The sequence below is a fragment of the Pseudoliparis swirei genome, chromosome 9 (genome assembly GCF_029220125.1).
Source record: "Pseudoliparis swirei isolate HS2019 ecotype Mariana Trench chromosome 9, NWPU_hadal_v1, whole genome shotgun sequence".
NCBI lineage: Eukaryota > Metazoa > Chordata > Actinopteri > Perciformes > Liparidae > Pseudoliparis > Pseudoliparis swirei.
The window spans coordinates 8763234-8907412 of record NC_079396.1 but is presented as its reverse complement, the minus strand read 5'-3'; the positions used below and the strand labels follow the sequence as shown (position 1 = coordinate 8907412).

The 144179-nt window shown below is 42.5% G+C and overlaps 1 protein-coding gene across 1 annotated transcript; it reads left to right on the top strand.

Annotated features, from left to right (window-relative positions):
* The first annotated feature begins 46649 nt into the window (after window positions 1-46649).
* Window positions 46650-113356, top strand: sema3bl (sema domain, immunoglobulin domain (Ig), short basic domain, secreted, (semaphorin) 3bl). Its single transcript, XM_056423310.1, has 16 exons — window positions 46650-46923; window positions 63539-63699; window positions 68166-68228; window positions 75991-76110; window positions 90964-91054; window positions 93373-93489; window positions 94064-94206; window positions 96399-96513; window positions 96636-96705; window positions 97015-97159; window positions 101115-101346; window positions 101482-101573; window positions 101872-101913; window positions 102030-102255; window positions 104755-104885; window positions 108410-113356. Exons 1-16 carry the CDS (start codon window positions 46818-46820, stop codon window positions 108920-108922), a joined length of 2367 nt encoding a protein of 788 aa, XP_056279285.1. The 5' UTR covers window positions 46650-46817; the 3' UTR covers window positions 108923-113356.
* Window positions 113357-144179: the final 30823 nt, after the last annotated feature.

The window sequence follows — 144179 nt, the reverse complement described above, 5'->3', positions numbered from 1 at the left end:
CATATAGATAAGTCTCATAGTGTCACATAGAGCAGTGTCATGTAGAGCAGTGTCATATAGATAAGTCTCATAGTGTCACATAGAGCAGTGTCATGTAGAGCAGTGTCATATAGATAAGTCGCATAATGTCATGTAGAGCACTGTCACATAGAGCAGTGTCATATAGAGCAGTGTCATATAGATAAGTCTCATCGTGTCACATAGAGCAGTGTCATGTAGAGCAGTGTCATATAGATACGTCTCATAGTGTCATGTAGAGCACTGTCACATAGAGCAGTGGCACAGAGCAGTGTCATATATCAGTGTCATATAGATAAGTCTCATAGTGTCCTATAGAGCAGTGTCATGTAGAACAGTGTCATATATCAGTGTCATATAGATAGGTCTCATAGTGTCCTATAGAGCAGTGCCATGTAGAGAAGTCTCAAAGTGTCGTATAGAACAGTGTCATATAGAGCAGTTTACAATTTTATTGACCTTTCCCTCCAATCTAAATCAAATTGACAAAGTGCTGTGCATTTTTGTTGTGTATTGTTACGTAAAGAGAGGTCCTGGTCAACGGAGGGCCATACATGGGTAAGTGATCACAGCTGTAGTGTTCATTCTCCAGATCCAGGATGTGAGGTGATATTGAAACAGCACATTTAGATTGACTGATATGGCTAAAGGACTTGTGATTGAGCCTGATGGGATAAATTATTCCCATTTATGTTCTTCAAATTGTAGCAAAAAAAGGAATGCTGAAATACAACAAAAGACTGCCTCTTTCTATATGTATTCATAAGGTAAAGAATCGTTGTATCCTGTTCACTTTCATCTGTGGGAGTTCTGCAGTTTAACAACTCAGCGGTTTTGACACCGACTTCCTTCGAATGATTTAGGAAACAAATTGTAGTCTTCCCACAGTTAACGGTTCAGTCTCAAAAATCAAACATTGAGAAACATCATGTCAAATATCCTTAACCCTATTTAAACATTTCTCCTCAATAAACAAACTATGGTTCTCCTCCCTAAACATAGAGGGTGGCACAGGACCAACACACATATTGATATCATAGATTACAAAAGCAGTAAAAACTATGCTTGATTCCTGCAACCGTGTGTGTGTGTGTGTGTGTGTGTGTGTGTGTGTGTGTGTGTGTGTGTGTGTCTGTGTGAGCGTCTGAATACAAGCGGTAATGAATTACACCCATGAGAGACAAGCCCAAAAGAAATTTGGGGCGCAGGAAGGGGATAACTGAGTTCTGAAAGGTTCCAGACAATATATCACCCAGCACACTGAAGGCTTGTGTGTACAAGCTTCTTGACCAATTCTTTGAAGAAGTTTAAAAACTGAGTTAAACATTTAGTTCTGGGTCCGCATTAGACGGCATAAAAACAACAGACCTGTTTGATTCATTCAGGATCTTTCCTGTTTCGGTGCCTTTCACTCCGTAACCATTGAGCCACCACTGCTGCTAATCGACAACACATTCAGAGCGCCTCACGCTCTTTGTCCCGCTCTGTCTCTGAAGATTTGTTTTGATTAGAGAGCTGCCTTTGCTAGCCTCAAGCTGGATGAATGTGTGTTTGTGTGGGTTTGTTGAATGGGGACGAGGCACTTTGTGTGTGTGTTTGTGTTTGTGTGTGTGTGTGTGTGTGTGTGTGTGTGTGTGAGAATGTCACCGCTTTAGAAGTGAAAGAACCCTTTTTCTCCTTCCGCAATGAAGAAATGTTTCAACACCCGACACCCTTTGTTACTAGCTTTATTTTGTAATAATTAAGATCACTCTGTCAGCTAATATGGTCCTTTTTCATACCAAAGAGATGAAAGCTGTTTAGTTACATGCCTATAATAAAAAACACAGATGTCTATGGTTTCTTCGAATAAGATTAGAGGTTGTCTATGATTCTGACCTCAAAGTGCTAAACGGCTTTTTTATGGGGAAAATGGGGAAAAAATCCTAGATGTGAGAGGATCCGAGCCCAAACCGACCCAGACAGTACACAAGCGGTCATTACTTTGATCAGTTTGTAGCACATGGCAGGACAAGCTTCACTAAACCAGGGTGAAGATATTTTTAGCAGGTTGAATACAGTATCAGTGGACTTCAAAGATGGCCACTAAAGTGAGCTGATTCTGATAGCATTAGCCATTTCAATGAGCCAGAAGGACTGTCCTATGATGTTATTCGTTGTAACGCGCAACGTTATATAGCACTCTGAATATGCTGAGTTACAAAACCAAGCAAGTGACCATCTAAGAGTCTGTGGATTTTTGGTAAGTTGCCGGAAAAAAGGTTGACTTATGTTATTGTTTTGATATCCCTTTCAAGAAATGTTAAGCTGAAATGTCTTATAAAAGGGCGGTTGCTAAAAACAAGCGGCCAAATAAGACGACAAAGCGCCATCACGCCATGGCACTAGTCTGCTTTTAGCGTAGTGGTGGTGACATGAAGCCGTGTGACCGCGCTGCACTTCGTTTAAGCCTATACCTTCCTTCCACCAACATGATGTAGAGTGCAATTCAAGGTTCTGTCAGAAATATGACAAAGTATTACGAGTGCAAAATAAATAATACTTTTGGAAGTAAAAGTCCTGGAAAGTGACATGGTCCTCACAGAGCTTGAGACACAGCAGCAGAACCGACAGAGACAGACGCACACAGAAACCTCAATGCTGGCCTAACAGCTGCTTTCTCTTCTCTTTACCTATTTGAATATAAACTCAAAATTTAAAAGGTAAACTCTCAATAAATATCAAGCTTAACATTCAATGAGAACAGTGAGCTAACTGTCTCGTTTGACCAGGCTACTGGTTCCCCGTAGTAAAGCCCACGCACAGCAGAGTCGACGCTGTGAGCTTCGCTTGATTTACAGCGTCAGGAAGATCAGATCTGCTCTCACGGTTGAAAAGGAAGCCGTTATGAAACTGTGATTTAGTAAAGCGAGTGCAAAATATTTCAACTCTTGACATTGTGTGAATGCATGAAAATAAGGCTTTCAGCACCCTTCACTTCCACTGCTTCATAGATCTGCCCTCCAGCCTGGACGGACAAAGTGAATTAGACTCTAATAGCTGCGGCTCTGCAGGTATCGCATGCTTGCGTTTGTGTGTGTGTGTGTATAGCTTTAGGGTATTATGTCGTTTAATACTTTGGCCAACAGAAGAAACCTGTTGTGTGTTTTCCTGTATGTGTGAGTGAAATCAGCACAGTTTGTAGAGGTGTGTGTGTGTGTGTGTGTGAGCCTATACCAGCTGTCATTTAATCCGTCCTCAGGTTGCTCCGCTCCCACCCTGCGCGTCCACTCTGCCTCAGACCAATCACATTCCACATTCCTCCACCTTCCCAGGATCCCGGGGACCCAGGGTGCACGGCTGCGGGGCGTTACTATGGCGTTGGGGTGATGAGGTCACCCCCCTTTGGTACTTCAGTAATTAGATGAGAGCTGATGCGGTAAGATAGGAAGGGCTAAAGAGAGAGGGGGGTAAAAGCATTGAAACACTCTCCATTTAAAAAAGGCTATTTATTTTCATTGCACACACAAACATGTTTATGTTTGTTGTGAGAACCCTCATTGACATAATATTTCCTCATATAATGCCTGACCCCAATCCTTGAAGCTGAACCGTTTGATTTCATTTTGTATTATTTCACTTTTTATTCAACCAGTAAGTCAATTGAGAACCAGTTCACATTTACGACAACCTGCCAAAAAAAGGCAGCAAAATAACAATATGTACAATCTATAAAACAGTGTTCCTGGAGAATAATATTCAGAACCTACTTTAATCCTTAAAATCAAATCCTAACCCTCAAACCGTCCTTTCTAGAAGGGAGAGATCTCTGAAGACTTTATTCCAATGGTCTAAAGATCAGGTCTGTGTTCCCAAAGAGAGGTACAAGAAAACCCATTTGTACACTTTATATTTATTTTCCCCCTGTACATTTAGTATTAGGATTAGTATTTTTTGTGTGTTTTATATTTATTTTCATTTATGCTCTGATGTGCACCGCTGCTGTGATTTTGGAAATGTCCCCACTGTGGGACAAATAAAGTAATATCATATCATATCATATACAGTATGTTACCCACTGACTGGCCCAGATGCTCACTCAGTATTCCCTTGAAATGCTCAATATGTGCACCATGTGTCTCAGGGTACATCCCAAGTCTCTTATTTGTTTCCACGTTTGCGTCACTTGGATCGGTTCCTCGTCTTAGTCCCTCCCACCAGGGATGCATGAAGAGACGTGCACGAGGAAACGGGTTTGAAGAGACAGGTCTGTTTCTGATGAGGCGGCTGCTGATCTCTGTTGGAGAGACGGCTGTTAAAGCCAATAAGTCCGTCGGCTTTAACAGCTGGAGAGACTTTTGATGGATTTTGTGTCTGCACACATGATCACTGTACTTAAACTAATAAAGACACATATCATCGCTGCCAGAGGAGAGATGTTTTACCTGTTTATTAAACGGCATTGAGTATTTCTTCTGTGTTCTGTGTCCTGCTTAACAGCGCAGGACTTATTTTTAACCCCACATTGTTTTTGTTTTAATTGTTGGCAATATGTTTTAAAATTCTGAGTCATTATTCAACACATTAGTCATTAATTGACCCAGAATGTTTCGGGGGGAATTGAAATGACATAGCTCATCAAACCCGACACTCACGAGACGTTACTGAATGGAAAAGACGATAAATTATGTTATTCAGTGTTTCAGCACTCCGGATCTCTCTGACTTTAATTGTATCCATAAAAGGTTATTGAGAGAAATAAAAAAGTCAAGAAAAGACAACTTTTAATAAAGGAGGAATGTTTTTTTGTCATCCTTTTGTTGTTCAGATGAACATACCAGATGTTGAATCAGAAAAAAAATCAAATATAAAACTTGAGTTAAATCACTTCCTGGAAGGATGCTCTCGTGCATCCTCGCTCACGGCTCCTCGGAGATCCTTCTTGCTCCTCAAAGCAGAAATAAGAGCTTTGGGACGGCCGTCAATGTGGCGGGAAGAGAACAACTTCCGGGTTTAAGCGAGGAAATTACAAATAAGAGACTTGGGCTGCGGGCGAATAGTCAAAAATGACCTCCTAACGTCTATTCCTAACCACTTTTCCTTGACCTCTGTGGAAAATGTCACAGGGTCAAGGAAAGGTGGGAAGAAGAAGTCTTGAGGAGTTAGGAAATAACAACCGCAGTGTTAAGAGAATCCACTTTCACTAAACTACGTTGTTATGATGCGACGGCAAGCGGATGTTAGTAACGTTGGTCTGAAACTTCAATGTTCCAAAGATGGACTACAAAAAAGCGCGTCATAGATACTTCGTCCATGTGTTCTTACAGTTTTGTCTCATGCAGACTACATGAACAACCGGGTTCATAGTATTATTTTATTTACGAGGTTGGAATAGAAATGAAAGAAGAATAAAAAGGTGAAACCAAGGACTACAAAGCTACTTGACTGTCTCATTGTTCCGTTTCAAACGAGCTGAATTAAATATGTTCTGCCACTAACAATGTCTCATATCCTTTTATGTTGTTATGGTTTATATGCAGATTTTAATCGGATCATAAGAATATGCAGACAATAGTTCATGAAACGACACACCTCAGTGTGACCTTGAAGTGTTGACGTGATACGTTTTTAAAGTGTTACGTGCCAAAGTAGTTAATGGAATATACTACCCCGCTGTATCGTATACATCCCAATAAACCATTTTTAATTAGTGCCTGTAAAACGGCAGCTGGGGAGCATCACAGCTGAGAGCTCGCTGCTGTCTATGGTTCATTTTGCAGCGGAATCAAAGACCCATCCAGAGGAGTGCGCAGGCTCACGGCATTTTATACACAAATGGTAAGCTGATGCTGATATGGACTTTAAACATTGATCACAGAGCTTACCTCAACACCATCAAACAACTAATGAAAGTACTCCTGCATATCTCATGTTAAGATGGTTGAAGTTAACTTTCGGAGTGTTCTGCAGTGAATCTCCTGGTGTTCAGCCAAAAAACGAACTTGGTTATAGGTTTAGGAAGGAAAAAAAAATCAGATTTTGCTTCAAATACGTTTTCAGGCACAACGCCCTGCAGGCAAACATTTCCCATGTGCTTTACTTACAAAAAACACTTTAAAAAATGAAAACAGATGGCTTAAAAACCTCACAATAGCTATGGTTATGTATTTAGACTTTATGTTTTCTTTTACAGGAGAGGAGCAACATATGTGTCAGTCCCAACACATGTCCCACTTGTTATGTATTTAGATGTCTCAAAAGACATGCGGTTTGACTTCCAGCAGTCTTTTGAGGCACTGATGACCCTGCTCAGGAGGGAGAAGACCCATGCTGGGTCATGGAGGTCTTCCTCGTGGTCTTCTGGCTGGCACATGGACAGTCGTACACCGTTGTCTCCCGGGTCTTTGATGTGCCAAAGACAACAGTGTTGGACATGGTATATTGTATGTGTGATACCATCTTGTCTCTCCTGAGTGTGTTGATATCGGTCAAGGCTTCCAACCTCTTTCCAACAGCCCAACCTTTAGCCACTGTGTGGGAGCCATGGATGGATGCCACATCAAGGCTCCCCATGATCCACACTTCCTGGATTACTTCAACAGGAAACTGTTTGCAGCTTCAAGGAATATGTGACAGCACTGGCAAATATCTGGACATATTTGTCTGTTACCCTCGGTCAGTGACACCAGGGTACGAAGAAATAGTTGAGTATTTGTCAGGGGCTGTTACCCACCAGCTGGGTTCTTCATCGTGGAGGATGAGTATACCCATGTCTGCGTGAACCAATCACCTCATACCGTGAACCACTGAGGGGGGGAGTGGAGGAGCGCTTCAATGCTCACCATTCCAGAGCTTGGTGTATCATAGAGAGGGGCCTTCGGCAGGATCAGGGCGAGGAATCTTCAAAGATCCGTTTTAGGCAGCGTACCTAAAACACAAGCAATTAAAGTGGTGAAGGGACTTCCAACGGGTCAAACTGTTCCAAATGTAGCGTAAAGAATAGTTCATATGACAGCGGTAGGTCACGTTGAATTTGGGTATTTCTACCTCACCAAACCCTTCTAAAAAATTTCTATGTCAATAAATGTGCAAAGGAAAAAATGAATTTATTCATCATTGCAAAAAGTACAAAGACAATATAAAAACATGCAGAAATATATAAACATAATAATACATAAAACAACAAGACAATATAAAAAAAGAAAATATAAAACCGAATGAATCATATGAACTATACATAAGTTTTTTATTTTTATTTTTTTTGCATTTTACATCACGGGAAACGAAACTTAGCATTGCGCTTAGCGTTGCGCGAAAGACGCTGTTGCTGCCTCGGCTGGACTTGAGAGCTGCTCTTGGGTCTGTTGTCCGGCAGCGCGCGCCGAAAAGGCGCTGTCAGCCCAAAGTGTTGTTCAGTGGGTGAGATGGATCCTTGAGGATCTTGACTGCCTTCTCTGCTCTCTTAGAGCTGTACAGTTCTTGCAGGGGAGGAGCTGGGATGATCTTCTGGGCCGAGTTGCGACCCCTCTGAAGCTGCTCTCTGCGCTGAGAACCACCCAGGAGCCACGATGAGATGCGCAGGGTGAGGACGCCTCCAGAATAGTAGGACACAAGCCACAAAGATCCTCTCTGGGGTGGTAATTCCTGAGTATTCTCAGGAAGTAGAGTCTCTGCTGTGCCTTCTTGACGATCGCCGTGGTGTTGGTTCTCCAGGACAGGTCCTAATACTGCATTAACAGAAGTGTCGTGTTGAGGTAAAAGTTCTGAAAATGCCACTCCTGGTATCTACTATCGTCCATGTTGTGATGAAGGGGCTTGCACATAACAGCTGACAAGGGGGCTGTAGGTATTTGTGGATTGCAGTCCAACACCAGAGAGAATTTTAAATGCGTCAGTTTGATCACTTTTCTTCAGTTTTCAGCGACTGTAATGTCACAATCGCAGTTGGTCAGCAGTTTTAACAGATTATTAAAAGTTTACAACATCCAAACATTTCCCAAGTGATGCTAACGGTTACTTGCATCTGCATTTCTCGGCCATGATTGTTTGTTCTCATGGACAACCGAATGCTATGTCACTCTGGGCTATCATTATCTCCTTTCCTTTCTTAAAGGAAGATCCAGTGTTAAGCTAAAGCAGCTAAATTAAGGAGCATTGAAGCTCCTTTCCTTTACATAGAGAATTCGACCAGTACTTATCATGGCGGACACTTTTTGGTCATTTCACTCAGTTGGGAACCTTCTTAACCAGCCAAACCAGCCGTTTCAACCGCAGCCTTGGGAGGTTCCCTCTGTCCCTCTCTTTCGTGTCTTCCGTCCATGTGTGTGTGTTTGTGTGTGTGTGTGTCTTACCTTTAATCAGCTCATCACCTATCCCCCCCTACATTCCACACACACCTGCAAACAATCAGCTCATCAGCCCTCCAGTATTTTAACCCTTTTCTTCTGAACTTCACTGGCTCTTTCGGTGCATCCCAAATATCTTAACTGCATCCACATTTCCCCTCACTTGCATCTAATGAAGTTAAAATATGCCAGCTGTAGGGTGGAGTTGGTACTCTGAGTACGTCGGCTCTTCACGCTGAACGACTTCCGTGAAGGCTGCTCTCGAGTGTCCTCGCACATGCCTTTCCTCCGAGATCCTACCTTGCTCCTCGTTTCTCAATGCAGAAATAAAAGCTTCGGGACGACCTTCAAGTTAAAAAGCCGGAACAACTATTAATCCAAGCGAGGACAGAGGAGCGAGGAACTATCAAATAAGAGACTTGTGTTCGGGGTCCACTTTCAAACTAACCTAATACCATGAGTGATGGTCCAGATTGATCACCTCTCAAGCGTCATGTAAATGAACCGTGATGGTTAGCATCAGCAGCCATCCATCCAGAGTCGTGGGCGTGTCAAAGGACAGACCCGTATGATGGTCATGGTGTAGCTCATCGTTGTGTCTGGGGTGCAGCACTGTGCTCTTTAAGACTCCAGAAAGAAGAGCTATGTCACTGGTTTTAAATGTTCTGTTGAGACTCGAGTGACACCTTTGACATGTGATTCAATGAGCCATTCAGATGTGGTTCCCCCAACTTCTGTCACGCAGGCTCATTAGAATATATTGGCTCCATCTGAGTATCTTCACCCACAGCTTTAGAATTACATTTGCAAAGGTGGACCATGTTTTTTCACAAGCCGGTCAAAGCAAACTGATCTTATTTGAAAGGGGGGGCTTAGAGAAACAAGCCTTTAGAGACGGACCGTTCCAGTTCTCTTCAGGACAGACGTTAGAAGCATAATGCAGGCATGAAAACGGGTCAGGGGTGAAAAAGGTGAGAAGGATAGGCGCGCGGGGGGGGGGGGGCGCTGGTGACTTCCACGAACATCGATGTTGGATATTGTATGATAATCTGTTGGTCCTCCATTCTGACACCAAGTCAGTGATCGGGCCCTATAATAATAGTAATAGTGTGAATAATATGGTCATTCATGAACCAACTTCCTTTTTTTTTTGGCGTGAACAAGTCTTCAAGTCTTGTGCTCTGCTGAGCCTTGAGTCTGTTCCTTAAGTCTGTTCTGCCTCTACCTGGTTGTCACGATCTTCTATACCATACCTGCCATAAATATCATGATACTCGATACAATACCATAAAAACAGTATACCATAAATACGATACTGGTATATTTATCTATAATAGTAATAAATAAAATATCTGTATGGTTCACTTTTTACCAACTTTTTCAACACTTAACAAATGGCAGTAATATTAGTATTAGCCTACAAGATATTAATGAAACTACATGGAGCCATCATAACATTGATTATACACTATGAGGCCGTTAGTCTGTATCTGACCAGATGATACCGAGTTCATCAGGATGAGCAGCTGTAGAGTTACAGTGTGCGCAGACAGCTCGACACGGAGCAGCGCGTGCGCTCTGATCCCGCGCTCTTTTAATGAAGTATCGATACAAAAAATATGCTAAATCACATCGCTTTTATCGTACGGGTACTTTGTTAGTATCGCTACACCGTGCAGCGTGACAGCAGCAGATGTAGCGGACTAACATTCAAGCTAACCTAAACCACCAAACGCTGAAGACATCTTGACGCTGATTGGCCAAGACGCGACACGTCCCATCAAAGATGTTTTATTGCGAAGAGCACCACTCCACATTTTCTCCGTGTCCCACTCCAATCTCATAAACGCCGGCCGGCCAATTGACCCCCCCCCCCCTGCCCCAAAACAAAAACTCTTCGGATCTACACGATTCACGTAAGTCACCTAATTTGGTTTCAAAACGGCGAATTTTGCCGAAAGGTGAGGGATTCTCATGCCTGATAATGTGTTCTATAAACATCAAAGCATGTCAACATGTTCGACTAGAAACCCCAAATACAGGCGTAGCCCTCACTACAAATGATCATTTAGACATCAAGATGTAAATAGTTTTAAAACATTAAGTTAAAAGTGGATAAGTGTAAAAATAAGACTCAATCTTTACAGTTCAAAGGTTAGAGTTCATGCAAATTCCCATTGTTTGTGTGCTGTGGACATGATTCTGTACGTGCCTTCTGACTTACAGCCGAACTTGTTTTGAGCTCTCTTGTTTTGTGTGTTAATTGTTTTGTCCTGAGACCAATCTCATTCTCCGGTAGAGGGGTGGGACTTAAGCGGAACAAGAGGTATCAAGTGTTAGAGGAAGGCAGAAGCTAATTAACACTGGGACCGTGAATATTGTTTGAGAGAAATAATGTTCATTACTTAATGGCTGTTGACCAGTTATGCTATGGTTTGGACTTGTGTTTTCTATATGAGTTAAATAAAAGATGTTCCTTGTTTTCTACTTGACTAAATGTTAAAATGTTATATATTATGCTGATGCTAATAGTTAGCATACTTTGTTAGCCTTGCTTTCATACTGTTGGCTCTGTACGCTTCCTCACCTCCCCCCTCCTAATATTCCTTGGTTTTGTGAATAGTAACAAACTTGCAGGTGCATAAGGGATCTTCATGTTATTGGAAGGGTTACAGGTACTCAAACCCAAAAGCACAACTCGGAAACAGGATTGCCAGGAGGATCTTTACTTGTCAATTCAGGCAGGGTCAAAACCAGGTGGTCCACCCAAATAGGGCAACAAATCCAAAAGGGGGCTGGCAAAATTCTTTAGACGGGTAAAGAGGCAAATAGTGTCGGAACAGGCAGATCAGAATTAATATTTTGAATATACTGGAGAGCTTGGCAAGACAATCTGGCAGAGGCCAAGTGGAAGTGAGGGAGCTAAATAGTGAGGGACTAATGAGGGGATGGGCTGCAGGTGAGAAGGGCGTGAGGAGCAGGTGAAGGGAATGAGAGCCAATCAGGTGAGGACGACAGTATCTGGAAGGACATGAGAGTTCATTAAGCAGGCAGGATGAATATAACTATGAAGGTGGAGAAGTTGTGACAGTTATTTAGTTTGTTGTATAATAAATACCAAACAGTTTTTTTAAGGCAGTTGAACTATCTTGGGTGTTTCAAAGTTCAAGAACTGTTTAAATCAGAGGTAACAAACAATTAAAGCACAAGTTAAAATGACTTAATAAGAGGCACACACCTTTTAATTTTCTCCCGTAATTCTATTGGAGTCACTGCCAGTTATTTCAATTTTCAGAATACGAGAGCAACAGTTGTAAGAATTATATTAATTTGAAAGAACAGGTATTCGTGCCATCACTTTAAAACTGTACCCAGGACCCCACCCATAGTACTACTACACCTCGAAGATTCAAATAAAACTATAGCTACATGGGATGGGTGTTACACAAGTATACACCTGAGAATGATGTATGTCCTCTTTGACTATCTGAGCTCCTCTCCCTGTGCTTGAATATTTCAGCTTTTGAAGATTTACTTGGAATGCATAGACGTATCACATATAGTTTAATGACTAGAAATATCTATATTATTATTGACTCATAATGAAAGCGCTGCATCTGCTTCTCATCTCATTAATCTTCTCTTCCCAATTTTCTTTGAGTGTCCTGTTTTCCCTGTACAGTTATGACAGAGGTTATCACAGAGCCAACATGTGTTTCCATGTAGCGGCTCCCCCTTTCATGTGAGGCACATGCAAAGAACATGCATTAGGGACCTTTTATTTATGATCCTCCATCAGTTTGTCTCCCCCCCCCCTGCGCCCTCCCCCCCCACACACACACATGCACACTTGTTGAGAGACTGAGTGCAGACAGTCAGGATGGAGAGGAGAGGCAACGGTGTTGAAAGATATATGAGCAAACCTGCCAAAGCAATTCCACACACAACTCAATTGTTACAAACAAAAACTATTGCATGTATGTGTATATGGCCCACACACTAACAATATGTATTATGTTTTTTTCATGTGAAAATTAACACACATTAATGTGGGTTATCACACAAACATATTTGGGGACATATTTAACATTTTGTAATAGAATAATTACACTGTACACGACTGCCAATGTCACTGTTTCTTTATTAGAATTTTCTTACAAGACAATATTTAACATGATATTTAATGAGTAATTCAGAAAAATGGACACGTAGTTCTAAACTGTTATACCCAGAGGGGAATTGAATCAGATTAATGAATCAGAAAAAGACATTTTAGTTTCATTTTCCAAGGCAAAATTGTCGAGACTCACTTGACAGGTGAGGACTATAAAGTTAAAGACAGATCAATTTAGAATATACAATAATAATATAACATGTTTACTGACTGCGGACAATAGTATGGGAGACGTTGGTGGCGATCAAAGGGCGGGTAGAAGTTCATTCATAAGACAAATGTGTCATGGTGAGATCTTCAATGTTTACAAAAGATAACAAAAAACAATCATGACACTTTGGGAGGCTTTATTTGGGGACCGAGGATATTATTAAGCCTCAAATGTGCGCAGCGGTGTCATATTTATGCACATAATCTGTGCTGAGCATGTCTTTGTTGTGACTGGGCTCATTTCATCCAGATATCTCTCCCACGTGGCCGAGACCGATTAGTGACCCGTGGGATTGTCTCCTGAGGAGATGCAGCAGTCCGGCCAAGGACAGGCAACTCCGATAAGAGCTCACTTTCCCGTTACGTCTCTGTCACTGAGGAGTGCTGAAGACAACTGGTGCATGATATTCCACAACAACACAAACATACAGCACAAGCTTTAATCAGCTTTGGACCAGGTTTATCCCCAATGGGTCCATCAGTGTTGTGTCTGTGTGCTCACTGGAGAGACTGGTCCAGGAATTGTTATGGATTTGAGGATTGGAGGTCAAATTTAAAGATTAAAGTTTTGCTGTGAAATTGTAAACACTTTTCTGACTTTTAAATTAAATGTTTATTTGATTGCAACGCTGAAGGTTTAAATTGGACAATATATTTGACTCCACATTACCGATGTGGTAGGCCACCATAAGCATCTGCCAGGTACTTTCTACCCAGACTGGAGCTTGTGTTCTTCTCTCTGCTCATTTGTCCTGATGTAACGGTTTGTACGATGTTTACCAAAAGTAGTTTTTTCAAAGTTATTTATTTATGCTTTTACCTCCCAATCTTCAACAACATGAGCCTGTTCAAGCCCTTGTGGCATTTAAACCACTTGGTTAGGTGGGCTTAAAATAAGTGGCGTATACATAAGTTTTGTGACAGATAAGTAAACGTTGACGGGACACAATCGGCGTTCTTCTGGATGAAAATCTGGTGTTTTTAGACCCACCTGTTCACTTTGTTACTTTTTGTTCTATTTCACCTTTCGTGGCTCACGGTTGCATGGACACGTAATACACCATGATTATGTGGGTTACATGTGAAAATGAATGGTGCATTACTTTCCGTAGATTTAGTCACAAACTGTGTATGAGAGAAGCTCCAGACCGACATGACTTGTGTGTGTGATCGTGAAACGCACCCGTCGTTGACTTCAAGATGAACCAATCTCTTTGAGTCAGAACCGAGTCGGGGGAAGCTTGAGTCAGTGTCAGCAGCAAAACCTTAATAGTTGGCAAATGGTTAAAAAGTGAGTGCAAAACCGAGCATGTTGTGACTCTGATGCAAGAACACAGAAAATATCAGATCAGAGCAAAACCAAAAGAACGATGCACCACATCTATCTGGTCTGCTGTCAGGAGTCTCGAAGTTCGGTTTCAGTGATGTGTCTCATCTCCCCCGTGGTCAGACGTGATCCGCGTATTGACATAAGCTCAGCCATGTTTCATGGAGCCAGAGTGAGGACATGTGTGTATGTGATGTCAGCACTTTCGACTTTGTATATGTGTCTGTTTCCTGCAGGTAGTTGACATCAGACTTAACAATTAGTATCTTCCCAAGGCAATTCCTTTACACACACACTCGCACCCACGCACCCACACACACACACACACACACACACGCACACACACACAGGGGTAGTGTTTACTACCCAGCGTGTTAGTTGAGTGCAGCCTGCAGGTAAAGAGTAATTGCTTCCAGACTTTTTGTAAGTGTGTTAATATCCGTGTCTGCTGGTCAAAAGTGCAACACAACTTAATAAACACAGTTATTGGCTTGTGTAACAACAACTGTTAACATTTAAAACAATTATTTTCCTTCTTTCCTTTTTGTAATAGTGCTACATTAATTACATACAGTACGTGTTTTAATTTATCCCCCCACCCTTCTTTTACCCTTCTTCTTAAGCCTTCTTCCTTTTTCTTCTCCACAATTTGTATGTTTTCTGCTTTCTGTGCAGTGTAGTCAACATTTATATTCAGTGTATGGATCGCCTTTATTTAAACCTTCCTTTCCTCTACCTACATCATCTTGGTGGATGTCTGTATCACATTATCTTAAATCACTGCCCCTCCGCACATACGACTACATGTGACACGTCACCTGACCTTAACTGGGGTACTATCGTGCTAATCCTTCACCCATCGAGCTACTCTGAACCATGAAGTTAAATTCTCAACCTGTCATTTCCGGAATCATATTTGACTTGACCCAGACTTTAAACTGACCTTCGTTCCTCCTGTTAAACTGTGACCTTTGGGCCTTTGGATACGCACGTGTCAAAACATCGTTTATCACTTCTGAAGCAGCTGCTGTTCCCAAAGCGCACTCCTCAGTTCGTTTCATCTATCCCTGTTGCCTTCATCTCTTCCCTCGTGGATTTCTTTCCCATTTCGTAAAAACGTTTCTTGCCTTTAACTCCATTTTTGTCTCGCCCTCCTCTTATGTTAATCTCTGACCTTTTCCTCAAACTACAATGACAAATCTTATGATTATGATGTCAGTTTATTGCACTTATTTATTATCACCTTTCAGATTTAAGTAAGATTCAACAAGTCCCTGTTCATAACATCTGTTTCCTATTCTCTGGACTCATTGTCACAGCAACATCTCTTGGCTACCCTCTGCTTCTTCTTTCAATTCCACCATTTGTGTTTCCTTCTCTCTGCAATTTATATCCTCTTCTAATTTGGTTCACGGCCCCTCCCATCTTCCCCTCCTCTGCTGTGGACAGATGGACGATGCGGTGATAAATCAGAAGAAGTGAAGCGGTTTGGAAAAATAGAGTTGAGGGTCAGCGCATTGGGAACCCCCCTCTCCATTACTCCCATTGGGACCCATAGATTCAATAAGCACCGACAGTCCTCTGTCTCTTCATCTGCTCCACTCTTTATCCCTTTTTCGCTCCTCAATTGATTTAATATCAGTTAAAGACAACTTTCTGGGAAATGGGTCAGTTGAATACATTCTAAAGATCTGCAGCAGGATAAGGATTTTGTTCAGGATCAGTTCATTCTAGCAAGAAGACCAAAGCACAACATTTTAACAGCAGAAGATGACGGCATTGTACTCATCCATCCAGACGCTTAACAGGAACCGTTACATCCTTATATTGTGAGTTAATTTTTACACATTTTCAAAGGTGTAGCTTTTTTTTATGTGTCAACTGCATTTAATCAGTGTCAAAATAGTTTTGGGAAATCAGTGATTTATCAGTGACCAACTCATTTCATGATTTGCTTTGAACTGATTACAAAGAATAACAGAACTTAACATCATAGCAGCAGCATAGTTTTCTTGATCTTGTGGTCTTTTTAAAATGTTTAATTTCCCTGTGATAACTGACACGGTGCAACGCAGTAAACTAATTTAATTAAATGACCTGCACAATAAACCACGACAAAGCCACTGTCTTCAGGCAGAACTATTTGAGCTATGACTTTGACAGGCTGCACTTAACCTTGCCCCTACATCTTTGGAGGAATTATTAAAAAATTGTATTTGCAGTGTAGCATTATTTCTATAATATTTGACAATAAATATCTTTCCCAGTGCGGCTTGATCATTGTACAGTGACTACTCAACCAATCTGAATCATAAAATGCCATGAGACAAGTTTGAGTCTTTAAAGGCTTGACATTCAAAGCAGTGCAGACACTCAGAGGGGAACATCATGACAAATGCCTGCAGTTATCTAAATGTGGTAAACAAGAACTGAACTTATTGAGAGAAAAAAAAAGACATATTTATATCATTGATTCAATAAATCCTTGCCATACAGCCTGTTTTACAACAATGCAATGAATCACGATGCAAATTACATTGGGAACAGTTCAGGAAAGATGCAAAGTTTTAAATCAGGGTTGACCGGCACAAAACCCTCTGGAAACAAAAGAAATATTAAGCATGATCCGGTCCATATGTCCAACGAAAGTTATCTCACTCTTGGGGCATAAATCAGCAAAAAGAATCACCGGTATGCAGGAGTAAAATCCCACAAAACTTGTTTAGAATTCCCCCTAGGACAAACCGACATGCCCAGGGAAGGATTATCTTGTTTCTGAAAGTGAGATTAATGTTGAAACATACACAACTAGAATGGGCACTCTGTAGAGTGCATACCTTCGCATATCACAAGATTGGGCATTGAATTATGAAAATGTTGGCATTAGTTGAATGCGAATTGGATAAAAATTGACCGTGCTATGGTAAAAAGAAGATTTTTACCTATCCTTGACCTTTGACCCGATTGATCCCAAAATCTAATCAAATGGTCCCCGGATAATAACCAATCATCCCACCAAATGTCATGCGATTCAAGAGGATGTTGACCTTTTCATGACCTTGACCTTTGACCCGATCGATCCCAAAATCTAATCAAATGGTCCCCGGATAATAACCAATCATCCCATCAAATTTCATGCGATTGGGTTTAATACTTTTTTTGTTATGCGAATAACACGCATACAAATAAATAAATAAATACACGGCGATCAAAACATAACCTTCCGTATTTTCAATGCGAAGGTAATCACTCCCATTGCCCACCCGACATCCCTGCAGGCTTAATGCAGCCATGGGTGCTGTTTGCTCATAAGTGTGCACGAGTGTGTGTGTGTGTGTGTGTGTGTCTGGAGTGCCCAATACAGTATATGCCTGCTAGCTATTGGTGCAGGAGCGACTCAGCTATTTTCATTTTTTCTAAAGCGAGAGAAAACATACAGAGTCAGATGTTTCTGCAACGTAGAGATTACAGTGAATCGCTTTTCTGTTTTTGTGGAAAATCAGAAAACCCAAAATAATCTACCGGGCTTACAAAGAGAGCTGTGAGATGACCCTGCTCCTCTGGTACACAAATAAACACTCTGTGCTATTTCTGGTGTGTGTGTGTGTATAAATGCGGGTAAGGGCTTAAAGGCAAATAGCAGCTGAACTGACACAGGCAGATACCAGCTTTGAAATGTGTTATTCCGGTGTCTTTGGTTCAGGCCGTTCAGCCTCTGAACATGAAGAACTGTCTTCCAAAGCCACGAGCCAGAGGAGAGGAGCGGGAAAAGACAAACGTCACTAAGACGTATAACCTGCTGCTGCTCTGCTGTTGCTAAATGGAAGACTGACTGTGGGAAAGCCTTGTCTAAACTTTGCATTCAGTGGGGCGTCGGACTACAGCTGTACTTTCATTTTGGAGGCCGGTCCACAGAGAGTCATGCTGTCATCTGTCAGAGTCGCATCCTTCATAATTAAGGAGTTCAGTGGGTGAATTGAGGCTTCGTACATAAACACGAGTGAGCCAGTGAACTATTATATTTTATTATGCAACGTCAGAATCAGATGACTAATTATGATACGCTGCTTACTCTTATTCACATATTGAGAGATACTGCGACCAGCAAAAAAGAATACAAATGAAAAAAGAGATTGTCCACTGTGTAAATATAAAATGTATGATACATCCCTATCCTCCGTAGCACACAGGCTAAATTAAATATGTCCTCAATGTAGATTGGATGTATCAAAAATGATAGTTCCCAAACATGACCAGTTACTGTCGGGTTTTGGAATACATTGTATGTCCTAAGCCAGGGGTGTCCAAAGTACGGCCCGCGGGCCAACTGTGGCCCATTTTTTTATTGGCCCGCAGCAAACATTGGATATATTGGAATATGACCCAAACATGAAACTTGCACTTGAGTGTATTGTAGTTCTTAGGGTCACCACTAGTTGGACTACTGGTTTCAACAAGACAGATTTTCCACAAAACTAAAGGAATCAAAGAAAATGTTTTGTCGCGGGTGAGCAAATATGGCAGAACCAAAGAAACTAAATGTTTAAAACATTTCAGACACGGTGGGAAAAAGAATATTTTTTCAAAGAAGGCAAGGGGAAGTGAGTGATTTGCAATGAAACTGTTGCCGTGATGAAAGATTTTAATGTACGACGACACTGCTTACACAGCTTGGAAAATGGCAGCTAGCGTGCTCGCTCAGCAATCGTAATTTTGCCGTCCGAACAAAACACAGGAAAAAGCCACACTAGCTAGTTGGGATCTCGCTCAACTCATAGCGTGACATGGGAAACCTTTCTCCTGTGACTCACTAAAGTCACAGGAGAAATGTGACGGAAAAGATGCCGCAGTTCAACAACGTGAGCACGTCCACGTCCACTCACACAATTGTGCGGCGGATCGAAGAATTGTCGGCTAACTTTTAGCATCGTGTCTCAGATAAAGCTGATAAAGTGCTTTTGATTTGTACTTGATGGCGTGTGATGAGAGCACAGACGCCACAGACACCGCTCAGCTGTTAATGTTTTTGCGGTAAGTTAACGATAACTTTTGTATTACTGGTCGGCTATTGCTTGATCTGAGGGCACAACAACATGAAAGACATGTTTGAAGCTATGAGATGTGTGGCAGCGGGGGGTGTTTAGGCTCGGCTGCAGAGTGGGTGGAGCGGGGGTGTGGTTCAGGGAACGGTGTCTGATTGTCATCAGCTGGACTGATTGGTAATCAGATTGGTAATCAGTCCAGCTGATGACGATCTGTGTTTGTGTATCTGTGTCTGTCTCCATAAAGGAGCTGGACAGACAGAAGATCGGGAGCGTGGAGAGCAGAGACACAGTCTGCGGTCGGAATAAACTCTATTACTGAATATCCCTCTGGCTGCTTATCCCTTATTGGTGCTTAGGGGGGGGAGAACCTACTAGTGACGGCTACACACTTGTCACAAGATGACGAAAATGTGACTTGAAGCTGTGTGGAGTTACAATTCAATTCAGTTTATTTGTATCGCCCATTTTCACAAATTACACATTTGTCTCGGAGTGCTTTACAATCTGTACACATAGACATCCCTGCCCCAAAACCTTGCATCGGATCAGGAAAAACTCCCAAACAACCCTTCAGGGGGAAAAGAAAAGGAAGAAACCTTCAGGAGAGCAACAGAGGAGGATCCCTCTCCAGGATGGACAGGTGCAATAGATGTAATGTGTACAGAAGGACAGATTTAGAGTTAAAACACATTCAATGAATACAACCGATGTGGCTCCTGCTATGTCCGGCGAGCCCAAAGGAATGGCCTCTCGTGTGGGCCAAGGTGCGAGAGAGTGGAGGTGAGGCTTAAAATGCACTGTATCATCCACCAAGAAGCCCTGGCTGCTAAGACCGTCCAGCTTGGCGATGTGGTGAACAGAGTTGTTATAACATAATTCAAGCATGAGGGCTCCACCACAGATCATTTCAAGCGTTCCTCACTGATGTTGTTGCTGAATAAGGAGACCTCCTCTACCGGAGCGCTGGCTCAGTCTCCGTGCTGCAGCGGGTTTAACATTCCCTGAGATCAGAGATTGACCAGTTATTGAAAGAGAAGGACCTCTTCAATCACTTTCCCTGTCAATGCCAGGCAGTGTGTCATCCTCAGTGTTCCTGGATGTGAAAGTAGTCTTTTAGCTGGATTTTCCCCTTAAAATCCAGCCATGGGAAATCATACGGTGACAACGGGCTCCCCGCTGAGCAGACCAAATCAGAGAGCTCTGTTCCAGCTTTAGCATGTGTGTGTACCTCCCATTGGTGTGTGTGTGTGTGTGTGTTTACAATTCCCTCACACAGACAGGACTCTGCTCTGGATATTTTTTTATGTGCATTCCTGCTGTGATCTTTTTATCGGCTGAAGGTTCGTACGATTCGTAAGGTTTGGGATCAGAATCGATTTGGCTCATCTTAGGCTACTGTGATATTCAATCTTCATAACACACATTGAGTGTGTGTGTGTGTGTGTGTGTGTGTGTAGGCCTGATGGATTGCCTCTTTGGCACCGATCCATTTGTCACTCAGCAGGGGGGTGCATGGTTAAAACACAGACACACTGAACAAAGTTGGGTTCAGTTCTGGAAGTGTTAAACGAAAGAGGGGAATGAAGAATTTGTTACGGGTTATGATGGGACCCTCTCTCAGGATGAGTGCATGTGTTTGTAACATGTCATGAAAGGTTGGGTGTCTGTGAATGTATTTTGAAAAATAATTGAATATACTGAACAAATGTGTGTGTGTGTGTGTGTGTTTTTGTAGCTTGTAATGTGTAGTGACAGTCGCGCATGGTAGAGTGAAGGGGGTATAATTCTTGCTGTCACACTCCTGGACAAATAGGGATTCTCTTTCATTGGCAGAGATGACAATGGACACACACACACACACACACACACACACACAGAGACACACACACACAAACACACGGATGCACTAGACTCCTCTAGAGCCAAACCAGGCTTGTTCTACATGACTGCAAAGTGAACAACATGGAGACTTTGCTTGTGATCTATAGGAAAGGCCCTGTATTTATCACTGAAGTTTCACCTCTAGATTTGAAAAAGTGAATCCAATGCAGAAGGGCCTTAAACTTCTATTATTTCTAAAGGCCATCAGGGTGCGACTCCTATGGTCCTAGACGTCTACAACCCTACTTCTCACTATTTATTTCCTCAATAGACATTAAAAAGTTTGTAATCACTTTTTAAAGTCTTCTTCAATACCACGGGATGTTCATTTAGTAAATTATGAAACCATTTAGAGTCAAATAGACGTAAGTTGTGGCGACCTTGTGATTGACAGGTCGCTACCACAGCGTTGTGTGGGAGTTGTCCTTGTTTTTGTCAAACGCTGTGCTTTCAGTTAATTGTAACATTTTGTGCAAATGTTTTTCTAGTGTTCGGTTGTACTTACTCCACCCTCTCGTGTCACTTCTGGTTGCAAAAAAAACAAGATGACGACTGACAAAATGTTGAGGCTTCAGAATCGTAGTCCATACTCTTATATCGGCTTCACTGCCATTGTTCTCTATAACTCCTTATAAAGGTCATGCTCTTTTTGGTATTGTATCCGATTTAAAAATGGCAAAGTTATTATACAAGGTGCCGATGGTGGTGAATATGGTGACACAAAGTGTGTGTAGGCAAATATTTCTGAGAGCTCTTTATTTTATATTCAAATCTTTGAACAGCCTGTTGACCGCTGTCATAAAATATTATGATATTCTTATACACTCTTCTAGATGGTTTATGTATCCAAACCATTCAAAGTTGGGATTTAACTTGATAATTAATATCAAAAAAGGGTCAATTGGCTTCTCCATTGTAACTTAAAGATGATTGCAATAAAGTTTTGTAAATCATCCAAAGCCATCACAATAAAGGTACAAAATAAGGATGATCTTCAGCAAATGCTGCAGAAATCCTTTCACAACATGAATTTGTGTCTCTCTCTCGGTGTCTGTGTGTGTGTGTGTGTGTGTTTGCACTTCTAGTGTGTCTGATTATCTTGCTTTAAAGGTGGGGATTACCCCCGCTGACCCCAAAGTGAAGATACATCCATTATGGACAACACGCACACGCACACACACACACTCACTCGTAGGTTTCTAGAAGGTTTATGTAGCGTCGGCCTGTGGTTTTGACTCTGAAGTCAATCCAATGGTATAAACACACTTAAATCATCAGATGATCTCATCAGCACCCGAGGAGGAGAGAGGGGGAGAGAGGGAGGGAGAGAGCATACATGGTCTTATCATCACTTAGGCAGCCCAAAGGAATGTTATAACAGAGTGATCTGGGAGAGAAGGAAGTGAGGGGGTGAAGGAGGTTTAGAAAAGAGGAGTCCAGGAAGAGGAGAGAGGTGTAAGGCGTTTATGGTTAAAGGTTTATGTATGTTGACAGGAGAGAAGGAAATGAAGCTGAGGGGGGCGGGGATTGGGATGTTATAAACATCCAAATTGAAGAGCATGGACACAGACATAAACTCAGCTCTCATCCTGATGTTCCCCTTTATGACCTGAATTCAGTCCGTCACAGTATCGTCACGTGAAAAGGCCGTACCAGTTCAAACGTGTGAATGCTACTCGGGAAGACAAAAGCAATCATGATGCAACTTGCAGAACAAAAGAATGCTATACTTTTCTTTATTGTTTTTACTTCACTTGGTGGACCAAACCAGAGCTGGAAACTACACGGGAATAAATCTGTTTAAAAATATTCTTGAATTCGCATGAAGTTGTGACCAGAAGCCACAAACGTGTTTTCTCGACTCCACTTGAAGATAGTGTATATAAATAGGTGTCATACTCCACAGACATTGTAATATTATAATCATGCAATGGATAGATGCACAGGGATGCTGACGAGGCAAAAGAACCGCACTTCTCCTCACTGTCTAGGCGTAAAGTAGCGTGGCCTCCACAGCTCAGCGTGTATTCAAGCCACCAAGATTTCATTGTTCACTGGTTCAACAGATGGCATCACATCACCCCGATCCTGGCTTCTCTTCACTGTGCGTTTCCCAATTGATTTAAAGATTTTACTGATCACTTTTAAAGCACGTCTGGTCCCTCAAATATTTAGGGGGCCCTTCTGGCTGTTCCAAAGTCGAGGCTGAAAAGTAACGGTGACCGTGCTTTTGCCATCAGGACCCCTCGGCTTTGGAACGACCTGCCTGAGGAGATAAGACTCGTTGATTCGCTTTTTACTCACTTCTTAAAACCCATTTTAATACACTGACTTTTAGGTGATGTTGGCGCTATACTGCTTTATTTTAATGTTGATTTTACTAAATCGATTGGTTTTTCTGTTTCATCTATTGTACTGTTTTATCAGGGTTTAACTCTTAGCTTAGTTTGTCTTGATTTGTTGGTCCTCACTGTTGAGCTTTTAGTTTTTATTATTGCCTTGCATTTGCTGCTTTCTCTGTCAAAGCACTGTAAACTCTGTTTTCTCTATAGATAGTTACTATTATCTGTGATTTTTTACAAAATTAAACACAGCATTTAGCTTAGTTTACTAATCAGTATTTTTTAGGATCCTAGTGTATCAAATGACAATGTGCAAGTGTATCTGGTTATAAGGAAACTTAAAATATTAATCGAATCTCAAGCTCCTTTCAGCTCACAGCTTTATAGTACGGTTCTGCTTATTGTCGAGCTGTTCGACCACAGCTTAACAGACTTGGTAGTGTCACCTCGAGTCATTTTCCGAAAAAAATCTCTAAAACCCCACTGTGCACCAACGACTAACAGCACAGGAGTGAGCCAGTAATAATAGTCAAGTATCTAGCATCGAAACAGACACATATTTCTTCTGGAGTTGTTTGAGACCGAAAATAGAGCTAAAAGAGATTTCATATTGGTATTAACATGTTGTTAACGGTTCAACAAGTTAAATATGAAAGGTGATGATCTGTCAAAACGTTCTAACACACTGAAGCTTCAATATAAGCTAATTGTTCGCGTCAAAGGCCACTCATACAGGCTAATCCACCACCTGGGTTCACTGCTCCATCTGACAATCACACCACTTCTACCCGAAATCACTAATGCAGAATATTACACATATTGGCTGTGGGTGCTTTTGTTGCGCATATGGAGAGTCGTCTAGGTCTGCATATATGTTTGATGTCGATGTTTATGTATGTGCAACATTCGCTTCCACGCGTGACTCCTAACGGGTATTAAATAGGCCTCATTCATAGGACGAGCACTTCAAGAGTCTGGGCTGTGAGTTATGTTGACTATAAAAGCCAGCCTTAAAGGTGAGATGGGGGCCTGTAAGGGATTAAAGAGGCGGTCTGTGCTTCATCAGGAGTGGAAGGATCAGAAGAAGTGTCAGAACCGCAGAAAAAACAAACCCATATTTATATAGTTAAAAGCTGCCGTTAAAAAAACACATTTATGTTTATGTGGGTGATGCTACTGATTAAATCCCACTCTCGAATTTAATGCTGATGGTTTAACCCATCTCAACAAAACAGCGACGCTTTTTCTATTACAAGCCGTCATCAAAACACATCTGTGTTTACGAGGGTTTAAAACCACCAATCAAGGACTAAAAGCTGCTCCTTATCAGAACTGCCATCAACTAGAAACCAGCCTTCGATTAAATCACGTTTAATACCAATAATAACTAGAATGGGCACTCGGTAGAGCGCATACCTTCGCATATCACAAGATTGGGCATTGAATTATGAACATTTTGGCATTAGTTGCATGCCAATATACACGGCGATCAAAACATAACCTTCCGCATTTTCAATGCGAAGGTAATAATAACTTCCAGTCAAGGTAAGAAAGTCAAGAAAAGACTACAGTTTTGTTTTCTACATCCAATATACAGTTAGAGCTATCTTTCAGAAATGACATAATTTCTTCATAAATCCCTTGAATCAGCAGGTGGAGTGGTGCAGTAAAGTGTCACCAGGTGCAGTAAAGTGTCATCAGGTGCAGTAAAGTTTCACAAGGTGCAGTAAAGTGTCATCAGGTACGATGTCACTGACAATACCTGCATTATGACATCACTGGCCATACCTAGTGACGTCTTACTGCTGGTAGTGTCAGTGATGTCATACTGCAGTATGACATCACTGATGCTACATGACATACAACGTCACTGACCCGACCTGCAGTAGTGTGTGTGTGTGTGTGTGAGTAAGAGAGTGCATTGAGGATATTAAAGAGCTAATTGGACTGGACACCTATTGTTAATCACTGAGGATGTAACTTCTCATAATGAGAGTTCATTTCTATTTTACAGCAAATGCAATTAAAAATATAAATTGCATACCATTCAGTTATAGAAGCACTTTCTTTAATTAATTCCTGCGGCCGCCTGTCAAATACTATTCAATCAGCTTTTTATAGACACTATGAGGTGGACAAGTGCACGTTAATGTGCACGTAGATAGACTTTATGTGTACGATGTTAGAAAGCAATTGACATAAGTGGTTCCACAAGTGTGTGTGTGTGCGTGCGTGTATGTGTGTGTGTGTGTGCGCGTGATGGGAGAAGAAGAGGAAAACATTGAGATAATGAGAAAAGGAAAGTGGGTAGATAAAAGAACAAGGGGAGGACAAGAGGGAACAGACAGAGGAAGGAAGGAAACACTGGAGACATCAGAGGGTTGGTGATGAAAGGAAGGAGGGAAGCAGGAAAGGAATGAGGTCATAGAGAGGCTGGAAGTGACAGAAAGAAAGAAAAATTGCTTGAAAAAAATTAAAAGGAGACAATAGGAGATAAACTTTTGGCCCTGAAAGAACAAATTAGCGAGCGAGTGACTGAAGAGAGTGAGCCAGATGAGTGGTGGAAGAGATAAAAGGGAAACATGAAACTTAAAGCCAACATATTAACAAACAATGATACAATTTGTCACGTAACAGTTTCTTAAAATGATGACCACTTTTTCCTAAGCCCTGTTGCCCTGTTTACATCTCACCGGCGTTGCTTTTGAGGTGATTTTTTGTTGAGTTATTTGTAATTAAACTGTAATCGTAGATGGTCATTGAGCTGATGGAAGTGGTATGCTGAGCCAAAGTACACCTGATGAAAATGTACGTTAACTAAGTAGACCCCATTATTGTATTGCACATGAAATATATGTATAAGACATGACTATTATATACCGTGTCAACATAGATATGTTAAATACATTACACATGCATTTAATGTGTGTGTGACAGCTTCCGGGCCGTCCCCCGTGGGTTTCCCCCCAAAGCATCAGCAACGACCATGGTTCGGTTCGACAACATTCTTATTTAAGCCAGCAGACCGCACGACGGCGCCTCTGCTCACTCTACACTTCTACTCTTTGTGCTTCTTTTATGGGAGAGGCATCAGCTGCTGGCTAATTACCAATCAGCCAGAGCAGCTGGCTGGTTACCAATCAGCCAGCAGCCGAGGCCTGATTAGAGACTCCATCCCCACAGCTGCCACAGTGTGCAGTCAATGATAGGCAATGGCCATGTGCAGCTTGTATCAACACCGGCCTGACCTCTAACCCCCTGCATTGGGTCTTGCCTCTCATGCTGCATTCACAACAACAACTTGCGTGAGTTTACTCGATTGACTATTTGTGGCTTTTCGCGGCATTTGCTAAATTTGCGCCTTAGAGGGGCGGGGCTTATCTCTGTGGCTTTACTCCGTGGAAACATTTATCATTTCTGCCATCCATCACGGAAGAACTAACCACTAGTTCTGCTTTATACTTGTTGAGGACATCCCACAAACGTCAGAACATCTAACGCCCTCGTGTTTGGGTTCTTAACATCACCTGTAGGCTCACACAGCTCAGTGACTTTAACCAACTACGTCTGAATGACTGCTGCTTCCAGCGCCATTAGGGCAGCAGCCAGTTAGATTCACCAACGGTAAAGTATCTCAACGCTGGTCGGCTTTTGCAACTCAGGGTCGGGCAAATTTGTCTACAAAGTTAAAATATTTCAACTTGAGGCACATTTTTTAACCATTCGCGTCTGTACATTGACTTTGATTTACTCGCGTGAAAAACTTGCAATGCTTTTGGTGTGAACGCAGCATCACGTTGACACATAATGTCGGTGTGTTGGAGACGCACTAAACACTGCTCAGCTCTGAGTCCGGCTCCAAGTCAGACGGGGAAACGGCCAACTGAGACAGGAGCTCACACACACGGTTATAATACGACGAGTCAATTCTTCAATAATAATAAAAAGTAGGTATGTACCTTTTGGTATTGGTAAACTCATACGGCGCTTTGTTTTATTTTGAAATAAGGGTATTGCACAGATAAGTATGATCAAAACAAACGGTGCGCTTCGGTCAAATTCTGGTTTCTTCTGATATTGCCAACCTTGGGTCAGGGTCAAATTAGGGTTTCCTACTTTTCTGTCCAAACTTTTCCCTTGAGATTTAGTACATAGAATATTTCCCAGCCAACATGTCAGAGAAAAAAACTAAACGTCACATTATTAACATAAGTGCCGTTGACTGGTTGGCAACAAAGGAGCTGATTCAGCTGCTATTGTAAATCGCCATCATGAAAAGTGGCATTATGTAAAGAAAAAGAATAGAAGAAGGTGTGACGTAAACTTTGGCAGGAAAAGTAGTGGTGGTGACTCTGAGCGGAGCTTTAGAAACTGTTCTCAATTTAACGTTCTCAGTGAAGCTGTGATCTGCCAGGCAGAAACCATTGGGGGCTGTAATCGGGCTCGACTGGGCACGCTCTGAAGCATCCGCTGGCTCGCTCTGTCCACGGGAAAGGGCGGTGCTGGCTTTTAAGAGGAGAAAAGACGGGGGCGCTCGACTGAGTGTCAGCGAAGCGTGGAGGCTTTTATTTAAGGATTTAGAACTGCGCAAAGAGGAGAGTCAGAGGAGGGTGGGAAAGTGCAAACGTGAAGAGATGGAATTGTGTGTCTTCATCGGATCACCATCCGTTACCGCGATCGTCCAGTCGTCTATGTCAGGCCGAGATTCCGATCAGGACTCAAAATGCTGAGGCGTCAGTGAGCAGTTTACTAATCACAACAAAAACTCTCCTAAGAGGTGGAGGCTAAATAATGTCCTAAGAAACCAAACGCTGGATTATGAAAACTATAACAAAAATCGCTCTTTCGAGGTTGGTAATAAGTTTCCAAAAAGGCTCGGTGGCTATGAACGTGGCCTTGGTGAACGACCATGAGACGAAACACTTTGGCACAGGACAGAGGGAAGACGCAGACTATAAGCACATGAGGGTAATGGGGAACAGATGGAAACAATCAGGGATCAGGGGAGACAATCAGACCGGTGACACATGAGGAAGGGCAAGTGACCTGAAACGAGAGGAGAGTTAGACTTCAAAATAAAACAGGAAGTTACGAGACAAAACCCCAAGACAAGACAAGCTTCACCACGGTGTGACAGTACCCCCCCCCCTAAGGGCCGACTCCTGACGGCCCAGGCAGTTCAGGATGGTCCTTCACAAAGTCTTCGATGAGGGACCGATCCAGTATAAACCGGAAGGACCCATTGACGCTCCTCCGGCCATACCCCTGCCAGTCCACCAGGTACTGCTTGCCCCGACCACGGTTGCACAGCTAATAACTTCTTGACCTTGTAGACAGGACCCCGTCACCACTTCAGGAGGAGGAGGGGGCGGAGGGGCGGGACCATGGAGCCTCCTGACTGGCTTGACCTGACTGACATGGAATGTCGGGTGGACATGGAGAGCCCGGGCAGACGGGCGAACCGCTGCAGGCCCGATAATCTTGGTGATGGGGAATGGCCCCACGAAGCGCGGTGCCAGTTTCTTCGAGAGGCCTTTGAGGGAGAGATTCTTGGCTGAGAGCCACACTCTGGCCCGGCTGGTACGCAGGGGCGGGTCGCCTTCCGGTCGGCGGCCTTTTGACCCGGGTCTCCTTGGCGGATGAGGAGCTGCCGTCGGCCGCCCAGATACGCCGGGCAACGGCGGACCATGGCGGGGGAGGGCACAGACACTTCCGGTTCCTGGTCCGAAGACAGGAGGCTCGTAACCAAACACACATTTGAAGGGTGAGAACCCTGTGGCCGAGGTGGGCAGGGAATTATGGGCATACTCGACCCAGACCAGGTGCCGGCTCCAGGTTGAGGGTTCTGGGACACCAGACAGCGGAGACCGGTCTCCAGCTGCTGGTTGAGGCGTTCGCCTGGCCGCTGGCCTCCGGGTGATAGCCTGACGTGAGACTCGCCGTGGCTGATAAGCCGACAAAACTCCTTCCAGAAGCATGACACGAACTGGGGCCCCCGGTCGGAAACGATGTCCCTAGGGAAACCGTGGACTCTGAAGACATGGTTAATCATAATCTCAGCTGTCTCTTTGGCTGACGGCAGTTTGGGTAAGGCTATGAATCTCGTCATCTTGAAACCTGTCCACCACGGTAAGAACTGGTGTTACTTCGGAGACCGGGAGGCCCGTGACAAAGTCCATGGAGATGTTAGCCCATGGTCTGGAGGGGATGGGGAGCGGTTGTAGAAGTCCCATACGCGGCCCAGAGGACGTCTTATTCCTGGCGCAGACCGAACAAGCCCCAACGTACTCCTGGACCTCCCGTTCCATGGACCGCCACCAGAACCTCCGAGATGGCAAACATGGTCCACCGAACCCCCGGATGACAGGAAAGCAGCGAGGTGTGAGCCCAGTGGATCACCTGTGGGCGCAGCTCAGCCGGGACAAACAACCGATTCTCAGGGCACCCACTAGGTGGCGGACTCTCCCCGTTGCCTGCTTGACCTGCTTCTATTTTCCAAGTCACCGCTCCAACCACACAGGTTCGTGGAAGGATTGGCTCTGGTTCCTTGGCAACAGGCTCGGGTCGAGACGTGACAAGGCATCGGGCTTGACGTTCTGGGACCCGGCCTGTACGAGAGGGCGAAGAAGCGGTTAAAAAGAGCCCCACCTTGCCTGGCGAGAATTCAGTCTCTTGGCTTTACGATATATTCCAGGTTCCTATGGTCGGTCCAGACGATAAACGGGTGTTCAGCTCCCTCAAGCCAGTGCCTCCATTCTTCCAAGGCCAGCTTGACCGCCAACAGCCCCGGTTGCCGACATCATAGTTCCACTCCGCCCGCGACAGACGCCATGGACAAGAAGGCGCAGGGATGCACCTTACCGTCCTGTTCAGATCACTGGGACAGGACCGCCCCAATCCCCTCATTGGAGGCGTCCACCTCGACCACAAACTGCCGCTGGGGATCAGGCATCGTGAGGATGGGAGCCGTGGTGAAGCGGGTCTTGAGGTGCTGAAAGGCTGCCTCCGCCTCCGGGACCAGAGGAAGCGCACTTCGTGGAGGTGAGTGCATGGGCGGAGCTGCTATTGCGCTGAAGCCTCTGATAAACCGCCTATAAAAGTTCGCAAAACCGAGGAACTGCTGGACCTTTTGCGGCTATCAGGTGGGCCATTCGGCCACAGCGCACTTTAGCCGGATCCATCTGCACCCTTCCAGGAGCTACAATGAAGCCCAGGAAGGAGATGGTGTCGGCATGAAACTCACTCTTTTCTGCCTTCACATAGTCTGTTTTCTAACAATCGTTGGAGAACCTGGGACACATGCTTTCTGTGAGTATCTAGATCTGGTGAGTAAATGAGAATGTCATCCAGGTAAACGTACACAAACAGGTCTAAGAAATCACGGAGTACGTCATTGATCATAGCCTGGAATACAGCTGGGGCATTGGTGAGTCCGAAAGGCATCACTAAGTACTCGTAGTGGCCCCTAGGAGTATTAAATCCTGTCTTCCATTCATCTCCTTCTCTGATCCTGACTAAATGATAAGCGTTGCGTAAATCTAACTTGGTAAATACCTTAGCCCACATGTGTCAAACTCATGGCCCGCGGGCCAAATGTGGCCCGCCACGTCATTTGATGTGGCCCGCGACGGCATGAAATAAATATGATGCCTTTTCTTAAAAAAGGGAGGAAAAAAAATCATGTGCTTTTATTTTGAAGGTCTTTTTTTGCAGCGGACTGCAGTCTGTTCACTCTCCTTCATGCTGCGTTCACGCCAGAGGAGAGGCAACCCTTGCATTGCTTTACTACAGTGGTCGCCAACCCGTCGATCGCGATCGACCGGTCGATCTCGGAGACGGTCCCTGTCGATCTCCAAAATGAAATGAAAATAAATTCAGAAACACATTGTTCCTTGTTTTCGAACATTTTCTAAAGTGTCTTCTGAAATGTTGTCTTCCTGACTGGAAGATTGACGTCAGAAAAGATCTCCGCCTGATTTTAATGAACGCCTGAAAGCGGGTTCTCTGACAGCGGTGTTCTCAGCTGTGCGCCCCGAGAGAGGAACGTACCACTACAGGTGGGCGCAGGAAATGCAGAAACACCTTTATTGATAACTTCACATATTACACAAGCTCAAAGTACACCGACATAAAACTAAGTCATCAATAAATACATGTTGAAATGCCTGTACCTTCGTGTACATGTTTACGTTACGACATTAACAGGTTACGCCTGCGCATGCGCGACAGCCGAGATTCTTGGCGACTTGCCAGGTCTTACCTCCGTGAGTTGGGCTTTTCTGCTGTTGTCCTTCAAAACAAAAGCTCAACATTGAGCTTTTTTTCTAGTCTGATAGACTAATCTGGTTTACTTGAAAGTGATTGCAATTGCATTTATTCTATTATTTGAAAAGGGACAGATGAAGGAGTCACAAATGGTGATTCTCATATTTATTATTATGATAATTATTTAAATCTGAGGATGTCTGTTGAGTTGATGTGAACGTATTCACCAACGGTCTGAGTTCAGAACCAGTCCCAGATGAGAAAACGTTCATGAATACCAATTTTGCCCCGAAAAACTCGTCAGTGGAGTTGAGAAAATCACCAAATCAAAGACCAGGAGCTGGATTACTGACAGACAGCTGACAGACTGCCTCAGACTGTCTGTCATTATGAACCAACTACAAGCTCACAGACAGAGTTCAGTCACAGCCATCACAGTCAGTGCGTTTACATGATGGTATAATTCGATTCTTGCCTTAGTCGGACTATGCTATCTTTTGGGGGATCAGCTGTTATCCCAATATACATGGCAGTGAGTAATTCGAATCATTGGCCGAAAGCATGTCACATCCGATACGATAGGTGGCGCTGTTTTCATTACAACTCGTGGTGATACAGCCATTTCCGCTTGACCTCGTCACCACCACCAACAACAACATTTCGAGAAAGATGGCGAACAGAGAGCGAGGCGAAGCTACATCCCTCTACTATTCTTCCATGGTGTTAACAGGAGTACAGCGAATGCAAATGGCGATATTGGCTGAGTTGATAACGGAGAGAAGACGCCGTCGCCGAAGGTACACGGAGAATTTAATTTATCGTCTCTTTCGACTTCCGGGTCACGACATGCGGAGCATTTGAACAGTCTCACCTACTTTTACCGCCCGAGTTTAAAAAATCAGCCCGAATGAGGCGCATTTTTCGCGTCCTGTCATTCACGCGCCCGGCGGACATCCAGACGCGCGTGCGTGTGTGACCACATTGACTTTGTATTAACAAACATCCCCAGTTCCCCTATTATGAATTCCTCCATCAGGTCTATGTCAGTGGTCACTCAGGTTGAAGTGAGTGCTGCTTCATGTTGTTCAGTATTTATAATATAGTCAGAAGAAAAGTTAATGTTGAACATGTGAATCTTTTTTAATTACCCTTGTTTAATTTATTTATAGTTTGTGTATAAAAGCTGCTCCTCAAGACTGACTTGTAGAGCAGCTTTATGTGTCATAGGTTCAGTGAGTGAGACATGAATTACATCTTTTGAGGCTTTTTAAAACCAGACTTTTTTACTTCATGTTTATGCATGAAACCACTGTTTAGACATGTTTTAAAGTCTGAAGTTATTGAGTAGTAATGTATGTTGTATTACCTTGTGTCCTTAAGATTCACTTGTTGGTTCATAATTGACTGTAAAAGGGAATATTACTAAATAGTTTTGTTGTGCATACTGTGATATTCTGAACTCTCAGGTTCAAACTGCACCATCTTTTCATTAAATACATTTGAGAAGTTAAAAATGTCCCTCGATTTAGGTCTCAGCTTGTCATTCAGGGGTGATAGTGCGTCCGAAAGTCAGACCAGTAGAGAACCACTGCCCCAGACCAGTGGAGAACCACAGCCCAGACCAGTGGAGAACCACTACCCAGACCAGTGGAGAACCGCCTGTCTCAACTGTGACAAAGCTTTTAACAAAGTTAATGTAATAATGTTTGTTTGATCTTTGATAAAGTAATGTGGGTTAAAATAAATATAATGAAATTAAATAGATTTATTTTATAATATTAAATACATTTGCAGATATCGTTATACATTCATATAAGTACACCTAAATAAACAATAAACAAATGCAAAGACAGTTATTTAACAATATGTTCTGCAGTAGTTAGAATTATACCGTGTTAGTGACAACCGGCCCTTTGAGGGCCGCCATGAGGCCGATGTGGCCCTCGGTGAAAATGAGTTTGACACCCCTGCCTTAGCCTGTTGCAGTTGGTCAAAAACTGATGTCATGAGAGGTAGGGGGTAACGATTCTTAATGGTGATGGCATTGAGGTGGCTGTAATTGATGCAGGGTCTAAGGGAGCCATCCTTCTTCCCTACAAAAAAAATCCGGCCCCTGCTGCTGATGACGAAGGACGAATAAGCCCCGTCCTCAGCGATGACTATGTACTCTTTCATGGCTGCCTTCTCCGGCCCGGAGATGGAGTACAACCGGCCCTTGGGAATGGGAGAGCCCGAAACCAGGTCTATGGTGCAATCATAAGGCCGGTGTGGGGGAAGTGACATGGCCTTAGTCTTGTTAAAAACCTCTCGGAGGTGGTGGTAGCAGGGAGGTACGGCGCTTAGGTCGGACGTCTCAGAGTCTGTGGTAGAGGTGATGGAAAGGTGATTAATGGAAGGCATGTTAATCCCCTGGATAGAAACAGGTTTGCAGTGGTCCGCACAATCCTCCCCCCACCCCATGATTGTCCCCGTCTTCCAGTTTACGTGGGGGTTGTGCTGACATAACCAAGGATTCCCCAGGACTAGAGTCTGCGAGGGCGATTCAAATAAATATAGGTTCAGGAGTTCCCTATGCTCCTGGATCTGCAGTTCCAGTAGTTCTGTAGTGTGAGTGATCCTGAATAGTTCCTTGCCGTTGAGGGTCCTGACCTTGATGGGGCTGACCAGGGGTTCCGATTTTAACCCCAAAGTCTCCGCCAAACCCCAGTCAATTAGGTTCACATCGGCCCCGGAGTCTATGAGTGCCTTAAAGTCAATAGTGGTGGCATGGTGCGTTACCTTAACTGGCGTCAGGCTGCGCCGAGCGAGGTCTGTGGCTTGGCTCACCTCCTGGGGTCTTTTGGCCAGACAGGCGGCGACGAGGTGGTTAGTCTTGCCGCAGTAAAAGCAGCTGCCCTCTTGCTGGCGTCGTCGTCGCTCCTCCGGTGTCAGCCGCATCCTGCCAATCTGCATGGGCTCCTCTTCTCCAGCGATGGAGGAGGGAAGGCAGTGCTCAGGCGGCGAATAACGGGGAACCTGCCCGCCCAGGGCAGGGGAACGTAGATACCTCTCCGTCGTCAACCCGCTGCTCTGTGGTTGCCGGAGCTCACGAACCCGGTTGTCTGTCCCGATGGCAAGCGAGATGAGTGAATCCAGGTCTGCAGGCAGATCCACTGGCAGCAGCAGCTCCTGGATGCGAGTCGCCAGCCCCTTCAGGAATATGTCATACAGGGCTGTGTGGTCCCACCCACTCTCCACCGCCAGGGTGCGAAAGCGGATGGCGTAGTCGCACACCGAGTCCCTGCCCTGTGTCAGCCTGCTCAGCTCCCTGGCCTTTTCCCTGTCTGAAGACACTGGGTCAAAAATCCGCATGAGGGCAGTTCTAAAGTCTGTGAAAGAAAAGCAAAGCGGAGAACCACGCGCCCTCTCAGCGGTGGCCCAAGCTCTGGCTCTCCCTGCCAGGTGGGAAATAATGAAGACTATTTTCGACCTATCTGTGGTGAAGGCCTGCGGCAGCTGTTCAAAATATATCGAGCAGTCAACAAGAAAAGCCCTGCATTGTCCTGGTTCCCCAGAGAAACGCTCCGGGGAGGCCAACTTGATTCCCACCCCGGTCATGGGAGTGCCCTGGGTCGGAGCCACGGCAGCTGCTGGAGCCTCCTGCGCCGCGGGTGGCTGGGTTGGCTGCTGCAGGCGGTCCCCCAGCTCCCTCACCTGGGACACGAGCTGACCCAGCTGAGCCGCCATCGCCGCCTGAAACTCCTCCTGACGGGAGACGCGGGCTTCCTGAGCGTGTAGCATGGCCGCCCACTGGCCAGTCTCTGCTGAGTCCATACTGGCCAAAGTGTACTGTCAGGCCGAGATTCAGATCAGGACTCAAAATGCTGAGGCGTCAGTGAGCAGTTTACTAATCACAACAAAAACTCTCCTAAGGCTAAATAATGTCCTAAGAAACCAAACGCTGGATTATGAAAACTATAACAAAAATCGCTCTTTCGAGGTTGGTAATAAGTTTCCAAAAAGGCTCGGTGGCTATGAACGTGGCCTTGGTGAACGACCATGAGACGAAACACTTTGACACAGGACAGAGGGAAGACGCAGACTATAAGCACATGAGGGTAATGGGGAACAGGTGGAAACAATCAGGGATCAGGGGAGACAATCAGACCGGTGACACATGAGGAAGGGCAAGTGACCTGAAACGAGAGGAGAGTTAGACTTCAAAATAAAACAGGAAGTTACGAGACAAAACCCCAAGACAAGACAAGCTTCACCACGGTGTGACAGTCTATAAACAATGTGTCCGAGGCGCCCCGAAGAGCAGGCCTTTGGACCGTGACTCCTATTTATTGCAAACTCCACTCTGCCCTGTTGTACGGAAGATGAAGAATAATAAGATTAAGTCCGCAAAATATAATAACCATTGTGCAGTTTTGCCCAAGGCTTTCACCTTGTTGCACCACAACCACACTTAGTTGAACATATCAATAAGAGGCCATTTTTTTACTTCCTGCAATGTGCTGAGGCAATTTGTTTTTATACACTCTGATAAAATATTTGTCCCCATATCATTATATTATTTGTATCTATAATTTGAATATTATTATTATTATCAAAAGGTCTTTGGACTGTTACTCCTATTTTACCTCAACTCCACTCTGCACTGTTGTTACTATTTCCGCTGTGGTAATTTTTAACATCCTTTATCGGTAGGTAGGCTATTGATCTTTTTTATTCATTTTATATGTCTATCTGAGATCAGTTCACATTAATGTATTAATATTATGTCATGCTGCAGAAACAGTGCAGTTTAGAAGAAAAAAAAAAGTATCCCTTAATAATTATCGTGATTCCAATATATAAATGTCATCATGTGGAGAAGTGTACGAATTAGCAATGGATAATCATCACTCATTACAACATATAGTATCTCCCCCTCCCCACACACACACAAAGGGAGATGACAGAGCTACTGAAACCTGTGACGATAGAAATATTGAACATTTACATCCTTTCTTTATTCAGAGAGAAATACCTTGAGATGAGAGGCTGAAGACCACCAGCCCCCACACACAGGAAGAAAGGCTATAATTCATTCCTTCCCAAACTGAAGGAAAGTTATAGGGTGACAAAATCACACGCACACACACACACACACACACCTTGTCCTTGTACCTCAGCTAAAAAACTAGTTACGTTATTTTACAGGCATGGTAATTATTTCGAGAAGCCTTAATGATGATGGATGGACTGCAATTTAATTAATAAAAAAATTATGTCTCATACATTTTAAGATGGCACCTTGTTTTTCCTTGTTTAAGAGGTTTTCAAGCCATTACATAGAGAGGTTTACAGGACATTAAACAGCCCACCTTTAAAAGCTGGTGTGGGACCGCAGCAGGAGCAGTGCTGGTGTTTATCACCTCCAGGCCAAATAATATATCTGAAAAGAAACGTTAGAAATTTGGCTCACATTTTCTATTTAATCAAAAGTGAAAAGTTTGTTCTAGATTTAATGTTTTCATTTGTCAATACGCTTGGCTACTTTGATTTAGTTGGCCAGAACACCTCTAGCGGTGCGTTGCATCTGGAGTGTGTGCTCAGCGTTGGAACCCAGACAAATATTATTTCAGTCAATCCACTTTAGTTCTTAGTTTTGGATAGGTGACTTCCAGACAGCCGGAAAAACAGCAATATGTGACATCACTGCTCTAGAGTAGTCTGGTAGAATGCTTGTTAAAGCGTGAATATCCCCCACATTAACAGCTGTGGATGATGCCCCATCACATATTTCTGTTGGAGGCAAATTGATGGAATATACTGTAGGTACACAAGAGACTTATATGTTGTCTTTTGCTTTTCAAGTGTATCAACACTCTGAAGAGTGACATTTGGTGCTGTTACCAGACATCCAGACATTCCACATTACTTTTATTTTTGTTATATTTCTTTTGTGCTTTTCATTTATCTTTAGGGAATGTGTATGTTTAGTCTTCCTGGAGTGTTTGGACTGTGTGTGTGTTTGTGTGTTTATATGTGTCGAAATTGTAACTTGGGGCACGTAAAGGTCCCAAAAGTGGTCTGTGTGTGTGTGTGTGTGTGGGAGTGTGTGTGTGTTCTGCAGGGGAGTAGTAAAGGTGACAGTGCTAAATGATATTAAGATGTATGAGTAGCCCATCCATCTTCCATACATATACAAACACACATTTGCATCTTGAGGACCTTCACCGACATATTACAGACTCTAACCCTCAATCTCTGCAAGCCAAACCCGATTAGTCAAGTGCAAGAGCACATGCACACACCACGACCAACACGACATCTTTTAATTTGTATTAAAGCTTAATAATGACAACACATCAATCAGCACACATAATGCTCAGTCACACACTTTGTCACACACTTATACACACACACACACTCCTTCCCAACTCTGACAGTGATGATGGATGGGGACAATCAACAAATAAACATCTGGCACCGTGATGTATGGGTCAAAAGGTTACAGACCGTGGCCAATGTCTGGCTGTAAGTGTTAAAGACACCATCATGATGATCAACCACATTAGGGATCCTAACCTCTAGTGCGGGGTCACGGCCTTGGCGTGCTGTGGGAGCCACACAACAGTCATCACTTTGTCCTCACAGAGTGGACGCACACGACCGGCTATGCGCTTTAATTTGATGGTTATTGTTCAAGTCTTTTCTGTTTGAGAAGACGGTAAACAGCGATGAGCCACACGACAGACTGGAACCACTGGGAGGAGAGCGTGGAAGTCAATTATATAAGGGGAAAAAGAAAAAGAAATGCAAGTTAATGCAAGGATGTTTTGAAATACTTTTACCAGGCAATATAAGGGACGACATTAATGACCGCCGCTGTACTTAAAGCACTACAACCGAATTTTAAATACATTTGTGCTGACAAAAATGTCTCCCAGCAAACCATAAAGACAATTTATGTTGGCTTGTCTGTTGATAAGGAAGTCACTGCTAGTTTTTCTCCTCACAGGCTGTTTTATACATTTGACTGGAAACAAGCAGTGCTTGCTAGGGGAGAGGAGGGGAGAGAGGGGGATAGGAGAGGTTTAGGTTCAAAGAGTCCTTTATTTCACTATTTCGACAACAGAAAAATACTCTAAAATATCATTTGAAAAACAAATACATCATAGTCAAACAAACAAACACAAATTGCCAAAGAACACGCAAATAAACAATAACAATGTAAAAAAATGACCAACACCCACTGAGCATAAAATGCTCCCAGTAGTCCATCTGTCCCTGAAAGCCTCTTGTCCACAGTCTGGTAATAGGCGTGTTCCACCCTGAGTCGGGCTTTCAACAGGATCCTCACGACCGGCGACCCGCTCACGATTCTTCTGTGACAGCCAGATGACCAACTTGGCAGAACCAGACGAAACGTTCACCAGTGTGTGGACAGCCTTCTTTCTATGCAATATTTTGGCCCCAAAATTAATAAAAATGAAAGAAAAGTCCTCTCTAAGACCCTGAAGACATCTCTTCAAAAGTTCAAAGAGGGCTGAGAGCCGAGGACACGGAACAAACAGGCGTTCCAGGGTCTCTGCCTGACAGCAGAAATAACAGTCCTGCCCAATGTGTGGATCCAGGTGTGCCCGTAACTGTTCGTGGTGGTGGCTAAAAAACCCTCACCAAGCCCAAAAGCCCTACGTGCAGAAAACAGATAAGTGTGGTTCAACCTATTGAAAGCTTTCTCTTCATAGACAATACCAACATTTTCATTGTGGAATTTACATACATCCAACACATCAGGAATGAAAACATATTGTCCCTAACTGTTCTCTCCGGGATACAGCATGTTTAGTCACTATTTCCAACTACTTCCAGGTAGTCTCTTAGTCTGTTGACAGCAGCTCTAGAAAGCACCTTGTGGTCTGTGCAAAGCAGCATCACTGGTCTCCAGTTGTTAAGAAGAACCAAGTCGCCCTTCTTGGGCAGCAAGGAGAGCACTGCCCGCTGGCAGGAAACAGGAAGTGATCCTGTTTGAGAACATTTCACCAACACACAATGTAAGTGAGAACCGATTATGTTCCGGAACTGCTTAAAAGAATTCTGTGGAGAGAATTCTCAGTCTTTCCTGAAGATGTTTGTTTCACTGCAGCCGTCAGCTCTTCCAGCGGCAGCTCTCCGTCTAGCGACTCCCTCTCTTTACCAAACAGATCAGCATGGGTCCTCATCTCCCTCTGGTCCGTGGCTATCCTGGGAGCTTCAGGCAAGTCATCCGTTTCCTCTGCGCCTCCAATCTCTCCAGGTTGAAAACAAACGAGCTTGGAGCATCCATGTCCTTCAGCTGCAGAAAGCAAGACCTGACCAGAGCTCCCTTCACCCTCTCTTGCAGGAAGGAGCTTAACTCCAACCTGCTCTCCTTCAGCAGTTGGGATCTGGGTCTCTCTGGAAGCCTTTCGCGATACTCTTCTTGTTGGCTTCAAGATCCTTGACAGCAGACTTGTCTTTAGCGGTGGTGTTTCAGGTGTTCTGCTGGCTGTACTCAGGTTCTCAACCACAGAAGCCTGCCAGTGGCCCTGATTCTCCTTGTCAACATTATTTTTCTCCTAAGATGCGCCACTCACCGTATCGACCACAGTCCCACCAACGGGTCTGGAAACGTCAGCGGGGTCTGCCGATGGAGCAGACCCGGCCCCACCAACGGAACCGGCTGGGCAAGCCGCGAGAAGCGCCACATCCAATAGCCGCATCCACAGCCTCCGTACTTTTCTACTGCTTATGTGGACACGTGAAGCGTTTGTGTCTCCACACTCACATTTTTTAATCTCAATTGGGATTTGGGTTTGGGCTTATACGTATATATATCCTCACAAAAGTAGTCAGACTTAGATATTAAGAAAATGTTGATTGGTTCTACCTCGAAGGATAACGACGGGTGTTTAGATTGTGTTCGCGACAGGGCAGTCTTCCAACGCACGTGTGTGTTTGTGTGTATGTGCGTGTGTGTGTGTGCGTCTTTAGCAACAGAATAAAGATGTTGGTCTCTTGACCTGACTTTGTTCCTCCACTGCAGGACACACCCCAGTTGGTTTCTGATGTAAGTTTTACATTAAATGGTGATAATCATCTTTGAGAACAAAGAGGAGAGGCATAACACTTAGAGAGAATGTAGAGTGACGTTAAAAAGCCAAAACACATGCACACTTTAGAAATAATTACATTTAGAATATTTCCACCCAGTAGAATTAATAAAAATAATTGAACAATAAGCTACAATATAATAATCCATTTATATTAATATAAACAACTAATTCTGCATGACATCTTGTGCAATAACTGTCCACATAAAAAAATGCTTTTCAGCTGTAATTGAATTATTTACAGGAATTTTAGTAAACATCTGAGCTGTTGAGCAACAGCAGCGAACACCCACAAAGCACACAACGGGGAAATGACCACAAGCACAATCTGGAAAAATTATAGGGTGGAAAAAACGCAACATAATTGTTTCATTCTTTTTTTACAATTTGTAGCTTATTGACTGTTTAAAGAGCATAGACTCATTAAAGGGGTAAATGCAGATATAACCCATGCAGTGGGTATATTTGAAAAATAATTCAAATGAAAATAACAAAAAAGGATTCTGAGGATAAAACAACTGATGCAGGTAATTGATAGCACACGAAATGGTATGTTTCGTAGAAGAAACAAAGGTCAACATGTCATTTTAGTGGGACATCGTTGCACCGCCGCAAACAACATGCTGCCCTGTTTGAGCAGAACAAGGAGCTTTAAATGACTTCCTCATGCAGTTGCACAGCTTAGAGTTTCTCCCCATGTGTTCTTTCTAGTGTGTCAGCTGTGTTTTATCCTGGTCTGGGAGTGTTTAGTGCCCAGTGGTCAGTGGCGGGGTCACATCTCAATCAGGACGGGCAGGAGTCCTGTGTGTGAGAGTTCACTGCTAAGGTCACGCTCTAATCAGGCAAAATTGTAACTTGGGGCACGTAAAAGTCCTAAAGGCAGTGTGTGTGTGTGTGTGTGTGTAGGTGTGAGAGTGTGTGTGGGTGTTCCCTGGCACAAAGGTCCCAAACAAACCAATTTAAAATGTCCCCCTTTATTGCAGAGGCCACATATGTTAAATACCAAATGTCTGTGTGTGTACGCGTGTGTGTGTACGTGTGTGTGTGTGTGTGTGCCTCTTTTTTCTCCTCTTAACTTCTCATGTACTTCCACTTATCATCTTTATATATGCAGTTCATCTTATAAGGCTACTTCATTTACAGATGTCTTTCCTTATTATAGGTGAGCTTCATCTGAATTGTGTCTTCAAATGATGGATTCCATCTGTTTCTCTCATTACATGGTGTTTTTATCATCCTACACAATTCCTTCTCTGACATAAAAAAAGAGGAAAAGTGGCATGCTTACAAGAGTAGGAACAATCATATGGCCTCATAATAAAAATAAATAAATACTTAGGGATAGTAATAGTGAGTTAACATATTAGATTAATGTGCTAATATGCTCACATTTGTAAACCGAAGGTACAGCTGGAAGATGTGACGTTATTAGTTCGGTATTGTAGGGAGATTCATCCTCCTGGGTCCATGACTGGACCAGTTTTTTCATGGCAATCCATTCGATGTTTGATATTTTACTCTGGACCAACTGACACGGCCACCCTCCATAGCCCCGCTGCAGAAGTAATTATAGTAGTGATAATATACGACACGGTTCTTCCTGGTCTTCTCTTTCGATTTCCTAAACTTGGATGATGGAGGAGAAAATTATTACAGCTGTTGTTGTGTTGGGATTTTGTTAAACGTTATGACCCATCCCTTACAGCCAATAAATTCTCTAAAAGACAAATAATCCATGGAGAAAAGAGCTGAGGGACGCTCGTCCTTCTGGTGTGTAACTCTTCCCACACATCTGTGCAGTGATGAAATAAAGTTTATGTATCTGCAAGCTTGTTAGCCTGCGTATTTAATCACATTCAATAACTGTCCACTCAGCTTTTATTAAACTGGCGCACAAAAGCAAATCACGATTTCTAGATTATGTTGTGCATCTTTTTGACAACATACAAATTAGGAAGATAATGAAGCAGAACATAATCTAATGGTGTTTAAAATGACCATCATCAAAACAGACACTTGGTCCAAGGCATCCAGTAAAGAACTGTGAGCAAACTAGTTCTCCGTATGCATTTAGTATTAAAGTGTAATACATATTAGGAACAAAAAAACTCACTTAAAACAAGTTACAAACGGACAAAAACCATTAACAACAGACAATGTAAGAAAGTTTCCCTCAGTATATGACCACACATCTCTTGCTGGGTGGAAACTGGGTCAGAACCCCCCCCCCCCCCCCCCCCACAGATGCAGCAAGCTGTGGCAAAAGCATTTTTCTCAATGTATTTATTTTTCTTTCTTTTTTTCAATTGATGGAAAGTGTTCTGTGCTGGATTGCTAAAGTGCTCCCTGTGGAAAGTCATGCAACCAACTTTCTGGCGGGAAAAAAAAGTGTTCCTGGAACTTGAAGAAAAGGCAGAATGTTTATGTCAGCTCACCTGAAACAGATCTAGTGGACCTTTTTCTGTGAAGGCTATTGATTAGATGTTTGTATAATAATAATGCAGAATGGCCATTTGCCTGATTCAGTTTCAGGGTCCCAGTATTGAGCTCGTTGCATCTCTGTCACACTGTCATGACTTACTGGGAGATCGATAATGTGCTTTTCCTAAAGTGAAACATCCAGATGACTGCTTAATTAATAGCTGTTCAGAGAGATTACTGTTGTACCATTTTCCCAGAAAAGAGTTTAAAATATAGAATCTCGTCATTCTGTATTTGATATAACGGAGCCACCCTAAACAATTTGGACCACATGAATGATTGTGAGTCCTCAGTGGCACAAGCAGCAAATAGCCACATCCAACCTTTTGTCAGTGCACTGCATGCCACTTGTTCTGACTTCCCCGAGTCACTTTGTCCTTGACTGTGTCTCCACTCGTGTCAACTCCAATATCCGGGTTTCTCCTCTCATTGCCAAGAAAAGATGAAACATGTATGAACCCGGAGGCGCACACAGAAACGCAGCAGCTGTCTGCTTCGGAGTTGTTCTCCCACAACCTACCACATTGTGAATTCATGAACCTCTCTCCTGCCATTCCCAATCACCACTCAAGAAGCACCGGTCTGATTTGTCAAAGTGACGCAATGTCAAGATGCCGGTAAGTGGTCTTACGTTTCATCTCCTCTGACAGCCTGAAGAGCCTAATTCAGCCCCGGGAGGACTTTGTGAGACGCAGAGACGGTCCGCTCGCTCACACAGAACAATTCAATCAGACAATGGACCGCAGTTCTTAAACGGAGGGAATTGGGAGAAGTATGGTTTTTCTTTCGGAGTGAATGACATCGTTCAAGCGTTTGGATGGCGACACCGAGACGCACAAAGATCTTTCGCTGGACTTCTCAAAGCGAGCACCATGTTTGAAACATGCATGAATGTTAAGTGATAAAAGGACAGTTAAGAATTTACAGGGAGAGTAAGAAAAAGAGAGTTAAACGGGGCAGAAAAAAAATAAATTGTAATCAGCCTAGCTCCTCGTGTTCAACGATGCGGTTCGAGAGGCATTTCTAGAGAGGTCATTTCCCGGTAGCGGAACAATCCTGGGAGCATTCATTCACAAGGATAGTGTTTTGACACATTAATGAATTCAGCTCTTGAACACTCACGCTGCCTTCGGCCTCTTCTGCTGCTTTTCCACGTCTGTTTGTCCTTCAAAACGAGTCTGCATGAGGACGAGTGCTGTCCAATCAGGAGCCTTGAGGCCTGAGAGCCCTTCACGCCAACAAGAGCGCCAATCAGAACAACTTCAATCACTGGTGGTCGCTGACTTGGTTGTTGGAAAAAAAATGCATTATTATCCTTAAAAACAACATACATGTGCAAATACTTTGGAGTAATTAGAATGTTACTGTTGCAACATGCTTTTGATTGATGATTTTTAATAACAGAGCCAGCAAAAAGCCACATTTGGTTTTGCTTGCACTGTATAATCAACAGAATAAATGCAACACAGACACCACTTGATATGCAATGTCATAAGTTAACCTCAAAATCATACTTTTCCTGAAATGAATAAACTATATTTGTACGCATTATCATAATGGATAAAAACAATCTGGATTCATGAACATTTCCATTCATTATTTCATATTTTAAAATGCTAAATAATTCAAACACCACAGTGGTCACAAAGTATAATATAAAAAAACATCACTCATGACCATAACGAGCAGCTTCCACTGGCTGCCACGCAACATGTCACATCATGCACTACCGTTTCTGTGGTTTGTTAGAACACTGAAATATTATCTGTGTTTACTCTTGGTTTGTGCCATAAAGGGACACAGAAGATTAATAATGAAACGAGAGAATGGCAGATGGAAAAATTATTTGGAACATGTTTGTCCTCTGAAATATACAAAAACATGTGCCTGAAGACAAGGACAAGTAGCAACAACTTTATTTCATCAGTAAGGATTAGTATTGAGTGGAAACAGGATCCTAATGAGGAGAAGCACAAAACCACTGGAATGAGACGGAGCCGTGGTTTCCTTTGTCTGCAGTAATTATGCAAAAGTATTTTTATAATTTTCCCAATCACAGTATTCATGCTCAAAATACTTCATTTGGCATTTGGAAGGCACTCATCAAGCTCCCATTTAGTATTAAGTAAAAACAAGAAAAGAATCTTGATAAGAAAATTGGGTTTGAAAAACATTTCAGACAGAGTATGATTGGACATATTAAAATCTCCCATTAAAAATAGCCAAAATGTACACCTTTAATATATGTCCATAAATAAGATATTTTGTTGGGATTCTTCAAGATACTACATAAATTTCATCACAATCAAACCCTATTACAAAACATTAATGCATGGATATGAGACCAAACTTAAGAGTGGGGAATCAAATCAATACTGATTGGCTCTTTAAGTCACTCCACTGATCTGCATGACAAGTTCCATGAAACAGGAACTTGAAGTGCACACAGGAGGCCCCTGGCACAAACACGCCCTCGGCATGCCCAAGAGACACAATGTCATCTCTAGCACAGCATGCACTTCCTCCATCATGTTCTGCCTCCCAGTCTTTCTGAAACATGTGAGAACCTCTTGCTCGCGACAAACAAATGCTCCCAAAGGACTCTGGGTTCCAGAACACTGACAACTTGAGTGGCTCTCACCCCTGGGTTCACTTGGAGGCTTGCTCGTGAATAGATGCATTCAGTTGGTGCTGAAGGGGTGAAGTAAGTTTAAGCATTGACTGGGCTCACAGAGAAATGTGGAGATGAAGATGTTCTTCATTCATTTAAAGCCCATAAATCATAAAACGTCCTGATGTCTTAGTGAATATCTTCATCAGACCTCTTACACGTCTACGACCTGCTTAAGGGCCAGTTCACTTTTCCTATAACTGGTTAATTTTTTTATTTTGAACAAATGGTTTTCTACAATTCATCTTTTTTTTACCTTGATATCTAATTCTACCTCAGAACTTATTTATTTCCCAGATTTACAGATTTTGATTATTTATTGATGGAGCCAACTACTTCATCCATACAATTCAAATGTCCATATAATAATTTTTTGCAAACTATTTTATTTAAGGTGTATATGCCTAGAAATAATTAATGACCTCTATAAAAGATTCTCAAAGCTATACGCGATGAATACACCTTACATTAAGTTGAAATGGTGTTATGAATCATCTGTAAGAGTGTCCAAATGTCCCTTGTCCGGGGAGTCTGATGCGGGTAAAAGAGAGGCTGGTCACTTAAAGCGCTCGCGTAAAGCATGGTCTCTCTCTCTCTCTCTCTCTCTCGCTCTGTCTCTCGCTCTCGCTCTCTCTCGCACTCTCTCGCACTCTCTCTCTCTCTCGCTCTCTCTCGCTGTCTCTCTCTCTGAGTGAAGCGGACTTCTGTTGGGCAGTGATCTGGAGGAGTGTCAGTCTTTAGAGCAGAGTAAGTGAATCACCTCAGCGGAGCAGCAGTCACTCCGCGGAGAAGACGCAGCTGCTCGGTCAGACCCAATTACGCACCCGGAGGAATTCCACCTGAAAACGCAAATGTTGTCACTGTGACAGAACAAGGATCCAACAACTGTCACCCCCCCTTAAATTATCTTGGAATATACTGCTTGGTTGTAGGCAACGTATTTGTATAGTCTAGTTCGAATCAATTAAAAGCAGAATGGAGGGATTTACACCTTTCTTCAACATGATTCTCGTCGCACTACTTGTCGCCACCGTGTCATCGACCAAGTTAAATGTGCCGCGGCTGAGACTTTCATATTCAGGTAATTAAGTGATCCTCTGTCTGTCTGTCTATGTTCACGCAGCTGGTCGCTATCACCTCGTTCTGTGCGCGCGCGCGCCCTATACAGGTGGCATAATTGGCGATGTGACCGTCTCGCGCTATTTGTGGTCTTTTAATTCTCTTTCCTGCAAATATTAGTTAATTTTTTTCTGTGAGTATTTTAACTTGGCACATACGTGCGCGTTAGTGTGTTTGTATTTATCTCAAACTAAATAGCCCCTTCGCGGTGGTCCGAACTGGGCCCGTTAAATCCGGGTCGATGCTTCTGTTTTTTTGGGGGGGTTTATGTGTTTCCAGTCTGAAACCGCTCCGCGGCGCAGGCGGGGTGTCCCGCCGCAGGAGCTTCTGGCTGGAGTGCGTCTCTCTGCGGAGGGATAGGAGTAGGTGCCACAGTCCCACTAAAACAGCTTTATTAGGAACGGAAATACAACGGAAGGATGTTACACAATTATCGTTTTTATTGCGGTATATATGGAGGTATGGTGATTTGCATTGTGTCATTAAAGACCCAACAACATAGGCCATTACAAAGTACTGATACTGTCATATACACTACCTTATGATAATGGCATTTCACCTTTTTTAACACTCTGTATGGAAGTACACTGCTTGTATTGGTTGTGGGCTTGATTACAGGCTGTGTACTGCCAAAATGACCACAATTCAAACATTGCCATATACAGTAACGTTTTGGCCAGTTCCCATTCCTCTCTCTAATCTTAACCCTGTTGTTGGACATGACTCACTCAGGTTTTTTGAGAATAAGGCAGTGCAGGACCCAGTGTGTGTGTGTGTGTGTGTGTGTGTGAAGTGATGTTGACTCTGGTGTTGCAAAACTATCCTCATTGTTTCGTTCCCCTCAGGCCGCAGCGGGTCTGCAAACATCATCTAGCGATATAAATCGCACAGGATTTCCTCCCGTTGAGCTCAATGTTTTCAGGGGAAAAGCCACCAGCTGAGTTTAGCAGTCTTCCTGTTGGCTTGACTGGAAATACTGCTCAGGAGAGAGAAATGAGAGAGAACAAAGGGACTGTATATATTACAACATTTTTTTTTCACCAACAATGCTGCTTTATACTCTGTGGCTCAGTGGTTAGCACTGTCGCCTCACAGCAAGAAGGCCTTGGGTTCAAATCCCGGTCGTCCCGGTCGTTCCAGGTCCTTTCTGTGTGGAGTTTGCATGTTCTCCTCGTGTCTGCGTGGGTTTCCTCCGGGTACTCCGGTTTCCCCCACCATCATAAAGACATGCACCGCAGCCTCACCCTGGTTCGTATGGATGTGAATGAATGTTGGTGGTGGTCAGAGGGGCCGTAGGCGCTGATTGGCTGCCACGCCTCCGTCAGTCTGCCCCAGGGCAGCTGTGGCTACTGATGTAGTTTACCACCACCGGGATGACTGTGTGTGTGTATGACTACTGGACTCTGGACTGTAAAGCGACTTCGGGGGCCCTGAGAAGCGCAATATAAAATAAATGATTATTATGATTATTATTATTCCTATTTTGTTTGAGCAACAGGGCATAAGGATGAACATGTTAGTGGGTTATTGGTTTATGAAGCCGTAGTAATGGTCCCGCAGAGGAGGACACTTAATGCTTTAGGTGACCCCTAACCTTTCCGCTATGTGACACCATCCAGCACAAATGTTCACTTATGCACAAGAAATGTCCAAATATAATGAACACTGTTACGTATTAATGGTGCTGCTCCCCAGAGGATGAACTGCTGGCCTGGCCTCTTGCCTCTGGCCTGGATGGTGAAAGGGGAGCGTGATGTTCTTAACGTTTACTGAAACACTTTGGTGTCGCGGGAGTTGGGTGTGAAAAAAATTGTCAAAGAAAACTTATTTCATCCTCTTTATTTGTTGTTCTATCTTTAGCACTGTATAAATATCCTGAGGGTAAGTTTGGTGTATGACAGATGTAATAACTATGCTATACCATAGACTTTACTGAATACTATTTTTTATATATAACCTGCAACACAATTGAGGAGTAGATGAGTGGAGTGAACCTCAGTTATTAATTTAACAAAGTCATGCCCTGGGCAAACCTTACAGGTGGAAAAAATCTGTACCCAAGATTGTGAGTCACTGCACTTTAGTGACCGTCTTCAAGCATTACGTCGATCCATTTTCATTTTGATCCAGCAATAAACTGCAGCATATAAAGCAGTTGTTTCCATGACCTGCCATCAGAAAACACCCGGCTCTCATTTTGCAAGCATTATGAGGAGTGTAGGAGGAAACTCAGCCTATGAAATTATCACTTGTGACCAACTAATTTGTTCCTTCCTTTCAGACGACCTCAGATCTGACCCCAGGGTTTGCCTCATTTTACATACATTTCCCATTGAGTCAAGTCTTTCTTTTCCTCGTTTGATTTTTCCAGCGGAAAATAATTCCACATGTCTCCTTGCGGCTCATCTTCTCACTCATTAGTGTAATTTCTCATTCCTCTCTCTCCCGTCGGGTTGTGTGTGTCTTCCTCGATCGCTCCCTCGTTCATTACAACCCAGAGAAGCCCAGAGGGCGCTTGTACTCCCAGGAGGATGTGGAGGAAATTTAGCGACAGGAAAAGATCATTTCAATCAATTAGTGGGTAGAAGTTCAAACAGGAAGAAGGCCATTTATACCTGTAAACTATTAAAGTCCTCTCATCTGTTTATGTTTACTTCGCGCGTCACAGTCTGCACCAACTGAGCCTGTGCAGGGAAACAAATACATTTTAAAAGTACAAAAAGTAAAATTAGGTGAATAGAAGATCTTTTTGTTGGTGTGTTCAACATACACCAAGTCTTCCAACAACATTTAAATGGAATCAATTAAATGTGAAATAGATCCGTAACACATGTTGGAGTGGATTCATTTAGATGCAGACATGTTGAAACAAACCGTCACAGTTTTAACTTGTACAGCTCAACTGCTTTTGACCTGCAAATAACCAGTTATCTTTCTGGGACTTTTTGACTTTATTTAGTCATTTAATTGTTCTTCCTTCCTAATTAATTCCCCTTTCATTTGTTTCATTCAGAAACTATTTAAATAACAACATGTTGGAATAAAATCCTATTTCATGTAACAAATAAAAATTTGCAATTCAATTGTGTGTGTGTGTTAGGGGGTGACACTGAGGCGTTGAGGTATGTGATGTGTGTGTGTGTGTGTGTGTGTGTGGTTGGCTGCACTCCCAGCCCTCTGCCAAGCATCTATACCAACCTCCCATCATGCATCTCTCTGCCTTTCTCCATCTGTCTCTGTATGTCTTTTTTGTCTTCCTCTTTCTTCAATCTGCCTGCTTCCTTACTCACTTCAATTCAATGTGCCTGTTGGTGTGCTCTTTCTCACACACACACACACACACACACACACACACACACACACACACACACACACACACACACACACACACACACACTGACTTTAGCCGCACACACTCCATCTCATACAATATTCACTTTGTCTTGCCAGTGGCCGGGTGGGGATGAGGGGGGGGGGGCACTTGAAAACATCGGTGTCCCATTTTGATTGGATTGCATCAGACCTCAGTGTGAACGGTTCTGTTAGTTTTCGCCTGCAGCCTGTGAACGAAGGAGTTGGTTTTCTTCGTCGGGTGTTCGTTGTTCGGAGGCGGAGCGGCGTAATCTGTCACCGGGAGTCGGTTGGAGACTCCAGAGCTGATGAAATGTAGGGCGGCTCTCATCTCGTCTTCTCGCAGCTCTTTTCCATTCTCTCTCCGCTCTTCTTTTTCATCCATCACTCTCGCTCCCTGCTCCGTGTATTAGCTCGGTCATCGGCATCGTCCTCTCTCTCTCTCCATTCCCCGGGTTCAGTTTAAGTGCTCCCAGGCCTCTGCTCTGATCTAAAACCCAGGGAAGGAGAGAAAAAGAGGGAAGGAAAGAGAGGATCTTGAAGGTTTTAGTAGGCAAGCCAATTGGCTTGTCAGGGACATGTTCTTTTACCGAGATGTGTAGAAGCTTCAGCTCTTAAAAATATTACAAAGAAGAGAGGTTTTTGTGTTTTAGTAATGGTTGGCATGTGTTTGAATTTAAACTGTTTGTTTAGGGTCTTTAGCCCACTGGCTATATAGCCAATGTTTAAAGTTTAAAGTGAACAATAGTCCAACTAGTTTAATAAAATTAAGAAAACGGGAATAGTAAGAGTCTGTTTAATGCTTTATTGGTTTCAGATGTCCACGCTAGTGATTCATGGGGTTGAACCAGTTGGAGAAGGCCTTTAAGCTTTCAAGCGAAGGTGTCTTAATGTTAGCGAGAGGTAAAGTTTGTACACAAGTTTGAGTCCCAAACCTTTCTGCCGGGGAAGCCTTATCATGGCATTTAATGGGTACGTCTTTGAAGCCTTTTAATAAGTATATTTCATGGTATAGATGGAGTATACTACACTGTGATTGGCTGGATGGTGTGTATTCTGTTCAAGGTGATGTGAACAAGTTGTACGCCAGAATGGCTAAACTCCATTACTATCATTGAATATAACAATTTGGAGGGAATTATGAACTTTCCCACGCTTTAAAATCGCATACCACGGCGACCCATAATCACAACTGTTCTTATCTTTCAGTCGTCAGACAAGCACATTTGGGCGTGAATTAATTTTCCTGAAAATGTTTCCACGCCAGTTTCATATTATTTTAAATAGGTAAACCATTTTGAGAATATATTTGTTTGATGACTCACAACGTTACTTAATGCATGTTATTGAAAAGATCGGATACATATATGTTTGATATGGTTTAAATAAAAGCAATTAAATGGATTTAGACAGAGTTAACAGTTTTTCTTTGGCTTTTTGCTATGAGGCAATATATCATTTAGCCTATATCTATTCTCTCTTTTATTTAAAGAGGGGATCCACACAAAGTGATTTTTTGTCCTAATAATCATTTAGATTGAACGTAAGTGTGTTATAAGATCGACAAAGATGGAATCCAACAAAATCAAAATAACCCTGAAGACTTTAAAGCAGATAGCCCCAAAACCCAACACTATATTTCTGTGGATGGACCATGCTATAACCACTTGGACATATGTGGCTTTGGTATTTATTAGCCTGAATGTTACAATAGAAGTGGCACAGAAGTGCTCTGTCCGGTCACTGTAAATGAGCCATATTTAGTTTGGAGGCTCCAAAGAGCCGAGGTCTCCTGTCTGGTATGTGGAGCTGCTGACAGACGAAACACACTCCGTCTTCGTGACACCGCGGGCACGATGAAGACCGACCGTGTGTGAGAGAAGAGAGAGAGAGAGCTACAGTGAGTGTGCCGGAGACGGATAACTGTGTGTGCTGAGGCCTTAGCGTGGAGGCGTGTCCTTTGTAAATATATATGTCGGAGTTCATACATACTCTGAATGTATGAAGTATAACAAGTGCGTAACAGAACAAAGATGTACACATCTGTGTGTTCTCACCCTTTGGAGTGTGTTTTTACAATCTAACTGTGCGTGGTCGTGTGTAAAGAAAGAGAGACGGGGCAATGGCATCCGATGTCGACTCCAAGTGTCACTTGGGTGTTGGACAACGGCATGTCTCATGGGACCGATCACAGACAACACACAGATGGAGGAGCGAGAGACGGGTGGAGAGATAATTGACCGTCAGTGTGTGAGAGATGGGGAGCTGGAAAAAGGATTAAGATGAGGCCAGATCAGAGAGGAAGCCAAGCTGGTGAAGAGAAAAACAAGGACCTGTGATGTTTGAAAAGGACGGCCGGAGGACACTAAATAATGAAAAAAGGAAGAGACCCAAGATAAGTCACAGTGGATGACAACATCTGTCCTTGATTGTTTTTTATTGCTGAACCATCGGGCCTTTTATGACGGTTCATATGCCGACTGTTCTTATAGTTTCCCCTGCGTATGAAAGGAAATTAAATAATAGGGGAAGTTGGGGCTTATTTCTCGGCAGAGCAGATGTGAACGAAACCAGCAACATGTTTGGCCAGCAGTCGTGAGCACTTAGTGGCGGCAAGAGATGACCGCTTGTCTGGGAGAATTGTGACACACTTAATTAACAAGAAATAATGTCTATAAGCTAAGAGCCACGTTTTATCTCACATTTTAGAATGAGCTGTTTACACCGGCTGTGGAGAATGGGCAAACCATTCGGGTATCTACGTTTTTCTGTGTTCGAGGTTTTAGTCGGTCGCAAACTCACAGCCAGATTCCGACACACTGCACCTTCCAGGAGGTAAAGATGGTTAAAGGATGAGTCTGACAAGATTCAACAAATGCCATGAAAAGAAGAAACCCGCCGACTTCCTCTGGATGAACTCCTCCTCTGCCCCTGTGAGATAAATCTAACCCCCACCACGCCCCCTAAAGTCTGAGGATAAACCGATAACCCCCTGTTGGACACCAACAGCTTAACCCGGCTGCAAAACATGTCCAGATAAACACGGCATTGATACCCCGTCAAGGTCAGCGCACACAGGCCTCCTCGACAAGGCTCAACTGGCTGCACTGAGAATTAAAACATGTGCCCCGAATGCTGGCATGAATCAAGGGACTGGTGGGTGAAAGGAGGAGGGGAATGTCAGTGAAAGAGAGGGAACATCAATGAATTTCAAAGAACAGAGAGAGAGAGAAAGAGAAGGGGAAACGGAGGAGGAGTGAATGAAGGATCTGTGAATGTGGAGAGAAAACAAATGATGGATCCATGACAGAGGGAATGAAAAGAGGAAAAAGGGGAGCATTAGACAGATGAAAGTAGGGATGAAAAGAGGTCATGGAGAGAGATGGATGGGTGAAGAAACAAAGACGGATAGAGGCTAAGGAAAGGAAAGGCAGGAGGGTAGTGTGAACGATGAGGCAGCGGGAGGAATGGCAGACGCATGGAGACAAGGAAGAGAGGCTAACCTGAAGGCTGAACACACTGGTCCCTTTGAGAAGCAAAGGTTGAGGGTTCAAGTCCCAACAATGTGGCTTTGACCATCTGTCATGTAGATTACTAAGTACCCCACTTACACACTGGAGTTATGGGAGCTGTGTGTGTGTGTGTGTGTGTGTGTGCACATTGTGGGAGTATCCTGTGTCTTGGTCCTTTGTGAAATCGTTCTGTCTGTTCACTCTTGTTTGACCAGCATGTTCAAGTCAAACAATGGATGTGCATGTGGGCTAAGGGGCCGGCCAAAAGCAACTCTGGCGTCCGCGGCGTGGGCCGTCGTTTCACCGAGGGGGGTTCAAGTCCTGGAAACGTTCTACATCCTGGCGAGTCCAGCCGCTCTCCTGCCTGCGGACCTCCGGAGGTCCGACCCGCCCTCCGCTCCATTGTCATCTGTCCGTTTCTGTTCTGGTCTCAACTGGTCGTTGCTGTTCTGCTCCCGTTAGGTCCATCCGATTACAGCTCCAAATTATTTTTGTAAAGCTTCTCGGCGTGGGTTTTCTATTTGACAACAGCGTCGTTGAAATAACTCAGAAGGCATATTTGTGTTTGTAAACTATATTTCCAGAGAAACTGGGTTTTCCCCAAACGTTGAACCAACTCAAACCACTTGTTGCGGCGCCTGTAATTATACAACAAAAGCAAAATTGTTGTTGCTTAGTATCTCTTGCCAACAATCATTGCAAACCAGTGCAAGGGCGATATCAAACTATAGTGTATAACTTACACGACCTGCTGCTCTTCATGTCCACCCAAAGCTTTTCAGACTTTCAACAATAACACCCTGTGAAAACGCTGTGCTCAGTTGGACTAATGTTGAACTTGGCCTCCTCCTGTAGGTCTAGGTACGCCAAGTGCCTGCTGGGTCGCGGTGGTGGAATGACCGATGCCGCGCCAGTGTTTTGTATTGAGTCAAACTGTTCTAACTTGAGAGACAGATAAACACCATTTCGCCGCGTGTGTATTTTTTCACTGGAGACATTAAAGAATCACCAGGCATTACATCCACAGTCGTACAGCTGGATCCTCCTGCAGGAAGCACAGAGTAAGAACAACAGAATAAAAACACTACTATGACGATCACACACACACACACACACACACACACACACACACACACACACACATACAGAGAATTGTGTTTTCATGACTTTTGGGGAATTACATTGACTTAAATTGATTTCCTGGAGACTTACCACAACCGCTATCAGCCTAATGCTAACCCTTAACCTCAGTTTTACTGAAACCTAAACCCAACTGAAACCAAGTCCTCACCCTTAAATATGATAATTCACCCAAAGTCATTGGGACGGACATAGTGTCGCCAAAAAGAAGCCGAGTCTCCAAGATGTGATCGTGTAATCAGATTTATGTCCCCGCAAGATGGATAAAACACACATCCAGGGTCCGACCACGTTGAATTTAGGCTCAGAACCGATGCAAAGTGATGGAGGAACAGGCCAGGGGTGATGGGAACCCTCTCTAATGCAGGGCATGTCACGAACACTCGCACAGTGCTCCTCTTTCCACGGAAACAAACCGAATCCATTCGTTCCGCCGCAGCTGCCGACGCGAACTGCCGAGCACAAGGGTCTCCGCTGTGGCCGGACGTGTCTATTAAACAGCAGCTGACCAATGCAATCACAGTCACACATCAGCGTTCACCTGACACCAGGGGAGACGCTGGGCTCAGTGTGTGCGTGTGAGAATGCTCCGCGGCATCAATGTGTGTGAAACCAGTCGTCTTACTGGCCTCCCATAGAGTCAGTGCATTTGCTGCTAAACAGAGCATCAGCCGTACGGGCTTCCCTTTAGTCCACAATTTAATCTGGATGTGTCTATTTTATTAAAGCAAGTACAAATATCAAGTAATAGAATGTTTTTGGTTTAAAAGCAACATTTGTTTTTAGAATTACCAAGCCGCAAATGTATTTTCTCTTAAAACAAACAGAACACAAATCAAACAAATGAAATGTGACTTCATGTAAAAAAACTATGAGGAACTGAATAAAATGTGTTTAACATTTAACAAGGCAACACTGCCAAATGAGAAGGGGAGAGCTGGAGGGAGGGAGGGAGGGAGGGATGAAAGTAAAATATTAAAAGTCTGAAGTTTAAGAAGAGAATGAGGGAATAGAATAGCCTTCGACTTTCTTCAGAAATAAATATACTGTGTCCGTAGGAATGAAGTGAAAGGGATAGGAAGGAAGGAGGGTTGAGATCAAGAAAGGAAAGAAGGAGGGCTGAAGAAATGAGAGAGATCAAATGGGGAGGGCGTGTGATGCGTGTGAGTAACAACGTGAGAGAAGATTAAAAATGGGAGACAAAAAAAAGTGAGTGAATGCGTGGCCGGAAAGGAAAGAGATTTAAACACATGGGCACAACCAGATCAGCTGAATAGATGGAAGCCAGTGTGTGCAGAGAGTGGTGCATGGTGGCGGACCAGGCGTGAGGTCACCAGGGAGGAGGTTTGATTAGATGAGAGACGAAGAGTCAGACCATGCTCCCCAATTTGATTGGCCGGAGAGAGAAGACGTCCTGAATAAGTCAGTCTTTGTGTGTGTGAAAGAAAGAATAAGCAATGCTAATAAAAAGAGACAGAAAGAAAGACATACATATCTGACTGCCTTTTTTTTGTTGGCACTCATCTCACTTCTCATGGTTTTATCACATGATCAAGCGCGTTAGGAATGCAGGCTGCGTGGTGGAATGACATCTGCAGTGAGGAGCAGCAACAGGCTGGCAGAACAGCCAGGATGCTGGCAAGTCACAGCTTGATCTGGCCTGTACAATGACGCAGGACACTTCAGGCTGATTTAAAGTCGTATCTGGACTCTTATCATTTCTGTGTGCTGGAACAGGATTCTATGCTTTGAGCTTTGTAATAAACGTGAAATAGAATAGTGATAACATAGGTGAAATAACATGCCGTATAACATAAAATTAATACTGTTTAATGCTCAAAATGACCTGAGCTTCTTTCAAAAGGTTTTGGAATAAAGCAACCTGAATACAGTTAAACCACGACGGATGCACTTGCAACGTGTTTGTAAAGTGCACGACATCACATAGAAACACCGGTTCCACTAAAACACGGTTTTGTGTACATCAGACAACATATTTGTGTTCCTCTGAACTGCTTCTTTTCTTCTGATCTGGGGCCTTCTACTGAGGCAGGCTTCTACTTTCAATATTCACCGCCGCTACAACTTCTAAAGTGTTAACCCCTCTGCCAAGTCACACTGAGGGGTGGAAGAGCTAAATAAACATTCGTCCCAGTTAATACATTACCGGTTTACAGGGCTTGCAACTAAATTTTATTTTGATAATCCGATTTGGAATTTGATTATTATTCGATTAATCGGATAAAAAACAAAAACACTTTGATTATCAACCTTTATTCAAACAGGGTCCGTATTATCTGGAAAACCTGGAAAAGTCATGGAATTTGTAAGTAGCTATTGGGTTTGTAAGAAAAAATAATTGAAAAAAATAATCCCAAAATGTTGGAAAAAAATCCCAAAAAAAATTAAATTCGAAAAATAATTTTCACGGAATATACTACTGTTTGCTTTGGAAATTCTCATTGTTAGTTTAAATACCATCTTAGTTTAAATACTACACACAGGGTTTTCACAAAATGTTTAATCATGGAAATTTGGTTTAATTTCATGGAAGAAGTTGAGAATCCAATGGTCCAGCATGTGGATGGTCTGTTCACTGGTCGTATGGATGAACCATTCACAAATGAACTGATAGCCGGCTTACTCTCCTAGGTTGGCTAACCTACTGTTAAGCGCCTCATCACAGTCGAGGCGGCATACGGTATCTCAGTTGCCTTTCTCCATGGAATAATATTTTCTCCATGGAATAATATTTCAGCCGGATTACGTTATTGCATAAATAACTTCAGTTTGCCTTCCACTACTTATTATGCACATATTCCCCATGCGTCAGCGCGGTTGCAGCCTCACATTTGCCGCCGTTCAATTGAGCAACAAGAAGTTGCAGAATGTGGTGTTAATACAATTAAATGTTATTTCTTTTCCTGCTTTTATCAGCCCCACACACTATCTAGATATGAGTGATGTGACACCATTCTGAGCAGGGGTAGGAACCAGTCCGATGTCATGCGACCATATATATGAAGCTCTTCGATGACATAAACTCCCCCAAATTTTTTGAGTTGAAAAAAAAATCTCCGCCCATACCCTAAATTTCTCTACTCGCGCAGATTACAACCAAGTAATTCAAGGTCCTTTTCTTAAAGTTACGTCTTTTTTTTTTATATTAAAACGTCTATTGGTCGTGTGATCGTGTCAGCATGTCTCTGTCTCTCACATTAATAGCGTTAACACTCCTCTCTCTCCGTCTCCCGTGCCTTGGAGGCTCGATGCACCCGGCACATCGAGTAGACAAAAAAAGATCATACCCCGTAGCATCATGTAGCACCAGAAGTCGCATTAAAATTATACGTAAAAAATACTATATGGCTCTCAATGAAATATATTTCGAAATATTTGGCTTTTATGGCTCTCCCAGTCAAAAAGGTTCCTGACCCCTGTTCTAGAGCAAGACAAATTGTGACATTCATCTAAATAAAAATAGATGCCATAGAGTAGACAGTACAGTAGAAATTACTGCTGGCATGATTTATTCTTTGCATTTGCTTCTTTTTCCATACGACAGCATATATAGTGCGTACGAGAAACTGTAGGTCAAAAAAACGTCCATAATGAAGGCAATTTGTCCATTTCTGGTGCACATGAGACCTGGGTAAGGAGGAGGAGGAAGAGGAGCAGATTACTTTTTGTGCATGCGGCAGATTCCAGAAATACTTGGCACACTGCAACAATATACAGCCGAGATCTAATGATACGCTTGGCAGCAGCGATGTAATGAGTCTAATGGGTCTGTATTTGTGTATGTGTGTGTGTGTGTGTGTCTCTGTGTGTGTGTGTCACAGTATATGAAAATAAAATGTCAAAAAACAATATTTGGAGATAGCGGCCTGTCAGTGAGTTTTGTCAGCTGAGGTGTGAATAGGTGTGACTGAACTAGGGACTTTCTAATTCATGATGGTGTTTGTGTGTGTGTGTGTGTGTGTGTGTGTGTGTGCGTGCGTGCATTTCTGGTATGCATTTTGTAGCACAGGAGGTCTAATAGGCTTCAGATGTGTCTCCCTCTCCCACTGAGCCAACGATAACAATGATACTCTTGTGTGTGTCGTATGTGTCTAGTTACATGCATATGTGTGCGTGCGTGTGTGTGCGTCTCTACAGCTTAACACAGTTTACACTCTGCCTGTGCCCAATTTGTACATTAGAGATGTCATTCACGGATTTGGGAGTTTTTCTGTTCTAGAGAGCAAGACAAATTGTGACATTCATCTAAATAAAAATAGATGCCATAGAGTAGACAGTACAGTAGAAATTACTGCTGGCATGATTTATTCTTTGCATTTATTTACTTTCCACTCGCTTTTATATAGTGCGTCCGAGAAACTGTAGGTCAAAAAAACGTCCATAATGAAGGCAATTTGTCCATTCTAATTTGCTGAGACCTGGTAAGGAGGAGGGAAGAGGGCAGACCGCTTTGTGCATAAAGCCAGATTCCAGAAATACTTGGCACACTGCAACAATATACAGCCGAGATCTAATGATACGCTTGGCAGCAGCGATGTAATGAGTCTAATGGATTGACTGTGCTAATATATATGTAATAATCATTATGAAAATAAAATGTCAAAAAACAATATTTGGAGATAGCGGCCTGTCAGTGAGTTTTGTCAGCTGAGGTGTGAATAGGTGTGACTGAACTAGGGACTTTCTAATTCATGATGGTGTTTGTGTGTGTGTGTGTGTGTGTGCGTGCGTGCATTTCTGGTATGCATTTTGTAGCACAGGAGGTCTAATAGGCTTCAGATGTGTCTCCCTCTCCCACTGAGCCAACGATAACAATGATACTCTTGTGTGTGTCGTATGTGTCTAGTTACATGCATATGTGTGCGTGCGTGTGTGTGCGTCTCTACAGCTTAACACAGTTTACACTCTGCCTGTGCCCAATTTGTACATTAGAGATGTCATTACGAGATTTGGGAGTTTTCATTCTCTGCTGTTATATTTATTTATTGTTGACTTTTTTTTGTGCAAAATACATTCATGCAGTAATACTGCCCTCAGTTTCATCACACAATACCTTAAATAAACAACAACTTTAATCAGAGGTTTATGTGACATGTCACCGGGTGATGAAAGAACCGTGTGAGCTCCAGATCCGAAAACTTTTCTGTGTGACTTACATCATATAAAAGTAGAAGGAAAGAAGACAAAGACATAAAACAGGAATTGAGTGTAAAAATGATGTGAAAATATAAAGGGTGCCAAAAAGACAAAAAAACATCTTGAACTTGATGGAGAGAATCAGATGATTATTCCATTTCAGAATAATAGTTCTGGAAAATATTGTTCATACCTTCAAGTCTCATAAATGATCAAAAATGATTGGCAGACAAATGAGAGCTGAACGAGCTGTGATGAGCAGGCATGATGTTGTTATTGTGTATGCAACGTAGGATACATATTTTTCATATGTCCTGACCCATGGAGTCTTTGAGCCTAAGTCCCTGGCCTCACGTGCCTTGACTTCATCAATGGTTCCACGGGCACTTCTTTAGATTTGGTCTATCGGTTGGTTGGTCCAAGATTTTAGTCCAGACTGATTATCTCAACAACCGTTTGATGGACTGCCTGACTATTTCTGATGGACTTCCATGATAGGAGATGAATCCTATCAACTTTTCCTTCAGCGGCATCATGAAGTCTCTATTTGTGGTTTTGAGTGAAATGTCTCAACAGTTCTCGGACGCTCTATCATCTTCATTGTTGAATAATTAAGTGTGACGCATGTATATTAAACATACCAACAGACACCTCTAAAGTTAAGAAAGTTCTAAAGTTAAGAAACTTCTTTTGTCGCCAACCCTCACAGCGGTGACGCGATCCATCTTCTGCAGTCATCTTCTGCAATCTTCACTCTCAAAACACAGCCGGTCCGGAAACCTACAGTATCTGCTGATCTCCAGCCTTTTGCAGAACCACCTGTCAACCCATCACACCTGTCCAACCCATCACACACACACCTGCATGAGGTTGATGTCACTCAAGTTAATCGGCTGGAGGTCATCTCCGGGCTCGGCGCTACGTGGAACAAGTTGAACTTGTGGAGACAGACAGTCATCAGCTGGCGGTGTGTGGAGCTGCCTGCATGTTCTGCTGATAAACTGTGTCATGAAAACACTTCTTCCAGCTTCTACTTGGCCCCCTGATTGTTTGACGTCTCATGTGTGCTCGGCGGTGACGTAGCATTGTAAATATCACAACAAAAGTCACAATAACGAATGCATCCACACTGCACATGATCCAGCGTCTGATGTGAAACAGATCTGAGGCCGATCTCGCTCTGCTTCCCTCGTCAGTCTCAATAAATCCATCACACATCTTTGCGATCTCTGTCCGTCTTGTGGCTTTCTCTGCCCGCTTATCTCTCTTCCTAGTCATTATTCTCTGACTTTTACCAGCTGCTAGAAGCCACAACACTCCCCCGCCGTCCCTGTCCGACATTATCTCCCGTTCTCTAACTCCTTCTCTCCTGACGTCCCCGACTATCTCCACTGCATGCGTCTGCTCATTATTCTGTTTGCCAGCAGCTCCAAGTCTGTCCCACAAAACGGTTCCCCTTTATTTATTAACAGGCTTTGATGTGGGTCGGCTCCCGCGAGAAGCCGATGCTGGTTCAGGTTTTGATTTGGCTGCCGTACCGATAGTACACACACACACACACACACACACACAGTAAACATGATCGAGTGTTACACTGTTGACAGTGTTCCAACATTACTGTCACAAAGTTTCTTCTGCACTCGTAATGAAGGCAATCTAATGTGAAGGGGTTTGAATATGTGTGTGTGTGTATGTGTGTGTGTTTGTAAAGTATTCAGGTGTGTGCACCTGGAAGCTTGTGAGTTTGAGAAATAGAGATTTCCTCAAAAAACAGATCATCTGTGTCTGCAAGGCAACAGTGATGGACACAGTGTTGCTGGGACAGGAGGCCCCACTCAGTCAATGCCCTCACTGAGTGGTGAGTGACTGGGCCTACTTTCTCACTGTGTGTGTGTGTGTGTGTGTGTGTGTTGGAAAGAGTGAAAAAGAGAGAGAGGAATATCGAGCGTGACTGACGAGTGATGAGAGGTCGACGGAAAACCAATTCATCCGAAGGACTCCACTGAGAGTTTTGGCATACCGGAGACGTCTCCTCCCTCTCAAATGTATCCCCCCGTCTCGTCGGAGGGAGAGAGAGAGAGATAATTGCGATATGAGAAAAGAGTCACGAAGTGAAGGTAGAGGAGAGGCAGATATAACAGGCGTGTGAGTGACAGAGTGGAAGCTTTCCGAAGCTGTGTGTGTGTGGGTGTGTGTGGGTGTGTCTCTGTGTGTGTGTAAGACCTTGAATTCAACCCGCTCTCTGCCACTCCTGCCGAGTCATTCCATCAACCTTTTGACTTTAAAGCTGCGGCGGGATCAGAGCGGAGAACCAGGTGCAGGACGCCGGCTCCCCCACTTCTATACGGAGATTTTCCTGGACCGATGTCGCGGTCCCGGGAATAGAGGGTGTCGTACGAGTCGAGGTCAGAAAAGCCCTCTGAAGGCACATTTGTGATTTGGGCCCATACAGAATTGAATTCATATTTCACATGTCCTCTTGAGGTTGGTTCCGTCGGTCTTTTTTTGGAACATTGTGGCAGCTGTCTCTGATTTGGCCTCGGCTGCTGGTGATTGGCAATCAGTCAGCAGCCGAGGCCGCCCTTATAAAAGCTCCCACTTGAGAGTGGAGGGAGGAGTGAGCAGAGGCGCAGTGTTGCGGTCTGCTCGGTGTGTGTGTTGCCGAAATAAACATGTCTTCGAACAAAACCTCTTGGTGCCTGGCTGATCCTTGGTGCTGGTGGGGGAAACCCACAGGTAGCAGCATGAGAGCTGCTACAAACATCCTTTTACAGCGCGAGAAGGTGGCGTTGACAGGGTTTTGGAGACAGATCACGTGTGTGTGTGTGTGTGTGTGTGTGTGTGTGTGTGTGTGTGTGTGTGTGTGTGTGTGTGTGTGTGTGTGTGTGTGTGTGTGTGTGTGTGTGTGTGTGTGTGTGTGTGTGTGTGTGTGTGTGTGTGTGTGTGTGTGTGTGTGTGTGTGTGTGTGTGTGTGTGTGTGTGTGTGTGCACACAGGGTGTTTGTGGTCCTGAAGAGAGAACATGCACATCCCCTTCAATACAGCACACGTCTGAGCTCAAGGTGTCAGGCTCACTTTAAGGCGTTCGGGGCGCCACAAGGGAGCCGACTTTAAGCCATTGAGAGGATTTATCTGGATCTAGTTTCACTGTGAGAAGCGGAAACGAGCCTTACACTCTCAACAATCGCGAAGCCTTCAACATGAGAGGTGGCTGCGTATTAAAATACACAAGTGATGCCGTCTGTTGAAAGAGCAGAACACTGCTATCATAACTTTATTTTAACTCACCAACGTTCGTTTAATCTTCTCCCGCTTGGCTGTCATGCTGTGTTGCCTAAAAGGAATTTAAGTTGCGTGAAAGTAAAAGTGCTGACACTGCTCTCTCTCTCTCTCTCTCTCTCTCTCTCTCTCTCCGCAGACCTGCTGTCCACCAACAGGTCGTCTATCTTCAGCGGCCGCCATGGTCAGCTCTTTCTTACCGTCGTCTTCCTGGACGAGTACCGCGACCGCCTCTTCCTGGGAGGAAAAGACATTCTCTACTCTCTCCTGCTGGGACCTGCCAGCAGCGAGTCCAAAGAGGTGAGGCTTTTGGAGACAATAAATAGCATACGCTGAAAGTTATTTACGTATTTTATTGGCACTCTGCTCCGGTGATTGATGCTTTGTAAAAAGGTCAGTCACTGTACCGTCTACGTTCAGCGTTTCAATTTGATTTACGTTGCAGTGGTTTAAAACTCTAGAAGATTATATATGATTTGAAGGGACGGGTGTCCAATTTTTGTGTTTCTTCCAGAATTCTCTCTTTGCAGAACATCTGTTGAACTATTCCTACACTCATAAATAAACTATTAACTTAATGACTCAAACTTGAACGGACGTTTTTTTATTCTGTTTTACTGTTGTTGCATCATCACTGAAATTGGAACATAAACTAATAAACAAAGCTTAGTTTTGAGAAGAAAAACGCTAAAAATTAATAGATGGCACACGTGGCATCTGGAATAGATTTGCGATTTTGAGCTGATCAATTATACTATGTACATATACATACAGTATACATCCAAATGTACGGATAAAATGCATTTATTGCATTAAGAGAGAGGAATGATTTTATTGTAGCTGTGTTTACTTGAACTTAACTGTTTAAATTTAAAGTTTCATGTCATGAATCAGAGTCTATGTTACTGTGATGCATCGGCAGGCTGGACCAGATAAAATATGTAAACAAAAGTGAAAAAACATGCATCTTATATTAGAGTGGAATTACAACGTCATGTCATTCACCCAGTAGAACAGAATACATCGATAAGTGTAGCTGTGATTTTTTAGTTTGAGAGATATCTCTTCAGTTCATTGGACGGCTTCGACCTAAGGGAAATGTACAGTCTTAAAAAAAAATTCATCTCAGGGAGCTTCGTGTACTCGAAAAACAAGTCTCTAAAACAGAAAACCTCGGATTGCTTCAGCACTTTAGCTAAAAGCACCTGTGTGTGTGTGTGTGTGTGTGTGTGTGTGTGTGTGTGTGTGTGTGTGTGTGTGTGTGTGTGTGTGTGTGTGTGTGTGTGTGTGTGTGTGTGTGTGTGTGTGTGTGTGTGTGTGTGTGTGTGTGTGTGTGTGTGTGTGTGTGTGTCAGTTCTCATACATGGGAGACTGTGATGACACAAAGTGCATGAGTGATCAGGGAATGTATGTTCGCAGAGAGCCAGATGTGGCCCATCTTATTCCTGTCTCGGCCTCCTCTCTCCTCTCGGTCTTGGTTGATGATCCCTGTGAAGCTTTCTGAGACTCTCGTTGGCTGCAAGCTGTTGGAGCCTTAATGCCCGGGCTTCTAACGGAGCCAGCCGTTCTGAAATTTATCTGTGAAGGCAGTTCAGTTAAAGCAAAGGTTGAAGAGACGACGCACATCTGCCAGATACCCCATAAACCAACGTTGAAAGAAGGAGAAGAGAACAGAACCCCTTTAGAAAAGGAATAATCTCTGAGAGAACACATGCACATGCAGCTGGACTCAAGCCAGTTCTCAATTAGTTTAGCTTAGCAATACGGAGAGGAATCAGCTAGCATGACGAGAAGCATGCAGCCCAAAACTCTCCTGATAAAAACCTATAAAAGCTGTCTTTAAATAACGAGGTGCAACATGTTATATATGTGCTGAGGTGTATTTTTGACCCCTCCACTCTTTATGTTAAGCCAGACTAACCGTGTCTCCAGAATTGAAGTCAGTGCATCAATGTTATCGCCTCACTCCTTTACATGAATGTTGTCAAGATGTGTGTGTTGGGTTGAATGTCATCCTGTCAACACACACGGATGATGTTCTGGGACCGACATGTTTCGTCTACATATCAGAGATGAAGTCAATAATTGTCAATCAAACACCGGTTGTTTCATCCATTGCAGATCAGCGTTGTGGGATTAGAGCACTAGAATAACCAGTGTGAATCCTTTTACACGAGCATGTTGTCAACAGCTCAAACTCTGCCCCCCAGAGCTTACCATTTCTGTTTGGCATAAATACTTATTGTTTTCCATCCTTGCCACAATAACTATAAAACCAAGGGTGTGCAGTAAAGATGGAAATGGCAGTGAGGTGTAATTCTAAACACAAGGCTTTGGTTGAAAGCAAGCCAGATGGCATTAAATCAGCAAACCTTGCGTGTTTCTGCTCAAACTCGATCGGCATGAAAATGCAATTGGCATCTGAATTATGTTTCAGCATGTTCAGAGAGCCGGTTGGCTCTGCCCGGTGTTTACTGGCGTGCATTCAGTGTGCGTCGTGTTGCTGCTCTTCCTTGGTGTTTTTAGAAATGGCCTCCGGCCCCCGCTTTGTTCTGCAGTTGAAATGAACACCGATCCACGTTCAAAGACCAAAGACGTGATGTGAATCGTGTCTGAGGGGCGAATAAAAATGAGTCACACTGATAAAGTGTCAAGAAATAGAGACACAGAGGAATGGCTGGTGGAGGTTGGCCATATTCCCTAATGCGTGCGGAGTGAGACTCCAGGGCGATAAATCGAATATTGCAGGACTGTGATGGTTAGGGCCTGATGTCACAGTATATCTCTATCAGTCAGGCATGCTAAAGGCGGCCTTAGGTCAAGCTGTGCGTGTGAGCCAGGCATTCATATCAGTCCGGCATCGGGCCAAAGAAACCGCTCCAGAGATTAGGCCGATATGATGCCAAGTTTTAGACGGGCTCTAATTTATTTATTCATTTCAGTCAGGCATGAAACAAATAGTTGTTCCTCATGGATTTCCAAAAAGTCGGCTTTGAGACAGCAGGACTGTAGAGTGGGTGTCAGACGGACCCTCCAATCAGATGAGCTGGAGCTGTCTATTAAAAACTAGTTTTCAATACTGCCGAGTATTCACTAAGAAAATACTTAAACTTCGTTCAATTCTGTATGCATATACTGCATATATACACACACACATATATATATATATGTGTGTGTGTGTGTGTCTACATACAATAGGTTTGATCCTACATAACAAGACTGTAAGTCTTTAGGCTGTAAGTCTATAGGCTTGCACCGCTAGTGGATATTACATTTATCCTGGGAGCTGAAGGCCAGTTTGCATTGCCCTAAAGACTTTTTCAATGCACTTTCAACTTGATTCATATCCTATCTGATATTTCATTCATCTTATACATTACATTTGAAATAACAATGGTCAGCTTCTTTTACATTCGGGGGGTATTTCCAGGCACTCCGATGTCGCGCGCTTTAGCCGTAAAGGACTTTTCAGATCATTTAAATCCCTGTGAGCCAGGGATCAGTCATCCTGATTTACAGAGAGTCCTCTGTGTTGCCTGTGATGAACTGGAAGTATGACAAAAGTCGTCTCAGATTTCAAATGCTGATGTGAAATCCTGGGTGTGAGGAGCAAGGGAGGAGAAACATTCCCTCATCGTTTCAACTCTCTCGACTTGGATTTCGATCACTTTCCATTCTCACACTCTTCAAAACCCCACAGCTACCACAGTGGCCCCCCGACACACATGCTCCCCAGACGCACTCAACCACACATTGTAATGCAAGTCAGGACCTTTGCCTTTCTCTCTGCTTTCTTTTCTGCCGACCCAAAACACATCCAGTTCCAGAGCAAAGAGTTATTGCGTGGGACGAATTCTCCGGTCGTCTGCTCAGAACTACAGTATCACTCACACGTCATGAGCGACTTCGTATTTCCTCTTCAGTGGCAATTTGATAACATTTGTCATCTTCTGAAAGCAGTGTGAAAACTAGTCCCGTTGTTTCAGGTCCAACTGATACGTCACGCTCTTCTGAGCTTCTCCTTGGACGAATGAGAGGACGGCTTTGGGACTTTCCTAATCAGGGCATCTTGGATCAATACTGTGATAATCTAAGTTGAAAATTGAAGAGACTTTTATTTATTTTTTAAACTTCAGATGGTCTTGTTATGATACTCTGAAGGTTTGACTGAGCACAGCTTTCCTGCTTGTTTGTTTGTTTTTAGCTATAATTTCACTTCAACCACAAAATACATGACCGATCAACACTTTAATATTTACATCTATTGTTTTTTGGGTATATCAAATATTTAAGTTGGTTTTAATTAAATTAAATTATGAGAAACAAAAATAATCAAAATGATCTGCGTTGGTTTTTTTGAAATGGTTAGAATAAGTGTAATGGTAAATCATCTCTCAGTGAAAGACTCAGTTTTAGAAGCCAAACGTAAACTCCCAAAGTCCTCAGCTCTTCATTCCAAAGCCTTTGTTTCATCTCTCGTAGAGCTCTGCTCTGCTCAATGTGCCTCTCATTGCTCTAGAGTTCAATTTGCACGGAAAATAACTCAAATCAAATTAATTAAACCGCACATGGGCTGACTCTAGTATCTTTAGATTACATTCACGGACTCACATAAACACACAATGGGTTCAACAAAGCAGTTGTATTTTGCAATATGGCTGAATAAGAAGGTTGTTTGCATTTCTTCAAAGATTTTGAGGATATTAATCAAACATTTCTTTTTCTTTTTTCCTCTGTTCTTCCACCTTTCTCTTCTTCTCCTATAGATTTACTGGCCTCCATTACCTGGCAACAGAGAGGACTGCATTCAAACGGGGAAGGAACCACAGGTAACTTTCATCCGTGCTTGTTTTGACGTTTCTTCACACGACGGAGGGTGCACGTAATTCAACACTGACTTCTGTTTTTTGCACGGGACACAAACAGCGGTGGTGTTCAACATCACATGGCATTGATTTTGTGTGATATATATCAATTATAGTGGATTACTTTTCATGTGCAGAACATAAAGCATGTGTCTAAAAACACGTGTAGACACGTTCTCTGTTCCCACTCCCAGCGAGTCTGCTCTGGTTCACTCCCTCCTCACCTGACCCGTACTCCAGCCTACCGAGCTCGTGCTCTTTCAAGAAGCCTTGGAGCAAACAGAACATACAGGACGGGCCCGTTTTCAGCCACTCTTTCCAAGATCGTCCACGTTGCTTTGCTGCTAACGCCGTCAAGGCCACGTTCCTGCCTGTTCCCGATAACCGGCTCTGTTGCCAGCGCCCTGTCTGTTTGCTGATTGTTCAATCTGTTTGCCTGGCCGCCTTCCTTTTGGCAGCATTGTATTCGACCAGCTGAGCTTTTTGTCTCCACTTAGATTGCCATGAACTGTTTCCACTCACTTGAACTCGGACAGACAATGCGTTCAGAAATGAACCCAACAGACTCGTCTTTTTCCTTCAATGAGGCGACCGACACTGATTAGTATCAACAGTCCCCAAACAGCACACGTGATGGAAAGTGCAGAATGTGCCTCCAGCAGTATAACAAACGAGCGTACAGTAATTATATACTGAGACGATGTAGTGCCATACTGCTCCCACAATAAACTATAGACTATTATAGGCTGAAGACATCTGAACAAGGCCAAATATAGACAAATTGGTTCCGTAAAGGAGGAAAATTGAGGCGGGACTTCCTCTCTTAATGAGCGCTGGAAATACAGTGGGAGGAAGGAGATGGAATTAAGGAAAATAAAAGGAAATGGGGAGGGAGGTGTAAAGTATTACATCGAGGATAAGAGGGTAATATGAGAGAAGAACAACAAAGGGAGGATAGTGTTCATGTAATTATGACCATGTTTACAACGAGAGAAAAGAGGAGAGGGGGATTCTGAATCCAATACTTCAACTCATGTAAAGAAACAAACCATTTCGGAGTACAATTTCAGCTTAAAAGAAATAAGGTTTGATGAATGGAACCAGTGTCCAGGAACGTGTCAGCACCTTGAGTCGTTTTCCTCCTCACAAGCTGACTCAGCTTTCTGTTTATTAGCTTGGATGAGGTCTGTTGTCCTTCACCGCAGATGAGGAGGAGGACGGCAGGAGAGAAGAAGATAATTACGGATTTGGAACATCGTAAACGAGAAAGAAAGACCTGACAAAGAAAGCGGGTCGTGTGTTTGTCTTCAGGAACATACTCTTAGCCGTGCTACAGGCCCGACTGGTAGGTTGATCCAGCACTCAGGTCAAGACTTAAACATGTGTGCAGACATTCCTGCTCCCCAGAGGATGAACCATATTGACTTGGTGATTGGGCGCTACCATACGGGTTAACATTCGTGGTCTTGAGTGAATGATGTACGAACATTTTTGATCCCTGAACTTTTTTTACCAAGAGCCATCATCACGTCAAAATTAAATGTGTCCTTTATTTTGGTTATTAACGAAGCAATCTCTGAATCCATGGGCTTTCGTGCCGAGGTCTTTGTTTTTCGGGGTCAGCAGATATTCGGGCCAAGACTTTCTTTTCCGATTAGCAACTTTAGAAATAATATTTTACACGCTCATTTTAAACCTCTAAAAATCTAAATCATACCGTCCACCTCTTTTGCTCTACACACTGCCTACTAACCTGCATTCCATCAAAACCGGCTTCAACCGGATTGGTCCATAACACTTGGACTACTAGCAGAAACCACAACGCTTTCAATGCCAAAATCTGACATGGCTGTCTTGTTAATATGACAAGATAAACGAAGAAGGCAAGCCATGAAGGATGGATAATAGATCAATATAAAGTCGGCAATAAAAAAGAAAAATTCACAGATATAAAGCAGGAGAAAGAATAAAGTAAGAAGGGAAGGAAGATATTTTGTAACGTCTCTTTTCTTTGATGTACCGAGACGTTGTTACATTTGGTCCCAGTTGGAGAAAAGAAGCTCTCAGTGGCTTCAGTTGAGCTCAGAATATAAACACTGGCACCAATTACTGGCGTACACATGTACATGCACATACACACACACACACACACAGATGAAGACACTGCTTTCAAAGTTTTAAAATGACTGTGTGTCTACTTGAGCTCTTGGCAATGACATCCATCTGGAGTTGATATGGTGTGTGTGTCTGTGGCAGGGGGGGGGGGGTGGAGGAGTGTTTGTGTGTGTGTGTGGGAGGGTGTTTGTGTGTGTCTATACATGGGCAATATGTATATGTTCAATATGTTTGAAGTGGCAGGTGTGTTTTGGGTGTCTTATATCCGTTTTATTCGGTGTTTCCTCTGCGCGGGGCTCACAGCGCTGTATGTGTGTGTGTGTGTGTGCGTATGTGTATGTGCTTGAGAGAGCTACTGTACTGTTCGTGGTGGAGAGGAGTCAAACTGTGTTACAAGACAGGTCTTCAAACTGTAACTCTACCTTACTTCATATGGAGTGTGTGTGTGTGTGTGTGTAGGTGTGTGTGTGTGAGAGAGAGAAATTGTGTGTGTTACAGATAGAGATGTTTGTCTGCTTTTGTTAAACGACACAGGCATCTTTCTGCATTCCTTCACGTCTCCAGAGTTTGTGGTGTCAAATTAGATTGATTGCTGCTGTTTCCACTGGCATGTACAAAGCAAAAGAGGCACACGCACACACAAGCACAGACACACACAGACACGCCTTCCATGTGTTTGTTTGATGCCTGTGTCCGTTAAACATTACTGAGTTTGACAAAACCAGTCCTTTAAAAAAAAAAAATCTCTTTTATGAAAGTGCCTCAGCCTTCTACTGACAAGTGTCCCACCTTAATATGTTCTTACTGATAGGGTTTCGTCCCAGAGTCACAACCTCATAACCTTCCCCATCATTAATTATAGCTCAGACAAATAAATAACAGGCCGAAGGGAGGCACTCAGTGACTTCAGCCAAGCACGCAGGGTCTTGCTCTGGCTGTTAACACATGTTTCTGCTGCATCTATCTGCATCTTCTGCTTACAATAGGACTGACATTTAACCATTTCGAATGTCTTGTGAATTATTAGGCTGTGTGTGCACGGACAACACTTTTGGAGCGCAGTCGGGATCGTAACCAAGATGGCAAGTTCAGCTTTGAGAACACGAGCGAGGAATCCTGTGTGCACGTCAGAGTTCTGGGGCGGCTTTAGCTCAGTGGGGTAAGAGGACCGTCCTGCAACCGCAGGGTTGTGGGTTCGATCCCCGCTCTCCCCATTAGTTGCAAGTCGAAGTGTCCTTGAGCAAGGCACTGAACCCCCAGTTGCTTCCCGGGCGCTTCACCGCAGCCCACTGCTCCTTAATAACTAAGGATGGGTTAAATGCAGAGAACTAATTTCCCCTTGGGGATTAATAAAAGTGTATATTCTATTCTATTCTATTTCTTTGAGAACCCCAAAAAGAAAAAGAAATGGTTTGTACTCTCAAGTCTGCACTTTATTCCGTCATGACAATCTTGATATGGTTTGGCTTTATCAGTGGAGCTGTGATCAGTTGTTTAAATCTAGTGTTTGGCTTTTAGTGTCTGAGTGCAGGGAAGTGAGAGGCGGTCATGTCTAGACCTACACACTGGAAATGTTTCCTTCAGCGTGTCCCTATCCCTAACATCGCATATTTAGTTGATAAAATCTACCCAGAGCTCAATTGAAAAACCCTCTTAGAAGTAAGGGTTGGAATGGGAATACTTTGTGGAGTCACTTTATAATAAAGCATTGAAAGAAATACCCATTTTGAAATTTACAATTTTAATGAATATACTTAGAAAATCATAATGTGACCATAGCCAAGTACACATTAGTCCATTATGTTTGTTTCAAGCCCCAAAAAATAACAACCTGTAATCCTTTTAATATCCATTCCCATTTACAGCGGTCTAATCCGGTGGCACAGAATCAGCAACTCCCCTTTATATCGAGGAGAAAAAGACACGTTGAGACCATTGCTGCTCTTTTTGTTGCCAACATGTCGGTTGCAGCTCTTGCTCCTGCCAGGAGGCTAAGACTGTGGGTTTAAAAAAAAAAATCCTAACAAGAATATGTAATTCGGTTATATGTTGGGGGGGTTGGCTGGTAAATGTTTAGGAAAATCTCACGCACTTTGGAGAGCGTTTCTTGCCATGACTGAAGGTTTCTACCGGGCTGTCTAGTGGAGAGTAGAACCCTGTCTGTGTGGACCAAACAGCTGCTGAGACCAACGACTCTGAAAGGCTCAATCATCCAGCTGTCCTGCTTTGGACTACTTCTTCTGTTTTTGTGTGTGTATGTGGGGAAGGGAGGGGGGACACCAATTCTCCTGTTAGTAATACAGAATACGACTTCTCTCCACTGAATGTTGGCTGTTTATACTGGAAACTGTTCTCCATGTCCAAACTTGCCTCTCCCTGCCCGGGTCACTCTTCAAAGAACACGTTTGGCTTTGCCGCCCGCTGCATGTCGGCGCTGACGCTGTGCTCCATGGACGTAATCGACTGGGCACGGCCACGGATGGAAAGTCCGATCGAGTGAAATTATCCAGGCAGCAGCTCTGTGGTGTCCAAACTTCCTCCATTCTCGTTGCGTTTTTGAAACATGCTACGTTCTCCCAGGGCAGCAGCAGCAACAATGTGATGCTGACTCTGCAAATACCCAGCAGAACTGGCCTCTCAGATCAAAAAAACAGTTAGTAAGAAAATTATTCTGACGTGGCACACCAATAATGTCATCTTTCCCTTTAAGTCTTTTTGGGTGTAGTAATTAATCACTGCACTGTTTTTGGCAAATCTCTTTAAATCCCTTCTGTTAGAATTCCGGCAACATGCATCTAGGTGCCAAAGAAGTTGAATATCCTGAATTATTGGCCTGCCCAGGAGAAACTTGGAGAGGGAAAAGTATGAGACACGTTTTCCTGGTCTTGACTGCATTTAGACAGCATATTAAAAAAATTAATGCGTCAAAGCCAAATTATGATGCTGTTATACTTAAAAACATCAGACCATGTATGATTAAAACGATGTGTAGCTTGTGGTACTTTTACTGCTCATTTTTCTCAAAATAAAGACCACATTTTGCCATAAACTTTCTTTCTGTCATCAGGAAGACGTTTGTCGCTCTGGAGTCCCCCTCTCTGATGTAAAATAAACATGCAATGGATCCACTGGACTGGATATGGTTCCTCAACCAGGGGAACAATTGTTGGACCTTTTAACGTATGTGTAGGAAGTGATATCGCTGCTGTTGTTGTTGTTTCACACCATCTGTTATTGAACTTTGAAATCTTGAGCTTTCTTTTGGCCCACAATGTGCTCCAATCATCACACCCCATGAGAAATCATGAGTGTTGCAAATTGTCAGGGCCGGGTGAGACTGCCGGAGGTCTTGGCAATACTCTTGTTTGTTTATGCTAATGACACATATTTCTTCGAGCGAATACAATCAGAGTTTCATGTTTAAATATTGACTGTGGGTTCTGCGGTCAGTTAGAAAGTGTCAACAGCTCGAAGCAGCAGCACTGTATTGCTGGGAAGGAGCATGTGTGGTCAGCTGACCTCCCCTTCTTCATTAAAGGTGACCAAATGAACATTGTGGGCTTTTGTGTCCACCGAACAGCCTGACCCTTGATGTCTCTGCAGTGAATACAAGCTGGCTGGATGTTGAGGCTACTCCCTGAAATCTCTCTGTGAGACAAAACCAGATTTAGTAATCCAACACACTTCATTTTCTGTTTAACACCACTCCCTTTATTGCCAGTTAATCTCAAGGAGACCACACAGACCATTAAAACCAGTCCCGTAGTGGGAGAGCAGAGACATATTTCCTCTTTCAACATTTCATTACAATCTTTGCTCTCCTCGGCCACACAGATCTCTGAGATGAGTCCCAGAGTCCTAGAACGGAAACACAGCAGAGACACATTTCTGTTCGCCTTCAGTCCACTTGTTAAGCTCTCCTCGACCTCGTATATATCTTCTGTGATGACATAGAGACATGGTGCAACGTCCAGCCTTTAACTTTAACTCACTAGGCTGTAGGTTTGTCAGTGGTAAAGCCTTCAAATTCTCATATTTGCTTTATGATAACCTCTCTTCCTCAACAGAAACATATAGCGCCATAGGTGAAACCCAGCTGATAGATCAAATGCCAAAATGTCTTTCTGTTTAGTTTGTTACTGGTCTGGTCCAGTTTGAGGAGAGAAATGATCCCGCAGGAAAGACAATCTGGAGATGTAAACTATTTCTCGTACTGCAGTGACATGGTTTACATTAAGTCTGCAGCACTCGAGGAAATGTTTGAGTGTCTGTCTGCGAGTACGAGAGGGACGTAGGCCGCACACAACATGACAGATGTCCTCCACAGCGAGTAGCGCACATGCATCAGGAACTACCAAGCAACACAGAAATGCTCACGAGAACCACGCACCAACGCACTTGGGATTCATTTAATTCGGCGTCAACTCACGCCATACATGCATGCACACATTTTGCAGAGAGGCACGCCAGACGCTCATCGTGCAGATGAGTTTGACCTCGTCAACAACCCGGCTGGTCCCTTCCTTCTCTGCTGACACCCATTTCTGTAACAGACAGGAAGTAGTCATGCCCTCGGCTTCCTCTGGACCGTTGTGTAGTGCAGACATGTCTTGATACTCGTTTCCTCAGTCAGTCTTGTTTGGTTCTCTCGTGTGTGTTTGAGTGTCTGGCCTTTTGACACTGTCCACTTGAATATCTTTGTTTCCATTTCAGGCCTTCTGTCTCCAGTCTTAGCTCCGCCTACCCAGCAGTTCAGCACATTCAGGGGTTCAACAAAGTTATCAAAATGAAACCCAGCGTTATCGTTGGTGTCTTTACATCCGTTATGACAACTCACGTCTCACGTCAAGATTATCCCTCTTACGATGTTTTACAAATCTCGGCCATGTTCCTTTGACCCGAAAGTGAAAGTGGTGTTCTACAACATCAGCATGTCACGTTGGCTGAGATCCACAAATCAGAGATACGAGTCCTATGTTGGACATTGAGGATATCGCATTACATCTAATAAAGGTCTGTTCTTGGCCTTCATTACACACACATGTGGGATCAATAAGCCTGTTGAGAAATTATTTTGTTTCTCTTCAGTACCCTGAAAATGAACTTATCTGCATTTGGAAGACAGGTAACTTTGTACTGTGAGATTTGATTTATAAAGGGCCCTTCGCTGGTGTGTGTGTGTGTGTGTGTAACTTGCATGCTAGAGTGAATGTTTACATCCTGGCAGCGCTCAACAAAAAGGATTGCCCCGGGAAAGTAAAAGGGAACATTGGGCTAGTAAATCTAAAGCGGATGAGGGAAGTAACTAAAGAGTGAGCCATCTCGCTTTCTTCTCATGTCTGTTGAGCGGCACATGTGCAGTGGTAACATGGTGGTGGGTAAAAACACAGTTTATGAGCTGGGGTGCAAACGAGTATCTCAGTTATCCTTAAAACAGGAGTTTAATTGACTGGTGATCGAGGGTGTGGGCGGAACTCCAGATTAATTTACTTAAAGATCAAACATGACAAGTAACTTTGGTCGATCTTGGTTTAAATATGTATCATACCCTTTCCCATATTCCTTTGTGATGCGAGTTTTGAACCTGTGTGCATGTTCCTGTGTTTTGCAGACGGAGTGCGCAAACTTTGTTCGCCTCCTGCAGCCCTTCAACCGCACACACCTCCTGACCTGTGGCACCGGTGCGTTCCAGCCCATGTGTGCCTTCATCAACGTGGGGCACAGAGGAGAGGTAAGCCGGTGAAGATAGGCAGTGTGTGTGTGTGTGTGTGTGTGTAGAGTGTGTGTTGGAGGGAGAAGGTCTCAGTAAACAACACGCTGACATTCACACACAGAGAAATACAGAGACAGGAACATGTTTCCTCTTGGTGTTTTGGGCGGAAAACTATGTGATAGACAACTGTAACAGTTGTTAAAGACTAAAGGAAATGTTTGGAGACTGTAGATTACATTAACTTTATATGCGCTCTCATCATCGAGTCATTTATAAGATTATTTAATTTGGACTGCAGTTTACCTTGACATCAACAGACTATAAGTTGAGTTCTACATTTACTCCTTACAAGTCTTATTGTACATTATAAACAGTCACAAACTGGTTTTGGCAACTATGAATGGAATACTAAAATACCAGTGTAATAATGTGTCCATCCACCTGATGAAAACAGGTTTAGTGGTCACTCTTATTTCACTCTGGTTTGGCCTCCCTCATGTCAATAGTAGAAAACAATAGTTGGCTCTGTATCTGCCAAACGCTCGACTGCTGACCAGCAAGTCGCTAACTTTGTCTTTCTGGCTTAACAGTGGGCTAAAAGAGGTCACAAATAATTAAGTTTGATGATCATTTTCTCTTGATTCAACATTACAAGAAAATGTTTGACATAACTCAAAGACGGAGAGAAGAAACAGCGTTGTGTACGCACAGACTTCAGCACTGGAAAAACTCCACGCACACTTATCGTTACATTTTTTATGACTACATTTAGTGTTGCGTTCAAATTAAATGCATAGCTCGATTACATTTTAAAGTCTTATAGTAAAACTAATTTGGAAAAGTACATTCATGCAGACTAAAGTGAAATAAAAATAAAAAAATTCGAAGAAAGGCTGTCTCACTAGTCTGCGTTATTATTGCAGCATTGAGACAGGGTGCCACTGTATCATAATACATAGAAAGTATTGTACAGATGAAATGATAAGGGAATCAATGGGTGTCCTCTAGGAGTCCGTGGAGGACACCGGGTAATGGAACCAATGTGGTCAGTGCCAAAACACAACTCAGACCGGCCGCTCTGAGCTCAGACCTCGGGGTTCAAGGTGAAGCCTCAGCAGGCAGCTCCGAGCAGCAGGCGTGAGTCTCAGTCGGCTGCTCAGCCAGTGTTGGGTCTTCACGTCTTTAAACTGCAGGCTGGCTCTCCACACAGCCACTTAGCTCAGTGGCTGTGTGGAGAGCCTGAACAAGAGTCAATGAATGGAGCTATTAAGACGGACTCGTAGCTTTCGCTGTTTCGGCGGTCCGCCCGATCGCCGCCCAGTGTGCCGCCGCCTGGCCTGGCCCAGCAGGAGGGGTCAAACCGGGCACGCTGGATGTTGGCAAAGAGCTCAGGAAAGGGAAGTGAGACATTGGATGGGAGACTGACAACCTTTAGTGAGTGTGTGTGGACTATGTGTGTGTGTGTGTGTGTGTGTGCAGATAAAGTACAAAAGGTGCATTGCAGCTTTAAAAAAAATGTTTTTAACTTCCTGCAGATTGTGTTGCTCTCCTTGGTGTCATTTCTGCCTCCGCCTCAATCTGTCATCCTCTGTGTGGGTTTCGGGCCACGGGTTTCATTGCACATCATGATTACAATGTCCGCTCATGCTGAACAACTTTGTGCCCAGTTACAACACGCAGTACAGCAGCCTGAGGGTTGAGAATAAGGGAAAACACAAATTAAAGGATAACAAATTGTCAGGGCCGGGTGAGACTGCCGGAGGTCTTGGCAATACTCTTGTTTGTTTATGCTAATGACACATATTTCTTCGAGCGAATACAATCAGAGTTTCATGTTTAAATATTGACTGTGGGTTCTGCGGTCAGTTAGAAAGTGTCAACAGCTCGAAGCAGCAGCACTGTATTGCTGGGAAGGAGCATGTGTGGTCAGCTGACCTCCCCTTCTTCATTAAAGGTGACCAAATGAACATTGTGGGCTTTTGTGTCCACCGAACAGCCTGACCCTTGATGTCTCTGCAGTGAATACAAGCTGGCTGGATGTTGAGGCTACTCCCTGAAATCTCTCTGTGAGACAAAACCAGATTTAGTAATCCAACACACTTCATTTTCTGTTTAACACCACTCCCTTTATTGCCAGTTAATCTCAAGGAGACCACACAGACCGTTAAAACCAGTCCCGTAGTGGGAGAGCAGAGACATATTTCCTCTTTTCAACATTTCATTACAATCTTTGCTCTCCTCGGCCACACAGATCTCTGAGATGAGTCCCAGAGTCCTAGAACGGAAACACAGCAGAGACACATTTCTGTTCGCCTTCAGTCCACTTGTTAAGCTCTCCTCGACCTCGTATATATCTTCTGTGATGACATAGAGACATGGTGCAACGTCCAGCCTTTAACTTTAACTCACTAGGCTGTAGGTTTGTCAGTGGTAAAGCCTTCAAATTCTCATATTTGCTTTATGATAACCTCTCTTCCTCAACAGAAACATATAGCGCCATAGGTGAAACCCAGCTGATAGATCAAATGCCCAAATGTCTTTCTGTTTAGTTTGTTACTGGTCTGGTCCAGTTTGAGGAGAGAAATGATCCCGCAGGAAAGGGCAATACGGAGATGTAAACTATTTCTCGTACTGCAGTGACATGGTTTACATTAAGTCTGCAGCACTCGAGGAAATGTTTGAGTGTCTGTCTGCGAGTACGAGAGGGACGTAGGCCGCACACAACATGACAGATGTCCTCCACAGCGAGTAGCGCACATGCATCAGGAACTACCAAGCAACACAGAAATGCTCACGAGAACCACGCACCAACGCACTTGGGATTCATTTAATTCGGCGTCAACTCACGCCATACATGCATGCACACATTTTGCAGAGAGGCACGCCAGACGCTCATCGTGCAGATGAGTTTGACCTCGTCAACAACCCGGCTGGTCCCTTCCTTCTCTGCTGACACCCATTTCTGTAACAGACAGGAAGTAGTCATGCCCTCGGCTTCCTCTGGACCGTTGTGTAGTGCAGACATGTCTTGATACTCGTTTCCTCAGTCAGTCTTGTTTGGTTCTCTCGTGTGTGTTTGAGTGTCTGGCCTTTTGACACTGTCCACTTGAATATCTTTGTTTCCATTTCAGGCCTTCTGTCTCCAGTCTTAGCTCCGCCTACCCAGCAGTTCAGCACATTCAGGGGTTCAACAAAGTTATCAAAATGAAACCCAGCGTTATCGTTGGTGTCTTCACATCCGTTATGACAACTCACGTCTCACGTCAAGATTATCCCTCTTACGATGTTTTACAAATCTCGGCCATGTTCCTTTGACCCGAAAGTGAAAGTGGTGTTCTACAACATCAGCATGTCACGTTGGCTGAGATCCACAAATCAGAGATACGAGTCCTATGTTGGACATTGAGGATATCGCATTACATCTAATAAAGGTCTGTTCTTGGCCTTCATTACACACACATGTGGGATCAATAAGCCTGTTGAGAAATTATTTTGTTTCTCTTCAGTACCCTGAAAATGAACTTATCTGCATTTGGAAGACAGGTAACTTTGTACTGTGAGATTTGATTTATAAAGGGCCCTTCGCTGGTGTGTGTGTGTGTGTGTGTAACTTGCATGCTAGAGTGAATGTTTACATCCTGGCAGCGCTCAACAAAAAGGATTGCCCCGGGAAAGTAAAAGGGAACATTGGGCTAGTAAATCTAAAGCGGATGAGGGAAGTAACTAAAGAGTGAGCCATCTCGCTTTCTTCTCATGTCTGTTGAGCGGCACATGTGCAGTGGTAACATGGTGGTGGGTAAAAACACAGTTTATGAGCTGGGGTGCAAACGAGTATCTCAGTTATCCTTAAAACAGGAGTTTAATTGACTGGTGATCCAGGGTGTGGGCGGAACTCCAGATTAATTTACTTAAAGATCAAACATGACAAGTAACTTTGGTCGATCTTGGTTTAAATATGTATCATACCCTTTCCCATATTCCTTTGTGATGCGAGTTTTGAACCTGTGTGCATGTTCCTGTGTTTTGCAGACGGAGTGCGCAAACTTTGTTCGCCTCCTGCAGCCCTTCAACCGCACACACCTCCTGACCTGTGGCACCGGTGCGTTCCAGCCCATGTGTGCCTTCATCAACGTGGGGCACAGAGGAGAGGTAAGCCGGTGTGAAGATAGGCAGTGTGTGTGTGTGTGTGTGTGTGTAGAGTGTGTGTTGGAGGGAGAAGGTCTCAGTAAACAACACGCTGACATTCACACACAGAGAAATACAGAGACAGGAACATGTTTCCTCTTGGTGTTTTGGGCGGAAAACTATGTGATAGACAACTGTAACAGTTGTTAAAGACTAAAGGAAATGTTTGGAGACTGTAGATTACATTAACTTTATATGCGCTCTCATCATCGAGTCATTTATAAGATTATTTAATTTGGACTGCAGTTTACCTTGACATCAACAGACTATAAGTTGAGTTCTACATTTACTCCTTACAAGTCTTATTGTACATTATAAACAGTCACAAACTGGTTTTGGCAACTATGAATGGAATACTAAAATACCAGTGGAATAATGTGTCCATCCACCTGATGAAAACAGGTTTAGCGGTCACTCTTATTTCACTCTGGTTTGGCCTCCCTCATGTCAATAGTAGAAAACAATAGTTGGCTCTGTATCTGCCAAACGCTCGACTGCTGACCAGCAAGTCGCTAACTTTGTCTTTCTGGCTTAACAGTGGGCTAAAAGAGGTCACAAATAATTAAGTTTGATGATCATTTTCTCTTGATTCAACATTACAAGAAAATGTTTGACATAACTCAAAGACGGAGAGAAGAAACAGCATTGTGTACGCACAGACTTCAGCACTGGAAAAACTCCACGCACACTTATCGTTACATTTTTTATGACTACATTTAGTGTTGCGTTCAAATTAAATGCATAGCTCGATTACATTTTAAAGTCTTATAGTAAAACTAATTTGGAAAAGTACATTCATGCAGACTAAAGTGAAATAAAAATAAAAAAATTCGAAGAAAGGCTGTCTCACTAGTCTGCGTTATTATTGCAGCATTGAGACAGGGTGCCACTGTATCATAATACATAGAAAGTATTGTACAGATGAAATGATAAGGGAATCAATGGGTGTCCTCTAGGAGTCCGGTGGAGGACACCGGGGTAATGGAACCAATGTGGTCAGTGCCAAAACACAACTCAGACCGGCCGCTCTGAGCTCAGACCCTCGGGGTTCAAGGTGAAGCCTCAGCAGGCAGCTCCGAGCAGCAGGCGTGAGTCTCTCAGTCGGCTGCTCAGCCAGTGTTGGGTCTTCAATACGTCTTTTAAACTGCAGGCTGGCTCTCCACACAGCCACTTAGCTCAGTGGCTGTGTGGAGAGCCTGAAAGACAAGAGTCAATGAATGGAGCTATTAAGACGGACTCGTAGCTCGCTGTTTCGCGGCGGTCCGCCCGATCGCCGCCCAGTGTGCCGCCTCGCCTGGCCTGGCCCAGCAGGAGGGGGTCAAACCGGGCACGCTGGATGTTGGCAAAGAGCTCAGGAAAGGGAAGTGAGACATTGGATGTGGGAGACTGACAACCTTTTAGTGAGTGTGTGTGGTGGACTATGTGTGTGTGTGTGTGTGTGTGTGTGCAGATAAAGTACAAAAGGTGCATTGCAGCTTTAAAAAAAAATGTTTTTAACTTCCTGCAGATTGTGTTGCTCTCCTTGGTGTCATTTTCTGCCTCCGCCTCAATCTGTCATCCTCTGTGTGGGTTTTCGGGCCACGGGTTTCATTGCACATCATGATTACAATGTCCGCTCATGCTGAACAACTTTGTGCCCAGTTACAACACGCAGTACAGCAGCCTGAGGGTTGAGAATAAGGAAAACACAAATTAAAGGATAACAAATTAGTCAGTGGAATCCTTCAAGGGTAGTGCTGACATAAGGACAGAAAAGTAGGTCACATGTATGAATCCTCCAAGGTGATCTCATCCCTACTTGTCTACTTGCCAAGGTCACTGTTATTGACACAGCATGTGGTCGATATTATTATGGTTAACGTTGTACGACATGGTGACTGTGAAACGATGATGTGATTTGGCTAAAAATATATACACTTCTAACGTATCAGACAGACGTAGAGAAAGGTCATGTGACTCATTGGTGCCATTCTACGGAACATCGTGTGAGGCAACGTCGTGAAAAAGGCACACTGGTCCCCTGGGTGAAAGTCCTGTGTTTGTAGGACACATGAAGCTCACCTTGGAGGACTTTTCGTTCTTGATACTACATCTGCTGCTTTGAGGGTCTCTGACGCAGATGGGTTTGCGTTGGAAATAGTTGAAAGCCCGGTGCGTCTCATACAGACTCACGGGGGCCTTGGCCGTTGCTCTCAAGGCACAGAGGGCCGCTGCCCAAGCGTTGCTATTAGACCCCTTGGGAATGAGACCAGCCTGAATTCTCAGACCTGCTGGGATGGAGTTGAATTTACCAGTTTGCTGGCAACCAATCAAAACCTTTGTATATTTGTGTTGGGTTGCAGTAATTCAACTAAAAAGCCTCAAACAAGTCAGACTTTTTCCATATTTTTAGGTTTGCGGTGGACCAAACTCACAAATGTTTGCGGGGCCAGGAGGGAAATAATAGAAGGACACGCACAGTTTGAAGCGACCCATAATCTATATCAATAAAAGAGTTTCAATCTGTCGTTCACTAGTTCATGATGGGGACGGTAGTGCAGCTTTCTTCTTAACCCTTGTGTTGCCTTCGGGTAAATTTGACCCGATTCAATGTTTAACCCTCCTGTTACCTTTATATTTACTAACATATTTTACCCTTGAGGTCAATATGACCCCAGCTATTAAAATCTCCAGAAAATTATTAGAATTAATATTGTTTTCCAAGTTTAAGTGTGAGGTACTTTATGTTTGTTTGTTGACTCCCGAAAGAACACTGACATTAAACATTGAATCGGGTCAAATTGACCCGAAGGCGACAGGAGGGTTAAATATTGAATCGGGTCAAAATGACCCGAAGGCAACACAAGGGTTAAACACGGCTGTATTTGTTTAAATGACCCCGGGGCATGTGCTGATGGTAGAGAGATAGCGTGTTTGTATCTGTGCATGACATGACTGTATGTGTGTTCAAACTCAGACCAGCTCAACTGCCTTGACTGATGTTAAGATACCAGGTGATGTAATGCTTGTGTGAAGTTGTATGTATTTGTGTGTGTGTGTGTGTGTGTGTGTGTGTGTGTGTGTGTGTGTGTGTGTGTGTGTGTGTGTGTGTGTGTGTGTGTGTGTGTGTGTGTGTGTGTGTGTGTGTGTGTGTGTGTGTGTGTGTGTGTGTGTGTGTGTCCCTCCATCACTCAGACCACAACTGCGACCTTTCAGCGAATCAGAGTGTCTGCGTGAATGGATGACACCACGGGGAGCCTGTCCATTTATTTAACCAATCGTTAACTGGTGGAGAATACACACCCGTCTGTTTGTGTGACCTCTCGAGGGGAGTGAGGCAGCGAGCCCTCGGACCAGACTCTGGGTGGGATGACCTTTGAACTTAGGTGTTACAACCCAGCTAGGGGCAGGCAGACACACACTTTTTCTGTTTTTCTCATGCCAGCTTTTCTCTGCTTCGGTCTTGCGGTTGGTCACACACATTTTATGGAAAACGTATGAATGTAGCAAGAAATACTCCACGATATAATATAATTTAATATGTGAATTAGGCTCATTTTACATCTGCAGTGAAAAGTAAATTGGCTCCCCTACTGTCAAATTGTGATCTTAAAAGGTCTTTGTCTTGGAGCACTTATTGTTCTCCAGTGTCAGCTAATCTTAATTATATTTCAAGCTTTCATCCAAAAATGAAAACAGAGAAAATGCATTTAGCTAAATTCCAGTATTTCCAACCAATTGACGGGCAGTCATGATGAAATAGAGCGTCAGTAGTTTTTATATTTCTGGAAGAACATTTCAGAATCACTTAAATTATTTTGGACAATATGATTGAATTTCACCGGGTTAAACGTGGAAAAGCATCCAGCATGTCGTCGTTTATCCAAAAAATATGTAGTCATGTCTTTATTGTCTGTCTTTGAGTGTGCAAACAATGTTTAAATTCATTCTCACCCCCATGGTGTTCATATTACTGACACAGAAATCGGCTGCAAGCTGGAGCACCTGGAACAGGTGGTGGAGAGGAGGACGTTGAAGAAACTTGTGTCCATATTGGACAACCCGGACCACCCTCTCCACCACCTCCTACAGGGACAGAGGAGTACTTTCTCCAGACATCTCCTCACGCTCCGCTGCCACAAGGACAGATACAGGAGAACATTCCTGCCGACGGCTATGAGGCTCTATAACAGATCGCCTCTTGCCAGATCATAGTGCAATAACTGCAATAATAACTTCATATTTACACTATGTTGATCTGCACTTCACACATTTCATTTACTTACACTACACACATACACACACTTTGCATTTTGCACACTGTCTATATTTAATATTTTTATATTTAATTTAATTTTACACTGCAGTCATTAGTATTGTATTGTGTATGCATATATGTTGTATATATACATATATATTTTATTTTATATTTTACTTTGTATACATCTATATCTTTCACTTGTATACATCTATATCTTTCATCCCTGTTTTTTATATTTTATATTATTTTTTATTCTCGTGTGTTTAGTTTATTGGTGCCGCTACTGTTACGACAAATTTCCCCTTGGGGATTAATAAAGTATATATCTATCTATCTATCTATCTAAATATGAACTTTTCATCTGTGTGGGGTTGACGTGTTTCTGCCTCACTCCTTCTTTGTCCCTCCCACACACACACACACGTACACAAACATGCACACACGCACACGCACTGTAGCGCGCATGGTGAGAGACACAGCGGCCTGAGCAGTGTCATCGATATGAAAATAAACCACCATATTACAGTGACGCCATACAGAGGACTCGACCCCACACACACACACACACACATGACACACACTTCAACATGTACATATTTGAGATACAGACAGAAACACAAACAAACAGGATGACAGACATGCACAGTCAGGCAAAAAACTAAATATATAGAAGCAAATGTGCAGAAAGACACACAGATTGAAACACATACGACAAGCAGATTTATTAACAACTGAAATTCAAAGCTAAACACACAAATAGACGACTGGCCCGCTCAGCATCGTAGACTTGGAGACTAAAGCAGTTCAGATGCTCCATTTCTTAGTCAAAGCCCACTTTTACTTCGCAGTTCTGCTTTTTGGCTCGCTGATTCACTTCCTCTCTGAGTTCTCTGGAGACCTTATAGAGTGATACACATCATGGGATACTTTTTAAGCCTTTTGGAAAACAATCTATTGCATTAGGTGGATTAAAAAAAATGAGGAATAAAACGATTAAAGCATAATCTAAAATAAATTGCTTATAAATCATCCAATTTATTTCTCCCATGTATGTTGCCTTTGGATCCAAGCCCCACAAACTGGAGAAAAATGAATGTTTATTTTACGGCTTTAGCCTTTTCTCTAATATTTTCACCATTTACATAATCCCTATTTGTAATTGTTACCATAACTCTTAGTCAGCTTTTGTCTCTCATGTGTTCTTTCAATGGAGGAGAATGAAGAACAAAGGACATTTAATGAGAGAATAAGCGTTGCATGCTTAGAGAGGTGAGAGAGCACAGCCAGTATTGGACTGGACAGTCTGTTGTTCTGGGGTCTGTTGCTGGACAACTTGTCTTTAGGATGCTTGATGAGAGTCCAAACCGGACGAGACCTTTCAATAGTAAACATTTTTTAAACTTTGTGAATAAAGAATGTGGATAATCATTTGCAAAAAGGCCATCTGTGGATTTAAAGATAAAAGCGGGGACCCTTGAAGTTTGTTTTGAATTATTCACCTGAAAAGGGCAACCCTGGTTCAGAATTGCGCTCATCGTCGCATCCACCTCTTCTTCATCAACACATGAACACTGAGGGAGGACAAGGTAGAACAAAAGATGGATGTCTGCTTTGCTCAACGAGGACAGAGGAAGAGAGCAGAGAGCCGTTCTGTGTCTGGCTGGTTCATGCACTGGATTCTTTGGTTCTTTTACTGTTGCGGTCCAAAAGTCAACGAAGAGCGAGTTCAGCCGACGCACTCGAAAGACCATCCCACATGAGATGGTTCATGTAACTGTAACGGATGTGAAACGGGCATGGAAGAAGTTGACTCAGATGGTGGATTTTCCCAGCACTTATTTATTCTGCAGAAGACAATAGAACACACTTATTGCCTTCTGATCCGTCTTTGCACTTCCACTTCCCTCAGCAATATAAAACCATTGTGCATGGAAGACAGGACTACATTAAATCTAAATAATAACAATTCTCAAAAACCATGACATGTAACATACAAGGGGAAAACAGCGACCCCTAATGGACAAAATAAATAACTGTATGAGCTGGAGTAATTTCAACAGAAACAGCGAAAATTCTAACTTTGAACAAAAGGGAAACACATACCTGCAGAAGACAACAGAACACACTTATTGCCTTCTGATCCGTCTTTGCACTTCCACTTCCTATACAAGCAAAACAACACAATTTATACAAGGAAAATATACGTCGGGGCGACCGGATGTCGCTAAACAAATGGCTCAATGAGACAGCCACGAAACGTTTACTTTGACCGTCTAAATTACACACAACAGCTGGACACCGTGATCGTATTAGCGACCATTACCGTGTGTAACATAAACGGTTACTTTTTATTAAAGAATAGAGCCAAAATAGTGCGACATAATTTTCCACTCAACTCACCCTCAGCAATATAAAACCATTGTGAGGGAAAGACGGGATTCAGGAGCAGGAAGTGCAACAGATGGAAAGCAATTTCCGCAGGAAACAGAATTAGAAAAATAACGCTAAATAAAAATAGCTCATTAAAATAAAATTCACAAACACTCAACAACATCGTTGAACAACAAACAAAAATAAAATACAATACATTGAAAACAAAAAATGACAGTGCATTTCTAACTCTGTTACATAACTGCATCGCTGTGTAATGACGTGGAACAGAGAGAAACATTGTACATTGTGTATCTTCAGAGTTTGTTTCATAATAGGATGAGAACATTATAGTGTTTTGGTTTCCCAACCTGCGATGACTAGTTACTTTGTTGATTTGGTTGAATTCCTTTTCAAACTCAAAGACACTTCCAGACAGGTTGTATGCAGGCAGTGATTCAAAAATCTCAGTTATAAGAGCAAATAAGTCTTTTATGTATGAATGCAACGTTGTCTTGTGGCTGCATTGCATCTTGTCCACTGAGGCTGCTATACATGGGGACATGCCTTGTGTAACTGAGGGGATTTCTCACTGTATGAGCTAATGCTGTTGCAAAATAGGTGAATCTGGAAATGATTCAAAAGAAGCTCTTTGAATTCTTGGAACTGAAACCAAAAACACCCTTTACAAATAAGAAGTTTTTTGGGGTTTAGCTCTTTTTAAAAAGAGTCTCTGAAACTTTTCTGAACACTGTGGCTCAAAATGACAAAAACGTGGTAACGCTAAATGCTAAAACATGGTGTAACGTTAGAAAGGAGAGGGAAGCGGTAACGTTAGAAACTACAAGCTAATGGTCATACCAGCCCTGCTAAGGCTGTAGCAGTAAAACTCATGGGTGCATTAAATTGAGGAAGGTTGCATTTTGTGGCTCATAAATTCTAACTTCTCATTCTTGGGCGGCTTTAACTCAGTGGGGTAAGAGGGCCGTCCTGCAACCGCAGGGTTGTGGGTTCGATCCCCGCTCTCCCCATTAGTTGCAAGTCGAAGTGTCCTTGAGCAAGGCACTGAACCCCCAGTTGCTTCCCGGGCGCTTCACCACAGCCCACTGCTCCTTAATAACTAAGGATGGGTTAAATGCAGAGAACTAATTTCCCCTTGGGGATTAATAAAAGTGTATATTCTATTCTATTAAGAGGAGAAGTGTGCTATTTCATCTCGCTTTAAGGCAGCTGATTTAGGGTCCATATTGGAGCCAGCATTAGGTTTTGATTTTTAAAACAGGCAATCCCTTCGGCTATTGGTCTGACAACAATAATCCGCTGTGGGTAAGGGACTATATTACCGGGGGTTCCCATGTAACCAACGGATATCTTGGCCAAGACTCTCTTTTTTTCCGTGTACCGCTCGTTGTTTATAGTTTGATTACCTTGAGATGTGAACCGAGAGACGACCGTGATGTTTCACAAGTAGCCAGTTTACAAGCTACCTTTAAACCAATAAGACGACAGCCAGAGAGTTCTGAGCTCTCCACAAGGCCGTTTACCTTGCCTTCAACCACTCCTGCTCGACGTGATTGGTCGATCCGACTTGGACCACAAATTAAAACCAGAACGCTTCCGTCACAATACCAAACTTGTGTGCTGTTGTCTACATGTTCTGCATCTGAATGCTGAATCTGTTTTTTGTATAATGGATTTATAATAAATGTGTGGAAGCTAATAAATACAAATGAAAAATCAATGACATTTCTCATAAGTTAAAAAATGATACAAATGTGCATGTGTGACGTGTGTGTGTGTGTGTGTCAGTAGTCACCTGTCTGAACGGTGTGGTGGATGGGGTCCTGATGTGTTTAGCTTGGCACAGCATAGGACAAAGTGGCCTGGATGTCTTCTCTCTTTATGTAGCAGCACTTGGTATTTATCTTGGCAGAGTTTTGGCCAAAGTGACTCTGACAGTCTAATCAGGCACACCATTCCGCTGGATCATAATAAGATAAAAGACACACACACACACACACACACACACATGCACACACAAGCTCCAAACGGCACAGTCTCTTGAACATATAAGACGCACCACTGGAAAATTGGGCAAAAAAGTGCACAAGCACACACACACACACGCATGATTCAGTGACATTTACTTCAGTAACAAAAGAGCAAAGAAGTGCTGAAAGAATAAAGAAGACTAATGAGGGAACTAGAAGAATGAATAATAATAAAAAACAATCGTATTTGAACAAAAGCCATCATCTTCTGGTGGCGTGTGATTTCTCAATAAATATACATTTTCTTTGAATGATGCATATCCAATTTTGAAACCAAAAAAGGACCTGTGGTCCAACTTTATAAATAAATGAAAAAATAGTAATATCCTGCATAAGGAAAAGTAAAAATTACAACAAAAGACCTCATAACTCAGTTGATGTAAACTTTTAAAATTGCCCTCATCATGTGAAACTCAATGAAGTGTGAGTGTGTGAGTGTTGTGACTGCTGGTGGGCCATGCATGTTAATACCTGTAAAATCTGTTCAAATCATTTTCTACGAACATTTAAAAAGCCACATGTGGATCAAATAATAAATGAACTGCCTCGCCTTGTTCTGAGAGCCGTTAGATTGAATGTATTTTAACTCTAAATCTGTCCTTCTGTACACATTACATCTATTGCATCTGTCCATCCTGGAGAGGGATCCTCCTCTGTTGCTCTCCTCCAGGTTTCTTCCCTTTTTTCCCCCTGAAGGGTTATTTGGGAGTTTTTCCTGGTCCGATGTGAGGTTTTGGGGCAGGGATGTCTATGTGTACAGATTGTAAAGCACTCCGAGACAAATTTGTAATTTGTGAAATTGGGCTATACAAATAAACTGAATTGAATTGAATAGATATACCAGTGTATCTTTAATTATATTGTGTGTGTCTGACAGTGTGAATTTGCCGTGTCCATGTTGCTCACCACATGTGAGTGTGTGTTGGTGCACGTACAGAACTGTGCGTGGGTGTGCATATTGTCCAACGTGTTTCATAACAGCGTTTTCATCCCGCAGATTTCAATGTCCTCATCTCCCCTGTGATCTGTGTCAAAGACACCCCGTCCCAATAACAATGCTCCATTGTCTGTAAGAGGAACAGAGTCACACACAGAGTTCACTGTCAGGACATTTAAATCAGTAAAGGTGCAATCAAACAGGATGTCTCCCGGTAGGCCCTGTCGCCTTGCATTCCCTTTTTAATTTTTAAAGTCAGGACTCCCATTGATCGGAGCCAGCAGCCTGGTGCACTGATGTCGTCGAGGTGGGAGTAGAGAAACAAAATGTCTTTTGTCCACAGTGACCCTGCTCCAACCTACAACATCACACAATCCCAGGATGTGGCCAGTCAGGAAAACCTTAACCAACTGGTGAATGACGAAGGGAGAAGCACTCCATGATTTGTGATTGCTTTCTTACGTCTTCACGGATGGAGTTTGCAGTTTGATGTTAAATGTGGATCCATGCATGATTACCCAGGAACTTTTCCTTTGGCGCTCTTGTATTGCAACAGTGTTGCTGCTGGTGAAAACATGAATCACATCACTTCCTGTCCAACATCTTTTTTTTTTACATGTCGCTAACATCAAAATAATTTTCCTGAATATGGTTTTGGTTATGTCAAATTGGCATGAAAGAGTGGAGACATTTTTACATGTCATGATGACTGGTTTATGTTAGTAAACCAGTTTGTGTTGAGAGAGATTTAGGACCTAAAGCTTATGAAACCGGTTCTCATATGAACTGTCACAATGTCTTTTTATTGATAAGGTTTTGATTTTAAGTGTATAGTCCTTATTTGCAAACAAGGTTTTGTCTTTTGTTATGGCTGTTGGATTTAGAGTGCAAATCTCTTCTGAACTCTTGGCAACTGATCCTGCATTTCCTCGTCTCAGACGGCATCTTAGTTCTCAGAAGGACTCAGAGTCCGGTGGGAGGACAAATAAATCTGAAAACAGAGGCTGAAGCTGAAAACTGTTTCGATTTATATTGTACCACATGCATTTATGACTTATAATCCTATACATGTCATTTTCTTCCTTTAGCATGTCTTCACCATGGATCCGACAAATGTGGAGAATGGAAGAGGCAAAGTTCCACATGACCCCAGCCTCCCCTTCGCGAGCACCTTCAACGGTATGTCCTATGTTGGTGTGTCTATATTTATAATACTCCAACAATCCTCAGGTGGTTTGTGGAACCAATATGGTTAGGGTTAAGGGTGTATTGTCATATCCCTCTCCCTTCTCTTGATTCATGTCTTCCTGTCTTCCTGTCAAAATGAAGGAAGAAATACAAAAAAAGGAGACATCAACTGAATACCAAGGATCTAAGATCTAAAAGATGGGTGTTCTATCCCACAAGGAACTTTAATTTAGTGTTGATTTGGGCCCCTCAAAGCTCGACTCGTAGACGGAGCTGCTCTCCTCCTCCGGCCGACTGCTCTCTAAAGGCTGCAGTGAAACCGGATTCAGGTCTTTCTGAACCTGAGAGCCTCAAATCCTTTTGTCTGATTTCATGGGATGATGAAAGGCATTAATAATAGTTGAATAGAAATAGCCAATATTCTTGCTGATGGTCTTGTTTACCTATGTTTAGAGGCATCAGTATTATATTTAGACTCTCTCATAACCAGTTCAAAGTTCCTTAAAGTAACTTTAATAACATTCCACAAGTTGAATTGCTATGACGTAGCTGTCATATTAACACTGGACTTGTTGTTGCTTGCTATTATTTATCTTCCACATCAAACTATTATCAAATGCGAACCACAGGGGGTCTGCATCTGCACATTTCACCTCTCTGGGCAGACCTCTGCTTTGTTTTCAAATCCTCCCGACATAAATGACATAAATAGAGAACTCATGACATAAACTCTGACACACGCTGGAGCTGTGCTGAATAAGTTAAACTGTTTTGGGTGTTTCTCTCTGAATGACATTACGGATTTAGTTTGTGGAATAATGCTGATTTATACCAGTGACAGATAATCTTGGGAGCTGCTGAGGCAGGAAGGGATGTGTGTGTGTGTGTGTGTGTGTGTGTGTGTGTGTGTGCGTGGAGCCCTCTATCCCACCTCCCTCTCTTTGCAGCTGCTGTGGATGCTTTGAGCATCATAATTCATCTCACAAAGCATCGAATTTGGCAGGAAATCATTCAATTACAGCCAAGTCCTAAAGAGTTTGGACTTGAATACAGAACAATACACACAGAGCTGTTGAGGAATTTCATTGGGCTTTAAACAGTCTGACTGACTGATTGTTTAATGCTAGGAGAGAAAGATTTGTTCACCTACAACAGTTTATATGTCACTCTCAATATATTGAAAGTGAAAAAACGCTGACTCAGGCAGATCTGCTGGCGTCCTCAAGGTCAGCAGGGTTATTGTGAGACGACCAGACAGCAGGAGTTTGAGCTCCTGTTGCAGGACTGAGTCTGCTATATTCAGGGTGTCTGTCTCTGGCCGTGTTCACTGACCTCTATGGATTTCTCTCCTCAGAGATCGATGGTGTGCAAAAAGCAAAAGAAAACTCCCTTTTCTTCCTCTGATGTAAAGTACTACAGTCTTGAAACTAATCCGCAAGATAATAAACAAATCATGACATAAACGAATAAAGTACACATTCGTGTGATGAAAAATAATTCGAAGAGATGCCAAGAATGAAACAGTAAAAGATGATGAGAGTCCTATTCATCAGCTATAAACCCAATACGGTTTCCCCTCTCCTGAATTTCAGGATATTCTCCCAAAAAACACAGAGCTCAACAGGCCCTGTCATTCTCAATTAGTGTGTGTTTGCGTCTGTTAGCGAGGTAAAGAAACATGTGTGTGTGTGTGTGTTTTTAATGCCTTTATTGCAGCCAAATGAGATAAGAACACATCTTCCCCAGGAGATTACTTCTGTAGTCGGAGTCCTGTTCTCCAGTGGTCACTGTGCTGGGAAGAAAATAAAACCAATGGACTTCTTCTCAAGAAATGTCCCTCATAATTCTTCATTGTCTGAGTTGTGTCTAGCTGATAGCTCTGGCTGCGAAAGTTTTTTTCCAACCGCCAGAGGAAAGATTTAGTATCTGTATGCAAAAAAATGAATATTTGAAGTCCATGCTGAAGCACGTTTCAGTTTTGGTTCCAGATGACTCTCTCTGTGTGTTCTTCATCATATTGGACTTGTTATATTTCCTCTGTCTCTATCTGCCTCATTTGAGTCACAATTAATTTTCTCCGTCACCCTTGATTTCCTATTTTTTCTTCTGCGCCAACTTTTTTTCCTTTTTTCCTGATCCCTTTCCCTTCATTGCTGCCGTTTCTTCACATCTCTCTCCTTTTGTATCTGTTCCCTTCCACCCTTTTCCCTCTGTCCTGTTGTCCTTATCCGTCCATGTCCGCCCCGACCTCTCTCTTAAACTCTTGCACTTATTCTCCATGTCCCACCACCTGCCTGTCCTCTCTCTAGGTGGAGAGCTGTATGCAGGATTGACGGCAGATTTCCTGGGGAGAGACTCTGTGATCTTCAGGAGTATGGGCGGTCGCTCCACCATGAGGACAGAGACCGACCAGAAGCTTCTCCACGGTAAAGTGTCACTATTTTATCAACACAGAAGTTAGATCATGTAAAGGAAATGACACGGTCTTCCATGTCAGGACACCTTGGAGTGTTTTCTCATCATCATAACATGTCTTTTCAAATGCATTGTGTGTTTCATCAGTGAGGTTTAATCAAGAATATAGAACTTTGGTTACATGCTGTGTAATTTACTTTGCTCATTATTTCTTTGAACGCACAAACTATCTACCGCTATGTTTGCTTTAAATTATTCGGATACCTTCTTGATTAAGTCACAAAACAAAACAAACATTCTCAAAATGTCTTGTGTTGAAAGGATTAAAAACAATTAAAGACAATAACTACATGTTCATCCTCATCAGTGCATATTATTTAGAGCCATTTAGGACACGAGGGAGGGGGACCACATTGGTTTCGTCTCAGAAAAATATAGGGTCTTGGTGTAATATATACGTGGTCAAAATAAAAAAAATACAGAATAAAAAAATATATACATATATGTACAATATATTGCTGATATTTAGATTTAGATTAGATTTTTATACTAACTCTCCATCCATCCTTACTTCCTCCTCTGCAGACCCAAAGTTCATCGCTGCACACCTCATCCCGGACAACGACGACAAAGACAACGATAAAGTGTATTTCTTCTTCACGGAGAAGGCCTCAGAGCCGGGGGACCGGGAGGGGGCCATACACACGCGCATCGGACGAGTGTGTGCGGTGAGATACTTTATAAACTCTTCACGCAAACACATTTTGTTGTACACGATGATGTTTCTATATAAAAAAATCAGAATACTCCAAAGAGTGAAGTTAGAATCAGATGTGTACAGAAAGTGGTCAGGTGAGCTCTATGGGGTCAGATCAGTGTCAGTAATTGCAAATGCACACAGAGAGACTCACAAATGAAAACACGAAGATTCACAATGCGCACAGAACAATTCACAAATGTATTCAATTTACAAATGCACGCAGAACAGTTCACAAATACATTCTAATGCACACAGAACTAAATTACGATTTATATAAATGTAAAAGAAAAATCACAACGATATTTATGCATTTCTATTTGGATTTGTCTATATGTATTTATTTGTGGATCGCATTGCATTTGTTTGTGGATCGCTACACACTTGGGCAAAGATTTATAAGACTCCCCGGGCGTGACTCAATCTGTAAATGCGTTTTTTCCAACATGGACCGATCTCTCAGCCAATCAGATGTCGTCCCACCTTAGAGAGGCGGGGCTTATCTCAGTGGTTTGACTGCTGCTACTCTAGTCGCGTTGGAAGCGGCAGTCTTTCATACCGACTTGGTGAAAGTCACCGAGCTGTGTGAGCCTACGGGTGATGTTACTAATCCAAACACGAAGGCGTTAGATGTTCAGACGTGTGTGTGATGTCATCAACAAGTATAAAGCAGAACTCGTGGTTAGTTTTTCTTTGGTGGATGTCGGAAAAGTTAACTTTTTTCACGGAGTCAAATCACGGAAATAAGCCCCGCCTCTCAAAGGTGGGAAGAAATCTGATTGGCCATATATCTATGTTGAAAAAAATGCATGTACTCATTGAGCCACACCAGGGGAGTCTTATAAATCTGTGCGCAAGTGTGCAGCGATCCACAAACAAATGCAATGAGATCCACAAATAAATACATATAAATCCACAAACAAATAGACAAATCCACATAGAAATGTATAAATAAATAAAAAAATCTTTTACATTTATATAATTTTAAAATTATTTACATGTGCATTGGAATGTATTTGTGAATTGTTCTGTGTGCATATGTACATTTTATATATTTGAGAATTGTTCTGTGCGCATTGTGAATCTTCGTGTTTTCATTTGTGAGTCTCTCTGTGTGCATTTGCAATTATTGAGACTGATCTGAGCCCAGAGAGCTCCCCAATGCACTTCCTTATGGCCACACACACACACACGCACACACAAACATACACAGTCCCAGGAAGGAGACATCTGCAGGTGTGTTTTTCTTGTTGGAGAGGTTGTGATTCAGGAGATTCTGGGAGTCCTGCGGGGCTTTCTTGTTCTCTGGAAGATACTTTAGGGAGTTTCCACCTGGCCTTTCAGTCCAAGGAATGGATTATACCAATTTTCCCATACTCCCACTTAAGTTCACTCGAAGAGGTTATAAGACAACAAGGAGAGAAAAAGGTCTGCTAGAAAAAAAAAAATTCTACATAGTGTCTGCTTCCAAGGAGGTAATGGTTTTAAGGGTTTTATTTTTGCTCCTGTAACAGTTCCAAACTCTCTTGTAAAAAAGTCAAATGTATTTTGGAGCAATATATTATTTACATTTCCCAAAGGACTGTTGAAAACATCGCCATATTTTGAAATCATATGAATTATTTCTCCTTCCAAAACTCACACAGCTGTTTTATTTGCCAACTGTAACCCTGCACAATCCCTTTGCACACTAAAAAAACCATATATGCCCATCCACAAATATAGGGACAGAGTACACAGAAATACACAGCTGTGTTTTATTTCCTTAAAGACTGCTCGACTGTGCCAGAAGAGTTTGTGCAAACTCTCAGACAAAGACCCACCTAAACCGTCAACACTTTGTCATCCTCATCTCACCCTCTATTACTACTCTTTCTTCCCTTCAATCTCTCTTTCCCTCTCCTTTTTACACATATTGTAATATTTACTCCATAACCCTCTCTGCCTAACCTGACACCCTGGATGGTTTGTTGTACAGAACCATCTGAAAAACTGGACTGGAAACAACACTGGAAAAAAAACACATATTGAGACAATCCTGACGTTTTTTGCGTTCACATCATTGGGCTAGGACGAGTACAGAGCCAGAACAATAACAATGGGTATTTGGAAAAGAGAATGTGGCTGCGTTTCATAGATTGTGTGTCATGTCATTTCTACCAGAATGATGTCGGAGGCCAGAGAGTGCTGGTGAACAAGTGGAGTACCTTCATCAAAGCCAGACTGGTCTGCTCTGTCCCTGGACCTCACGGCATCGACACACACTTCAACCAGCTGGGTGAGCGACGCACACACCTTTCTTTAACAAGGTTTTACGTAGGCATGCATGAGCTCACACACTTCACTGTCAGCCTTCAGTATCCAACACATGTACTAAGTGGCTTTTTTGAAACAAAACAGAGGATGTTTTCCTGCTGAGGACCAAGGATGAGAGAAACCCAGATATCTATGCGATCTTCAGCACCATCAGGTGAATAACCATGAAGCTCCATATGTGTTGACAGGTTATCTACACATTAAATATTCTGCCTTATTTGACCTTAATATCTCACATATGAGAACAATGGATTATCAGCTGTATTTGTGTACTCAAGGGTATACCAGTACACAATGGCCTAACAGAGTCATCAGTGATGCTGGATTATCAGTCAATTTACCTTGTTATTGCTGAATTTATTATTGTTATTGCAGCATACCAACTAATTTGTTCCTTTCAGTTCATGTTTCTTGGAAATGTAACTCATTCTTCAATCCCATATTTGTTCCCTTTCCTCCACAGTAATGTATTCCAGGGTTTCGCCGTGTGTGTTTACCGCATGGCTGACATCAGAGAAGCCTTCAATGGACCCTTCGCTCATAAAGAAGGGCCCGACTACCAGTGGGGGGCCTATGAAGGCAGGGTCCCTTATCCAAGACCAGGCGTGGTGAGTGATTGCCCATCACCTCAAACCCAACATGTACTCAGATGTTTTGGCTGCCCAACCCTAACTGTAATTAAAACATACCGTGGTCAGGAAGCTCAATCATCTTTGTAGCGTTTTTTATCAAGGAAACACATATACAGCAAACCCGCCAGATTTAGACAAAACAAACTCTCAAATATGTACTAAGTAGTCGAGTTAGAGGATTCAGATTTTAAATTCGCACTGAGAAATTGATCAATGCATTCATTTCAAACACTGCAATGCTATTTTGGTTGGATTAACAAGAACAACACCTTTTAAAAGCAAAGCAGCACAAACTAGAGCTGTAAGAAATTATTATAGAACACTTTCATCTAAAATGTAACATTGAAACCGTAATTAAGGTCTACCAAATAGAACATAATAGATCAAACATCATCATGCCTGTACCTAAAACCTGTTTTATGGAGGCCAATATAATACTATTCTATTCTGAGGGGAAGTGGTTGCTCAGGCCTACTGCGTGTGCTCCAAAAGAACACGGCAATGCGACCATGAATAATGAGGTGTATAAAAGTTTCAATAAAGTAAACTACTGTATGTGGCAGTGCAGCTGGGCCGGCTGCACACACAGAGCCTCCCCCTGGTTCACCTCCCGACTCAGCGGGGCTCTGTCACGTTCTCTCAACCACATCACTGTAATTCAGACTTGTTATGCACACAAACACACGCGTGTAACGCAACACACACACACACAAACACACACCGCGAGTAATTCGGCCTCATTACCAGGGTGCAAGAGGACATATGGAGGCAGAGGGAATATAAATAATGTGAGAACAGAAAAGACACCTCTGTGGTTTCACTCTGCTGACTCTCTGATTAACAGGAATGTTTGGGCCGCAAACAGAGAGAGAGAGAGAGAGAGAGAAATGGAGGAAGAGAGGAAACAGGGGAAAAGGGGATTACTCGGGGTAGAGGCGAATGAGGAGGAGGCACAGATGGGAAGGTGAGAAGAGACAGTTCCCCGCTAAAAGATGCATTCAAAGTAATTTGATGAAGAACTTGCGATCTTTCATGGATGTTTAGCCGGAGTTGAAATTGTGACGCTATTGTCTTGTAAAATAATTAGAATGACCAATATTTGTATCTCACTTGTGCAATGCAATGTAAAAAAGGAAAATAGTCGCACACTGGGTGTCACGTTATAAATATCTAGATATATTCAATCATTTAATAATGTACTAACATCTTGACATGGCAGTACTGTCTCACTTGCACAAGACAGCACATTAACTGTGCAACTCCATCCTGTGTAAAATCTATCATGTCTCGTTACTCACCTGTCAAAACTTACCCTGGAATGGGAAATACAAGCGTAGTTGATGTGAGAGAGATTTAGTGGATTCATCCTCCCAAGATATTCATCTTGGATTGAAATATCACTGCACATGGTGTCAAAACTCATTCTGTGATAGAGGAAATGATGGGATGTCCTGACTGCAGATTTATCAAGGCTTTATTGGTAATTCTACCAGGACCCACCTTTGTCTCGGGAACAATACAACAGGCATTCACAATGCACACTCAGTGCGTTTACATGCAATCGAATTATTGTCTTAGTCGGACTGAAATCGAATTATCCGTTTCATGTAAACACCTTAGTCGGACTATGTGCGGTCCGACTTCGGTCCGATTAACACCCCTGGATAGCTCGGTCCGATCCAGTTGATAATTCGACTCTCGCGGCATGTAACTCTGAATTCGATTCGGAACTGGACTTTGCGTCTTTGCGCATGCTCGAGATCCCGCCGCCCTCCTCCCTCCCTCCCATGTCGTGACCCGGAAGTCAAAAGAGACGATAAATTAAATTCTCTGTGTACCTTCGGCGACGGCGTCTTCTCTTCGTTATCAACTCAGCCAATAGCACCATTTGCATTCGCTGTACTCCTATTAACACCATGGAAGAATAGTAGAGGGATGTAGCTTCGCCTTGCTCTCTGTTCGCCATCTTTCTCGAAATGTTGTTGTTGGTGGTGGTGAAGAGGTCAAGCGGAAATGGCTGTATCACCACGAGTTGTAATGAAAACAGAGCCACCTATCGTATCGGATATGACATGCTTTCGGCCAATGATTCGAATTACTCACTGCCATGTATATTGGGATAACAGCAGATCCCCCAAAAGATAGCATAGTCCGACTAAAGCAAGATTCGAATTATACCATCATGGAAACGCACTGAGTGTCCTTCACACACATACATACGCAGTTATAATGGGCATCATAGAAGTCTGCCAAACATGCTCACCTTCTCTTTCTCTTTTATCAATCCTCACTTGGCTCCCAGTTTGAGATTGAAAGCAGTCGACTCGCTGCAGCAAAGTTTGGATGACAGATTTTGGAGCCGTTCTATTTGAGGTTTTAGGTGCTGTGCAAACAGATGACGAGTTTAGTGAGCAATTTAAAACACTTGCATATCAAGGATGTGCATTAGAAACTGCATAATAATAGTAAGTGTTAAGGAAATCTTATATAAATATGTTGAAAAGAAATAATCCCTTCAGTTTCTCATGGGAAGTACAAACAATTGTGTTGTTTAGTTTGTAAAAATAACAATGATGTGTATTTTGGCAGGCGTCTTTCTCACAGCTGAGGTCAACATCACAGTTCAAGCAAGAGAAGTCCAACTATACATTGGGAGGATGCATTTTAAAGAAGTATTTGAAGTTGGCGAGTTGGATAATGAGCTTGGGTTTGCTTACACATTCCACAGCTTACGATGAATTTGAAATTGACGCCATTTAGTAAACCATACTTGGAGGAATGTTTTATCATACATCAATAATGTGTGCAGATTTGAGTCCAACGTCCCTGCTCAGTTAAAACCCCATCCTCTGAAATGGATATTTAATCCAGACCATTAAAGGGCTATTGTGTGGATCAGTTTCTGTTGAGACAAGGAGTAACAATATGTCTACCATATGGAATAGCAATATTGAGATTTATACAAATACCGAGCAGTCAAATGACAAACTGCTCTCTCAAGACTCTCGTCGATCGCTCAGCCTTAATTTATGATAACTGTCAGCTCATGACTTTGACATATGGTTTTATTTTAGGCAGTCTCTGCTGCGGTGTTATTTTTCTGTTCTTAAAAAGTATAGAAAAGCAGCACAGCACATCTCTGTCATCCCAACCTCCCCCCTTATGAAACTCTTGTTAGGCCTCTCGGGTCATTTGTAAATATTTAAAAGTTTTAATGAAATTATGAATCACCGCAGAGTAGCTAAGAGCTTTTCCCTGTTATGTTTCCAAGTGATGCAATCGATCCCAAAAGCAGCCTTTTTGTTGTGCGTTCTGTGGCCAAAGTAGACAAGATTGGAGTCTTGCAGACTCAGACAGAACAACAAGCCATCAGCCCAGATGGGCCCATTACTTCTGAACAGAACAGTCAACGTGTTCTTACCCACTCAGAAGCACCATATGGTTCACATGCCTTTATTTGGACAGTGTTCGATCCCCTCCATTCTTTGAGGATACATGTGTTGCAGTATCACAGCCAAGTACCATCACATTAATGTTCTCATTTCTACGGGAACACAAATGAGGATTTTTACGAACAAACTCCGCTTTCAAACACATAACTTTACGAATGCGCTTTTGAACTTTCATCCAAAGTTTTCGGGCACCGTGAAACAGCTAATGAGGGTTTAGCAAGGAGGCTCTCCGATGATCATAAGCTGTATGATTAGGCCCACATTTCTCTCGGGAGAACTAACAGCATGGTCGTGTTGGGGATGGCCACAATGTTGCTTTTATGTGTCTTGCTTCTCTTTCTCCATCCATTCTCTCTCTTCCGGTATAGCATCTGCATTGAACCAAACAAAGATTTTACCATCATACTTTTGCCAAAACGTTTGTTTGTTTAACCCTTCTCCCTTTTGTTTCTCCACATCTCTCTCATCCCTCTCTCCAGTGCCCGAGTAAGATCACCAACCAGCCAGGTAGAGAGTTTGGCAGCACAAAGGACTTCCCTGATTCCGTGCTGCAGTTTGCTCGTAGCCACCCATTGATGTGGCGGCCGGTGTATCCCGCTCTGCGCCAGCCCGTGCTTGTAAAGACCAACATTCCTTACAAGCTGAAACAAATCGTGGTGGACCGGGTGGAGGCAGAGGACGGCCAGTATGACGTTATGTTCATTGGCACAGGTAATAAGAGTGTGTAACTATGTCAAGCCCTGTGGGGAACCTGGATTATTGTGTCAGAATAATATCCGATAACATGAAATGATATGTTCCTGTTCTGTAACCCTTGTCCCAATGATACATGCTTGTGTCTTTCAGATGTTGGCACGGTATTGAAGGTCCTAGCTCTGCACAGTGGAAACAGCCTGGAGACGGAGGAGGTCACACTGGAGGAGCTACAAGTCTTCAAAGTATGTTTTACCCCATCCGGTGTCTTTTTTTAATTCTCGCTGTGTTCCCCCCCCCCCATTGGTTTATTTCAGTCCACATTGAAGAAGCAGTTATTCATCATATATTTTTTCAACAAATATCTTAAACCTTCTTTGCAGTCAACACATACGGAACCGCTGAGATGTCTTACAATGAAAACAGTTTCACATTAATTTCTCCTCATTCCTAAGAAATAATGATGTTCTTAAATGTATTGCTTTTCTAATTGCAAGCCTTTTCGCACATTGTAAAACACCTAAATCATTTTCATTGTTGCAGGTGCCAACTCCAATAACATCGATGGACATATCCGTGAAAAGGGTACGTTTAAAATTACTGCTATTACTAACTTTAACGCTGACCTCTATTATCTTATTGTTACCAACAAGCATCTCGTCTTATGCACATGTTCCTCCTCTCATCATGATTTCAAACAGCAAGCCCTGTATGTCGGCTCTCCAGCCGGTGTGGCGCGGGTTAAGCTGCATCGCTGTGAGACTTATGGGAAGGCCTGCGCCGAGTGCTGCCTGGCCAGAGACCCGTACTGCGCCTGGGACGGGTCATTGTGCGCACGGTACGCGGCCAACAGCAAACGCCGCTACCGCAGACAGGACATCAGGCATGGCAACCCTGTGCTCCAGTGTGTGGATCAGAATCTGAGTGGTACGTGTGACCTATAGAAACTCTTTGTTTGTGCCCTTTTTGTTGTTATGCACGTCCGCTTCTTGGCTGGTTCCAGTGACTTCCTGGAGTCTTGTTGCAACCGTGAGATTCCCAGGCAACCGGCGGAGACGAGACTCCAGGCAGTCACAGCACCTGGTCCTATACTAGTCCTTTGGAGGCAGCTTTTACACTTTTTGGGATGGATTCAACAAACAAGATATAACATTAATTAATGAGCTGCGAATGAAGGCAGCATTATGATAGGCAATTCAAGTAAACAACCCTAATTATTTCTAAATATCCTACAAGCTGGATAACTGACATTTAACATGAAAGTCATGTTCTGCACTTTGTTAGTCAAGTCTGTACAAGTGCCTCTTTCCCTGGATGAAAGCCAGTGTTAGGTGATGACTCAGATCTGTACTGGCAGTTTATCCAAGCTGCAAAAGAAATATGTTGTACAGGATATAAGACATAAAATACATCTCAACAACACACGGCTATTCATACTACACATTTAGTGCACTTATTTTTCACCAGATCATACAACCTTTAGAGCTTCATGAGACACTTAACTGTCACGGGGAGCAGGGGGAGAAGGGGGGTTAAGGACCAAAATGCAGTACGACAGTATTCCATAATAGTTTTGATTAACTAGATTCCAGCCAGATTCAGCAAAATACAAATAGTCTCTGGACCTCTAGTCAAACAGGATCTGCTTCAAGGGAAAAATCCGAGGGGAACCGGAGGGAGCTGAGTCGGGGACAGAAGGCTATGGCTGTGTTCCAGAGATAAGGCAGGGAAGTCTAAACGGGCAGGGTGGGCACCAGGAGAGCAGTCGGAGAGTAGTTGGTGGAAAGTCTGTAAATAATGCGGAGAGCGATGGCAGTGAGTGAAAGTGAAGCTGGGGTTTATATGCCAGAGAGATAGAGTAGGTGCAGCAGAGTGGACAGGTAAGAGTGATAGAGCTGACGAGATGAGTGTGACTAACAGGTGAACCGACAAAGCGAATTGTGTGACTACTTACTCTACTCCTACTAAACTGTGGGGTGTCGAGGTATTACAGGTGGGGGGCAGTGCAGAGAACGTCACATATTCCAAAAGTACGTGTAAATGTTTACGTCAGGTTACGGCGTTAACAGGTTACGCTTGCGCATGTGCGATGTCACAGATGGTGCAGACCATGGCATAAGGAAGGGCTTGCAGGTGCTGGTCAAGAGTGTCTCTTCAATAGGCAATGGACACACTATGTCATTCACAGAGAAGCCTAGATGTGTTGTTAACTACACAAGGTGGGGTGAGCTCATTAGGTAAGCGCAGCAGAGTAGGCAGGTGAGAGTAAAGAGCTGATCTATATACAAAAGGGAGAGCTAATTGAACTGTGACAATATTTCCATATTTTTGCCGTCATCCTCAAAAACCTTGGAAGGTAGAGGAAGACAGAATTAAAGATGACGGTGTGTGTGTGCGTAAGAGAAATAGTGTTAGGGCTAAAAGATTGACAGATGAACTCAAACTGAGGTTGTCTAAAGCCGTCGGCGATCCTATTAAAAGTAATAACAAGCAAAAAAGTAGAAAGACGAATGAGATGTGAAGGTGAGGGTGTGAACAAGTGTGAAGGCAGACAAAAAAGAGAACAAAAGAACAAAGCTGTGAAGACGGAGAGGAAAGGGTGTGTGCAGTGGTTAGATGTGTGTTTGCTTTGAGTGTAGGAATGGTACTGAGGTGATGAAATATGCCTGCCTCAAGGCCTTTGTTTCATGAGGTGTCTTTGTGCCAAGGTGTCGATTTTTTGTAAAAGTCCCAGAGGATTGTGTTCTCTTCGTTTAGATTGAAATGTCATCCTATAACTTTAGACGTTTGCCATTTGTTCCCCAAACTTTTAACAAGGTACAGGGACAGATACTGCCTGGTTTATCGACTATGTGCCCAAAGCACTTTCATATCCCACTGATGGCATCTGTATTTTCTGAGATTTACGATTTAGGTTGCAGCTCAACATTTTTATAAAAAGCTTGGCTTTCTTGCTGAGTTTGATTCTACTCTAATGTCTGCACCATACATATCAAGGTCAAGCCAGAGGCTGGTTAGTTTAGCTTTGCAGAAAGACTGCCAACCGGGGTAAAGAGATTGCCTGTCTGACTCAAGTATCAGCGCCTTTTAAAACTCGTTGATTAACATATTTTCTTTTGTGTGTTTTCAGTTGAGCTGGAATGAAAAATGCTTTTTAAATTTTTTTATTATCACATCCTCATCTTTAATTGTTGTCTTCATTACTTGATTCAATTGGGGATCTGTGAAACTGTCTCACATGCACATGGTTCACACTGGTGCTCTGGAGGACTTTTAAGTTTACTTGGTGATGCCTACATATATGTTATGCACACAGTAGGTGTCTGTACAGAGGGTCTAACCCAATAACAGGAGTTAAGCCCTTTACTTTTGCATTCCTTTATAGTCTTCATTCTCATTCTTTCAAACAATTTCTCTTTTCATCAGAGGACATAGACGTGACACAAGACAAAGTGGTGTATGGGACCGAGAACAACAGCACCTTCCTGGAGTGCCTTCCTCGCTCCCCACAAGCTACTGTTACCTGGCTCGTCCAACGAGATGACCGCAAGGAGGAGGTAAGAAGATAAGAGCCATCAGATCAATCAATTAAGATTGTGATAATAAAATACCACCTTATCCTAATACATATTCAATTCAATTCAGTATATTTGTATAGCCCATTTTCACAAATTACAAATTTGTCTCAGAGTGCTTTACAATCTGTACACATACAGGACTGTCTCAGAAAATTAGAATATTGTGATGAAGTTCTTTATTTTCTGTAATGCAATTAAAAAAACAAAAATGTCATGCATTCTGGATTCATTACAAATCAACTGAAATATTGCAAGCCTTTTATTCTGATTTATTGCTGATTATGGCTTACAGCTTAAGAAAACTCAAATATCCTATCTCTAAATATTAGAATATCATGAAAAAGTATACTAGTAGGGTATTAAACAAATCACTTGAATTGTCTAATTAACTCGAAACACCGGCAAGGGTTTCCTGAGCCTTGACAAACACTCAGCTGTTATAAATCTTTTTTTTTACTTGGTCTGAGGAAATATTAAAATTTTATGAGATAGGATTTTAGAGTTTTCTTAAGCTGTAAACCATAATCAGCAATATTAAAAGAATAAAAGGCTTGCAATATTTCAGTTGATTTGTAATGAATCCAGAATGCATGACATTTTTGTTTTTTTAATTGCATTACAGAAAATAAAGAACTTTATCACAATATTCTAATTTTCTGAGACAGTCCTGTAGACATCCCTGCCCCAAAACCTCACATCAGATCAGGAAAAACTCCCAAATAACCCTTCAGGGGGAAAAAATGGAAGAAACCTTCAGGAGAGCAACAGAGGAGGATCCCTCTCCAGGATGGACAGGTGCAATAGATGTAATGTGTACAGAAGGACAGATTTAGAGTTAAAACACATTCATATATGATTGGGGTGGAGGGAAGCGACGGATGAGGGGAGGACTGACCAACAGTGGCCACAGTAAGTGTGAATTTGGCACGTGGTTGACACATTCGACAGCCATTTGAGATATTGTTTAAATTAAGCAATTACTTTTCAAACAAAATGCACAACCCCTCTACCATCTGATTCAAACCGTGACGTTTCTGCCATATTCATTGAATGTGTTGTAACTCTGTAACACTGTTCATTCTGTATGAAATCTATTGTTACTGTGCATCCAGGGAGAGGGATCCTCCTCTGTTGCTCTCCTGAAGGGTTCTTACATGTTTCCTCGTGAAAGTTTTTTTCTATTTTATGGGAGTTTATCCCGAACCGATGTGAGGTCCTGGGACAGGGATGTCATATGTGTATGGATTGTAAAGCCCTCTGAGGCAAATTTGTAATTTTATAAAATAAACTGAATTGACGGAATGCCACTGAAAGCTGAAGTGTCACTCAATGTCTATCTGCCACTGTGAGTTAAACACAGCAATGCAAAGTCCCCCCAGTAATCATCCACTTGTTTTAGGATATGTTTCTCCAAGTTTAACCGAGAACCTGCAAGTATAGGAATTACCACTTCTCTCCATTTTGTGCAAATAAACATTTGGCTGCCACTCCAGCTGACAAGGCTGTAGGTTTATTTTGGCACGAGGGATAGGTCGACAAGCAGAGGAATCTGAAGGGGGAGGCGGTAGGAGGTGGATACAGAAGAGACGGTTTGAATTAATAGATGAGACTTGGGGTGGGGTAAGGACATAGAGAGACAAAAAGGAAAGAAAAAGACAGAAACAGTGACTTGATTATATGCTGCATTCTTGCTGTTGCTATTTAAGCTGAGAAAGACCCCAGTTCAATGAAATTCAGTTTATTTTATATAGATCACAAATTAAGAATTTGCCTCAAAAGGCTTTACAATCTGTACACATACGATATCCCTGTCCCAGGACCTCACATTGGATCAGGAAAAACTCCCAAAAAATAGAAAAAATGTAAGAAACCTTCAAGAGAGCAACAGAGGAGGATCCCTCTCCAGGATGGACAGAAGCAATAGATGTCATGTGTACAGAAGGAAGCGTTAGTTACAATTCATTCAATGAGTTGACAGATTGTGTAAATAGTTTGTAGTAGTTCACCCCCTTTCTTTTTTTATTCTATGAAGTGAACTAAATGCTCCCCTCCAACATATTCCTGATCTCTGTTCTATAGTTTGTTTGTATCAAACCGATAACAAATAGACAGCAACACGTTGAAAGCACAGTTTTGACAAGAATGTAATAAGAAACAAAGACGTGCATCATCAGAATTATTTTAAAGAAGCTATACGGGGGCTTTAAAACCTCTTCTTTGTCACTTGGATATTGTTTATCTACTTAAAATATCTGCCTTTATAGTAACAAGTAATTGGAATATTTATGTCCACCACAAAAGCACATTTCTTGTAAAAGCAATCATTTGTAAGATTCAAATTTGTTTGAATTTTCTCTTCGTAAATACAGTTGAATTCAGTCAAAGTTGAGCCTTGGAAGAATATCTTTGTACACGCGCTACTGTCCAATCTTACAGGATACTACATTATGCATTTCTTTTTTCGTTGACTAAGTCTACCCATTGCTCTTCAAAATGTGAAGTGTGTTCAGACCAGTCGCGACGCGTCGGGGGCGTGGCTTATCGCTCCCGCTTCTTTACCTGAAAAAGAGTTTTCATTTTTCCTACTGCGCTTCTCGCTGCTCTCTCTCTTCTTCTCTCTTTGATACGTGTCTCTGAGACTTTTCCACCTACGGCGGCAGATCTCCTCTGCCATGAAATACATATGCCGGCGGTTGGTTCATAGTAAAGTACAACAAATAGCTAGAATAAAAGCAAATACATACATTCAAAACTTACCAGGTAGTCCCACGGCTTCTCCGACCTTCTTCCATGCTTCATCTTTATAGCTACGGTTTCGGAAAGTAAAAAGAGTCGTGTCATAAAGTTCGGGGTGCCCACAAACGGCGACAATAATATTTTCCTCCATTTTCTAAACCGGTAGGACGATGACGAGCGGAGCTGCTCAACGCTGATTGGCTGACGCAACTATGACTCACGAGTTTTTGCTGCCGGAGTTGGGAAATTTCAACTCGCGCGTCGACGAGCTGCGTCTGTTCGCCCCGCGACAAACCCTCTGTTCGTGCTGCTTCAAACGCGTCTGACGCGCTGCTCGCTGGAAAATACGAAGCTACGCAGCTTCTACGCAGCTGTGCATTGACTTTGCATGTAATCTCGATGCGCGTCGAAATTTCGACGCATCCGGTGTGAACACACCATAAGAATAACTACTATTGTCTATACAGTACTTTAATATTTTGTACAGTTGTAAATTATAGTAGGTATGCTGTAGAATTACAGTTGAATGCAGTCGCTCTTAACTATAATTTAACGGATAGTTTTACAGTGTTGACTCGCAACTTTGTAATGGTCCAACAATGTGTCTCCAACATCACTGTGAAACGGTTATTTTACAGCAAAATTCAATTGAATGTTGGATTCTTCCACTAATTATTTTTTTCTCTGCATCTTGTCTTAAAATCTTAACAGTATATTGTTCCATCAAGCAAAACAATTGACACATATTCTCCCTCTCGCTCACCCAGGTGAAGCTGGACGAACGTGTGATGTCTACGGAGCAAGGCCTCCTGTTTCGTCGTCTCTTCCGCCAGGATGTAGGCATGTACATCTGCCGCTCTCGAGAGCATGGCTTCACGCAGACCCTGACCCGCCTCACCCTCGAAGTCCTCCAGGGGGAGACTGTGGACGAGGTCATGGCCCGCGACACCACTGGCCTCTCCGACTCGTTCAAAGACCGGTCCACAGGCAGCTACAGGGCCTGGATGCCCTGCAGTGCCTACAGCAAGGGCGGCTCATCAAGCCAAATTGGCCAATCGCGTACATGGTTCAAGGATATCATGCAACAGATTGGGGCGTCGAATCTGCCAAACGTGGAGGAGTACTGCGAGAGGATGTGGTGCAACGACAAGCTGAGGAGGAAACACAAGGGCATGGTGGAGAAATACCGCCAAGCGCAGGAGAGCGCCAGAAAGACACGTAGCAAGAGCTCCGGCGAACGCAACCGGACGCCGAGAGATCTCAGCGCATGGGAGGAGTAATGAAGAGAAAGCAAGCGGGGGAGAGGGTTTAAAGAAGGGATAACGATTACAGTACAGGACAAAACTAATGGCCGAGCAAAAAGGGTCAAGACCAGCTTCAACTCCCCCAACAGTTGAAACGTTGGCACTTGGATGTGAAAGAATGAGATTGAATGCGACAGAGCGCCTGCTTTGGTAATTCAAACTAACGGAATGGATTTTATGGAAATCAGTGTATGTGTAGATCAGGTGTTAGGGGCCGGCTCTCTGGATGGGGCCCCAAAACACAGAAGTGTTGTCTGTCTTGAAAGACGGCACAAAAAGAGACTGAACTGCACAGGTTGTTGCGATGAAGACTCTTTCAAATACATTCGGAGGAAGCTTGTAAAACATCTTGAGTACCAAGGACTCCACCAGTTCTCACACATGTTTGCCCTTGAATACTTTTCTGAACAGGACAGACACTGCTTGGACTTCAAGACATATAAAAGCTTTACACATCTCAGATTTATGAAATGTACACATGCCTGCGGACTCTCTCTTTGACGAACACCGTTTGCTCTTGAATAACTGGGGTTTGAAAAAAGCAACATTGCATTTTCTTACTCTGCACTCTTTGGACTTCAAAATAGCAACTTTGTGTGACTAAGTGTATGTGTCCATGTGTGTCAGAGCAAATGCAGCTCTTACACACATGGACTCATACTTACTTTCCATTCGTTTTTTGTCACAGCGAGTCAATATCTGGATTCATATCCTTCTAACGTAGTATTCAACAGTCTGTGTTTCTTGCCTTGCTCTGCACATGGCAATTTTATCATGAAATATTTATGTGTGACTCTAGCTCAAGACATAACTGAGTTTTCAGTGTATTTATAAGAGGCGTATGCAACCGATGCACCCAGGCTAAGACAATAATGCCACATTTCCACTGCACGGCACAGCTTGACTCAACTTGCTTGGAATCGTTCATTTGGGGGTTTTCCACTTGCAAAAGCCTCGGATAGTACCTTGTGCTCGTTATGCTTCCGCACCGGCCATTGCCGTGGCAGGAGGCATAATGTGTTTGGCTTGTCTCTACTATTAATGTAAATGCAATTGCCCCAACATTTATTTAATGTTGGTGGTCAAAAGTTAAGGTCCGTGTGACCTCACAAAACACATTTGGCCGCAACTCAAGAATCCATATTCGAATTATCAATTGATGACATTTTCGACCGACATGGATGTCATCTGCAACTCGACTTGTTCACAAAAGCAAAGTGGTAATTCCAGATTTTCTACCACCCTGATACTATAACCCCATGCCCAACCATGCAGTGGAAATCAGGCATCGCTGTATCTGATCTTGCCACGGTTCATGCACACACACACACACACGCACACAAACACAAAAACTGAAATCCCACTCATCCATTACACTGAATGCATGAGCTCAAATAGCTCAAACTACCATGAGACGACTGTTGATGGTTCAACAGATTAAAAGGCTCGTTGCTTTATTGTTACTGCTGTGGGTTGAACTTTCCATTAACACCAGCTAAAGATCAAGATTCCCCCTCCACCGACCCTTAAAGGGATATTTCACAGTGGCTTACTTTCATGCCTTTTGGGCGCATACCGTAACACCTCCTGGAATGTACCTAATGGCCCCGTTCATTCGCCCATAATTGCTTCCATGGGAATGCTCCTGAAACTTAACTCTTGTCTAAGACTTTAACGCCCATCCAGCTAGTCGGCCTTCAAATAATAATTATTTCAAATAGTTTGCTCATACAATTTAATTACTTGTGTAATTGGTAAGTCCAAAACAAAAAATGGTGTTGTCTTTAATCATCAACAAAAATCCTTTTGCCAGTTTCTCGAGAAGGGTTTAGCTTGAAAGGCCAATTCCTCTTGTGCTTTCTGCTTTGTAAACACTGGTTTTATAATCCACATTGTTATCGTCTTCACTTTTGTTGTTAAAATATAACCATCATGGCATCTGAATTCAAAAGAGGTTTTCATTCTCCAGGAAAAAAGTGGGGAAGAGAACGGAGGGTTGATTTATAAGCTAAGACAGAGCAGTGAAGAGACAGGACGGACAAAGAAAAGACTGGCTTGACATTCTGAGATGTGCACATTATAACAATGTAAACTGCCTTTTCTTCCTGACTACCGGTTACCGCCAACAATTACAGTGTGAGAAACCAGTTTTGACATATGGCAAATCAAGATGATTGTCTGATGGAGGTGGAGCCCAATATTGTGAGTGAAGAGGCAGGAAAAGTGTATTCAGAGCTACAGGTAAAGCAGCTCCTTTGAGTTACATTTCCCTTTACCATCGTAAGCTATTCTATTGAGTTAATATAGATGGCAGTGATATATTTTGGAGCTTCAGTAATATTGTATAAACATTTTAAAATAATCAAACTGAAAGATAAAATAACAACAAGTAGCTATTAAAAGTATGGTTTGGAGTTCTTCTGTAGAGCTGTGCAAATGATGGGTTACATAAAGTTCACCTAATAAACAAAGATAAGTGCCCATAATTAAAAGTTGCCAGATTAAATATGTCATATTTATTTAATCTTGCACCTTTAATCTGTGTTATACGTAAGAAATTGAAGCTGATATTTGCCTACATTTGTACTGTGATCAATTACATGTTGGTGATCAAGTGGTAAAATCAGATTAATTTGAAGACCGCTGCAAGCCATCAGAAAAACACAATCAGAAGTTCACAAATAGCCTGTTGCTAAAGAGGACCTCCAAAATGACCGCAAGCGGGGGAAATCCATGTAATATTTGTACATATGGAAGATGGTATCGATATTCTGGGAGTCCTCTAATTGTTTAAAACTAACCAGGGAACAACACCAGTGAACTTGTTGACCTTTATGTAACCTTTATGGCGTGTGAATTACTTCTTTAAAGGTCAACATAAAGAGGAGTATACATGTGTAGAAGAAAGGAGAGTTCTTTACATTTTTAAATAAGGTACTATACTATATGCATCTTGTGAAAGCTGTATTTACGACTTGTGAAAATCTTAGTAAATATTAAAACCCATTTTCCTTCAATTCATCAGTTTGAAGAGAGTATTTCAAAAGACTGACATTTTTCCCCAGTAAGAATGCATTTTAGTTTATTTTCTTAGTTTGAGCATTGGGAGACTGGTTATCAGACTCCACTAATGGTGTTTTCTTTTCAAATATTGCCTAATGGTGTTTTCTTTACAAGTATTGCTTCTGATGTTTATCTAAAGGGAAACAAGATAGGAGTGTGTATATGTGACAGGAGGAGGGTATGCATGAAACAAAGACAACATTGGCAGGGAACAAAAATAAATAATAATCTCAAAATCACCCTCCTCAAAATGTTGTATTTTAATCTTGTTACGGAAACGGCTACATGATTACTTTGTTCTTTTGGTGTAGTCTATGAAGATGATACTTTTGTGTCTGTTAATAGCATTCTTCCTGTATCGCCACATCATGACCCTGAATAACTTTAATCAGAAAATTAAAAAACAGTTTAAGATAATTATAACTATGATTGTAAACTGAAAGTGTGTATAATTGTAGAAGTTGAAATAGCTAGTTCCATTTTAGGGCAACTATCACTATGGAACCAAAAAAGTAAATGCAGATCTTTTGTTTGCAATAAGTTGTGCTTTTTCCATGTTCGAAGCACACATTGTAAAGCCTTGAAATGCAGTTTGTGTACAGTTGTACAAAGTGTGTTATGATAGTGCATCTCACATTTATATTTGTACCTTCCTCTCAATGTGTCCACTCTTTATAACTAGTTCATTGACATTTGTCAATACTTTATACATTTTATCTCAAACACAAGTTGAATTTGCAGCACTTATACTGCCTTAATGTCCAACGTTTTACAGGAACAACACATAATTGACTAATCGTTTGCTAAAGACTCTCGGTGTACTGTGCTACTCACAATGTCAAACTACACCAGCTGATTTCACTGATTAGTTGCTCCTCCTGATTGGAGGTTCACTAATTGATTACTGAATGCCTGCACATGTGCTGACCACCACAGCTTCTCTACATCAAGCAGATCGATAGATTCAGCTTTGACTGTGAAAGTAGAGACTGCAGGGAAAAAGGTCATGACATCGATATTATTGATTATAATTATGGCAGTCAGCAGTCCAACAAATGGCATAAGCAATCAAGGACAAGCATTACACATAGAGAACACGTCTTGCTGAACACAACAACATGCTCAATCTAGAATTTAGGCTAACATGTTTAGGGATCCTTAGATTTAAAACATATCTCAACTTGACCTGTCCCTGTTTTATTGTACTGTAAAGTTGTGCTGGTTGTGGGGTCTCTGACAGAACCTAATTTAAATGCATATTTATGATGTTATTTAAGTATCTTTCTACCATGCATGCTATGTACTTGTATGTATATTAACAGCATTAAACTTTTTTTCTAACATACAGGAGGTAAATCCTGACTTTTAAATGCATAATTTGACTAAGTTTCAGAGGAGTGGGGCGAGTCTGTTTTGTGTTTCTTTGGCAGACTAACGACGCCAGTGACAAACAGACAGCTACAGCAGTGCCCCGAAATGAGCTGTTTCTTTAAACTATCGCTTGTGCTGCACTGAAACCAAGACGTGCTCTATTTAATACTGAATCAACAACCTGCAGACTGCACACCTGGCATTTAAGTTCAGGGTTAAATAGACTGGCTTGATTTCCCATGTCTGCTTTCACTTAATATTTCTGATTGTATGGATGTCTTTGTCTTTTCTTATACATTTGAGGGCAATATTATTAGGTTCAGTGTAACCTACCTACTAGACATGTGTAGTTTACATAAGAAATGGTGATATGGTCATTAGGTAGAGTGTAGATCTCTGCCAGGTGTGTCTTCAACGACCACTGTCATATTGTGTGATAGAATAAATTACCCCGCATTTGGCACAAATGGTTTATAAAATAATCAGTGATGTATGCAGGCAATCGTCTTGAAGTTGTTGCGGCATACAATCTTTAAAATAAACTAAATTCATCAAGCCTGCGTAGCCGCATCTCGGGATGTTCCGTTAACCGTTCGCGAACACAATACCACGTGTGTCTGCAAAAGTTTTGATGGTTCTCCATGCACTGTGTACCCTCAAGCACTGTGTGTCCTTAGTAGGAGGACATGTGTGTGTTTGTGATTGCAGTTTTACAGACTTAGTGTTGACCCATTACGTTACCCAGTTACTAGGTCTGGCCATGCATGTGATTGAAGGGCAATTGGGCATTAAACATCTGGGAAAATGTTCAGTAACAATGGCTGCCTGTTGCTTCAGCAAACAGACCATCTCATAAAATCCAAACCTGCAACCCAACGACCCACTAAACGACTTCACACCCTCTCAATTACTGCAGCCACTTAAATGCAGGATGCCTGTGTGCACATGCTTCACATACACCGTTCTGAAGTTGTGTATGTATTAAGACCCACATACGCACACATGTTCATACACACTACCCTGTAAAAACTCTGAGAATACCAATTATGAAAAGGAAATAAAGTGGCCCCAGTGTTTATGTTGTCCACAGTATGGGTCAAAACTGGATGAGAACTGGCTGGGGCCCCGTTGGTTCCTATGAAAGGAAAGTTGATCAGTGGTGCATGGTTTGGCTTCTTGGTATAACATTACTCGGATCGTTCGCATCCATTGGCCCATAGATCAAGCAAACATTTTCTTTTAATCCCGCCACTCGGTCTCAAGCTCATTCACGTGAATGGAGGAGAATAACGGATTTAACCATTAGTGCATTTTGCAACTTTTAGGACATAGCGATTAAAAAAAGGGCTTCTCAAGTGTTTGTACACTATAGTTTGTTTCACTCATGAAACTTCTTTTAGCGTTTGCTTGTGGGCCATGGTGGATTAGTGGTCAGTGTTCTTTGCTCACTAAAAAAGGGTTGTGCGATCGCTCATCGCACAGGCACTGTCCTGACAAATCAAATGTTAATGATTTACATTTCTCGAATAAAAGATTGGATTTCCGGTTTAACTTTTGCTCTTAACATTTTTTGATTTTCTGAGACCAGAGTTTGACCAACTCAACATAATCTGAAAACTAAACTAGAGCCACTCTTTACTGACTAGTTTTGAGTTATTTAACAGGCTGATTAGTGATGCATTTTCTTTCAGTCTTCTCAGACAAATCACGTGTTTTGAGTCTATCTTCATACAACATTGAAACGGTTTTGGAATGCAATTGTTGCACACTGTGTTGTACAATAATTATGTACAGGGTCGTTCCATAAAAAGAATTCGCCGGGTGTTTGATGTTCCGACGTTTTTGGGATTTCCACAACAAGTATAAAGCAGAAAGTGTTTATTTCTTGCATGGTGGATGGCGGAAATTATTTGTTTCCACAGAAATGAGCTACGCCCCCTCTCCAGTGAGAATAAACCACAAAGTCAGGCGAGTAAACTTTAGTGTTTACTTGAGCGTTAATAGGGAGCCAAATGCCAGATGGCAGCAGCATGGCTCAGCTTCGTACAGTGCTTTGAAATAATAATAAAAATGTAAGGTTTTTACAATTCATCAATAAATGTGCAAACATTGCTTTAAAAAAACTATTTGAAATTATGGATTTAAAACCTTTACTAATGCTGATAAATGAGCCTTGGCAGACAAATGTTCCGTTCCACCAGAAATATCTCTAAATGCACAAGATTTAAGAGATTATTTAAATTTAGATTTATTAAAAATTGCCGTTTTAAAATTCTTTGTTTTCCTTTCTCTGGTTTATTCGATCAGGGACAGTGCACAATAATAAAAACATTTCTGTAAATGTCTAATCTCAGGGGAGAAACATTTAGCAATCAATGAAATCATGATTGAAAGCTTTTGCTACTTCAACTGGATTATTTGACAGTTTTTAATTAATTTTAAATTCCTGCAGCTTCCTTACTTTGATGTGATATCCCGTTAGCTTGTGTAACTGATCCCAGATCATTTTAGTTTTACCTCTTGCCTTTTCTATTATAGTCAGGAAAAAAATCTGCTTTAGCTTTTCTTAATTTCTTTACCACTTTGTTCCTCAGCACAACAAAATGTTGTCTGTCAAGGCTTGATTTATTTAAGACACAATCCCGTTCTTTCATTACTTTTAAGGTATCATCATTCATCCAAGGTCAAATTCTGCTGTTAAATGAATTTGTTATGCTTTATGCTGTTATATCTTGCTGACAGATTCTTGTTTTTCCAATGACCAGTAAACATTACGCCAAGATGTTTCTGCAATGCATCATTAATCTCAGTTTGTTACTTATTCTTTTGATCTTTCACTTGAAGTGATGCACACACAAACAGAGCCCATTTTATTTTCTACAAACTGCAGCTAGTGGATACAAAACCTTGACTGGACGAGACTTTCCATCTTTTTATAAAGGACTATATCAATAGAGCAGCAGCTGGGAAGCTCAAATCCTCCATCCTGAGGAGCAAGAAACGTTACTTGAGTGTATGTTTCAGATAAAAAGAACGTTTACAGGAAGTATTTAAGTTGTAACTAAAAAAAGCAATCAATGGCAAAAATACTCCTGGGGGTCCTGGACGGGCGATGCGGCAACCTCACCTCACGTCCTAAGTATTAAGAATGTTTGTGTAATTTCTCTCACTGCAAGAGGAGGAAGACAAAGGTTCTCTAGCTTCACGTCGGTACAGAAAAACACATCGAATGTATTCGTACCGACACACATCTTCAGTGTTTATGAGAAACCAAATACACTGAAACAACCACGGCTTTCAGCTGGCAGGCACAGCGCATGGAGCTATCCCAGAGTCCTTAATTCTGTGAAATGTTTTATATACATACACAAATGTATGTGTACAACCATATAAGCACACAATTACTTCTAACCCCGTTAGAGACAAACACCCTAAGGTTAAGTTCCTTTTGGTCATGTTGATTTTTCCCGTGCACTCAGTACAAACTTTACTTCTCACTGGTTCAAGTATATGGATGTGCATGATGAAACGCTTCAATACATTCATAAATCCCAGGACCAAAGGGCAGTGCAGATAATGTGAGTAATGACGTTGATCACCTTTTGATGGATTACAGTGACGTTGCTTCAGAGGTTGATTGGAGCTCAGTATGGGTTAAGAGAGGGATTTCCTGTACACAACCCTGAGGTTTCCTGGAAGAATATTTGAAATTCATCACCATTACAATTGCAAAAAAAACAACAACACAGAACCCACAATTCTCACACTATGGACTTTTTTTAATGCTGGATTGTCATGTTTTAAATATGAGCATTTGACTCTCCTTTGATATCAGCAAAACCTCCTGACTATTTATCTCTGCTGATCAGGCATTCGATAAAGTGTTGCTGGTGTAATATCTATATACATGCCAAATTTACTAGGCAACACAACTCAACACAGATAAGTTGATTGCTCAGTGGCTATTAGATATTTCAGTCCCAGTTTTGGCCTGTATCACAGCTGCCTGGTTCACCATATAACCCATTATGTCTACATATAAGAATGTAACAGGATATGTTACAAAGCCACAACTTTCAATTAGCTGTACATATTATATAGGTTTGAGATGTTGATTTGGAATTTGAAAGATTGGATCCTCTGCTTCTAAAAGAGTGGTCTTCCACATGATCAGTCATTACAGAATGGTTGATGGATATGTTGCGAGCCAGATGATTTATTGCGTCACTTTATTGCAAGACTTGTTTTAAGATTTCAGCTTGTGGGGAACATTTAAGTGTTGAGGAGGTTCAAGAAGTTCATAAAACCAATAGTACCCTCACACTGGAATCCCGGCTCCCTCAGATTTTATTCGGCCCCCATAACACCGAGATGCGTTGCTAGGACCAGTCCTTTCCTAAGGTCCTAGGGTGCAGCTTGCCTGGCATGGGCAACTCTTTTGTCGTGTTCCGTGTTTTTCTTTTTTCTTTTTATTCAGGATATCTTCTAATTGTTATCACCAGGTGTACAATCACACCTTCCCCAGGCAGCCAATCAAATCAAGCAAGAGGTGGGCTTTACTTCTTTAGCACTGACTACTGAAACGGATTGAAATGTATAGGTCTAATGGTATTCAATTAGTCTTTTTGGATGCATTAAATAGACAGTGGCCCAAACTGAATGAAGTTATATTCATTGACTTTTGCCAAAATAAACCAAATAAGTGAAATTGTTTAAAGTATAATACTTGACAGCAGCAGTTGTTAAATATACACATAATGATGTTTCCATTGAAAAGACTGCTGCAGAAAGCTGGACGTTCCAAGGATAATAAACTTATTTTTAAAGTTGTAAAAGTGACAAACCATGCAATTCCAAATGTTGCATGCACATATTACTACTTATTAACTCGGCAGTGGTTCACCCGCAGTCTTTTTTGCTAAGACCAAAGATATGTTGCGTTCCGGTCTCTGGTGTGTTCCCAAGGCGATGAGGCCACAGTCCTGTGTCAGTCTCAATGAATTCAAATACATTTTACATTGAAAGATGTGGGAGAAAGCAGCTTCATAACCTATGATGTAGGTTTATTGCAGCACCTCACAGCAGCGTTCTTGCCTCAGAGGCACTTTTCCCACTCGGCCTGTTGGCCTCTGTTGGTGCACTTTATTCTTCTGGTTGACTACAAACAAGTTTTCACTTGTTCTCGTTGTGATCGTACTCACTGGAGCGGTCTGTTGAACTCATTGATCCTGATTGGAGGCCTGCCGTTTTTCTTTTACGTCTGTGTGCTGGAAAGCATCAGTTTCACACTGACTCACTGGAGACCTGCCATGTCCTTTAGTGTTAGAATTTCCAGAACATGTGTTTAATTTCATTTTAATTTGGACTCTTATTTTGACAGCTCAACTTTGGCATGTGATAAGATCACTGCATTTTGTTTTACTTATTAGTGTTGACTCAAAATACAGGCAATTAACAGATGCACTTTTGTTTAAGATTTGAGAAAGTTTCTACTTGGAGAAAGTAAATTCCAACCTCAATGGACTTTTTTTTATTATTGTTTACTGATATTGTTAGTCATGATGTTTGACATTTCCTTATATCAATGTACTGCTGCTCTAAATGCAGTGTTTGATATCTTTAAAGCAATAGCTCTTTTGAAAGATCATGTTGAGCCATCTTCACGTTAATGCAGATAAAGTCTTCATCCATGTTTTCTGAAAGTTTACCATCTACAATGACTCCTATTATTCAACCAATCTTTTCTTGTTGTTTGCCACTTTCTCAAACTATCAAGTAAATGTTTCAGTGTTTTCTTTTCTTTTTTTGCTTATTGATCTTGAGTTGGGTAACACTAATTATTTATTTACTTATAAACTTATAAATATACATTTATATTTCAGCTTGAAGAGAACTAGCCGTATCTAATGCCTCATGGAAAAGAGGAGAGTTTGGTCATTAATCTATGTTTGGTCCCACTCAACCTCTGGGAGAAAGAAATGAACCATTTCTTGGTGTGTCACAACCGATTAAGGAGTGTATTCCAGTATCACTAATACAATTCATTACTCATTAAATAGTTTCAGTGGACCCACAGTCCGTGCTCAATGCCAAACCCACTTCACTTGGTATTATTCATCTTTCAGTTTTTAGACGAGCATCATTTATAACTCGCTGAACCCTTGATGTTCCGCAACAACCACAGAAACCTCGCTCTCCTGTTTAAATGTGCTTTGTCTTCAGGCTTCTTTCATGAAACCCACACAATTGTTCCTCGCGCAGCTTAAAATGAGGCTTAATTAAAGCTGTGTGGAAATGTTTTGGGATGGACCATGATTTATACAAATGTCTTGACGTTTGTTTATACCCTTGAGAGAAGACAGTTTTGAGTCCCTTGAAAATATAGTATTTCAAGGTTTATTCTGCGTTCACAGGGTCACTAAAATATTTCCTCGATGTACTGTAGGAAAGAAAAAACAATCAACATAAATGACAAGGTGGAAGGAAATACCTAATTGCGGACACTTGAATGATTGCCTACTTTGGTCAAAGTGAGGGTTGTGCAGAAAAAGAAAACATACTGAATATAGGGCTCACTTCTCTTATCTAATAAGATTAGTCTTAACAGTTGTTTCCCAAATGTTAGACTTCCATTTGAACTGATTAATAACAAGCATACATTGGCTCTCAATCTATTTTCATAACATAAGCAACATAACTTCCATCAAATGCTTCCCGTTAAGTATGGAAATGTATCCATCAATGGAAGAGGATGACTAATTATTTGCCATAAAAAAAACTTTTTAGCAGCCAAAATGTTTCCTGTTTTCACAGAATTTTGTAACCCTAAATGTGCCACAGCTTAACACTGATGACAAAGTCTTTAATATAATTTGTTTTGTTTGAAACAAACTACAAAGCAAATCAACTGTTTTGCATTGTTGGACTTATTTAAAATTGCATGAAACAATCTTAGTCATAATATAGAGACGGCTTGCACTTGTATGGAGTCGACAAAATGTAACTGGTTCCTGGTTTATAACATTTCAGGGTACTCCACTGAAAGTTAGTGTGATGATCTTTTAATTGGTTATGTATCTAAATATTTAATACTGATGCCACTGTATGACACATAAGCAACAAGAATATTGGATTATTGTATATAGTTATTATTAATGCTTGGCCCCTGCTGCAGTACAATTATTTTCTCACACTAGCGAGATTCTTTTCAAAAAATACAAGAACATTATCATGTTGTGTTGCTGAGAGTCATCCAATAGGTATTTGAAACTGATGGAGAGAGAGACAAAAAGGTGATGTTTTACCCAGAGTGGAATAAACAACTGAGAGACGAACACCTGGTTATTTAAAAGTCGCAGGAAACCTTACAGCAACACACAATTACATGCCAAACGTTGACTGAGTATTACTGGGAAGTCTGGTAGATAACTTGCATACCACAGGTTGTTTACCACTACACTCACACACTTATCGTTCACTTCCTTTTCCTGTTTAGGAACAGAGCTAAAGCTGGAGTTGGTCCTTTCCCAGCTTGCCTTTACTTTGTCAGAGGTAATTACCTGCCTGAGTGTGTGTGTTAGCTGCAACAGCTGTATTGGATAAGGAGCAGGCCCCTCAGGAACTTCCCACCTGAGACTAAACCTTTTCATACACACTATATTTAAAGACTGACTCTTCCCATCAATGAATTATGAGCAGAGAAAAAGACAAAAAAATTAAATCAGAAACACGCTCTGTCTTGTTTTAAGTAACGTGATTAAAGATCTCTTTTGAGTCTGATACATTTTGTTACTTGATGTACGTCATCGTGTGACTGATTAAAATCAAACAATTTGTCTTTATATATAATTTGACTGAATCAGTTTTTGCTTTTAGAGCAATGTTAGCTGCAGCCATGCCCATGTGTTGACTAACCTTAACCTAATAGTTTAAGTTGCCATGTTCCCCTAGATCTCTATGAGGTGCCATAAGACTCTCATAAGTCATTACACACAGACCAATTCGGGAGGCATTGACAAAAGACTTACAGTATTTTGTCATGAACTCCTCACTTCACCATAACCTTTCTGTGTAAAGAGGTGATTGAATGAGGTGTGATTCAGGGACACATCAGCCACGTCACTTGCACAGATGATTAAATACCCTGGTTTTGCTCAGGGGACATCTCAATTTGGTAGAGCACGTATATATACAGTCCATATACCTTTTTATTAAACCAAGCTCAATAACGATCTGATATTCCAACGGCCGGCTCTTTATTGCACACGGTATGTGCCGACACCTGACATACCAGAGCCAGAGGGGCACTGGTAGTACTTGAACCAATGCATTACACTATTTGCCTTTGTAGAGTAGAAGTTAATTGGGTAACCTTTAACCTGTCAATTTAAGTAGGTGCTACGGTTAGAGGGTGAACCTGGCAAGCCCGCTACAAAAGGCACACGGTTCATAAAATACACAAACCAAAATATATGTGCATTCGCTTTTACTGTTTTCTCGGTTTTAAATACAACTAGACAAATCAAAAGAAACACTCAGGAATTGACTCCATACAGTCTTCGTCTGTGGTATAACATTTGAAACTCTAGTCTACTGAAATGACTTGGCTGGTGGTCGGTGGTAATTGGAGATAATTTATGTATGTTTATCCAATACTGTTTTTTCGTATGTGTCTAACCTATTTGTTTTTCTATAGAAACAATTAGCTTGAAGAATGTTTGGGTTTTCACGCTGGTAGAGCTCTCCATCACCTTAAATCCCAGCAGTGGTCATAAGTCTGAGTGTGTGAGTGAGTGAATGAATGAGTGACCAACCCTGGTTAGTTAGTGGACGCTCTGTGTTCCTTGTGTCAACAGGCTTTCTGACTTGCTGAGGCTAATCACTGAGGTAATTACTGTTAATTAGGCTCATCAATCATTAGACCTGTCAGCCTGTCTCACTGCCTGGTAGCTGATGTGCGTTTACTTGATTAGGTAGGGAAAAAACTGACAAGATAGCGTTGATTTATTTTTGTCTTTTTAAGAATAAAGACTAGGTAAATTAATTTTCCATGGCTCAGCTTTATATTGTATTTTACCACCTCGCTGTTATCAAGTCAGAAATAATAAGACCAGACACAAGCATGTCAAGCAACCAAAACCAACGTATCAACAATAGTATTCAGATTTTGCATACAGAATTTACACGTAATACAACTCATCAATGAGTTAAATATAGGGCTGCAATAGAATCAGTGGCATGGCAGCAGTAATGTATTCTAATGGTTCATTGAAACTGCTACATTTACCATAGATGTTTATTGTTCAAGACAGGAATGCAATCACATCGATACACATTTAAAACTCAATCTAAGCAATCCTGAAATTAACATCCTAGAATACATATGCATGGTCAAATTTAGTATCGGGTGTAAATGACTTACCTTGTGAGTCTGACTGACACTCATCATTCATTGTCACCGTACATTTGCTAATTCTCAGAGTGGGTGGGGGTTGGAAGTGAGGAGTCACATGCTCTAATAATGCCGAAGACAAGCACACACTATATAGAAATTTCTCACTTTAAATGAGCTATTTTCTTTGCAGGAACTTGTTGAAATAGTTAGATAATAAATACCATCGGGGTCAATGCTGATGTCATCCATGGTCTTCCCTTTGAATTCTGCCAGGCACCCCTGGTTCAGAGCAATGACAACTTTGCAGATGTTTAGCAGGTTGGAGGTGCCGTCAGTAACTATATACAAATGCTGATGCAATCTCATGTCCAGGGGTCCCCAAACTTTTTCCTGTGAGGGCCACATAACTTTTCCGTTCTGATGGGGGGCCGGGGTCAGTTTGTAACAGAAAAAGTGTGACGATCGCAGGTGTGCCTAAATCATACCTGCAAACTCATGAGGGGTGAAAAAGGTGACAACGGGGGGGGGGGGGGGATATTTTATTGTTCTGAAAACAAATCTACATTGTCATTATATATAAATCTGTCCTTCTGTACACATTACATCTATTACACCTGTCCATCCTGGAGAGGGAGCCTTCTCTGTTGCTCTCCTGAAGATTTCTTCTCTTTTTTTCCCTGTGAAGGGTTATTTGGGAGTTTTTCCTGATCCGATGTGAGGTTTTGGGACAGGGATGTCTATGTGTACAGATTATAAAGCACTCTGAGACAAATTTGTGAAAATGGGCTATACAAACTGAATATAATATGGTTAAAGTCATTCATGAACCAAATTCCTTTTTTTGGGGTCTGAACAGTCCTCAAGGACTTTTCCTTAAATATTGAATCGGGTCAAAATGACCCGAAGGCAACACAAGGGTTAAGTCTGTTCTGTCTCTCTGTTGTCATGATACTAACATTATAACTTCTATACAATCAATTACATTACATTACATGTCATTTAGTAGACGCTTTTATCCAAAGCGACTTACAATAAGTGCATTTCAACCTAGAGTACAAACTAAGAACAACAAGAATACAGGAAGTAACATTTCCTCAACATAGTCCAACTACAAAAGTACCATAAGTAAGTGCTATTTAAGTGCCACTGAAGTGCAAATCTGTGTTTTAATCCAGATATAGTCGGAAAAGGTGTGTTTTCAGTCTCCGACGGAAGATGTAGAGACTTTCTGCTGTCCTGATGTCAGTGGGGAGCTCGTTCCACCACTGAGGAGCCAGGACAGCAAACAGTCTGGATTTCGAGTGATTAGCTCGAGGTGCAGGAGTCACAAGTCGATTGGCTGTTGCCGAGCGGAGCGAACGTGCCGGGGTGTACGGTGTGACCATATCCCGGATGTAGACGGGGCCCGATCCGTTCAGAGCACGGTACGCCAGAACCAGTGTTTTGAAGCGGATGCGAGCAGCCACCGGTAGCCAGTGGAGAGAGCGGAGGAGCGGAGTGGTGTGGGTGAATTTCGGGAGACTGAAGACCAGTCGAGCTGCTGCATTCTGGATGAGCTGCAGAGGTCGGATGGCCTTAGCAGGTAGACCAGCCAGGAGGGAGTTGCAGTAGTCGAGGCGTGAAATGACCAGAGCCTGGATCAGAACCTGCGCCGCCTTCTGAGTAAGAAGAGGCCGTATTCTCCTGATGTTGTGCAGCATGTACCTACAGGAACGCGCTGTCGCAGTGATGTTGGCCGTCAGGGAGAGTTGACTGTCGAGTGTCACCCCGAGGTTCCTGGCAGTCAGGGTAGGGGCCAACACAGAGCTGTTGAAGGTGGTAGTCAGGTCATGGGTGGGGGAGCCTTTCCCTGGAAGGAATAGTAGCTCGGTCTTGTCAGGGTTGATTTTCAGATGGTGAGCAGACATCCACTGAGAGATGTCAGTCAGACAGGCAGAGATTCGCGCCTGTAGAGTTACATAAGCTGTGAGCGCTGCGCAGCACAGTGCGTGCAGACAGCTTGACACGGAGGGTTCGTACGGTCATGGAAAACCTGGAAAAGTCATGGAATTTTGAAATGCTGTTTTCCAGGCCTGGAAAAGTCATGGAATTTTGTTATATTAATATATTCATGTCGTTCATCTGCGCTGAGTTTGAAATAATTAATATGCTTTTAAAATAAGAATATAAGCTGGCATACGTTCTCATACTCTCAGCACCAATTATCCGTGCTGCGTGTGAACGCACCTTTAGCGTTCGTTGGTAATAGCGACAGTACCTCTGGGAAGCGGTCAAGTTAATACATCATGCCAGGGAAGTGTAAATTTAACAATGCGTGGCTACATATGGAGAAGTACAAGTCGTGGTTTACACCAGATAAAGACCCAGGACGAGCACAGTGTAGGTTGTGTGGTGGCAAAACAGTCGACATTTCGAACATGGGAGAGGCGGCATTAGCGAGTCACGCTAAAGGTAGCAGACATCGGAGTGCCGCGGCTAGTGGAGCTAGAGCTACCCCGATGACCAGCTTTCTCACCGCAGCGACAGCAACTACTCTGAGCAACGCGTCTCTCTCTTCGGCTAACAAGCAGGCGTCCATAACCGACACCCTAAGGTAAAATAAAGTCCTAACTGCGGAGGTAATGTGGGCATTGAAGGTTGCCAACTCCCATTATTCCTTTAAATCATCCGAAGATGCAGGCCAGCTATTTAAACGAATGTTCCCTGATAGCCAAATTGCAACACAATTTGGTTGTGGTGAAAACAAATGCGCGTATCTGTGTTCGTTCGGGCTTGCGCCCTACTTCAAGAGTCTCACGTTGTCTAACTTGTTGAAGCAAAGGGCCTGTCATTCTGTTCGACGAAACCTTGAATCGTTATTTGCAGTCCAAGCAGATGGATTTGCACGTGAGGATTTGGGATGGCGCCGACGTGAAGACCAAATACATCGGCTCCGAGTTCATGGGCCATTCAACTGCCCTTAATGTCGTTGGGAAGATGAACAACCTGCTGTCTGAGATTGGCGTCAATAACCTTGTCCAAATCTCTAAGGACGGCCCGAATGTGAACTGGAAAGTCTTTGAAATACTCCAGAAGAATGTTCAAAAGGATGTGGGAAAGTATCTTCTCAACATTGTGTGGGTTGCATATACTCCACAATGCATTCAGAGATGGTTGTAAATCTACAGGTTGGGAAATTGAACATGTACTCTCCAGCATTTACTGGCTATTCCATGACTGCCCTGCTCGTCATGAAGATTTTGTCACGGCAACCGGTTGCAGCACCAACATGCTTAGATTCTGTAAACAGATGGATTGAAAATGTCAATGTATCGGAACGAGGAATGCTGCTCTGGCCGCACGTAAAAGCTTATATTGAGATGGTAGGAAAAGGTGAACTACCAAATCCAAAGACTAAGTCATTTGAGGCTCTGAAGGAACGCTGTGCAATCCTCTCTTCATCGTGAAAGTGGCAATTTTCAATAGCGTTGCAAAAGAAGTCATGCCATTCCTCACTGCCTAGCAAACGGACAGACCCATGCTTCCTTTCCTCAGCGAGGACATGTTCAAACTCATGAAAGGTAAGCACAACATATTTTGAAGGCGGAAATGTTCATATTGGTTTTAAGCATATTGCAATACAATGCCATTCTATTGTGGCTTTTAAATAAGTCTTGTAACATTTTGACAGTTTATTTGTCTTGGAGTAATTTTTGGGATAATAGATTAATAGAACACGGCTCTCCATCACATACGCTGATACCTACTGGCAATCCACTGGATCTACTGCCTAAAAAGTAGCTGGTGATAAATAACACTGAATCACAAATTTTAACTTCAATTAACACGTACTCCTCACAAACACATAGGAAACATAATAAACTCTTAACTTGTATTACACCCAAGTAATTACTGTAGCTACCTACTGAATGACACATAACTTATTGGGCCACATGTACCTATGAAAATGACCCAACCTCCTCTAGTTTAATGAGGGTTCATTTTAGTTAATCACTTGTTTAGAGTATCTGATCAGGTGGTGTAACATACTCACACATGACCAACTATTTTGTGAATTTGCAAATTAAGAGTGATCAAAATTAAAATGAGAACTTAATTATTATTTTCATGTCAATATTTGCAGGGCTCATGGGAAGATTTATGAAGGAACAGACCCTAAGGGAGGCCACCTCCACACTGAAGATCCTCCATGTTGCTATTTGTGGCAGCGGGGGGTGCGGAAGCACAGCTGCAGAGTAAGTGAAGCAGGAGGTGTGGCTCGAGGAACGGTGCCGGAAGGGGCAAGGTGGCCTCAGCTGCACCGGATCAGGAATTGTCTTCCTCTATATAGACGCAGAGCTAGCGCTGGAGAGGGAGACCGGTACCTAGCCACGGAGCAGCCGGGACGCAGAGTTGAAACGAGCGAATAAACGCCATTCTGATTGCAACCTTGCCTGTGTGTGAATCCTTTGAGCCGCGGATACCCACGAACCTGTCACACTATTCAAGACAGCAGTCTGCATAAAGACGTTTCCAAGACTGACATTGGATTTTCAGCAGAAACCACCCTTAGCCAACTCAAGTTATCCAAGAAGATTTCAGAGAAGCAGGTGCTGGAGATCAAGATGGTGTAAAAAACTCTTGATCACCCTGACTGAGAAGCTACTGAAAAAGGGTCCAGTGCATCACCAACTGATGAGAAGCATGCAGTGCCTTGACCCAAGACGCAAGAGCATGTCGAAGGAAATGTGCGTGCCTCAAATGAGAAGGATGTTGCACACACTTGTTGAGGCCAAACACGTAGACGAGTCAGTGTGCAATGACATCCTCTGAGAGTTTGGTGAGTTTTGTGACTCGGCTGCGCTTCAGACGAACTTCAGGGAGTTTGATCCCAATTCAAACCGGGTGGATACCCTCCTGCACGAAACAATGGGGTCAAACCCATAATTTTCCAGAGTGTGGGATGTGGTAAAGTTACTGCTTGTCCTGTCTCATGGACAGGCCAGTAGGGATGGGAATCGAGAACCGGTTCCCAGTGAACCGATTGTTTGGGATCGTCAGCCAAATTCTTTAACGGTTCTGCTAACGGTCCTCTGTGGCGTTGCGCATGCGCAAACTTTTTTCGTTTCTTCAGACTGCAGCAAACATGGCAACGAGGCAGAAGCGTTCTAAAGTTTGGCTCTTTCACACGACAAAATGACAACTACGCCACTTGTAACGTGTGTAATTTCGTCGAAGGGAGGAAATACAACAAATATGAATAAGCATTTGAACACATCATGGAATTAAATGACAGGAATGTCATCTGTTCGATGCAGCAGCTCAGCTAACGTCGGCGCTTCATCTCTTTCTGTCCAAGGTATACTCCTCAAAAGTGATCACAACCACTCACTGTGTGAAGCAATTTGCCTTTATTGTGTGTAGTCGATCAAGTTATCTTCTGTCCTTTCGTTTGAAGGATACATTTTAGCTCCGGCATTGGCTAGTGAGAGAGTGCTCATCTGTGTGCGCGCATCACAGCTGAGCGATGCGCGCACTGCGCGTGCAGACAGCATTTAACGGAGCGGAGCAGCGCGTGCGCTCTGATCGCTCTTTTAATGAAGTATTGATACTAAAAATATGCTAAATCACATCGTTTTTAACGCACGGGTACTTTGTTAGCATCGCTACACTGTGCAGCGTGACAGCAGCATATGTAGCGGACTAACATTCAAGCTAACCCAACTTCCCAAACGCTGTCGACATCTGAACGCTGATTGGCCGAGACGCGACACGTCCCATCAAAGATGTTTTATTGCGAAGAGCACCACTTCACATTTTCTCCGCGTCTCACTGCAAATCTCAACGGCAGCGGGCCAGGTGAAAAAAATAATAAATCGGAACGCGTCTCTGATATTGTTCAGGGGGCCGGTCCAAATGTGGAGGCGGGCCGGATTCGGCCCGCGGGCACGTAGTTTGGGGACCACTGGGCTACAGCTAGCACGTCTTGTACACCTCCTCATATCTTTGTGTTCAGGCAGCCTCCACCCCATATGAGAGAGTGTTCTCCACGGCTGGAGACACAATAAGTCCTGAGAGATCGCTTATCCTCCCGGAGAAAGCAGACATGCTTATTTTTCTGCACAAGAATTGTTGTTTAAATTAAACAGAATACATTTTATTTAAGTTATGTAAGTTTTATTTTAAGTTCAAGAGGAATATGTATAAATGTTTTTGGTTATTTAAAAAAATGTAAATGTGTATGTATACATACTGTATATGGTGTGTGCAGCATTATAGAAAATTATATAAAAGAAAATTAATGTAAATAAACCCGTTTGTGCTCTTTTTTTCACCCCTTGCCCAATAAGAATCGATAAAAGAATCAAATCGATAAGCAGGAATCGATAAGGCATCGGAATCGTTAAAATCGTATCAATTCTCATCCCTACAGGCCAGCGTGGATTCTCAATAAATAAAGAAATGATTGTCGAGAATCAGAAGGAGAAGTCCCTGGTGGCTCAAAGGGCTCATCGTCGACCATGTCAGGTCTGTTGGGGGTGTAAACAAGGTCGAGATCACCAAAGAGCTGTTGTTTTCAGCTGCAAGAGCCAGGCAGAAGTACCTTGGGTACTTGGATGAAGAGAAAATAAAGAAGGAGAGGCAAGGCATTGAACTGAAGAGAAAGGCCATCACAGATGAGCTGGATGACTTGAAAAAGAGGGCAAGAATGGAGACCGATATAAGTGCACTCCAGAAATCAGCAGATGAATATGCTGAGAAAGCAGAAGCGATCAGCCAACTGACCTTTATCACCAAATCAAACAGCTTCCGCCGAACTGCAAATGAGAAGAAAGTATCTCTGCTGGAGATTGAAAAGCAGATAGAGGCAAAGCTTGCAGAAATGAAACGCTAAGCTGGCACGTGACTGTTCAGTTCACCAACAACTTGGTCGGCTATTCTCTCTCACTAGGCTCTCCGGGTGATGTGAGTGAGTGAGTGTGTGTGTTCAGTCAAACACAAAAAGAAAGCAAAAAGATCTTAGCTATGAAGCCAGCGTTGAACCCAAACTTCCCCAGAACTTTCCAGAGGAAGCTGTGTTCAACGCGGTCAAAAGCCTTTTCCTGATCTAGAGAAATCAGACCAGTGTCAATACCCAATGAGCTGGAGACCTCCAAAACGTCACGAATGAGGTGGACATTGTCCACCATGGACCTGCTGGGCACATAGTAGGTCTGGTCCCGATGGATGACCTGCTCCATAGCTCCCCTCAGCCTGGAGGCGAAGACCCTGGACAGAAGCTTGTAATCCACCCCCAGCAGAGACACAGGGCGCCAGTTACCGATGTCCTGCAGGTTCCCTTCTTTTTGGCAGTAAGGTTAGTACTGCCACGTGTCCCGTCACGGTGTCCGTTACGTGTGCGCGGTGCTGACTAGTATTGTACTTTACAGAGAGGATTCACTGCAGCGCTGCAGCATGCCCGGCCAGCAACTGCGGTCAATTCAGCCGACACTCGGATCTCCGTGGTCAACTCAGCCGACACTTAAATTTCTGTGCACCTATAGACTGATGTTGACGGTAAACGCATTCGATCGGGAGCGTGCAAGGGTTTTGATAAAGTTAGCAGAAGGATTCACGTGACACAACATCCGGTTTTCAAAATAAGATGTCGATAAATCATACACAAGCATATACAAGTGAACAATTAACTGATTTTGTATCTTTATAGATCGTTTCTGAAATTTAGCTTAAATTCTGCTAACATTAAAACAATTTTACTGTAACAAGGAAGAGTTTAGAAAAATAAAAGTCAGACTTTTGTATGTTAAAAAATTCCTGTATATAGATTTCCCCAAGAGTTCCAGGAAATGAATGGTGCAGCTGTGTTCAAGACAATCCTGACTTCCATTATCCTGGAAATCAATCTTATCTACGGTCCCAATTGGGAGATATTTCAAATTAAAAGTCCTAAATGTTTACGAGTAATCGGTAATTTACTTAATGTTTGAGGTGCTTTAAATGTTTTTCCTCAAAACCCCAGGCAATGACTGATGCATTTTTTTCTTGATCTATGATTCAACCCATACTGACTGACCTACACTGGCAATAAAATATATTTTTTGTACAAATTAACCCTCTTGTTCTGTTTGTTTCTTATATACAGCCGTGATGTTCTTAGGTCAATTTGACCCGGTTAATGTTTAATCACAAAAAAGTTGTCAGAAACCCAAAAATCCTAATAACTATAGTTTCTACCTCATCACTCAGTGCGGTTACATGCAATCGAATTCTTGGCTTAGTCGGACTGAAATTGAATTATCCGTTTCATGTAAACACCTTAGTCGGACTATGTGCGGTCAGACTTCGGTCCGATTAACACCCCTGGATAGCTCGGTCCGATCCAGTTGATAATTCGACTCTCGCGGCATGTAACTCTGAATTCGATTCGGAACTGGACTTTGCGTCTTTGCGCATGCTCGAGATCCCGCCGCCCTCCTCCCTCCCTCCCTCCCTCCCATGTCGTGACCCGGAAGTAGAAAGAGACGATAAATTAAATTCTCCGTGTACCTTCGGCGACGGCGTCTTCTCTCCGTTATCAACTCAGCCAATAGCGCCATTTGCATTCGCTGTACTCCTATTAACACCATGGAAGAATAGTAGAGGGATGTAGCTTCGCCTTGCTCTCTGTTCGCCATCTTTCTCGAAATGTTGTTGGTGGTGAAGAGGTCAAGCGGAAATGGCTGTATCACCACGAGTTGTAATGAAAACAGCGCCGCCTATCGTATCGGATATGACATGCTTTCGGCCAATGATTCGAATTACTCACTGCCATGTATATTGGGATAAAAGCAGATCCCCCAAAAGATAGCATAGTCCGACTAAAGCAAGATTTGAATTATACCATCATGTAAACGCACTGAGTGTTGGTGGAGTTTTTCTGCAGGGGTCAAATAAAGGTTCCCGTCAAAATAGTACCTGTATTTCTCGCACAGGTGGGGTCGTTAGAAAGAGTGTCTGTGTGTGGGTATGAGATAATAATAATAATAATAATCATTTATTTTATATAGCGCTTCTCAAGGCACCCGAAGTCGCTTTACAGAGTCCAGAGTCAAGTAGTCATACACACACACAGTCATACCGGTGGTGGTAACCTACATCAGTAGCCACAGCTGCCCTGGGGCAGACTGACGGAAGCGTGGCAGCCAATCAGCGCCTACGGCCCCTCCGACCACCACCAACATTCATTCACATCCATACGAACCGGGGTGAGGCTGCGGTGCATGTCTTTATGATGGTGGGGGAAACCCACACAGGCACGAGGAAAACATGCAAACTACACACAGAAAGGACGTGGAACGACCGGGATTCGAACCCAGGGCCTTCTTGCTGTGAGGCGACAGTGCTAACCACTGAGCCACCGTGCTGAGATTGGGATGAAACACACCGGGGTGTGTGTCACTCGTCAATCAGACAGTCTATTAGAAGTACTATAGTCATACCTGCAAACTCATGAGGGGTGAAAAAGGTGACAACAGGGGGGGGAGCTTTTAGAATTACAACAACAACTACGGTAACGCTCTGACTAAGCCCAATAATGATAGTAATAACAAATATACATTGTCATTATATATAATATGGTTGAAGTCATTCATGAACCAAATTCCTTTTTTTTGGGCCTGAACCGTTCTCAAGGACTTTTCGTTGAGTCTGTTCTGCCTCTACCTGTGTCACGATACTAACATTATAACTTCTATACCATACCTGCCATAAATATCATGATATACGATAAAAACAATATGATACCATAAATACGAGACTGGTATATTAATCTATAATAATAATAAATAAAACATCTGTATGGTTCACTTTTTACCAACTTGTTCAACACTTAACAAATGTCAGTAATATTAGTATTAGCCTACAGCAAGATATGAATGAAACTAGATGGTGCCATCATAGCATTGATTATCCACTATGAGGCCTTTAGTCTGTATCTGACCAGATGATACAGAGTTCATCAGGATGAGCAGCTGTAGAGTTACAGAACTTTACAGACTGAAACATTTCACTTCTGGCATATTTTTTTTTCTTAAGCCGAAGACTGTCTCAAAAGCTCCACCACTAAACGCTACTCGCTGCAATGCGTGCAGACAGCATTTAACGGAGCGGGGCAGCGCGTGTGCTCTGATCGCGCGTTCTTTTCATGAAGTGTTGAGACAAAAAATATGCTAAATCATATCGTTTTTAACGTACGGATACTTTGTTAGTATCGATACACCGTGCAGCGTGACAGCAGTAGATGTAGCGGGCTGACATTCAAGCTAACCTGAACTCCCAAACGCTGTGGACATCTTAACGCTGATTGGCCAAGACTCGACACGTCCCATCAAAGATGTTTTATTGCAAAGAGCACCACTTCACATTTTCTCCACGTCTCACTGCAATCTCAATGGCAGCGGGCCAGTTGCCCCCCCCCCCCCCCCCCCCCCCCAAAAAACCAAAACTCTTCGGATCTACACGATTCACGTGGATGACCTATTTTGATTTCAAAACGGTATAGGATAATTTCCAGGATAATGTAAGTCAGGATTGTCTTGAACACAGCTGCATCAGTCAATGCCAGGGGTTTTGAGGAAAAACATATATAAAGCATGTTAAGTTGTAATAGTTTATTTTGATAACATCTGCAGAGGTCTTATGTTTTAAATTAATACATATAGAAAGATATAATAGACAACATTAAGGAGAATATTGATATTGTTATTAATGTATTATGAAGCATAGGGGTAATGTTTACTCTATGCAAATGTAAATGGCAAGAATTAATGTATATTGCATGAGAGTAACTGTATGTTAGTATTATAGATTGACGAAGCCGGTTGAATTCTGTGAAATGACTTACAATAACAAGAGACTTTTATTGTGAAGGTGACTTTTAATCCAGTCAAAAACAAGACGGGAATCTTATTGTGAAAATACTTTCGCGACGGGACCGGAAGTGACGTTTCGACCGGTGAGAGAAAACTCCGCGTCTCAGAGAGACCGGTCTCTTTCTCAGGTAAGCCCCGAGGGGAAGGTTGTGCTCCCAGGTGGAGCCGGCAGCCGGCGCCGGGACACGAGGATAGAGCGCTTTGAATGTTTGATTTACACTTCCTGCCATTAAATGTTGATAACTTAACCCAAGCGCGTCCGGAAGCCTGTTTTCCACCATCTGCGAAGTGCCCAGTTTCAGAATACTCAACAAGCACTTCAAACATTAAAGAAATGCCCGATTTCTTTAAACATTTAGGACTTTTAATTTGAAATATCTCCCAATTGGGACCGTAGATAAGTTTGATTTCCAGGATAATGGAAGTCAGGATTGTCTTGAACACACTTTCTCTACAATTCATTTTTATTAAAGAAGGTAATGTGGTTAGAGAAACAGCAAAGAATACAATATAAAGAAATAGCAGTTTTAGGTAGAAAGCAGTGATTGAATGATAATTTAAAAAAATGTAAATGTATTTGTTCATGTTTAACTGATAATATGTCAAGTAGGCTTCATGTATCTACTTGAAAAAATATATAACATTACTTTTATGACCCTCAGCTCCAGGAACTGTGGGGATAAAATGACACACAAGTGGTTGTGTCGGAGATCCCCTCTCAATTTAAAGGAAACGGCTTCATGATCCATCACAGCGAGCTACGAACCCTCAGACCTCACGAATGGCTTGCAGGCAAGGTATGTAGTTGTGATAGTAGAACAGAAATGATCAGGAAAAAACTCCCCAAAAGACTGACAAAATTGCTCCACTTCACACAGGTCTAATATTCTCTGTCATGCTGCTTTAATGGGCCACTATATAAAGAACACATAGATTGTTGAGCCCTGATTGACTATTCGGAAGGTGTTTAAATCCATCCAGTTGCTTTTCCATTCTTTTTCTATAGTCACGTACTTTTGAATGTGAATGCAAACTTTATTGTTGACCAAGTATTTTTTTACAACAAAAACAACAGTTACCCATTCCATTCAGTTGTAATTGTCCAAAATGTAAATTCATTGATGATGTTGAATAGACTGTCTCTAAATCTCTTAACCCTTGTGTTGCCTTAGGGTCATTTTGACCCGAATCAATATTACACCCTCCCCCCGCCTTTGGGTCATTTTGACCCGATTCAATGTTTCACCCTCCTGTTACCTTTATATTTACTAACATATTTTACCCTTTGGGTTCAATTTGACGCCAGCAATTAAAACCTCCAGAAAATTATTAGAATTAATATTGTTTTCCAAGTTTAAGTGTGAGGCACTTTATGTTTGTTTGTTGACTACCGAAAGAACACCGACATTAAACATTGAATGGGGTCAAATTAATCCTAAGGCGGGGGGAGGGTGTAATATTGATTCGGGTCAAAATGACCCTAAGGCAACACAAGGGTTAAGGTAATTGAGTGTCTCTTGCATCACACACTCAACGAGCTCCATTTGGGGAATACACTTTATATCCTCAACTACTACACGGCTAATGTGATCCTCTTTGGGAAGCGAGAAGCTGTCAGGAGGAACAGTTTGTCCAAGGTAACTTGTGTATTTGTTGGGGAGAAAAGCATAGTTTGATAACGGTTTACATGTTAGCTGATGTTCATCACTGTGTCTTAATTATGATAAAGAAAATTCAATTTACTAGATCAAGACTTTTGATAGTAAGTTATTGACAAAAACTTGAATATTAAACTCTTTTTACCATGTTAATATTTGGATGTGTTACAGATCAACTTTGAGGACTACGAAGGAATCATGTCTTTTGTGAATGTACACAACACTCACTGGAAGTTTCTGGTTAGTAGGAACTACATTTATAGTCATCATTATGGTCTTTTATTGTTTTATGGATGTTGTGAATAATCTTTGACTGATATTTCATGTCATTCTTGTGTTTTTAGTACATCAGTGCTGCCCAAGGCAGCATATATTTGGTGGACCCATTCCACACATCCACAGAGCTGGCAGACTCCAACAATGCTGCCAAAAGATCCCGGTACTTTCCTAATTTTATTTTTTTGGGACCTAAATACATGTATTTCATTCCCTTATATCTATCATGCATTGTAATAATTATGGTACAGGTTATAAAAGAAATGTAAGTATCGAGGCAACTATCAGAAGCAGGTATAGTTCGAATTGCATAACCCCTTAAACCAAGGCCTGAATCAGGGAATATCTTGTTAGAGGTTCTAAACCCATTTACATCGTGTCACCCAAAGTTAACGCTTAACATGTGGCTGGGACTTTGTAAGAATGCAGTGAGAACCCAAGTGCGATTAGACAGGAGACTGAAGCAGCATTCAATTAGTTTAATTCTCTTTGCACGACAGCCAAACAGTATGTCTAACTTAGTTAGTTGGTGACCTCTAATGTGCTGTGCAGAAATTAAAAAAAACTAAGACAGATTAGAAGTTAAGATGAAAAGAGAAGCCTTTCTCTGTATGGTACTAATGAGTGAATCGATATTTGATTAAGCACAGAAAACATTATATAACAGAGCCTATATGTAGTCTGTACGTTAAGAAACAGTTGAAGTCAAAGATTAGACAAGGATGTTATTGGGTTGGTTCATGAAGGTTACAAACTGCTGGATAGCTCCCTTGCTGTTCCCGGGAGCTGACAGACAGACAGAGACACAGATTATATCACGCACTTTTAGTTATGTCCAATATTTCAGGATGTAAGGCTTTGACAAGAGTTACAGAGGCTTCCAGAAAGATGTTGTCAAAATGTGGGAGCCCAACAATTTACAGAGACATTGACGTCGTTTTCGCACATTACATACAAATTTCATGTGTATTGTACATATAATTCACACTGACATTTTCATGAAATATTCTCACACAGTGAGTACTTCAAAATGCGAAGGATCTGCCACAGCAAGTCTGACTGGGTGGATGTCAAATGGAAGGAAGCGGTTATGCAAACACCCAGTGCAGCAAGATGGCAACCGCTGTGGGTTGGTGGTAATCATGGTGAGATTAATATTTCTCTAAGACCAAGCTTTTCCCAAATTAATATTTATCAATTCTGTATTTTTGATTTTAGTTGGTTTAACAGCATCTGCAATCGCTCACATGTACATCACATATTGTGCCATTGTTTAGATGGCAAACAAAGTCATGGAGGCCTTCCCAATCATGCCAAACATGGTATTTGGTACGACACTCAAAGAAATGGAATATCAGCGGAAACAGTTCGCTCTGAAAATATTGAAAGCATCAGGTGAGTGAGAACTTTTGCTAACCATATTTTTTTGGTGTAGTACTCAAGATCTAATAAGTGTGTTTTTATCTTAGTGTTTGAATCGGAGTACAAATGTTCAATGTGCTCGGCCAAAAAACCACCCGGTCCAGGGCCTGCTTTCACTGACTGGGTAAGTAATTATTTGACTCGCATCATTGTTTGTTTGGGCAATTTGAACATATTATTTGAAAGATAATAGAGGGATTACGTTCAACAAGTAATGGAGAATGACATGCAACAAAGAGCTCTGGTCGGAGTCGTACCAGTTGATCATCCGTTTTAGTCTTCTGACTGCATGATAGTGTTTATTATTTTAAGATTGTTGACATCATGTGATGGTGAGCTGATAAATGATCAAATGAGAAAAAAAAAAGTAAAAAAAAAGGCTTATTTTAAAGGTAAGATCATTTTAAAATAAAATGTATACATTATTATTTTGGCCCCCAAACTGTTGAACATTGTAATAAATGGTGTAATACAAAAAAAAAATGTTTTAATTGTAAAACATTATATTAAGCTCCAAAACTGTTACATTTTAAATAACAAAACAGCATGTAACCGTGGTCAAGTTAAAGGTGATTAATTTTCCCTCTTTTTTTAAAGATTCAGTGTGACAGCTGTTCCCGCTGGTTCCACAGCCAGTGCCTCGGAATGGACACATAAACCCTTCAGAAAGCATCAAATCCCAACTGGAACTGCTGTATGTGTCCCTAATTATTGCACCAAAAGGATGTGCAACATTTTTTCCATTTATTCTAATTTGTGCAAAATAAGGTTTTATTTTATTTTTTATGTAATTGGACTTTAAATAATTCACGGTTCAAATGTGTCACTTTAATAATCGTAACATACAAAAGTCAGACTTTTATTTTTATAAACTCTTCCTTGGTACAGTAAAATTGTTTTAATGTTAGCATAATTTAAGCTAAATCTCAGAAACGATCTATAAAGATACAAAATCAGTTCATTGTTTACTTGTATATGCTAGTGTATGATTTGTCGACATCATATTTTGAAAACCGGATGTTGTGTCACGTGAATCCTTCCGCTAACTTTATCAAAACCCTCGCAAATAGCGGTCATCGCTCTCTTCTTTAAGGTCAACTGAAAGCCCTCTTTAAGGAAATACTATAGTTTTTAATAAGAATATGCTAAAGAAGCAACCCATTGTGAGATATAAAAGAAACGTTACCGAATTTATTTTGAAAAACTGGCCTATTTTTTGTCTTCTTTAATTCACTTTGTATTTTTTTCTTTCATTTCAGAATGGCATTACACAACCTACTGTGGACCAAGCCCCCTACACCATACTACCGACCCCCACCTATCCACCTATGTGTGGTAGGTGTGGCGGAGCAGCGCAGGGTTTTGGCGTGGCAGTTTGACCCCACAGGTGCCACACCAGTGACCACCAAAAATAACATAGTAGCGTGCGTGTCTGATGGAAAGACGGTGACAAAATTCACCGTCTATGAGGAATTTGCACATAAATTCAAAGAGGGCGGCCATTACATGGTCAGGGGACATTCCCTGAGAGGGCAGTCTCCCCCGTATTTTCTCAATATTACCAAGGAGACAATGTTTTTTAGGAGTGCCCCAATCGAGATTGTAAGCCAATTAAAAGAGCAAGCGGAGGCTCTACTCCGTCCCCTCTCACCACTGACCCCCCTCAGCACCTGCAGGGATGCCAAGGGGTTTATAACCGTGCAGGGGATAGTGGCTGAAGTAAGTTAATTTCTTGATTATGGGAGTATAAATAAGATCAAAATTTAAAGAATCCGTGTATAACATATGAATTAACCCACATATCCATCTTGCTCAGCTGTCCACGGTGAAAAAAATCACCAAGGGGAGAGAAGAATTCCCACTCACCAATGTGAAGCTGCAGCAGGTAAGCACTCTGCATTATATGGAGAGAGAGACAGACACAGAGATAAGGGTGACAGACCGACAGACGGACGGAGGGAGAGAAAGAAATACAGACATAGATTAAAAATATTATTTTACCTCACAGGGAGAAACACAGGTAGCAGTTTGTCTCTGGAGGGAGGCCACTGTGGAGAAGAAGCTTCAGGTTGGTGTAAAGAATATATACTTTTGCTTGGCTTACCCCTAATGTTATGTGCATAAAGCTTATGTGTAAAGATGGAGTAGACTGGATGAGGGTTAAATTATTGACCTGGCCCCTGACTGATCTAAAGAAGATAACGGTGACATTCTCTAAGGAAGTTTTATACACGTCCCCCGCGTCACTATATCTTAGAAGTGGTCACCGACAAAGAAGCTCAGTATACTCATAGGTTAGAAAGAGCAATCACAGTCCTTACCTCACCGGGCAGGTAGATAAGGAAGGGTCCAGATGCGGCCATTAGTCTCCTTCAGTCATTTATGGCCCCTCATTGACCCCTCTCACACTCTCATCTACTCTCACATGGGAAGAGGCCCTTTGTTTGAATGACCTTCTGAGAAGATCCAGGCCCCATCCCTGCACTGATAAGACCCCCAGAGAGGAGTGAAAGACGGCTTCAAAGAGAGGAACCCAGTTAATCAACACTCTTCCTGTTTCATACTTTTCTACAAACATATGAATTCATTGGCGGGCCACAAGAGCCAATGAATGAGCGACAACGGCGGAAGCAGAGGAACAAGAACCAATGAGAAGACACCACCCCCTTTCCTCCTGACCAATCAGAACTGTACCTTTTGGCTATTTAAAATGGCCGCACACTCTGAACCGGCGTCCTTTCTCCAGCGCTGGGGCCATTGGTCACAGCTCTGGATTGGGGTCCATGCGCATAATTGTCTATTTGTATCTTGATTTTGAATAAACGCTTTATAGATTTAAAGTAAAAGTCTATTGTTGTTTTTCCCAGTGAGTACCGTCCAGGTGGTGTGATGTTGTCCAACTCCAACAAAGGGACAACTGTCCAGGTGTCCCACTTGAAAGCCACCAGCTCCGACTACGGAGTGCAGCTTTACTCCAGCCCCTTTTCAAGGGTTGAAGTGAGTAGGCCTACTTGGTTGTTGCTTTTGTATTTATTTATTTTAAAATATATTTATATTGTTGGAATAGACGTTCATTTGAATAAAAAAATAGATCTTAAGTGACAATACAAAAACAAATATGAACAATGGAACAAAATAAAGATCTTATAAGGATATTTTATTTGGATTAATATAAAAGTACAGTACAGTTGATGTTTTGGCAATAGGTGACAGAGGGAGGAGATCTAACAGAATGTTCCTGTATGTTTCTCTCAACAGGAGGTCAACTCAGATGACGTCGTCGGGGCACTCGGCGTGATGGATGTGGAGGGCGAGCCTGGCATCCTCCACATGCTGCTGGAAGACGGGCGGACAGTCCTAATTAAGGAAGAGGTGTGGCAGGAAGTGGAGGACCAGCTAATCGACCCCCCACTCAAAATGAAGCTGACATTCACTGGGAACATGGTTTCAGAAATCCAAATTATAAATTAAAAATACTTGTTCAAAGTTGTTCATTGTTCAAATTGTTTATATTTAATCTGTTTCATTGTATTTTTATGTTTATACTTTTATGACTCCATTAAATGTAAAGTAAAAATCAACCTTTGTAATGGTGTGCATTGTTTCACATAAACTTACATTTAGATTTGAAATGCTGCGACTTATTTTCTGTAGATGTTAGATTTATGATTCTGAGTCAAGCCGGTTCTAGAGAGGATGTTGGAGAAGCAAACGGAGTGCGGGAGATCGGCAAGGTCTGTGCCCACGACAGTGACAGCCATCGGCCCTGGGTGTGGAGTAGGGCTGCAACTAACGATTATTTTGATAATCGATTAATCGGTTGATTATTTTATCGATTAAATAAACAAAAAAACTTTAATTTTCAACCCTATATTCAAAACAGGGTCCGTACGGTCATGGAAAACATGGAAAAGTCATGGAATTTTTGAATGGCTATTAGCAGGCCTAGAAAAGTAATTGGAAAAAATAAAATCCCAAAATATTTGGAAAAGTAATGCAAATTTGTTTTATTCAAATGTTAATTTACACGGTACATATACTGTATGCTTTGGAATTCTCATTGTTAGTTTAAATACTACATCTTCTCACTTTGTCAAGTATAGACAGAGTTTTCACAAAATGTTTAATCATGGAAATTTGGTTTAAAGTCATGGAAAGGTCCTGGAGATCCACTGGTCAGCATGTGGATGAACCCGTCACAAACAGACTGACAGCGCTTTACTCTTCTGAGCAGTGGTCCCCATTTGGACCGGCCCCCTGAACAATACCAGAGACGCGTTCCGATTTATTATTTTTTCACCTGGCCTGTTGCCGTTGAGATTACAGTGAGATGCGGAAAAAATGTGAAGTGGTGCTCTTCGCAATAAAACATCTTTGATGAGATGTGTAGAGTCTCGGCCAATCAGCGTTCAGATGTCCACAGCGTTTTGGAAGTTAGGTTAGCTTGAATGTTAGTCCGCTACATCTACTGCTGTCACGCTGCACGGTGTATCGATACTAACAAAGTACCCGTACATTAAAAACGATGTGATTTGGCATATTTTTAGTATCGATACTTCATTAAAAGAGCGCCCGATCAGAGCTCACGCGCTGCTCCGCTCCGTTAAATGTTGTCTGCACGCGCAGCGCAGCACTCACAGCGAGTGACGTCGGGGCTTATCTCCATTGCCTTTCTCCGTGGAAAAATATTTAACGCTATCCGCCACGGAATAAATAACCACGTTTTCTACGTTATACTCTTGTGGAAATGCCACACATGTCGTGACATGTAGCACCCTGGTGTCTGGGTTCATAACGTCACCCGTTGGCGCACTTAGCTCCATGAATGTCTCCGACTATGTGAATGACTTCCGCATCCAGCGCCACGTGAGCAGCAGCAGCCAATTAGATTCACAAACGGAGGAGCAGCTCAGCGCTGATTGGCTCTCACAACGCAGCGTTCCGTCTCTCCTCTCCCTCCGCTCTTGTTTCTCCTGCGCCGCTCTGCGCTCAACTCAACTTTGTTTATACTCCGTGACTTATTGAGCGTCGTAATAATCGCGCGACACAACGAATCGATAATGAAATTCGTTGCCAACTATTTTAATAATCGATTTTTATCGATTCGTTGTTGCAGCCCTAGTGTGGAGCCTCAATCATGCTTTGGAGGAACCTGCTCTCCTTTAAAGCCTTTTTTCTTATTAAAGGTGTGGATAAAAAATACATTTATGCTATGCTATGTTTGAATACATGTTATATTTAGCTCATTGCAGAATTGTAACCGTATATAAGAAGGTTAAATGCTTCGAGCTGACTTGCCTGCACAAAGGAGAAGTGCTGACGGTTTCGAAAGAACGCTCTCTGTCCCACTTCCTGTCTTTATCCAGTTTTTGCCTAAAGCTGATCTATGACAGGAAGTGGACGCATGACCGCGTACTGACCTAAAGCCAATCAATGACAGGAAGTGGACACATGACCCTACTGACCTAAAGCCGAAGAAGGAATCGCGGACGTGAGCCGGTGTGGGTGGAGATACCCAGTGCTCCAACCAGGCCGCTCTGTGTAAACTCAGCACCGCCTGCAGCTTTGACTTTGACCAATAGGCTCCCTTCAGGAGAACCTATAGAACCCCTGCGCACTATTGATTAAGCGCCTTTTTTTCATTAGTTTCGTCTGCTCCCTACGAGCTGACGTTGAATTAGGCCCGTGCACGTTTAACTGCCGGACAACCTTTCAGTTACTGAATAAACCCTATTGCTTGAATTGAGCTTAAACGCCTAGAACTCAGTCTGTTTTAGGATATTTCTCGCTCAACAAAGGACCCATCGTATGCCCATTTTTCCACAAGTTGATATGGTTCCTTGGGGTCTTAATGAAATGTTTGTAACATATTTTGGTCAAAATACCACAAGAATCATTTCAAACAGCACCCTTTTTACCCTGTCAAAAACACCTCCCCACAGATTTACCTGTTTTGAGTGCCTGTTCCTTTAAATGCTAATGAGCCAGCTCCCCCCTCCTCCACAAGATGTGCTCGCCAAGCTGCTGCCTGCCCAGCTAGCCATTACCTTTGTAGTAGTGATGGTGAGATGAAGCCTCATGAGGCATCAGCCAATTGGTTCGAGAAAGGGTTCATTTCTCGAAGCTTCATGTGCTCACAAAACCACCTAGTAGCCAAGTGTATAATCACAGGCAGCTGTATCTGAACCACATAATGTGATGCATTGAATTTTTGTGTCTGTTATGGCTGTTGGGAATGACTATGAATTACAAAAATATATGACCAAATCATTTCTGTACATAAATTATCACATGTGCATAATCAAATATTTTTAAAATGTATTCTGTGTGTGTAAATGTTCCCAAAATGGTAGTATCATATGATATGGCAGGTTGTGTAATAATGTTATTATGTCACTTTAGGAAAATGGCATGGGCTTAAGCAGGCAGAGGACAGTGAACGTGTGTGTAACTAGGAAGAGGGGACTGAATATGCGTGTGTAACTTGGACAGTGATGTACAGGACAAGGGACATTTTATTCATTTTTATTCAGAAATAACAGTTTCTCAACAGTTCCATCTTATCACCTATCCTTCTCGCCTCACTCTCCTAACTCTCCAAACTATCTCTCTCTCTAAATTCTCCAAACTCTCAACCAACAACCCACATGTTGAATGGAGCCTGAGGGGTTTATATTGCTGTCAAACCTCCCGGCAATATCTGAACCACTTCCCGAAGCAGTCACGTGGTACAGCCGGGCAGCGAGGCTTTGGACGTCATCATTTTTGGCGCCTCCCCTAAATGAAGCAAGCCTTGATAGCGCTTCGAGGAAACGCCCCCTCCATTACTCGACACACGCTTCGAAGCGTCGGCACATCTCGTAACAACACTACTTTGTAGAAATATGGCTACTGCAGATGAAGATAGCGTCGTGCAACCATATCGTTTTGAACCAGAGTCAGAACCTGAACAAGAAGAAGCTCCCGAACAAGTTCGAGAAGTTAAGGCTCAACAGGACGTTTCTGAATGTCACTTCTACATTTTTTTTTGTTTGTACATTGGCTAAGGTCTCAGTCTTGTTAGCGGTTTTGAGAGCATGGTGGTGCTAGAGATTCGAGTATGTGAATAGTTTGTGCATATATGAGTATGTAGCAAATACAGTGCGTTTATGTAAGTTACT

Coding starts and splice junctions, on each gene's coding strand:
- sema3bl (XM_056423310.1), top strand. CDS start 46,818: ATGGAGGGATTTACACCTTTCTTCAACATGATTCTCGTCGCACTACTT. Junction 76,111..90,963: donor ACGTGGGGCACAGAGGAGAG/GTAAGCCGGTGA, acceptor TTCTTCCTTTAG/CATGTCTTCACCATGGATCC. Junction 94,207..96,398: donor GCATCGGACGAGTGTGTGCG/GTGAGATACTTT, acceptor CATTTCTACCAG/AATGATGTCGGAGGCCAGAG.